Source organism: Coregonus clupeaformis, chromosome 5, assembly GCF_020615455.1.
Source record: "Coregonus clupeaformis isolate EN_2021a chromosome 5, ASM2061545v1, whole genome shotgun sequence".
Taxonomy (NCBI): Eukaryota; Metazoa; Chordata; class Actinopteri; order Salmoniformes; family Salmonidae; genus Coregonus; species Coregonus clupeaformis.
Genome location: NC_059196.1, coordinates 11,039,569 through 11,157,377, shown reverse-complemented (window position 1 = coordinate 11,157,377; position 117,809 = coordinate 11,039,569). Strand labels below are relative to the sequence as shown.

The following is a 117,809-nucleotide window of genomic DNA, read 5'->3' as shown; positions in this document are numbered from 1 at the left end:
TTTGGGTTCCATGTAGAACCCTTTCCCCAGAGGGTTCTATGTGGAACCCAAAGGGGTTATACCAGGAACCAAAAATAGTTCTAACTGGAACCAAAAAGGGTTCTTCAGATGGTTCTCCTATGGGGGCAGCCAAATAACCCTTTTGGAACCCTTTTTTTAGACATAGACATAGAGTGGAGACACAATGCTCACAGATAGAGTCAGATCATGATTACACATCTTAATTAAATAAAGGTAGTAGGATGAAGTTGACCCTAAACCGAAGCACCGCCCCAATGCATTATATTGTACAGCAAAGGCCGCAGCAGACTCTTTCGTCCAAGTGCGCCCCCGCCTGCATGTGAGCAATTGGCTGGGGAACGGCTGATTCACGGAGTAACTCGTGAAGGCTAACATTTTTTAGATTATATGCCATGTCAATATTATTTCACACCTTGAAAATTATTATTTGTCTATAAAAAATTATCTGAGCTGCATGCTTTTGAACAAGTCACAGGACGCATGAGCTGCATTCATTCATACATAAGGACATAATATTATATATAGGCCTATAGCATACAGAAATTGGTTTACCCTATGTCCTAAAATAAATTAGTTAATATGGGCAGAATATTGTATAAAATATTTGGATGGTTAACTCTCTAAACCTACCTATATAGACCTACTTTATCTAGGCGTACGCAATATCTAGTTTCTACAATGTTGACAGAATAAATAAAACAGGGTTGGGCAGATTACTTAAAAAAATATTGATTTGAAATTGACTCAAAAATACAACCAACATATACTTAATAAAAATTAGTGCAAGTCCTTTCAATGATTTGTTAATTTCATTTGAACAACACATTTAAATAAGTATTTTAAGTGATTTAATTTACTCAATTATTTTGCACAATGATGTATGCATGTTTGAATAAAGAAAAAAAAAATCTATATTAGTATTAAGTAGCTTGTTGTGCCATGAGGTGTAATGGATCATGATGAACGGATGTCAAAACAGTCAGGCAAATTGGCGTTCAATGATGAGACCACCCATTCACACCATCACTACTCTTAATAATATCGGCAAATGCAGCACCCTGAAATACTTGCAGTTCATCTCGAGTTACTGCTGGTGGATTGAGCACTGTGCTCAACAAAGTGGTTTAAAATATTAAATGACCAAATACATTAAACAATGTTAAACATTCATGTTTGTGTAACACTCATATTTGTGTTTCGTCAACACATATTTGAATCATATTATCAGCTAAATCCAACCCATTTCTATGGCTATTATTAATTCCCTGGACTTACTTTGTTTGTATAAATTCAAACAACTTATTATATAACACTTCATTTTTTACAGTGTACATGACAAACAAAGTTCAACAGAAGAAACAAAGAAATCGAAAAAAAATTATATTTCAACCTTTTAATAATTCATTTATTTAAATTTGCTCCAGAATCTAAGTAGAAATATAATAAAATTAGGTCTACAATAATATTATTTCTTTGAAAAATAGACTCAAACCGCATAGGTCTATATGTTGAATAGCAAGGCACTGCGCAGATTAATTAATTTTCAGTTTAGAATAGATTCTGCACAGCAGTTTATCGGGCCGATTCCCTCGAGACCCTCGAATATGGTGTTTGTCAGCAACATACTGAATATCTCTCCATAGATTGGAGAAGTATTATTAGTGATCGGCACCAATATGGAAAGTCTGTATCAATTGGCTGCATGTTTTCGATATGAAAATTAGAAATGGAAATGTGACTGACCTGCACAGGTAGGAAAATGTGCAGGCCATGTGCTGATAGAACAGTTTGATTGAACAGTTTAGCTGTGACTGTTCACTCCACCAATCAGGCCTTTATGGTAGAGTGGCCAAACGGAAGCCACGCCGCAGTAAATGGCACATGACAGCCCGCTTGGAGTTTGCCAAAAGACACCTAAAGGACTCTCAGACCATGAGAAACAAAATTCTCTGGTCTGATAATACCAAGATTGAACTCTTTGGCCTGAATGCTAAGCATCACGTCTGGGGATGTTTTTCAGCAGCAGGGAGACTAGTCAAGGTCGAGGGAAAGATTAATGGAGCAAAGTACAGAGAGTTCCTTGATGAAAACCTGCTCCAGAGCGTTCAGGACCTCAGACTGGGGCAAAGGTTTACCTTCCAACAGGACGATGACCCTAAGCACACAGCCAAGACAACGCAGGAGTTGCTTCGGGACAAGTCTCTGAATGTCTTTGAGTGGCCCAGCCAGAGCCCAGACTTAAACCCGATCGAACATCTCTGGAGAGACCTGAAAATAGCTGTGCAGCAACGCTCCCCATCCAACCTGACAGAGCTTGAGAGGATCTGCAAAGAGGAATGGGAGAAACACCCAAGAAGACTCGACGCTGTAATCGCTGCCAAAGGTACTGAGTGAAGGGTCTGAATACTTATGTAAATGTGATATCTGTTTTTTTTTTTTTAATACATTTGCAAAAATGTCTAAAAACCAATTTTTGCTTTGGCATTATGGGGTATTGTGTGTCGATTGATGACGGGAGAGAAAAAAAACGATTTAATCAATTTTAGAATAAGGCTGTAACATAACAAAATGTGGAAAAAGTCAAGGGGTCTGAATGCACTGTATAATATTCTACCCATATGATTTTCTTTACATTTTAGGCCACATAAGGAACAGCTATGTATGATTTAATAAAAAAAGCAGCAAACAGACAACATTAGAATTTCACATTCTAAAACTCATAAACAGACACAGGAAATAGGCTACAGCTGGCTTCATAATTTCCCTGCCAAATATCCTAGGCCTACAAAAAAACTCGATGTATCTCAACAAAGTTGAGTGGGTGGGGAAAGTTGAGAGCATGGGGGTATGCAGCATAGCAGTGGTGGAAAAAATACCTAATTATCATACTTGAGTAAAAGTAAAGATGCCTTAATAGAAAATGACTCATGTACAGTGGGGAAAAAAAGTATTTAGTCAGCCACCAATTGTGCAAGTTCTCCCACTTAAAAAGATGAGAGAGGCCTGTAATTATCATCATAGGTACACGTCAACTATGACAGACAAAATGAGAAAAAAAAATCCAGAAAATCACATTGTAGGATTTTTTATGAATTTATTTGCAAATGATGGTGGAAAATAAGTATTTGGTCAATAACAAAAGTTTCTCAATACTTTGTTATATACCCTTTGTTGGCAATGACACAGGTCAAACGTTTTCTGTAAGTCTTCACAAGGTTTTCACACACTGTTGCTGGTATTTTGGCCCATTCCTCCATGCAGATCTCCTCTAGAGCAGTGATGTTTTGGGGCTGTCGCTGGGCAACACGGACTTTCAACTCCCCTCCAAAGATTTTCTATGGGGTTGAGATCTGGAGACTGGCTAGGCCACTCCAGGACCTTGAAATGCTTCTTACGAAGCCACTCCTTCGTTGCCCGGGCGGTGTGTTTGGGATCATTGTCATGCTGAAAGACCCAGCCATGTTTCATCTTCAATGCCCTTGCTGATGGAAGGAGGTTTTCACTCAAAATCTCATGATACATGGCCCCATTCATTCTTTCCTTTACACAGATCAGTCGTCCTGGTCCCTTTGCAGAAAAACAGCCCCAAAGCATGATGTTTCCACCCCCATGCGTCACAGTAGGTATGGTGTTCTTTGGATGCAACTCAGCATTCTTTGTCCTCCAAACACGACGAGTTGAGTTTTTACCAAAAAGTTCTATTTTGGTTTCATCTGACCATATGACATTCTACCAATCCTCTTCTGGATCATCCAAATGCACTACTTTTTAATAGCAAACTTCAGACGGGCCTGGACATGTACTGGCTTAAGCAGGGGGACACGTCTTGCACTGCAGGATTTGAGTCCCTGGCGGCGTAGTGTGTTACTGATGGTAGGCTTTGTTACTTTGGTCCCAGCTCTCTGCAGGTCATTCACTAGGTCCCCCCGTGTGGTTCTGGGATTTTTGCTCACCGTTCTTGTGATCATTTTGACCCCACCGAGTGAGATCTTGCGTGGAGCCCCAGATCGAGGGAGATTATCAGTGGTCTTGTATGTCTTCCATTTCCTAATAATTGCTCCCACAGTTGATTTCTTCAAACCAAGCTGCTTATCTATTGCAGATTCAGTCTTCCCAGCCTGGTGCAGGTCTACAATTTTGTTTCTGGTGTCCTTTGACAGCTCTTTGGTCTTGGCCATAGTGGAGTTTGGAGTGTGACTGTTTGAGGTTGTGGACAGGTGTCTTTTATACTGATAACAAGTTCAAACAGGTGCCATTAATACAGGTAACAAGTGGAGGACAGAGGAGCCTCTTAAAGAAGAAGTTACAGGTCTGTGAGAGCCAGAAATATTGCTTGTTTGTAGGTGACCAAATACTTATTTTCCACCATAATTTGCAAATAAATTAATTAAAAATCCTACAATGTGATTTTCTGGAAAAAAAATGCTCATTTTGTCTGTCATAGTTGACATGTACCTATGATGAAAATTACAGGCCTCTCTCATATTTTTAAGTGGGAGAACTTGCACAATTGGTGGCTGACTAAATACTTTTTTCCCCCACTGTAAAAGTGAGTCACCCAATAAAATACTACTTGAGTAAAATATACTTAAGTATCAAAAGTACATGTAATTGCTCAAATATACTTAAGTATCAAAGGTAAAAGTAAAAGTAAAAATAATTTCAAATTCCTTATATAAAGCAAACCGGATGGCATCATTTTATAGTTTTTAAATTTACGGATAGCCAGTGGCACACTCCAACACTCAGACATCATTTACAAATGAAGCATTTGTTTAGTGAGTCCACCACATGAGAGGCAGCAGGGATGACCAGGGATGTTCTTTTGATAAGTGTGTGAATTAGGCAATTTTCCTGTCCTGCTAAGCATTTGAAATGTACAGTGAGGGAAAAAAGTATTTGATCCCCTGCTGATTTTGTACGTTTGCCCACTGACAAAGAAATTATCAGTCTATAATTTTAATGGTAGGTTTATATGAACAGTAAGAGACAGAATAACATCAAAAAAATCCAGAAAAATGCATGTCAAAATTGTTATTAATTGATTTGCATTTTAATGAGGGAAATAAGTATTTGACCCCCTCTCAATCAGAAATTTTTCTGGCTCCCAGGTGTCTTTTATACAGGTAACGAGCTGAGATTAGGAGCCCATTCTTAAAGGGATTGCTCCTAATCTCAGCTTGTTACCTGTATAAAAGACACCTGTCCACAGAAGCAATCAATCAATCAGATTCCAAACTCTCCACCATGGCCAAGACCAAAGAGCTCTCCAAGGATGTCAGCGACAAGATTGTAGACCTACACAAGGCTGGAATGGGCTACAAGACCATCGCCAAGCAGCTTGGTGAGAAGGTGACAACAGTTGGTGCGATTATTCGCAAATGGAAGAAAAACAAAATAACTGTCAATCTCCCTCGGCCTGGGGCTCCATGCAAGATCTCACCTCGTGGAGTTGCAATGATCATGAGAACGGTGAGGAATCAGCCCAGAACTACACGGGAGGATCTTGTCAATGATCTCAAGGCAGCTGGGACCATAGTCACCAAGAAAACAATTGGTAACACACTACGCCGTGAAGGACTGAAATCCTGCAGTGCCCGCAAGGTCCCCCTGCTCAAGAAAGCACATATACAGGCCCGTTTGAAGTTTGCCAATGAACATCTGAACGATTCAGAGGAGAACTGGGTGAAAGTGTTGTGGTCAGATGAGACCAAAATTGAGCTCTTTGGCATCAACTCAACTCGCCGTGTTTGGAGGAGCTGGAATGCTGCCTATGACCCCCAAGAACACCATCTCCACCGTCAAACATGGAGGTGGAAACATTATGCTTTGGGGGTGTTTTTCTGCTAAGGGGACAGGACAACTTCACCGCATCAAAGGGACGATGGACGATGGGTGAGAACCTCCTTCCCTCAGCCAGGGCATTGAAAATGGGTCGTGGATGGGTATTCCAGCATGGCAATGACCCAAAAACACACGGCCAAGGCAACAAAGGAATGGCTCAAGAAGTAGCACATTAAGGTCCTGGAGTGGCCTAGCCAGTCTCCAGACCTTAATCCCATAGAAAATCTGTGGAGGGAGCTGAAGGTTCGAGTTGCCAAACGTCAGGCTCGAAACCTTAATGACTTGGAGAAGATCTGCAAAGAGGAGTGGGACAAAATCCCTCCTGAGATGTGTGCAAACCTGGTGGCCAACTACAAGAAACATCTGACCTCTGTGATTGCCAACAAGGGTTTTGCCACCAAGTACTAAGTCATGTTTTGCAGAGGGGTCAAATACTTATTTCCCTCATTAAAATGCAAATCAATTTATAACATTTTTTACATTCGTTTTTCTGGATTTTGTTGTTGTTATTCTGTCTCTCACTGTTCAAATAAACCTACCATTAAAATTATAGACTCATCATTTCTTTGTCAGTGGGCAAACATACAAAATCAGCAGGGGATCAAATACTTTTTTCCCTCACTGTAAGTGCTTTTGGGTGTCAGGGAAAATGTATGGAGTAAAAAGTACATCATTTTTTTTTAGGAATGTAGTGAAGTACAAGTAAAAGTTTTCAAAAATAGAAATACTAAATAAAATACAGATACCCCCCAAAAAAAACTTAAGTAGTACTTTAAAATATGTTTACTTAAGTACTTTACACCACTGCAGCGTAGTAGGCCTAGCTTCCATAAAAAGTTTTACTCTACAAAAATAAAAAATAAGTCCCCTAAACACTGATCTAAGGTCAGTTTTAGCAACTTCTACCCAGAGCACAGATGAGGGAATTATATACTCACTATATACTCGCTATATACTCACGTGACATAGAACCTCCTACCATGGGCAGAGACTGGAAGTCCAAAACTATTGACCTGCCCTGTGAGATGGAACCATAGGAACATGCACACATCAAGACAATGTCCTGGCTACGTGTTCTGTGAGAAACTTTGTCTCTAACTGAAAAATGACCTATGCAAAATATTGTAACTGGTAGTTGCTTAATTTTTTATCATATATAGTTTCAATTCAGAAATTAAACCATATATTACAAAATAGATTTGTTCTTGGCGTTAGGCTCCTTCAGGAGTGCTCACTGCCCGAGCATTGCGTCAATTATTATCATTATTAATCAACTACAGGCAGTGAGTGAGATATATACCAATCCCCCTGACAGGAACAAAAACAGAACAAAACAGGTGGAGGCAGGGGTGGTGGTGGGAAACAAACAATGCATAGCGGGGTGGCAGATACAGTGGGGGAAAAAAGTATTTAGTCAGCCACCAATTGTGCAAGTTCTCCCACTTAAAAAGATGAGAGAGGCCTGTAATTTTCTATGGGTTTGAGATCTGGAGACTGGCTAGGCCACTCTAGGACCTTGAAATGCTTCTTACGAAGCCACTCCTTCGTTGCCCGGGCGGTGTGTTTTGGATCATTGTCATGCTGAAACACCCAGCCACGTTTCATCTTCAATGCCCTTGCTGATGGAAGGAGGTTTTCACTCAAAATCTCATGATACATGGCCTCATTCATTCTTTCCTTTACACGGATCAGTCGTCCTGGTCCCTTTGCAGAAAAACAGCCCGAAAGCATGATGTTTCCACCCCCATGCTTCCCAGTAGGTATGGTGTTCTTTGGATGCAACTCAGCATTCTTTGTCCTCCAAACACGACGAGTTGAGTTTTTACCAAAAAGTTCTATTTTGGTTTCATCTGACCAAATGACATTCTCCCAATCCTCTTCTGGATCATCCAAATGCACTCTAGCAAACTTCAGACGGGCCTGGACATGTACTGGCTTAAGCAGGGGGACACGTCTGGCACTGCAGGATTTGAGTCCCTGGCGGCGTAGTGTGTTACTGATGGTAGGCTTTGTTACTTTGGTCCCAGCTCTCTGCAGGTCATTCACTAGGTCCCCCCGTGTGGTTCTGGGATTTTTGCTCACCGTTCTTGTGATCATTTTGACCCCACGGGGTGAGATCTTGCGTGAAGCCCCAGATCGAGGGAGATTATCAGTGGTCTTGTATGTCTTCCATTTCCTAATAATTGCTCCCACAGTTGATTTCTTCAAACCAAGCTGCTTACCTATTGCAGATTCAGTCTTCCCAGCCTGGTGCAGGTCTACAATTTTGTTTCTGGTGTCCTTTGACAGCTCTTTGGTCTTGGACATAGTGGAGTTTGGAGTGTGACTGTTTGAGGTTGTGGATAGGTGTATTTTATACTGATAACAAGTTCAAACAGGTGCCATTAATACAGGTAACGAGTGGAGGACAGAGGAGCCTCTTAAAGAGGAAGTTACAGGTCTGTGAGAGCCAGAAATGTTGCTTGTTTGTAGGTGACCAAATACTTATTTTCCACCATAATTTGCAAATAAATTTATTAAAAATCCTACAATGTGATTTTCTGGATTTTTTCTCTCAATTTGTCTGTCTTAGTTGACGTGTACCTATAATGAAAATTACAGGCCTCTCTCATCTTTTAAGTGGGAGAACTTGCACAATTGGTGGCTGACTAAATACTTTTTTCCCCCACTGTATGTTACATCAGAAACAGTGGCGATTCTAGCATGTAAATCTTGGTGGGGCAAAAAATAAGTGGGATGCATGCCAGCAAAGCCACTACACAACACAACACTAAACAATACATTAATTGCACTATAACGGTGACAAACGGTGCCCACAAACTGTTAGGGCCTACATAAAGCAGTCCCAACAGCAGTCCCAACATCTTACTACTGCTACACCTGGCTATCAGCGGAGCCTTGTCTGGCAGTGAAACAGTTCATTCAGCCTCATTTACTGCCTTTTTAAAAAACATACCTGATATGGCTGACTTGCTTAAACAAATGTGGTTTCTAATGACAATTGAGATGTATAAACTATGGCATAAGGGGACGACAAACGGATAAGAGGCAATCTGTAATTTCGATTAAGACATTAATGAGCGAGCTAGGACGGACGTAGTCAATATAACTATTTGTTTAGCACTTTTGAAATGTACAGCGACAGAATTCAGAACATTGGCCGTTCTTACAGTGTTCCCGCTGTACACCAAGTCAAAACCGTAGGATAAATAAAGGGGGCATATAAGCAGACAATGAAAGCCCTTACAATATTTGATATTTACATTTCTCTAAACAGGTTATAGGCTACATGTGCACCACCAAGTCAGAACAGTAGGCGAAATTAAGAGGGGTAAATAGACCAAATTATTAGGGTGAGGCACATGGGCTACTAACATCTTACTACACAACATACACTTAGTATTACTTTCTTAGCTACAGTATACATATCTCCCTGGCATATTACATCATTTATGCAGCATTTATGTGCTGTGCTCACTTGAACAGGAAGGTGGCGCGGCAGTCTTTCGTGGGAAAAAATTTTCATCAAAGAAAGAGAACGAGGCCGGATTTACAATTACGAGTTGGATGACCGTTCAAAACGTATTTTCCCAGTCGGAGCTCGTTTATTCCTGACTTCCCAGTTGTCTTGAACTGACTGAAGTCAAGTTTTCGCAGTTCCGAGTTAACAGTTGTTTTGAGCGCGGCACAAATCATGCTTCACTGACAGCATGGCCAATGTTGAATGTTTATCATTTTAAACTTGGGAAAGAGCCCCTTAATCCCAGATTTGGGACCACACAGCCACTCCACTGAATAGCAGGCTAGTGATTGCTTTGCAATGCTTGCAGTTAGCATCTGTCACCAGATTCCTTCCAAACCACTCATTGTTGAATTTGCGATTTCCAACTTGTTGTGTAATGTTTATGTCCAATGGCCAATGAGCACCGATACATTTTATCTATAATTTCTCTTCATTATTTATTTTCATATGACAAAGATTAAAAAGGATTTGCCAGTAGATTGTTGACTTGATTCATGATGATGACTGCTAGCTAAGATTTTGAAAGTATGATGTTGACATGATCAGTCCAGTCAAAGCTACTGTACATATAACGTGATTTGACGTCATTTTATCTGTGGCCAATGACCTTGAGCCTTCTTGGATGGACACTTCTAATGTAACTCTATAGCAGCACCCAAGGGGCTTGAATTTTCTAGCTCCATCCTTAGACTTGGCTGTGATGTAGTGTCCCCATGAGTGACAGAACACTGAGCCAATCACGGCGCAACGCTCCGTATTTTCTGCTGGCTTGCCCCACCACCACAGAAAGCACTGAGCTAGGCTGAAACACCTGCATTTTGGAGCTGTCTTACTCAAGAAAATGCGGCTTTATTAACTCAATGATATACAGTACCAGTCAAAAGTTTGGACACGCCTACTCATTCAAGGGTTTTTATTTATATATATATAAAAAATACATTGTAGAATAATAGTGAAAACTATGAAATAACACATATGGAATCATGTAGTAACCAAAAAAGTGTTAAACAAATCAAAATATATTTTATATTTGAGATTCTTCAAATACCCACCCTTTGCCTTGATGACAGCTTTGCACAATCTTGGCATTCTCTCAACCAGCTTCATGAGGTAGTCACCTGGAATACATTTCAATTAACAGGTGTGCCTTGTTAAAAGTTAATTTGTGGAATTTATTTCCTTCTTAATGTGTTTGAGCCAATCAGTTTTATTGTGACAAGGGGGTATACAGAAGATAGCCCTATTTGGTAAAATACCAAGTCCATAGAACAGCTCAAATAAACAAAGACAAACGACAGTCCATCACTACTTTAAGACATTAAGGTCAGCCAATACGGAACATTTCAAGAACTTTTAAAGTTTCTTCAAGCATGATCCCCTCCCTTCAGAGACTGGGCCGCAGGGCAGTATTCCAACATGATAACGACCCCAAACACACCTCCAAGACAACCACTGCCTTGCTAAAGAAGCTGAGAGTAAAGGTGATGGACTGGCCAAGCATGTCTCCATACCTAAACCCTATTGAGCATCTGTGGGGCATGCTCAAACGGAAGGCGGAGGAGTGCAAGGTCTCTAACATCCACCAGCTCCGTGATGTCGTCATGGAGGAGTGGAAGAGGACTCCAGTGGCAACCTGTGAAGCTCTGGAGAACTCCATGCCCAAGAGGGTTAAGGCAGTGCTGGACAATGATGGTGGCCACACAAAATATTGACACTTTGGCCCCAATTTGGACATTTTCACTTAGGGGTGTACTCACTTTTGTTGCCAGCGGTTTAGACATTAATGGCTGTGTGTTGAGTTATTTTGAGGGGACAGCAAATGTACACTGTTATACAAGCTGTACACACTACTTTACATTGTAGCAAATTGTCATTTCTTCAGTGTTGTCACATGAAAATATCTACTCAAATATTTACAAAAATATGAGGGGTGTACTCAATTTTGTGAGACACTGTATGTGGGAATTCCTTCAAGACTGTTGGAAAAGCATTCCAGGTGAAGCTGGTTCAGAGAATAACAAGAGTGTGCAAAGCTGTCATCAAGGCAAAGGGTGGCTACTTTGAAGAATATAAAATGTATGTTGATTTGTTTAACACTTTTTTGGTTACTACATGATTCCATGTGTGTTATTCATTGTTTTGATGTCTTTACTATTATTCTACAATGTAAAAATAAGAAAAACCCTTGAATGAGTAGGTGTGTCCAAAACTTTGACAGGTAGTGTATATTTTTTTACATTGTTTGCAAACTAATGTGTGAGACATATTAATGGAAAAATAATATGCAAAACACGCAAGCCCCCAATTTTTAATTTGTAATTAATGTAATTTGCTAAAAATGTGGGGATCAAAACCTGAATGACGGGTCGCCACTGAGGATTAATATTAAGCAGCAAGGCAAGCCTATTGCATAGCTTAGCGCAACAGCAATGCAGGAGTAGAGAATGTGTGAGCAGAAGTGGTACATTTAAATAGACCCCAATAATAAGGTAGGATGAATTTGATTCCGATCGGTGTAATCTATCCTTCCCGTCTGAACTGGCTTTGCTTAGCAATTAGTAGTAAAACATCACAGAGCTCTATAAACCACACAGCCACTATTCCTGAGAAGGTCAAACTGCCTACAGTAATGATGACTAATTTCACCAATTAATAATCTAGATTGCACTGATATCCATATACTGTACATGCAGAACTCTGTTTGGGATTTTAAACCAAATCTACTGCATTCCTGTTTGAGATTTGTTTTCAGGAGACATATCAGGGAAGTAAGGTACATGATACACAAACTCTCAAGTCCAAACCACAAAGCAATAATTCACAATGAATTCTGCTGTGGCTTACTGTAAACGAAGAGGAGCCCACATTCCAACATACTGTTCACACCTCAATCTGAGAGGCAGAGTAGTAGCCCACACAGCCCTACACCTCTCAACAGCTGTCCCATTTCATTCATACAAACAGATGCAAGAGATGATAGTGCTTTCCACTTACCATGAGCGTTGTAGCAGGTTAGAGTCAGAAGAACTGCACAAATGAAACAAACAAATGTTAAGGAAAGAAAGTCCAGAGATTGTACAAACAAATTCTAGCAAATGTGCAGAGTTTGATAGGGATGCTCACATACCAAACACCAGTAGCTGAGTGGGCATGGTGACTCTTTCCATAAAGCAGTCTCATTAATAGATGGAAAGACTAAGATGCACTGACATAAGTAGTCCATTTCAGCCACACCTACAAGTACCACCCCTGGCAACAATATCAAGTTGCCTAGCTATCCCAAAATATCCCATGTAGGACCCCATCTCAGTCATTCAAATGTTGTATGAGTCATTGTCTTGCTTGGAACTGCTTTTCCAGTTGCAGTTGGGGGAAATTGAAAAATAATTGATGCAGGTAATTACAAATAACTGCTACATGTTTTTAAATGTCAAGATAATGTTAAAGAAAATGCATACTATGCTACTATCAGCTATTTTCGAAAAAGAAATGGTAACACTTTCTAAGAGCCACCCATGTATTTTACTGCATCTTTACTTCACCTACTGCCTATTATCACCCCATATGCATCATAAGACTAATCCCGAGTGGCGCAGTGGTTTAAGGCACTGCATTGCAGTGCTAGCTGTGCCACTAGAGATCCTGGTTCAAATCCAGGCTCTGTCATAGCCGGCTGCGACCGGGAGACCCAGTTGGCCCAGGGTCGGGGAGGGAATGGCTGGCAGGGATGTAGCTCAGTTGGTAGAGCATGGCGTTTGCAACGCCAGGGTTGTAGGTTTGATTCCCACGGGGGGCCAGTATGAATTTTTTATTTTTTATTAAATAATGTATGCACTAACTGTAAGTTGCTCTGGATAAGAGTGTCTGCTAAATGACTAAAATGTAAATAAGATGCGCTAAACACATTCATAACAGTTCAAGTTTGCAGCCTTTATAAATGCCTAAAGGCTACAGATGCAGTCAAAAATAATTACACACAGGTGTCATAAATGTTATAAAATATGTTATTGCTATCTCTTGGATGCGCATCTAGCGCGCTGTCTATGAATTTAAGAGGGGTTACATTTTCCCAGCCCCATCCCTCAGCTGTATATCGAAACAGGTGGCAGGGATGCTGTTTATTTTTTGTTTTTTGAATTCCAGAATGTAGCTTTAATGATGACCTTGGTGTTGTCTGCAAACTTTAGTTTGTCATCAAAGATGGTGCCCAGGTACTTGTACTGCTGCTCAACTTCAACATGTTCTCCGTGGATGTACAGTCGTGGTCAAAAGTTTTGAGAATGACACAAGTATTGGTCTTCACAAAGTTCGCTGCTTCAGTGTTATGAGATATTTTTGTCAGATGTTGCTATGGTATACTGAAGTATAATTACAAGCATTCCATGAGTGTCAAAGGCTTTTATTGACAATTACATTTAGTTTATGCAAAGAGACAATATTTTTTCAAGACCTCTGCAATCCACCCTGGCATGCTGTCAATTCACTTCTGGGCCACATCCTGACTGATGGCAGCCCATTCTTGCATAATCAATGCTTGGATTTTGTTAGAATTTGTGGGTTTTTGTTTGTCCAACCGCCTCTTGAGGATCGACCACAAATTCTCATGGGATTAAGGTCTGGGGAGTTTACTGGCCATGGAAACTTTTTAGTTATCACTTTTGCCTTATGGCAAGGTGCTCCATCATGCTGGAAAAATGCATTGGTCGTCACCAAACTGTTCTTGGATGGTTGGGAGAAGTTGCTCTCAGAGGATGTACCATTCTTTATTCATGGCTGTGTTCTTAGGCAAAATTGTGAGTGAGCCCACTCCCTTGGCTGAGAAGCAACCCCACACATGAATGGTCTCAGGATGCTTTACTGTTGGCATGACACAGGACTGATGGTAGCGCTCACCTTGTCTTCGTCGGACAATGTGTTTTCCGGATGCCCCAAACAATCGGAAAGGGGATTCATCAGAGAAAATGACTCCCCATTCCTCAGCAGTCCAATCCCTGTACCTTTTGCAGAATATCAGTCTGTCCCTGATGTTTTTCCTGGAGAGAAGTGGCTTCTTTGCTGCCCTTTTTGACACCAGGCCATCCTCCAAAATTCTTCGCCTCACTGTGCGTGCAGATGCACTCGCACCTGCCTGCTGCCATTCCTGAGCAAGCTCTGCACTGGTGGTGCCCCAATCCCGCAGCTGAATCAACTTTAGGAGACGGTCCTGGCGCTTGCTGGACTTTCTTGGGCGCCCTGACGCCTTCTTCACAACAATTGAACCTCTCTCCTTGAAGTTCTTGATGATCCGATAAATGGTTGATTTACGTGCAATCTTACTAGCAGCAATATCCTTGCCTGTGAAGCCCTTTTTGTGCAAAGCAATGATGACAGCATGTGTTTCCTTGCAGGTAACCATGGTTAACAGAGGAAGAACAATGATTTCAAGCACCACCCTCATTTTAAAGCTTCCAGTCTGTTATTCTAACTCAATCAGCATGACAGAGTGATCTCCAGCCTTGTCCTCGTCAACACTCTCACCTGTGTTAACGAGAGAATCACTGACATGATGGCAGTTGGTCCTTTTGTGGCAGGGCTGAAATGCAGTGGAAATGTTTTTTGGGGATTAAGTTCATTTTCATGGCAAAGAGGGACTTTGCAATTAATTACAATTCATCTGATCACTCTTCATGACATTCTGGAGTATATGCAAATTGTCATTCTCAAAACTTTTGACCACGAATGTACAGTTGAAGTCGGAAGTTTACATACACTTAGGTTGGAGTCATTAAAACTTGTTTTTCAACGACTCCACACATTTCTTGTTAACAAACGATAGTTTTGGCAAGTCGGTTAGGACATCTACTTTCTGCATGACACAAGTAATTTTTCCAACAATTGTTTACAGACAGATTATTTCACTTATAATTCACTGTATCACAATTCCAGTGGGTCAGAAGTTTACAAACACTAAGTTGACTGTGCCTTTAAACAGCTTGGAAAATTCCAGGAAATTATGTCATGGCTTTAGAAGCTTCTGATAGGCTAATTGACATCATTTGAGTCAATTGGAGGTGTACCTGTGGATGTATTTCAAGGCCTACCTTCAAACTCAATGCCTCTTTGTTTGACATCATGGGATCAAAAGAAATCAGCCAAGACCACAGAAAAAAAATTGTAGATCTCCACAAGTCTGGTTCATCCTTGGGAGCAATTTTCAAACGCCTGAAGGTACCACGTTCATCTGTACAAACAATAATACGCAAGTATAAACACCATGGAACCACACAGCCATCATACCGCTCAGGAAGGAGACGCATTCTGTCTCCTTGAGATTAACAAACTTTGATGCAAATCAATCCCAGAACAACAGCAAAGGACCTTGTGAAGATGCTGGAGGAAAAAGGTACAAAAGTATCTATATCCAGAGTAAACGAGTCCTATATCGACATAACCTGAAAGGCCGCTCAGCAAGGAAGAAGCCACTGCTCCAAAACCGCCATAAAAAAGCCAGACTACGGTTTGCGACAGCACATGGGGACAAAGATCGTACTTTTTGGAGAAATGTCCTCTGGTCTGATGACCATTGTTCTGTTTGGAGGAAAAAGGGGGAGCTTGCAAGCCGAGGAACACCATCCCAACGTGAAGCATGGGGGTGGCTGCATCATGCTCTTGGGGTGCTTTGCTGCAGAAGGGACTGGTGCACTTCACAAAATAGATGGCATCATGAGGAAGGAAAATTATGTGGATATATTGAAGCAAAATCTCAAGACATCAGTCGGGAAGTTAAAGCTTGGTGGAAAATGGGTCTTCCAAATGGATAATGACCCCAAGCATACTTCCAAAGTTGTGGCAAAATGGCTTAAGGACAACAAAGTCAAGGTATTGGAGTAGCCATCACAAAGCCCTGACCTCAATCCTATAGAACATTTGTGGGCAGAACTGAAAAAGCGTGTGCGAGCAAGGAGGCCTACAAACCTGACTCAGTTACACCAGCTCTGTCAGGAGGAATGGGCCAAAATTCACCCAACTTATTGTGGGAATCTTGTGGAAGGCTACCCGAAACGTTTGACCCAAGTTAAACAATTTAAAGGCAATGCTACCAAATACTATTTGAGTGTATGTAAACTTCTGACCCACTGGGAATGTGATGAAAGAAATAAAAGCTTAAATAAATAATTCTCTCTACTATTATTCTGACATTTCACATTCTTAAAATAAAGTGGTGATCCTAACTGAACTAAGACAGGGAATTTTTACTAGGATTAAACGTCAGGATTTGTGAAAAACCGAGTTTAAATGTCTTTGGCTAAGGTGTATGTGCAGTACCAAAACAAATGATCTAATGATTCTGTCTCTTCGCAGCAAAATCTGCAGAGCTGTGATGGTTGTATCCCCCATATATATATATATATATATATATAACATTCTATTGGTTGCAAGAATTGTGTATAATAATTTAAATTGAAAAACTCTACGTTTTGAATCCTGCGTTGTTTTGTGTGTCAGTTCATAAACCAGGCATTTATATATAAATTCCAGCTATGAATACCAGGCCTGGTTTCCCAGATTTTTCATAGTGTTCTATTGTTTCCAGTACTTGTCTTATATTATCTCAAATGTATCGTCCATGTAAAAAACCTGTCTGATTTGGATGAATTATATCCAACAATACCTTTTTAATTATATGCGCTATGCACTTTGCTATAATTTTTGCATCATAACACTGAAGTGTAAGGGGCCTCCAATTTTGTTAATGGACTGGATCTTTATATTTACCACTTGGGTCCTGTTTCAGTAATAATGCAATCAGACCTTGTTGAGTATCTGATCATCTACCATTTTTATAGGAGTGATTAAAACATGCTAATAATGGTCCTCTGAGTACATCAAAAAAGGTTTGGTATACCTCAACTGGTATGCCATCCAGCCCTGGAGTTTTCCCAGACTTAAAGGCTTTAATTGCATCAAGAAGTTCCTCCTCTGTAATTTGGCCTTCACATGAGTCTTTCTATACAGCTGTTAATTTGACATTATTAATAGGAAAGAAATCCTTACAATTAACGTTGGTTAGTGGAGATGGAGGAGACTGAAACGAAAACATATGCTTAAAGTACTTTGCTTTGTCACGAGTTGCTGTAGGTAGGTGTGGTGTGGAATCAGGCGCAGGACGCAGAAGTAAAGTCCAACAAAATACTTTAGTAGATCACACAAAAATAATCCAAAACCAGCCCGGAGGCGAGAAAAGCGCGCACAGGCGTACACAAACGGGCGCACTAAACAAGTGCGTAATCTTCTCCTAAAATACAAACAAGGAGGTAAGCTACAAAATAGCGCACCAAAATACAGGTAGCGCAGCAACACGACAAGGAACAATTACACACAACACCTAACTAACAACAAGGAACTAAATAGGGTGCTTAATGAGACATAACACAAAACAGGTGTGACAAACAGACAAAACCAATCAAACAAGAAACATAGAACGGTGGCAGCTAGTACTCCGGAGACGACGACCGCCGAAACCTGCCCGAACAAGGAGGAGGGGCCGCCTCGGCCAAACCGTGACAGTATCCCCCCCTTGGCGCGGCTCCAGCCGTGCGCCGCCCCGGCCTCGGGGGCGACCAGGAGGACGCGGGGCAGGGCGCGTGGGATGACCACGATGGAATTCGGTCAGCAGGGACGGATCCAGAATGTCCCTCCTCGGCACCCAGCACCGCTCCTCCGGAGACCCCTCCCACTCCACGAGATATTGGAGACCCCCATCCGGCGTCTCGAATCCAGGATGGTCCGAACAGTGTACGCCGGAGCCCCCTCGATGTCCAACGGGGCGGAGGGAGTCTCCTCAATCTCAAAGTCCTGGAGTGGACCAGCTACCACCGGCCTGAGGAGAGACACATGGAACGAGGGGGTTAATATTCTTGTAATCAATGGGCAGTTGTAACCTGTAACACACCTCGTTCAATCTCCTCAGGACTTTAAAAGGCCCCACAAACCGCCGACCCAGCTTCCGGCAGGGCAGGCGGAGGGGCAGGTTTCTGGTTGAGAGCCAGACTCGATCTCCAGGTGCGTACACTGGCCCCTCACTGCGGTGTAGGTCGGCGCTCGTCTTCTGTCGACGGATGGCTCGCTGCAGATGGACGTGTGCAGCGTTCCACGTCTCCTCCGAGCGCCGCACCCACTCATCCACAGCAGGGGCCTCGATCTGGCTCTCATGCCAAGGTGCCAGAACCGGCTGGTACCCTAACACACACTGGAAAGGGGTTAGTCTAGTGGAGGAGTGGCGGAGAGAGTTCTGTGCCATCTCGGCCCAGGGCACATATCTCGCCCACTCCTCCGGCCGGCCCTGACAATATGACCTCAGAAACCTACCCACATCCTGGTTGACTCGTTCGACCTGCCCATTACTCTCCGGGTGGTAACCCGAGGTAAGACTCACCGAGACCCCCAACCGTTCCATAAAGGCTCTCCAGACTCTGGAGGTAAACTGGGGGCCTCGATCGGACACTATATCCTCGGGTACCCCGTAATGCCGGAAGACGTGAGTAAATAGAGCCTCAGCGGTCTGTAGGGCAGTAGGAAGACCCGGCATGGGAAGGAGACGACAGGCCTTCGAGAACCGATCCACAACGACCAGGATGGTGGTATTCCCTTGTGAGGAGGGAAGGTCGGTAACAAAATCCACCGAGAGGTGAGACCAGGGTCGTTGTGGAACGGGCAGGGGTTGTAATTTACCCCTGGGCAAGTGTCTGGGCGCCTTACACTGGGCACACACTGAGCAGGAGGAGACATAAACCCTCACATCCCTGGCTAACGTTGGCCACCAGTACTTCGTACTAAGGCAGTGCACTGTCCGGCCAATACCTGGATGTCCAGAGGAGGGTGACGTGTGAGCCCAATAAATCAGCCGATCCCGGACCTCGGCGGGGCGTACGTCCGACCCACGGACACTGTGGAGGGCTAGGGTCGGTGCGTAACGCCCGCTCGATTTCACATCGACCTCCCACACCACCGGTGCCACCAGACAAGACTCCGGTAGTATGGGAATGGGCTCCACGCACCTCTCCTCCGTGTCATACCGCCGGGACAGGGCATCTGCCTTCCCGTTCTGGGACCCAGGGATGTAAGTGATCTTGAACACAAACCGGGCGGAAACATAGTCCATCGAGCCTGGCGAGGATTCAGTCTCCTAGCTGCCCGAATGTATTCCAGGTTACGGTGGTCGGTCAGAATGAGGGAAAGGGTGTTGAGCCCCCTCAAGCCAATGCCTCCACACCTTTAGGGCCTGTGCTACGGCTAACAGCTCCCTGTCCCCCTACGTCATAATTCCGTTCCGCCGGACTGAGCTTCTTAGAATAAAAAGCACAGGGCGGAGCTTAGGTGGTGTGCCGGACCGTTGTGAAAGAACTGCCCCGATACCGGCCTCAGATGCGTCCACCTCTACTTGGAAGGGTAAAGCGGGATCCGGGTGCGCCAGCACTGGAGCCGGGTAAACAGGTCCTTCAGTCTCCCAAAGGCCCTGTCCGCCTCAGCCGACCACTGCAAGCGCACCGGACCCCCCCTTCAGGAGAGAGCGTTATGGGAGCTGCCACCTGTCCAAAACCCCGGATAAACCTCCGGTAGTAATTCGCAAAACCCAAGAACCGCTGCACCTCTTTAACCGTAGTTGGGGTTTGCCAATTACGCACGGCAGACACTCGGTCCACCTCCATTCTCACCCCTGACGCAGACAACTGGTAACCCAAGAAGGAGACTGACTCCTGAAAGAACAGACATTTCTCGGCTTTGACATACAGGTCATGCTCAACAGTCTCCTCAATACCCTGCGCACCAGGGCTACATGCTCGGCCCGAGTAGAACTGTACACAAGAATATCATCTATGTACACCACTACTCCCTGCGCCTGCATGTCCCGGAAAATCTCATCTACAAACGATTGGAAGACTGATGGAGCATTCATTAACCCATATGGCATGACGAGATACTCGTAATGGCCGGAGGTAGTACTAAATGCTGTCTTCCACTCATCGCCCTCCCTAATGCGCACCAAGTTATATGCGCTCCTGAGGTCCAATTTTGTGAAGAACCGTGCCCCGTGTAATGACTCCGTCATGGTCGCAATCAGCGGGAGTGGATAACTATATTTCACAGTCACCTGATTGAGACCGCGGTAATCAATACACGGACGCAAACCTCCATCCTTTTTCTTCACAAAAAAGAAGCTCGAGGACGCGGGAGAAGTGGAGGGCCGTATGTATCCCTGTCTCAGAGACTCGGCAATGTAAGTCTCCATTGCCCTTTTCTCCTCCTGTGACAAAGGATACACATGGCTCGCGGGAGCGCAGCTCCTGTCTGGAGGTCTATCGCACAATCCCCCTGTCTATGAGGCGGCAACCGTGCCGCTCTGGTCTTACTAAACACGAGTGCCAAATCCTCATACTCAGGCGGAATGTGCAGTGCTGGCATCTGGTTCGGGCTCTCCACCGAGAGTCGCCCCTACGGAAACACCCAGACATAGCCCCTCACACTGAGCAGACCACCCTTTAAGAGCCTTCTCTCGCCACGAAATCGTAGGATCATGGGTAATCAACCAGGGAAGCCCCAGTACCACCGGATACGCAGGAGAGTCGATCAGATAGAGTTGAATCGTCTCCTCATGACCCCCCTGCGTCATCATCCTAAGTGGCGTCGTGACCTCCCTAATCAACCCAGATCCTAACGGACGACTATCTAAGGCATGTACAGGGAAGGGCTTATCGACTGGAAGGAGGGGAATCCCTAACTCAACACAGAATTTACGATCTACAAAATTCCCAGCTGCGCCTGAATCGACTAGCGCCTTATGCTGGGAACGAGGTGCAACCTGTGGGAAACAAACAGGTAATGTAATGTGTACGACAGAAAGCTCTGGGTAAGTAGGGCGCCTACTCACCTGGGAGGACTCCCCAATGTGTGACCTGCCATCTCTCTCACCAGGAGACCCTCCCCAGCACCTAGCCGCGGTGTGCCCTCCGCGGCCACAGTTGGTGCAGGAGACTGCCCCCCTCGGGCTCCTTCCTCTCCTCCCTCTAGCGCCAGCACCTCCAAGCTCCATCGGGCTCGGCTCGGAGGCGCTGGAGGGTGGAATGGGAGGCCCCCACCTGGGACGTCCGCGGCGTCGCGAGCAGGGTGTCCAGCCGAATGGCCATGTCCACCAACTGGTCAAATGTTAGTGTAGTATCCCTGCACGCTAACTCTCTCGGACGTCCTCCCGAAGGCTACATCTAAAGTGGTCTATGAGGGCCCTCTCATTCCACCCTGCATCTGCCGCTAGAGTCCGGAACTCCAGCGCAAACTCTTGAGCGCTCCTCATCCCCTGTCGGGAGGTAGAATAGACGCTCCCCCGCCGCCTTCCCTTCTGGTGGATGGTCGAAGACAGCACGGAAGCAGCGGGAGAACTCCGCATAGGTGACTGTGGCGGCGTCTATTCCCCTCCATTCGGCGTTGGCCCACTCAACGCCTTGCCGGTGAGACAGGAGATGAGGGCGGAAACGCTCTCGTATCCCGAGGGCGCCCGGGTGTATAGTGGCAAGGTAGAGCTCCACTTGTAATAGGAACCCCTGACACCCGGCAGCGGTGCCGTCGTACGCCCTCGGGAGCGAGAGCCGAATCCCACTGGGTTCCGGTAGTTGGACGGGCGGGCTGTCCGATGGTGATGGTGCGATAGGTGGGGGTGTGGGTACCCCGCTGGTCTCCCATCGATGGAGGGTGTTCATGACGCGGTCCAAGGCGTGCCCGATTTGGTTGATTCGATCCTCTTGACCACGAAGACGCTCCTCCATGCCATCGGTGGGTGCTCCTGCTGATTCCATATGTGGTGTGTAATTCTGTCACGAGTTGCTGTAGGTAGGTGTGGTGTGGAATCAGGCGCAGGACGCAGAAGTAAAGTCCAACAAAATACTTTAGTAGATCACACAAAAATAATCCAAAACCAGCCCGGAGGCGAGAAAAGCGTGCACAGGCGTACACAAACGGGCGCACTAAACAAGTGCGTAATCTTCTCCTAAAATACAAACAAGGAGGTAAGCTACAAAATAGCGCACCAAAATACAGGTAGCGCAGCAACACAACAAGGAACAATTACACACAACACCTAACTAACAACAAGGAACTAAATAGGGTGCTTAATGAGACATAACACAAAACAGGTGTGACAAACAGACAAAACCAATCAAACAAGAAACATAGAACGGTGGCAGCTAGTACTCCGGAGACGATGACCGCCGAAACCTGCCCGAACAAGGAGGAGGGGCCGCCTCGGCCGAAACCGTGACATGCTTCCTCTTTCAAAATATTGTTTGGTGAATCATGGGTGACTACGTCATTTGTAACAAGTTTCAGTATATTATTTTTAGTAGCATTTCTATGTTGAAGATTGAAAAATAAATTGTTCATTTCCCCCCCAATATTCCATCCAGTACTCATGATTGAGTGTCCATTTAGCTATACCATGGTATTTGCACCTGCTACTGAGTAAACCTCCAATTGAACTCCACTATTCCACCCGCTAAAACCTCCCCCCATCCCAAGTTGGATTGTCATCCCAGTGACTGGCAGACCAACCCTGTCCACCTGTATCCTAGGGGCTTTGAGAGATTGGGACCCATCCTTTAAAAAGAGCACACAGTGCCACCCACAGAACAGAAACAGATTAACTGCCAAAAGCATTTCCAACGCACTCACCTCGATTGTATTGTATACAGTTTGTGACGTCACGAGAGGCTACACAGCTTTCAGCGGGATTGCTCAAGTAGTGCAAGGAGACAAGGTTCAAACAAAACAAGGATTTTATTAAAGGTCTTGGGAAATTAACGAAAATATAACCAAATTCTGTTCTCTTGTGGCTCTTTAAGGGTTAACAGTTCAGGGATGTCTCTTCCACATCCAAAATCATAGTTCTCACTCGCTCAGTTAACTTTTCCCCAGCCTTACTGTAGTCCACGTTGCAGCTAGTGGCCAACCCAGCAAAAAGTCCTTCCAAATGTCTCTCACGTATTTCCACCGGTGCATATATCCAAAGGTGAGTATTTCCCAAAGGTAAGTATCTCCAAATCCTTATATTCCTCATGGAAGTGGACGTGCAGCACTCTTGTCCTCCAGAGAGCCCAGCTTGGAGACTGTGTCTCTTCACCCCCCACACCCTCCCTCAGTGTGTCTCTTCCCTTTCACAAACCTTCAGCTCATCAGCTCCTGATTTGTTTCAGCTGCGTGGGAAGATTGGCCATAGAGGGGTGGAGTTCCCGACCATACCAGCAGATGGAGCCATAGCTGTCTGGGTTTGCAGCCACCTCAGGGGGATGTAACGTCCCTCCAGGACACAGCCTCTCGTGACATCACAAGTTATAGAAAATATATATGACAAAATCCCAGAGCCCAACTCAATAGAAGACTTGATGTACGACTACATATACAGTTCTAGCGGTTTGAGAAGGCATGCAAAATTGAGCAAGAATGGGGAGATTTGATTAACCAATGTCAAGTCCTAGCTGATGGCGGTCAGATACACCCCTACCCTGTCCTCCCGAGCGGCGCAGTGGTTCGAATCCAGGCTCTGTCGTAGCCGGCCGCGACCGGGAGACCCATGGGGCGGCGCACAATTGGCCCAGCGTCGTCCAGGGTAGGGGAGGGAATGGCCGGCAATGATGTAGCTCAGTTGGTAGAGCATGGCATTTGCAATGCCAGGGTTGTGGGTTCGATTCCCACAGGGGGCCAGTATAACTAACTGTAAGTTGCTAACTGTAAGTCGCTCTGGATAAGAGCGTCTGCTAAATGACTAAAATGTAAAATGTAAACACACACACTGGTCCCCTGTTGTGAGCATTTTCCCAAGCATCTCTAATAAGTCGAGTGTTGGTTTCTTCAGGAGGGGAGCGACTTGGGCCCTTTTGAAGTCAGAGGGCACGCAGAGGGAAGTGAGAATGTCTCCAGAGATGGTCTGGAGAAGGGAGGAGGGGATGGGGTCGAGCAGGCAGGTTGTCGGGCTGCCAGACCTCACAAGTCGCAGGATTTCATCTGGAGAGAGAGGGGAGAGTAGGTGTAGGGTAGTTCTGTGTGAGTGGGACCAGTGGACTCAATAGGCTGAGTGAATGAGGAGCGGATGTTATCAACCTTCTTTTCAAAGTGGTTGACAAAGTTGTCCGCAGAGAATTAGGAGGGAGGGGATGGAGGATTAAGGAGGGAGGAGAAGGTGGAATATAGTTTCCTAGGGCATTTTCCTCAATTTTCACTCAGCTTCCCACAACCCTGTTCTGTAAGCTCGCAATGAGTCACTCAGCCATGGAACAGGAGGGTAGGGCCGAGCCGGCTGGGAGGAAAGGGGACAGTGCGAGTCATAGGATGTGGAAAGGGAGGAGAGTAGGATCAAAGAGGCAGAATCAGGAGATAGGAGGGAGAACGATTTAGCAGATGGGAGAGATCATAGGATAGAAGAGAGTGAAGGTAGTGGGATAGAGAGAGAGCAAAGATTGTGATGGTGCATGACCATCTGGGTAGTGGCCGAGTGGCTAGGGTTGGAGGAAAGGGAGACAGAAAAGGAAACAAAGTAGTGATCAGAGACCTGGAGGGGGGTTGCAGTGAGATTAGTAGGCGAACAGCCTCTAGTAAAGACGAGGTCAAGCGTATTGCCTGCCTAGTGAGTGGGAGGGGACAGGGAAAGGGTGTGGTCAAAGAGGCAAGGAGGGGAAAGTGAGTCGGAAAGAAATTAATCGAAGGCAGACGTCGGGAGGTTGAAGTTGCCAAGTACGAAGACCGGTGAGCCATCATCAGGAAATGAGATTATCAAGGTGTGAACCTCATTGATGAACTCTCTAAGGGTACCTGGTGGGCGATAGCTTACAACAATGATAAGCTTGAGTGGATAAGTGACAGCATGGAATTCAAATGAGATGGACAGGTGAGAGAGGGAGAAAATAGAAATATTTTGTCACTACGACAACTGTTGATAGACGTAGCTTGTAAATTCGCTCTGGCTATCTACTCCGGTTTCAGAGCACTCACAACCTCCTGACGTCTGCCTATGCGGTTAGCGGTTTACAATATTGGCTATTAGTTGGTTCAGAGCCTGACATCTCTTGGCTCCCCCTACTCAATCCCTGACCTCTTCCCCAGTGAAGGTCTTCCCTGTCTGTTCTCACCCTGCCTCATGCTGGTCTTCCAAGTCCTCCTCTACTAAACCCCTACTCAACTTAGGTACAATGCTCTTATTTAAACCAGAGACGGTATAGAAAACCAAACCACCTTGGGTTTGGTTAAACCACATGGTTAAACGTTAGGCCAAATAACTATTTACTTCAATTTCAATGTTAAAATTATAGTTGATTAGCTAGCTAGTTGGTTAGCTAGTTTCTCTACTGAAAAACGATCGAACTTAACTCTTTATTATTGTCAGCCTTCTTTCACTGTCCCCTTTCATCTCTATGGTCAAAAATCTGGTTAGAGAGCAGTCAAGCCGTGATTGGTCAAAAAACCTGACCAATTGCGTTTCAGTAGACTGCTGCAGGCTATGGTCATTGGCTAGAATTGACACCTGTTACAAAATTATAGTAAGCAGTTGCGAGAGCACAATTGACATGTAGTAAGTATTTCTTCAGGCGAACAAAAATCTCCGCTCTCAAATTAATTTACTGCGTGTGGAAATGCAGTTGTGTTCGCTCAAAGTCACACTCGCAAGCGCTCAAGTTTAATTTGCGCGCACCATGCTGGCCTGTGCTTGCGGGACATGTCCTCTGCTCACTCGACCACATTTATTCTCTCTTGATTTAAGTGTTTGCTTGCTCAATGATGTTCATCTTGCTCAACAGCGCCATCTTGTGCTCAGTGGAGATTAGAGGCCAATTTGACACTATAGGGTTGTTGCTAGAACTTGCAAAATTCCGACTGGACCACGTAATGAAACGTAACGAGTCCATTGCTATGTTTGTTGTTTGGCTCTATTTTTACCTCGTAGTGGTCACGGAGGATGGAGGACAAGGAAAGTTCTATTTCACCTCATAAGCGCTCGCTCGGTCCACGCAAATGTATTACCTCAGAATTGTTCTCCAAGGAGGTGTTTTTGAGAGAGAGAGAGAAAGAGAGAGAGAGCTCAAAGACATTGCTCCTGCAATTTTCAGCATGTTTTTACAACAAATATAGAGTTAGATCAAATTGGATTTTTTTGGCAGGGACATATTGTGACACTCTGGTTCCATGGACTTTGATATTTGAGCCAGGGTGTATTTTGTTTTGTTGGGTATTTGGGTGTATTTCGATGTTGGTAGTTCTGTTGTGTGTATTTCTAGGTTTGCCTTTCTGTTGGGTTCATTTCTAGGTTTGGTCTAAGACTCCCAATCGGAGGTAACGAGTGTCAGCTGTCGGCTCGTTATCTCTGATTGGGAGCCATATTTAATCTGTATGTTTTCTTGTTGGGTTTGTGGGTTTTTGTTCCTTTTGGTCAGTGTACCGTAGGACTTCACATTCGTCATTTGTTTGTTGTTTTCGTGGTTGCTTTTATTTAAATAAAGTCATCATGTTCACTCCACGCGCTGCGTATTGGTCCGTTTCCTCAGACGATCGTGACAGAAAAACCCACCATAAAAGGACCAAGCGGCGTGTCAAGCGGCAACAGGATCCACCTACACAGGATTTATATCCACCCATAAAGGATTCATGGACATGGGAGGAGATTCTGGATGGTAAGGGGCCTTGGGCACAACCGGGAGAATATCGCCGTCCTCGTGAAGAGCTGGAGGCAGCTAAAGCCGAGAGGCGGCGATATGAGGAGGCAGCACGGAGGCAAGACTGGAAGCCTGGGGTACTACCCAAGAATTTCTTGGGGGGCTAAGAGGGAGTGTGGCGAAGTCAGGTAGGAGACCTGCGCCTACTCCCTGGACTGACCGTGGAGAGCGAGAGTACGGGCAGACACCGTGTTACGCAGTTGAGCGCATGGTGTCTCCTGTACGCAGGCATAGCCCGGTTCGGTACAGTCCAGCTCCACGTATCGGCCGGGCCAGATTGAGTGTTGAGCCGGATGTCATGAAGCCGGTCCCACGCAGCTGGTCACCAGTGCGTCTCCTCGGGCCCGGGCGTACATGGCACCAGCCTTGCGCATGGTGTTCCCGGTTCGCCCACATAGGCCGGTGCGGGTTATTACACCTCCCCGTACTGGTCGGGCGACGGGAGCATCAACCCAGGGAAGGTTGGGCAGGCTCAGTGCTCAAGGGAGCCAGTACGCCTGCACGGTCCGGTATTTCCGGTACCACCTCCTCGCTCCAGCCCAGTACCACCAGTACCTACACCACGCACCAGGTTTCCAGTGCGTCTTCAGAGCCCTGTGTCTTCTCCACGCACTGGCTCTATGGTGCGTGTCTCCAGCCCTTTACCACCAGTGCATACACCACGCACCAAGCCTCCTGTGTGTTCCCCGAGTCCTGTGCGTCCTGTTGCTGCTCTCCGCACTAGGCGTTATGTGAGTCCCCAGGGTCCAGCATGCCCTGTTCCGGCTCCCCGCACTAGGCGTTATGTGAGTCCCCAGGGTCCAGCATGCCCTGTTCCGGCTCTCCGCACTAGGCGTTATGTGAGTCCCCAGGGTCCAGCATGCCCTGTTCCGGCTCCCCGCACTAGGCGTTATGTGAGTCCCCAGGGTCCAGCATGCCCTGTTCCGGCTCTCCGCACTAGGCGTTATGTGAGTCCCCAGGGTCCAGCATGCCCTGTTCCGGCTCTCCGCACTAGGCGTTATGTGCGTTCCCAGGGTCCAGCAAGCCCTGTTGCTTCTCTCCGCACTAGCCCTGAGATGCGTGTCCTCAGCCCGGTACCTCCTGTTCCGGCACCACGCACCAGGCCTACGATGCGCCTCAGACGGCCAGAGTCTGCCGTCTGCCCAACGGGGCCTGAACTGTCCGTCTGCCCAACGCCGTCTGAACTGCCCGTCTGCCCAACGCCGTCTGAACTGTCCGTCTGCCAAGCGCCGCAGGAACTGCCCGTCTGTACTGAGCCTGCAAAGCCGCCCGTCTGCCATGAGCCTTCAGAGCCGTCCGCCAGACCGGAGCCGCTAGAGCTCTCCGCCAGACAGGATCAGCCAGAGCCTTCCGCCAGACAGGATCAGCCAGAGCCTTCCGCCAGACAGGATCAGCCAGAGCCTTCCGCCAGACAGGATCAGCCAGAGCCTTCCGCCAGACAGGATCAGCCAGAGCCTTCCGCCAGACAGGATCAGCCAGAGCCTTCCGCCAGACAGGATCAGCCAGAGCCTTCCGCCAGACAGGATCAGCCAGAGCCTTCCGCCAGACAGGATCAGCCAGAGCCTTCCGCCAGACAGGATCAGCCAGAGCCTTCCGCCAGACAGGATCAGCCAGAGCCTTCTGCCAGACAGGATCAGCCAGAGCCTTCCGCCAGCCAGGATCCGCCAGAGCCGTCCAGCCAGGATCCGCCAGAGCCGTCCAGCCAGGATCCGCCAGAGCCCCTTAGTCAGGTACTGTCCCTTAGTCCGGTGCTGCCCCTTAGTCCGGTGCCGCCCCTTAATCCAGTGGGGGTTAGTTGGGGGGTGGTCATGTGGAGGGGGCTACGGAAGCGGATAGTGACTAAGGTGGGGTGGGGACCACGACCTGGGCCAGAGCCGCCACCATGGACAGACGCCCACCCAGACCCTCCCCTAGACTGTATGCTGGTGCGCCCGGAGTGCGCACCTTTAGGGGGGGGTACTGTGACATTCTGGTTCCATGGACTTTGATATTTGAGCCAGGGTGTATTTTGTTTTGTTGGGTATTTGGGTGTATTTCGATGTTGGTAGTTCTGTTGTGTGTATTTCTAGGTTTGCCTTTCTGTTGGGTTCATTTCTAGGTTTGGTCTAAGACTCCCAATCGGAGGTAACGAGTGTCAGCTGTCGGCTCGTTATCTCTGATTGGGAGCCATATTTAATCTGTATGTTTTCTTGTTGGGTTTGTGGGTTTTTGTTCCTTTTGGTCAGTGTACCGTAGGACTTCACATTCGTCATTTGTTTGTTGTTTTCGTGGTTGCTTTTATTTAAATAAAGTCATCATGTTCACTCCACGCGCTGCGTATTGGTCCGTTTCCTCAGACGATCGTGACACATATACAGGATGCTACCCTCCACAACATAACCTTCATTCCAAATCAAAACTCCAAACCTACAACCTGATTTACGGAATTACCTGGAAGGCTTTCTACTACCAAGGATTACTATTCCCAAACTATACAGCAAATGCTCTGGCAAACAAACAGAAACCTGAAAACACCATCCAACCTGGAACTGAGTGAGTAATGTTTAATCTGAAGCTGTTTTTTACTTTCAAAAACCAAGAAGAAAAATACATTACAATTATATATTTTACTTTATAAGGACTGAATGCTAAGGCTACCAAGCTAGCTAGTACAAAGAGATACAACTTCAATTAGCACTGACGTGTAAAGTGAGAGGTGTCAGCTGGAACAGCAGGTGATTACACTCCAGTCAGCACAGACCCAGACAACAGTTCAGCACAACAACACCCCCTTAACTAGACCTGGAGAGCTGGAGGTAGAGAGAGACATATCTGCACTCTGGACTGTGGTGAGACAAAATCAACAGAAGAAAGAGCAGGAGCAGGAGAAGAACAGAGCACTACAGGAGAGGATCAGAGTGCTGGAGGAGAAGGTGAGAATTATGATGGGAGAACAACCCATTAGATAGCTGGTCACCCCCGCAGAGAAGCCAGCAGAACAGCCCACCTCAGATCCTGACCAAAGTCTCGACACCGCAGCAGAACAGTACACCCTAGACCCTGACCATAGCCTCAACATCACAGCCAGACAAACAAATGAAGAACCCCAAGCCCAGGGGATCCCAACCCCTCTGAGCACCCCCCCTGTCAGCCACCCTGATAGCCCTCCTGATGACCCCCCCACACCCACTGAGGACATACACAAGCCACAGATTTTACTCCTTATGGACTCAAACGGTAAATACACTGCTCAAAAAAATAAAGGGGACACTTAAACAACACAATGTAACTCCAAGTCAATCACACTTCTGTGAAATCAAACTGTCCACTTAGGAAGCAACACTGATTGACAATACATTTCACATGCTGTTGTGCAAATGGAATAGACAACAGGTGGAAATTATAGGCAATTAGCAAGACACCCCCAATAAAGGACTGGTTTTGCAGGTGGTGACCACAGACCACTTCTCAGTTCCTATGCTTCCTGGCTGATGTTTTGGTCACTTTTGAATGCTGGCAGTGCTTTCACTCTAGTGGTAGCATGAGACGGAGTCTACAACCCACACAAGTGGCTCAGGTAGTGCAGCTCATCCAGGATGGCACATCAATTTAAGCTGTGGCAAGAAGGTTTGCTGTGTCTGTCAGCGTAGTGTCCAGAGCATGGAGGCGCTACCAGGAGACAGGCCAGTACATCAGGAGACATGGAGGAGGCCGTAGGAGGGCAACAACCCAGCAGCAGGACTGCTACCTCCGCCTTTGTGCAAGGAGGAGCAGGAGGAGCACTGCCAGAGCCCTGCAAAATGACCTCCAGCAGGCCACAAATGTGCATGTGTCTGCTCAAACGGTCAGAAACAGACTCCATGAGGGTGGTATGAGGGCCCGACGTCCACAGGTGGTGGTTGTGCTTACAGCCCAACACCGTGCAGGACGTTTGGCATTTGCCAGAGAACACCAAGATTGGCAAATTCACCACTGGCGCCCTGTGCTCTTCACAGATGAAAGCAGGTTCACACTGAGCACGTGACAGACGTGACAGAGTCTGGAGACACGGTGGAGAACGTTCTGCTGCCTGCAACATCCTCCAGCATGACCGGTTTGGTGGTGGGTCAGTCATGGTGTGGGGTGGCATTTCTTTGGGGGGGCCGCCCAGCCCTCCATGTGCTCGCCAGAGGTAGCCTGACTGCCATTAGGTACCGAGATGAGATCCTCAGACCCCTTGTGAGACCATATGCTGGTGCGGTTGGCCCTGGGTTCCTCCTAATGCAAGACAATGCTAGACCTCATGTGGCTGGAGTGTGTCAGCAGTTCCTGCAAGAGGAAGGCATTGATGCTATGGACTGGCCTGCCCGTTCCCCAGAACTGAATCCAATTGAGCACATCTAGGACATCATGTCTTGCTCCATCCACCAACGCCACGTTGCACCACAGACTGTCCAGGAGTTGGCGGATGCTTTATTCCAGGTCTGGGAGAAGATCCCTCAGGAGACCATCCGCCACCTCACCAGGAGCATGCCCAGGCGTTGTAGGGAGGTCATACAGGCACGTGGAGGCCACACACACTACTGAGCCTCATTTTGACTTGTTTTAAGGAAATTACATCAAAGTTGGATCAGCCTGTAGTGTGGTTTTCCACTTTTAATTTTGAGGGTGACTCCAAATCCAGACCTCCATGGGTTGATACATTTGATTTCCATTGATAATTTTTGTGGGTCAGAAGTTTACATACACTAAGTTGACTGTGCCTTCAAACAGCTTGGAAAATTCCAGAAAATTATGTAATGCTTTAGAAGCTTCTGAAAGGGATTTTTTTTGTTTGTCATTTAGCAGATGCTCTTATCCAGAGCGACTTACAGGAGCAATTAGGGTTAAATGCCTTGCTCAGGGGCACAGACAGATTTTTCACCTAGTTGGCTCGGGGATTAGAACCAGCGACCTTTCAGCCCAACGCACCAGCGACCTAGTCATCATTTGAGTCAATTGGAGGTGTACCTGTGGATGTATTTCAAGGCCTACCTTTAAAATCAGTGCCTCTTTGCTTGACATCATGGGAAAATCAAAAGAAATCAGCCAAGACCTCAGAAAGAAAATTGTAGACCTCCACAAGTCTGGTTCATCCTTGGGAGCAATTTCCAAATGCCTGAAGGTACCACGTTCATCTGTACAAACAATAGTACGCAAGTATAAACACCATGGGACCATGCAGCCGTCATACCGCTCAGGAAGGAGACGCGTTCTGTCTCCTAGAGATGAATGTACTTTGGTGCGAAAAGTGCAAATCAATCCCAGAACAACAGCAAAGGACCTTGTGAAGATGCTGGAAAAAACAGATACAAAAGTATCTATATCCACAGTAAAACTAGTCCTATATCCACATAACCTCAAAGGCCACTCAGCAAGGAAGAAGCCACTGCTCCAAAACCGCCATAAAAAGCCAGACTACGGTTTGCAACTGCACATGGGGACAAAGATCGTACTTTTTGGAGAAATGTCCTCTGGTCTGATGAAACAAAAATGGAACTGTTTGCCCATAATGACCATTGTTATGTTTGGAGGAAAAAGGGGAATGCTTGTAAGCCGAAGAACACCATCCCAACCGTGAAGCACGGTGGTGGCAGCATCATGCTGTGGGGGTGCTTTGCTGCAGCAGGGACTGTTGCACTTCACAAAATAGAGGCATCATGAAGAAGGAAAATTATGTGGATATATTGAAGCAACATCTCAAGACATCAGTCAGGAAGTTAAAGCTTGGTTGCAAATGGGTATTCCAAATGTACAATGACCCCAAGCATACTTCCAAAGTTGTGGCAAAATGGCTTAAGGACAACAAAGTCAAGGTAAATCATTCTCTACTATTATTCTGACATTTCACATTCTTAAAATAAAGTGGTGATCCTAACTGACCTAAAACAGGGAATTTTTACTAGGATTAAATGTCAGGAATTGTGAAAAACTGAGTTTAAATGTATTTGGCTAACGTGTATGTAAACTTCTGACTTCAACTGTACATAGTCAATGGTAGGCTTCGAGGGGACTTCTATGGTAGGTACACCTATAGCTCATCTCTTGGCAGTAGTACTGTAGACTACTTTATCACTGACCTCAACCCAGAGTCTCTCAGAGCGTGCACAGTCAGCCCACTGACACCACTATCAGACCACAGCAAAATCACAGTCTACTTGAACAGAGCAATACTCAATCATGATGCATCAAAGCCAAAGGAACTGAATAATATTAAGAAATGCTATAGATGGAAGGAAAGTAGGACTGAGCACACCCCCATTCTCATCGACGGGGCTGTAGTGGAACAGGTTGAGATCTTCAAGTTCCTTGGTGTCCACATCACCAACAAACTATCATGGTCCAAACACACCAAGACAGTCGTGAAGAGGGCACGACAAAGCCTATTCCCCCTCAGGAGACTGAAAAGATTCGGCATGGGTCCTCAGATCCTCAAAAAATTCTACAGCTGCACCATCGAGAGCATCCTGACTGGTTGCATCACCGCCTGGTATGGCAACTGCTTGGCCTCCGACCTCAAGGCACTACAGAGGGTAGTGCGTACGGCCCAGTACATCACTGGGGCCAAGCTTCCTGCCATGCAGGACCTCTATACCAGGCGGTGTCAGAGGAAGGCCCTCAAAATTGTCAAAGACTCCAGCCACCCTAGTCATAGACTGTTCTCTCTGCTACCGCACGGCAAGCGGTACCGGAGTGCCAAGTCTAGGTCCAAAAGACTTCTCAACAGCTTCTACCCCCAAGCCATAAGACTCCTGAACAGCTAATCATGGCTACCTGGAATATTTGCACTGCCCCCCCACCCCATCTTTTTACGCTGCTGCTACTCTGTTAATTATTTATGCATAGTCACTTTAACTCTACCCACATGTACATATTACTTCAACTACCTCAACTAGTGTCACGCCCTGGCTCTGGGGACTCTTATATGTTGAGCCAGGGTGTGGATTGTCTATGTTGTATTTTCTATGTTTTGTTCTAGTTCGTGTAAATCTATGTTGGCCAGGGTGGTTCCCAATCAGAGGCAGCTGATTCTCGTTGTCTCTGATTGGGAACCATACTTAGGCAGCCTGTTTGGCACAGTTAATTGTGGGATCTTGATCCGTATAGGTTTGTGTTATTAACCTAGGACTTCACGTATCGTTTGGTTTGTTGTTTTTGTTCGTGTGAGTACGTTCAATAAAATATGTACGGCTATCACGCTGCGCCTTGGTCCGCTTCACATAACGATCGTGACAACTAGCCGGTGCCCCAGCACATTGACTCTGCACCGGTACCCCCCTGTATATATAGCCTCCCTACTGTTATTTTATTTTACTTCTGCTCTTTTTTTCTCAACACTTTTTTGTTGTTGTTTTATTTTACTTTTTTATTAAAAATAAATGCACTGTTGGTTAAGGGCTGTAAGTAAGCATTTCACTGTAATGTCTGCACCTGTTGTATTCGGCGCATGTGGCCAATAAAATTTGATTTGATTTGATTTGAAAGTAGTGTCGAAACCTACCAAAAATCTATTAGGCAACAACAAATTCAATCCCTTTTAGACAACTTCCTGGACAAAACGTTCCACTGTAATAGTGAAGGTGTAAACTTGGCAGTAGAAAACCTAAACATCATATTTGACCTCTCAGCTTCCCTATCAAATCTAAAAATCCCTAACAGAAAACCGAAGAAAAGTAACAACAGTGACAAATGGTTTGATGAAGAATGCAAAAACCTAAGAATGAAATTGAGAAACCTATCCAAACAAAAACATAGAGACCCAGAAAACCTGAGCCTACGCCTCCACTATTGTCACGGCCTGGCTCTGGGGACTCTTAAATGTTGAGCCAAGGTGTGGATTTGTTATGTTTAGTTTTCTATGGGTTTTGTTCTAGATCGTTTATTTCTATGTTGGCCAGGGTGGTTCCCAATCAGAGACAGCTGTAGCTCGTTGTCTCTGATTGGGGACCATACTTAGGCAGCCTGTTTTCACTAGTTTATTGTGGGATCTTGTTCCGTTAAGGTTTGTTGTATTACCTAGGACTTCACGTATCGTTTTATTGTTTTGGTTCGTGTGTGTACGCAATAAAGTATGTACGCCTATCACGCTGCGCCTTGGTCCGTCTCATCTTCCTGTAATGATCGTGACAGAAGATCCCACCATAAAAGGACCAAGCAGTGTGCCCAGGAGGAGAAGCTGGCGATGGCTCAGGTGGGCGAATGGTGGTCATGGGAGGACATATTCGCGGGAAGAGGGCCATGGGCAAAGGTAAATGCCCAGGCAGGAGAGGAGAAACGGCGGCAACCGTGCCGACGACGGACACGCGAGAGGCAACCCCAAGACATTTTTTGGGGGGGGCACACGGCGTGGACGACGGGGCTGCTGGAGGCAGCGACAGGGCGAATTTGCGGACTAGGAGAGGAGGCCACCAGGTTACGGGGGCTATTGGTCATGAGGGAGAAGGAGAGTGTAGAGGCACGGCGAGAGGAACTGGTTAGGCAGCAGAGGGAGCGGAGGTTTATAAGGAAACCCAGTCCCGCTCCACGCACCAAGCAAGTGGTGTGTGTCACCAGTCCGGTCCGGCCCGTTCCTGATCCCCGCACAAGGCCAGTGGGGTGTGTTCCCAGTACGGTCCGGCCTGTTCCTGTCCCTCGCACCAAGCTTGTGGTGCGCGTCGCCAGCCCGGTCCGGCCTGTTCCTGCCCCCCGCACCAAGCCAGTGGTGCGCGTCACCAGCCCGGTCCGGCCTGTTCCTGTCCCTCGCACCAAGCCAGTGGTGCGCGTCGCCAGCCCGGTCCGGCCTGTTCCTGCTCCCCGCACCAAGCCAGTGGTGCGCGTCGTCAGCCCGGTCCGGCCCGTTCCTGCTCCCTGCACCAAGCCAGTGGTGCGCGTCGTCAGTCCGGCACGGCCCGTGCCTGTTCCACCGGTGCCTGGTATGGCACTGGTCAGCTGCTCCACTCCGGAGCCAGAGCAATCCGCTCCACCGGTGTCCAGTCCAGCTCCGACCTGCGGGGCCAGACCAGACCAGGGGCGCAACGGGGGGGTAGAGAGAGAGTGGTGGTCACGCCCGGAGCCGGATCCGCCTCCGAGGCGGAATGCCCACCCGGCCCCTCCCCTGTTGTGTTTGGTTGGCGCGGTCGCAGTCCGCGCCTTTGGGGGTACTGTCACGCCCTGGCTCTGGGGACTCTTAAATGTTGAGCCAGGGTGTGGACTTGTTATGTTTAGTTTTCTATGGGTTTTGTTCTAGATCATTTATTTCTATGTTGGCCAGGGTGGTCCCCAATCAGAGACAGCTGTAGCTCGTTGTCTCTGATTGGGGACCATACTTAGGCAGCCTGTTTTCACTAGTTTATTGTGGGATCTTGTTCCGTTAAGGTTTGTTGTATTACCTAGGACTTCACGTATCGTTTTATTGTTTTGGTTCGTGTGTGTATGCAATAAAGTATGTACGCCTATCACGCTGCGCCTTGGTCCGCTTCTCATAACGATCGTGACAACTATGGTGAATCACTAAAACAATACAGAAATACACTAGGGAAAAAGAAGGAACAGCATGTCAGAAATCAGCTCAATGTAATTGAAGAATCCATAGACTAACCACTTCTGGTTAAATTTGAAAACACTAAACAAACAACAACACGAAGAGCTATCTATCCAAAACGGAGATGTATGGGTAAACCACTTCTCCAATCTTCTTGGCCCTATAACAAAGAACAAACAACAAAAAATATCCACAAGAATTCGAAAACAAACCCAATTTTGATAAACTCCCTTATCTATGAAAAACCACAGTGTGCCATCACGGCAGCAAGATTTGTGACCTGTTGCCACAAGAAAAGAACAAACACCATTGTAAATACAACCCGTATTTATGTTGATTTATTTTTCCATTTGAACTTAAACTATTTGTACATTGTTATAACACTGTATATATACATAATATGACATTTGAAATGTATTTATTCTTTTGGAACTTCTGAGTGTGATGTTTACTGTCAATATTTATTGTTTATTTCACTTTTGTTTACTATCTTGACTCCCGAGTGGCGCAGTGGTCTAAGGCACTGCATCGCTCTGCTAAATGACAAAACATTTAAAATCTACTTCACTTGCTTTGGCAATGTTAACATTCGTTTCCCATGCCAATAAAGCCCTTAACATTGAAAAGAGAGAGAGAGAGAGAGAGAGAGAGAGAGAGAGAGAGAGAGAGAGAGAGAGAGAGAGAGAGAGAGAGAGAGAGAGAGAGAGAGAGAGAGAGAGAGAGAGAGAGAGAGAGAGAGAGAGAGAGAGAGAGAGAGAGAGAGAGAGAGAGAAAAAAGAGAAAGAGAGAAAAAAAGAGAAAGAGAGAAAGAGAGAGAGAGAGAGAGAGAGAGAGAGAGAGAGAGAGAGAGAGAGAGAGAGAGAGAGAGAGAGAGAAAGAGAAAGAGAGAGCAGTGCAAATGTACTTACACTTTTGTATTTCAACAACTCTTGTCTTCCAACTTGTTAAGCAATCAAATGTATCTATGGGGAAGGATGGCCAGCTACACAGGAGGGTGATTTTCACTAAAGAGGAAAAGGAGGCCATGCTGACCGTGATGCATGCTGGCCATTTCGGAGTGAAGCGCATGATTGCCATAATCAATCTAAGCCTATTCTGGCGTGGGACTGTCAAGGCGAGACAAAAATTGCTGCTATCCCCGCAAAGTAGAATAGTAGCCTATAGCCTATAGAGTGTCTGCCTGCAATGCACTTTTATGAAAGCCTATCCATGTGGTTTGTAAAACAGGAAATTGCATTGGCTTTATAGTCCTGATACCTGACAAAGACTTAGACTAATCATTTTGGCTATTCAAGCTCTGAATATCAGCCTTCCATTTTACTTTGACCTGTCCTGTTTTTAGGATATGGTGTGTTTGTTAACATGTTAATTCATATTCACATCGAAGCAAATGTTATTTGATTGGAAACACGCATGATGTAAAAACCGCCTGGATCATGACGTTGTCATAAATTTGGTCACCCTGTAGGCTGCAGAAAAGGCTACAGAGGCTATATACTCTTTGTTCCCTACAGGCTACATGATTTATTTTAGATGGCTTTGACGAAGGGTTGGTGGAGCGCGTGTCTCTCCAACAACACCATGGAGATGCGCGCTGGGCATGGACAAGATACACATTTTACACCTCTGCCAAACACATTATAGTCTTATAATTATAGTGTTCTTGAAAATATGCTGAAAATAATGGAAGGAACTGATGTGATGGTGTCTCAAGAGGGTTTGTTCAAAAAAGCATCCTTCCCCCCTCTCTTTTGTAAGGTAATCACTAATCTGTAGGTAATTGAAGAATCCACAATGAGCTGAGCTCTCTATGACCTGCACAGAGAAAATAAAATGTTTTGAGCACAACATACACTACATGACCAAAAGTATGTGGACACCTGCTTGTCGAACATCTCATTACAAAATCATGGGCATTCATATGGAGTTGGTCCCCCCTTTGTTGCCACTCTTCTGGGAAGGCTTTTCACTAGATGTTGGAATATTGCTGCGGGGACTTGCTTCCATTCAGCCACAAGAGCATTAGTGAGGTCGGGCACTGATGTTGGGTGATTAGGCCTGGCTCGCAGGCGGCTTTCCAATTCACCCCAAAGGTGTTCGATGGGGTTGAGGTCAGGGCTCTGTGCAGGCCAGTCAAGTTCTTCCACATCTATCTCGACAAACCATTTCTGTATGGACTTCACTTTGTGCAAGGGGGCATTGTCATGCTGAAACAGTAAAGGGCCTTCCCCAAAATGTTGCCACAAAGTTGGAAGCACAGAATCGTCTAGAATGTCATTGTATGCTGTAGTGTTAAGATTTTCCTTCACTGGAACTAAGGGACCTAGCCCAAACCATAAAAAACAACCACAGACCATTATTCCTTCAACAATCTTTACAGTTGTCACTATGGTAGCGTTCTCCTGGCATCTGCCAAACCCAGATTCATCCATTGGACTGCCAGATGGAGAATGCGTTTCCACTGCTCCAGAGTCCAATGGCAGTGAGCTGTACACCACTCCAGCCGACGATTGGCTTTGCACATGGTGATTTTAGGCTTGTGTGCTGTTCATGACGAACAGTTATTGTGCTGACGTTGCAATCCCGTTCTGTGAACTTGTGTGGCCTATCACTTCACGGCTGAGCCGTTGTTGCTCCTAGATGTTTCCACTTCACAATAACAGCACTTACAGTTGACCGGGAGAGAGAAATTTGACAAACTGACTTGCTGGAAAGGTGTTATCCTATGACGGTGCCACGTTGAAAGTCACTGAGCTCTTCAGTAAGGCCATTCTACTGCCAATGTTTGCATGGCTGTGTGCTGGATTTTATACACCTGTCAGCAACGGGTGTGGCTGAAATAGCCAAATCCACTAATTTCAAGGGGTGTCCACATACTTTTGTGTATATAGTGTATATTTTGTTTCACACACATTTTTAAAAACAGAACATAGACAGGATTACATAAGCCTACATGTCAAATGTAATTTCATGCGGTTTTAGAAACGAATTAAAATACTGTATCCTATTTTCTAGATCCACTACAAATTAGAGTCGGTCATACCACTACTGTGTGTAGGGGAAAAGCATAAGGCCACTATCCCTTGAATAAATTCAGGGACAAGAAGCTAATTTGAGCTTGCGAGGGTTATAAACTGACAATAAAAGGTGATTATGGAGGTAAAGATAAGCTGTGTTAATAAAAAAGTAAATTCACTGACAGCAGCCTGGAGAGTCAGGGAGTAGACATACACACCTCAGATGCTGTCAAAGACTCAGTCTACATTTTACATTTTAGTCATTTAGCAGACGCTCTTATCCAGAGCGACTTACAGTTAGTGAGTGCATACATTTTCTACTTACTCTACTTGCAAGGTGTGTGTCAAAGCATCTATTTGGAGAACAGTATAATAGAGATTGAGTTTCAAGTCCTTCTGGATGAATGACCTCCAAAGTATCTGATGAAGGAGGAACTGCTTCAGCATAGCTTGGCAATGACGATCCAGAAGAATGAGATGGAGTTGACCTGCTGACTGAAAGAAACTCAACACAGCGTGCACTTTTAGGCTGTGGATGCAGTAAATACTGAATATACACGGTCTATGACTGGAGATGAGGGTGGAACTCTCCTGCGGCTGCCCCTCTCTGGGTCTGAGCAGGGGCACTGCTTGTTTCTACCTGCTAGGGGCGCTCATTGTCCGCTACATGCTAGCTGGAGCTGCCGTCTTCTCTGCCTTTGAAAGGCCCGCCGAGCTAAAGGCTAACCACCACTGGGACCAGAAGATAGAGGAGTTCGGCCTTGAGCATGGGGTGAATCCTGAGGACCTGAGCACCCTGCTACTCCACTATGAGGAGGCCAACACAGTAGGTGTCCGGATGGTCCGTCACTGGCCCCACTGGGTCTTCCCAGGGGCCTTCTACTTTGCGGGCACTGTGGTCTCAACGATAGGTGAGTCAAGAGGCTGGATCTGGATGGACCATGTTACTGTGTCTGCTAATTCATCACCACTTACAGGGTTGTCCAGTCTAGATTATGTATTGATTATGTATATTATGTATATACTCCTGGAGGTATGCTGTACTTACATCCTCTTCAATGCCCTCTCTGTCATCATCAAACAGCGGCTGAACTGGATCCTGAGTCAGCTGATCCATCTGCGTAGCTGCCTGTGCCACGGCAGACCTCTACGATGCCCACTGTTTCCCATGTTCTTGCTAAACCTGGTGGATAAATGCTTGTGTGCTGATGCCACAGTGGAAACCCTGTGCCACAGGAACATGGACTTGAGCACTACCAAGGCAGGAAAGATGGGGCCACATGGGCACAGTCTTCCCGGAGGGGATGTCAAACATGTTGGACCACCATGACTGGTACGGTAGATCCTGACTGGAGGGACACTGGCTACAAAATATCTGGCATGGTTTACCTGCATATAGACAACACTGATAATTGAAGGTTTCATTTTTAATAATTGAGTTACCTGGAACCTTTTTTTCATCCTTAAAAAAAAAAGTAATATATCCTTATTGTAATCAATGTATCATGAAACCATTTTTACTCTAAACACTCTAGCAAATGTATTATTTGACATTTTCTCCTCGTCTCCTCTTAATAACATGATGTCAGACTACTACTACTACACTAGGCTACTGCAACGGTTTACATATTGACCAATTAGTAATTAGTCATAATATCTGAAATTAGCATATTCAAAACCAATAATAACACACAGCAAATTATTTATATTTGTTTAGGTCTGCAATGGATAAATCCAATTTGGCACAAATCAGTTTACAACCAGCCAATTACAAAACCGGGTATATCTCTTCACGTTTCTCTAGGCCAATAAGGATAAGCTCTTCTCATTACACCACCGTGGCATTCTGCGAATTACGGGGGATCCAGGGGGGCCTCAGCTCTCCTGAATGAGAGATTAGCGCCCTAAATAATGCTAATTTATCCATTCTCCTGTTTGTTTAAAATGCAGTGGTAAATATGTTTTACAGCGGTAAATATGAAAACAAAAGCTTCCAAATGAAACAAACACTCCCACCTCTCTGTTATTGGTTAAACCATTTATTTCTACGTGGCTGCACAAACTGTGTCCCTGTCCACGAATGGTACTGTAGAGTTCTATAACTGCACTCTGTAACGCTAAGCTGTCTGTGTTTGCTATGGCATAGTTGGATGTGTTGTCACATTCACTAGCTAGACAGCATGCTTTGTCTTGTAAGCAGAGTCCAAGTACATTGCTGTGGAGCAAAACAAGCTTGTTTTTTTGTCCATAGCTAGCTAAGGGAAGTCACTCGTATTTAATACTTACCAACTCAGAGTTAGCAGATTCTCTTTGAAATTGGTCAAAGAGTATGTTCACAGATAGAACAATGAGCCAGATATTTCACCAGATGTATAAATGTCAAGCATCCGGTTGCCTTTTCCACTCACTATCATATATGGTGATGCACTTCCCAGAGTAGGCATTCCCTAACGGAAATATGCAAATAGATGCTAGAACGCGCCAATGGGATCTCACTAGCTCGTGCTTGGCTCTGCCCAGCTCCTTTGCTCCCACTGGAAATGACAGGCTCTGGTCTACTGTATCTTGGGTCAGTTATAGAAATCTTTGGTATGTTTTATGAGTATCTTTTGAGTTGGCACATGTAAATGTTGTTGTCCCTCTGTTAAATGTGACCAGAACATTTTATGTATTTTATCTTTGGTTCCGCAGTAGACCACTCGACACAATCTTTGACACTGATGCTGCCTAGCAAATAAATGAGGTAGCACTCTAAAGTCGATGTGCACTGTACACGAAGGTGGTAGGCAGGCTTTGACTGTAGCTAGCCTGTTTACTGTAGTATTTGTATAAAAAATAAATAACTCCTCCTACTTGATTTTTCCTACTACTGGATCAAATGGAATTAGGCATCGTTGAATATAAAATAATGTGGGCTATTTTCAATTTCAAGTGACAATAATAATGATGATGCATTTGAATGTAAAGAATTGCAGCTTATAACAAGTGGGCCTTCAAAATACTTTTCAAAGTATATGTATGTGTGTGTGTGTGTGTGTGTGTGTGTGTGTTTGTGTTTTTTGGCCTCACCCATCTGAGCGGTCGGCTGTGAATGCCCTCAGCCATACACTTAAGCTGATTCTTAGGTTCTGACCCTCTACTACAGGATGTCTGGTAAGAAGAGGCGGATGCTCTTACTGTCCCCTTTCAGGGATTTTATTATTCAATCTTCACCACACACACACACACACACACACACACACCAAATATTCCTACATTCCTATGTCAAACCATAGGGTCAGATATACTGTATTGGATAGTTAACTGCTCAATAACTGCATTCATGATTTTTCAATGTGCATGTTGTTACTTCTTTTAACATTGTTTTCCAGATTTTAAAAAATCAGTGGTACTGGAATGTTCATAGGCTACCTTTGGTCAACTATAACTACTTCATCATCACCACCACAAACACGCACACACAAACTCTACACAGTGCCAAACAAAACTAATATTCCTACATTCCTGTCAAACCATAGAGCAAACCATAGGTCAAAAAAACACATCCAAAATGCTATAAGTTATCACTGGTGAGGTCAGATATACTGTATTGGATAGTTAACTGCTCAATAGGGCTTTTATTCTTCTATCTTCACACACGCACGCACACACACACACACACACACACACACACACACACAGTGCCAAACAAACCAAATATTCCTACATTCCTATGTCAAACCATATGGTCAGATATACAGTATTGGATAGTTAACTGCTCAATAACTGCATTCATGATTTTTCAATGTGTTAAGCTATGGTTAAACCCAGCACTCAGAGAAACAAAACATGACTAAGGGAGTGGAAGAAACAAAAATGCTTTTAATAAAAGTTCAATTTGTCTTAGTCCAAAAACAACTGAAGAAAAGGAACAGAGTGGGCTAGTCGGCTCCGGAGGAAGGAAAGGCTGAGGCAGGCAGGCAGGCAGGCAGGCAGGCAGGCAGGCAGGAAGGTTGGGAGGTATGTCTGAACGCTCTAGTAAGAACAACGATCTGGCGCCGGTGGAGAGCCATGCCCAGGAATTAGTAGTGCAGGTTGATGAGAGAATAGGATGCAGCTGCGTAGGCAGGAATCACTGGAAACAACCCGCAGCTGCACAGGAGAGGCAGATCCTGAGCACGCCCCCCAATCCACTCCAGACACACACCGGCAGACGCACCAACATAATGGGGACAAACACACATACAGATACAACAGACAAAGAGGGGACAAAACAAGGAGGAAGGGAAACAGAAAAGGGAGAGACAAGCTGCCCACATAACCGTACCCCCCCTCAATGGTCGCCACCTGGCGACCCACCAGGCCTGTCAGGGTTGTCGTGATGGAAGTCCGTGATCAGCTGAGGATCCAACACAAAACGCTTAGGGATCCAAGACCTCTCCTCAGGTCCATAACCTTCCCAATCGACTAGGTAATGGAGACCCCTACCCCGCCTCCGAGAGTCCAGGAGCCTACTGACGGTGTAGGCCGGATGGTCATCAATGAGGCGAACAGGTGGAGGTGGATCTGCCGGCGGACACAAAAGGCTGGAGGACACAGGTTTCAGTTGGGAGACGTGGAAAGTAGGGTGTATCTTCATGGCTGAAGGCAACTTCAAACGAACCGCAGCGGGGTTAACGATGGCCTCCACCACAAACGGACCCAGGTACCGAGGAGACAGCTTGCGTGATTTGGTACGAAGAGGTACGTTCTTTGATGACAGCCAAACTTCTTGACCAGGATGAAACACAGGTGCGGGAGTCCTTCTCCTATCCGCTGTCGTCTTGTTCCTGTCGGTGGTCCGAAGCAACGCTTCCTGAGCGTCGCTCCACACTCTCTGGCAGCAGCGGAGGTTCTCCTGAACCGAAGGAACAGCCAATTCCTTCTCCTGAGCAGGAAACAGAGGGGGTTGATAACCCATGGTTACTTCGAAGGGTGAAAGGCCGGTGGCAGAGGTGGTGAGGGAGTTGTGGGCGTACTCTATCCAAGGCAGATGTTTGGCCCAGGATGATGGATGTTGAGCAGCCACACAACGAAGGGTTGCTTCGAGGTCTTGATTGGCTCTTTCTGTTTGACCGTTGGTCTGGGGATGAAACCCTGAGGACAGACTAACGGAAGCACCCAAAGCAGAACAGAAGACCTTCCAAACACGGGAAGTAAACTGTGGGCCTCTATCAGATACGATGTCCACAGGTATTCCATGGGGACGGAATACATGTTGGACTAGGAGGTCCGCTGTCTCACTGGCAGACAGTAATTTTGGTAATGCTATATAGTGAACAGATTTAGAGAATCTGTCCACAATGGTAAGTATAGTATCATTACCTTCAGACTTGGGTAGGCCGGTGAAAAAATCCATGGCTATGTGGGACCAGGGATGGCTGGGAACTGGGAGGGGTAGCAGCAGCCCCGAAGGGGCCTGATGGGAGGCTTTGCCCCGAGCACAGGTTGAACAGGCTGCCACAAAAGCCCAAACGTCAGTTTCCATTGAAGGCCACCAAAAATGTCTCTTAAGCAGCGTCAACGTGCGTCTCATCCCAGGGTGACCAGCAAAACGGGAGGTGTGAATCCACTGCAACACCTGAGACCGGACCGTCTCGGGAACAAAGAGTAGGTTGGGAGGTCCATCACCCGGTCCCGGGTCCGTGGCAAATGCAGTCTTCACAAGAGACTCGATCTCCCACTGTACTGCCGCCACGACGCATGAGGAAGGTAGGACTGCTTCAGGCTCGCTGGTCTCCGAAGGGTCAGCAAACTGGCGGGACAAAGCATCTGGTTTAACATTTCTTGACCCCGGTCTGTATGTTAGAATAAAGTTAAACCTACTAAAAAACAGGGCCCATCTGGCTTGGCGTGAGTTGAGTCTCTTAGTGGCTTGGATGTAAGCCAAGTTTTTGTGGTCTGTCCAGACCACAAACGGCAGTTCAGCTCCATCCATCCAGTGCCGCCATTCTTCCAGTGCTAGCTTGACCGCCAGCAGTTCCCGGTTTCCAACGTCGTAATTCCGTTCTGTGGGTGACAATTTCTTGGAGAAAAAAGCACAGGGGTGAAGCTTTTGGTCAGTGGGGGAGCGCTGGGAGAGGACTGCTCCCACACCTGAGTCAGACGCATCCACCTCCACAATAAACTGCAGAGAGGTATTGGGGTGTATCAACACGGGGGAGGTGGAAAACAGTTCCTTCAAAACCCCTACCGCCTGCTCCGCCTCAGGGGACCACAGAAAAGGGACTTTTGGGGATGTGAGTCTAGTAAGGGGTGCCACCACTTTACTAAAACCCTTAATGAATCTACGGTAGAAGTTAGCAAAGCCCAAAAATCGTTGAAGTTGCTTACGGGTGGTGGGTGTGGGCCATTCCGTCACATGCCCGGATCTTCTCGGGGTCCGCCTTCACCTGCCCGCTCTCAATGATGAAACCAAGGAACGATGTAGACTGTTTGTGGAACTCACACTTTTCTGCTTTGACGTACAGCTTGTTCTCCAAGAGCCATTGAATGACGGACGTGTGACTCATGCTCCTCGGGTGACTTGGAAAAAACAAGAATATCATCCAGGTATACAAAGACAAAACGGTTCAAAAAATCCCTAAGAACATCGTTCACCATGGCTTGGAATACAGCAGGGGCGTTTGAGAGCCCAAAGGGCATGACCAAATACTCAAAATGCCCCAGTGGAGTGTTGAAAGCGGTTTTCCACTCATCTCCCTTTCGGATTCTGACAAGGTGATAAGCGTTCCTGAGGTCGAGCTTGGAGAAAACTGTGGCGCCATGCAGAGGTTCAAAAGCTGAGTTGATGAGTGGAAGGGGATACTTGTTTTTAACAGTTATGTTGTTTAAACCCCTGAAATCGATACAGGGGCGTAACGACTTGTCTTTATTTTCAACGAAAAAGAAACCTGCACCCAAAGGAGACGACGAGGGACGGATTATGTCCGAGGCCACAGAATCACCAATATACTGCTCCATTGCCTCTCTTTCCGGTCGGGACAGATTGTATAAGCGACTAGAGGGCAAGGGAGCACCAGGAAGCAGTTCAATAGGGCAATCATAAGGCCTATGTGGTGGTAGAGACAGAGCCTTGTCCTTACTGAAAACCTCAGCTAAATCATGGTATTCTTTGGGGACAGATGACAGATCGGGAGGAGCTGAGTGATGAGTTGGGTTACACTTAGTGGGGGGAACCGCTGACCTAAGGCACTCTGAATGGCAGTTAGTGCTCCAACTGAGAATGGTGTGACGTGTCCAATCAATTTGTGGGTTGTGAAGAGCCAACCAGGGGAAGCCAAGGATTAGGGGGGTAGCTGAGCCAGACATAACTCTTAACTGAATGCTTTCACAATGATTGCCAGAAATCACTAGGGAAACGGGGTGGTTTGATGAGTTATCTCCGCGAGGAGGCGCCCATCAAGGGCTGTGACTCGAATGGGGGTAGGTAGTGGCTCCACGGGGATACGAGCTTGTGTAACGAACTGGTGGCTAATAAAGTTGTCTTCTGCACCTGAGTCTATGAGAGCTGAGAGTGGCAGGGAATGACTCTGGAAACGTAAGGTTACAGGTACTTGTAATCGGGGAATGATGGGTTCAGGATCTAACTCTGGGCTCGCAAGTAGACCCACCGTTACGAGCGAGCCTTGTCTTTTGGTCGCTTAGGGCATGTAGCCAGAATGTGTGTGGCGTCTCCACAGTACAGGCACTCACCCGCCTGGAGGCGCCGTTGCCGCTCTGCTGGAGGTAGTCGAGCTCGACCCACTTGCATTGGTTCCTCCTCTGTGCTCGGGATGGGATCAGGAACAAGAAGCTGCCGGCTCCGGGAGGCGAGACTCGAGTGGTTGAAGGCTGGGGAACTCGTCCTCCTAGATGTGGCCGACCGCCTCTCTCCCGACGCCTCTCCCGCAACCGGTTGTCTAGCTTAATGGACAGGGAAACGAGAGAATGTAAATCATGTGGCTCGTCACGAGCAGCCAGTTCATCCTTAATGGCTTCATTCAAACCGTTTAGAAATGCTCCTTGAAGTGCCACATTGTTCCACTTGGAGTCCGCTGCCAAAGTCCAGAACTCAATAGAGTACTCAGCCACACTGTTAGAACCCTGCCTCAAATTAAAAAGTCTCTTGTAGGAATTACCCACATGGTCAGGATGGTCAAAAACAGTCTTCAATTTAGCAGAAAAATCAGCAAAAGTCAATCCAGTCAAAGTTTGATTTGAGCACACAGCCTCAGCCCAAACCAGAGCTCTCCCTCTTAACAGCCCCAGAACATAATGTACCTTAGAGGAATCAGTAGAAAACGACAGTGGTCTCTGCCGAAAAATCAAGTCACACTGAAGCAAAAATCCCCGGCACTTGTCCAATTCTCCATTGAACGGTTCAGGCGACGTGACAGGGACGATGGAACGAAGCCTGCATAATGTCAGAGGAAACAACTTGGGGTGCATCAAACTGGGGGTCAGAGAGAGATGGAGAACTGATAACAGACAATTTAGAGACTTGTGTTGTTAACTGAGTCACCTGGTTCAGCAGTTGATGATTATTTTCCAAAAGAGTCCGAATCAATTGGTCATGCTGTCCTAAGCAACGTTCCTTGAGCCTGGATAGCTTGTTGGAAGCTGTCTTTGTTTGCCCCGTGCTGTTTCTCTGTTGGGTCCATGGCCAGATCGTTCTGTTAAGCTATGGTTAAACCCAGCACTCAGAGAAACAAAACACGACTAAGGGAGTGGAAGAAACAAAAATGCTTTTAATAAAAGTTCAATTTGTCTTAGTCCAAAAACAACTGAAGAAAAGGAACAGAGTGGGCTAGTCGGCTCCGGAGGAAGGAGAGGCTGAGGCAGGCAGGCAGGCAGGCAGGAAGGAAGGTTGGGAGGTATGTCTGAACGCTCTAGTAAGAACAACGATCTGGCGCCGGTGGAGAGCCATGCCCAGGAATTAGTAGTGCAGGTTGATGAGAGAATAGGATGCAGCTGCGTAGGCAAGAATCACTGGAAACAACCCGCAGCTGCACAGGAGAGGCAGATCCTGAGCACGCCCCCCGATCCACTCCAGACACACACCGGCAGACGCACCAACATAATGGGGACAAACACACATACAGATACAACAGACAAAGAGGGGACAAAACAAGGAGGAAGGGAAACAGAAAAGGGAGAGACAAGCTGCCCACATAACATAATGTGCATGCTGTTACTTCTTTTAACATTGTTTTCTAGATTTCTTTAAATCAGTGTTACTGGATTGTTCATAGGCTACCTTTGGTCAACTGTAGTGGTGTTAACACAACATAAATAGTCCCCATTTGCTATTCAAATAAGTGTACTTACTGTTTATGTCTCAAATTACCACAATCCAGATGGCCTGAGCATCTCTATCTGATTTGAATAGGCCTAGGTAACCCTGGGATGCATTGAATGAGAATGGAGTCTGTGCATAATGTAACATCATTTCCAGACGCATTCCTCCAATGGTGTAAATGAAGAGACACTATGCTGTCAGGTTGTAATTTATAAAGCTATTTGACTTCTGCCCAAAGGACCAGAGTTCAATAAACCACCATCTAATCCTGACAACTAATTTCATACCCCATGGGCCACTGCATTTGAAATGGTATGTTCATTTTGTCAGCAATTTTCTTGCCATTTCTATATTTTGTAAATAACCTCTGGAACCAGTCTTCATCCTCACCTGCGCTGTTAAATAAATAACACATATTTTTGCAGCTGATCTGCTGCTCCACACTTCACAGTCGCCACTATCTGGACAAGTTGCAAAGTCCAGGGCCCCACCTAGTTCTACAATTTATCTTCTTAAAATCAGATTTTAAACTGAACCCTTACCTTAACCCGAACCTTAACCACACTGCTACCATTATGCCAAACCCTAACATTAAATTGAAGAATAATAAGCACATGTTTGTTTAGATTTTTTAAAATGGCAATGTACAGTCATGGTGAAAAGTTTTGAGAATGACACAAATATTAATTTTCACAAAGTCTGCTGCCTCAGTTTTGATTATGGCAATTTGCATATACTCCAGAATGTCATGAAGAGTGATCAGATGAATTGCAATTAATTGCAAAGTCCCTCTTTGCCATGAAAATGAACTTAATCCCCCAAAAACATTTCCACTGCATTTCAGCCCTGCCACAAAAGGACCATCTGCCATCATGTCAGTGATTCTCTCGTTAACACAGGTGAGAGTGTCCTCTGTAGCTCAGCTGGTAGAGCACGGCGCTTGTAACGCCAAGGTAGTGGGTTCGATCCCCGGGACCACCCATACACAAAAAAATAAAAAATAATGTATGCACGCATGACTGTAAGTCGCTTTGGATAAAAGCGTCTGCTAAATATTATATTATATTATATTTTATTATTATATTATATTATTGATTTGAATTCCATGCTGTCACAGTCACTAGCCCATTTAAGCTTAACATCCTTGTCATTTATCGCCCTCCAGGTTCCCTTGGAGAGTTCATCAATGAGCTTGACGCCTTGATAAGTTCCTTTCCTGAGGATGACTCACCCCTCACAGTTCTGGGGGACTTCAACCTCCCTACGTCTACCTTTGACTCATTTCTCTCTGCCTCCTTCTTTCCAGTCCTCTCCTCTTTTGACCTCACCCTCTCACCGTCCCCCCCTACTCACAAGGCAGCCAATACGCTTGACCTCATCTTTACTAGATGCTGTTGTTCTACTAATCTCACTGCAACTCCCCTCCATGTCTCCGACCACTACTTTGTATCCTTTTCTCTCTCGCTCTCCTCCAACACTACTCACTCTGCCCCTACTCAGGTGGTAATGCGCCGTCGCAACCTTCGCTCTCTCTCTCCCGCTACTCTCTCCTCTTCCATCCTATCATCTCTTCCCTCTGCTCAATCCTTCTCCCTCCAATCTCCTGATTCTGCCTCCTCAACCCTCCTCTCCTCCCTTTCTGCATCCTTTGACTCTCTATGTCCCATATCCTCCCGGCTGGCTCGGTCCTCCCCTCCAGCTCCGTGGCTTGATGACTCATTGCGAGCTCACAGAACAGGGCTCCGGGCAGCCGAGCGGAAATGGAGGAAAACTAGACTCCGTGTGGACCTGGCATCTTTTCACTCCCTCCTCTCTACATTTTCTTCATCTGTTTCTACTGCTAAGGCCACTTTCTACCACTCTAAATTCCAAGCATCTGCCTCTAACCCTAGGAAGCTCTTTGCCACCTTCTCCTCCCTGCTGAATCCCCCTCCCCCTCCCCCCTCCTCCCTCTCTGTGGATGACTTCGTCAACCATTTTGAAAAGAAGGTTGACGACATCCGATCCTCGTTTGTTAAGTCAAATGACACTGCTGGTCCTGCTCACACTGCCCTACCCTATGCTTTGACTTCTTTCTCCCCTCTCTCTCCAGATAAAATCTTGCGACTTGTGACGGCCGGCCGCCCAACAACCTGCCCGCTTGACCCTATCCCCTCTTCTCTTCTCCAGACCATCTCCGGTGACCTTCTCCCTTACCTCACCTCGCTGATCAACTCATCCTTGACCGCTGGCTATGTCCCTTACGTCTTCAAGAGAGCGAGAGTTGCACCCCTTCTCAAAAAACCAACACTCGATCCCTCTGATGTCAACAACTACAGACCAGTATCCCTTCTTTCTTTTCTCTCCAAAACTCTTGAGCGTGCCGTCTTTAGCCAACTCTCTTGCTATCTCTCTCAGAATGACCTTCTTGATCCAAACCAGTCAGGTTTCAAGACTGGTCATTCAACAGACTGCTTTTCTCTGTGTCACGGAGGCTCTCCGCACTGCTAAAGCTAACTCTCTCTCCTCTGCTCTTGTCCTTCTAGACCTGTCTGCTGCCTTTGATACTGTGAACCATCAGATCCTCCTCTCCACCCTCTCCGAGCTGGGCATCTCCGGCGCGGCTCACTCTTGGATTGCGTCCTACCTGACCGGTCGCTCCTACCAAGTGGCGTGGCGAGAAGCTGTCTCCGCACCATGTGCTCTCACCACTGGTGTCCCCCAGGGCTCAGTTCTAGGCCCTCTCCTATTCTCGCTATACACCAAGTCACTTGGCTCTGTCATAACCTCACATGGCCTCTCCTATCATTGCTACGCAGATGACACACAACTAATCTTCTCCTTTCCCCCTTCTGATAACCAGGTGGCGAATCGCATCTCTGCATGTCTGGCAGACATATCAGTGTGGATGACGGATCACCACCTCAAGCTGAACCTTGGCAAGACGGAGCTGCTCTTCCTCCCGGGGAAGGACTGCCCGTTCCATGATCTCGCCATCACGGTTGACAACTCCGTTGTGTCCTCCTCCCAGAGTGCGAAGAGCCTTGGCGTGACCCTGGACAACACCCTGTCATTATCCGCTAACATCAAGGCGGTGACCCGATCCTGTAGGTTCATGCTCTACAACATTCGGAGAGTACGACCCTGCCTTACACAGGAAGCAGCACAGGTCATAATCCAGGCACTTGTCATCTCCCGTCTTGATTACTGCAACGCGCTGTTGGCTGGGCTCCCTGCCTGTGCCATTAAACCCCTACAACTCATCCAGAATGCCGCAGCCCGTCTGGTGTTCAACCTTCCCAAGTTCTCTCACATCACCCCGCTCCTCCGCACACTCCACTGGCTTCCAGTTGAAGCTCGCATCTGCTACAAGACCATGGTGCTTGCCTACGGAGCTGTGAGGGGAACGGCACCTCCGTACCTTCAGGCTCTGATCAGTCCCTACACCCAAACGAGGGCATTGCGTTCATCCACCTCTGGCCTGCTGGCTCCCTACCTCTGCGGAAGCACAGTTCCCGCTCAGCCCAGTCAAAACTGTTCGCTGCTCTGGCACCCCAATGGTGGAACAAGCTCCCTCACGACACCAGGACAGCGGAGTCACTCACCACCTTCCGGAGACATTTGAAACCCCACCTCTTTAAGGAATACCTGGGATAGGATAAAGTAATCCTTCTAAGTGGCTCGGGGAACAAAACATCGACATTTTGGGTCCATGGCCAGTAAACTCAAGAGGCGGGTGGACAAATTCACGAATTCTGACAAACTCCAAGCATTGATTATGCAAGAATGGGCTGCCATCAGTCAGGATGTGGCCCTGAAGATAATTGACAGCATGCCAGGGCGGATTGCAGAGGTTTTGAAACAGAAGGGTCAACACTGCAAATATTGACTCTTTGCTTAAACTTAATGTAATTGTCAATAAAAGCCTTTGACACTTATGGAATGCTTGTAATTATACTTCAGTATACCATAGTAACATCTGACAAAAATATCTCATAACACTGAAGCAACGAACTTTGTGAAGACCAATACTTGTGTTTTTCTCAAAACTTTTGACCACGACTGTAGTGGGAACACTTTTTTCTCCACACAAGAAGTTAAATAGAGTATTTGAAATATATTTAGTACCTCAGAAAAGTTAACTTACATTGCATTATCCAGTAACCTCAGCCACTTTTAATACACATCATATTTTTCCAAAAATATTTTGATTTTTTCTTCCATATGTTAATAAACAACGGACAAATCATTAAAATGCTAATATTTTTTACTTATTTATGAATTATTCCACTAATTGAAAGAAGATAGAAATTAACTTTTGACCAATGACAGCTGACAATATGTTGCATTTAGATTGTGGCTTCTATCAGCGTAATTGTCTGCATTATTTTCAATCCCCCATAAATACAATTGAAGTCGGAAGTTTACATACACCTTAGCCAAATACATTTAAACTCAGTTTTCCACAATTCCTGACATTTAATCCTAGTAAATCACCACTTTAATTTAAGAATGTGAAATGTCAGAATAATAGTAGAGAGAATGATTTATTTCAGCTTTTATTTCTTTCATCACATTCCCAGTGGGTCAGAAGTTTACATACACTCAATTAGTATTTGGTAGCATTGCCTCTAAATGGTTTAACTTGGGTCAAACTTTTTGGGTAGCCTTCCACAAGCTTCCCACAATAAGTTGGGTTACTTTTTTGAAGTGCACCAGTCCCTCTTGCAGCAAAGCACCCCCACAGCATGATGCTGCCACCCCTGTGCTTCACGGTTGGGATGGTGTTCTTCGGCTTACAAGTAACCCCCTTTTTCCTCCAAACATAACGATGATCATTTTGGCCAAACAGTTATAAAAGAGGACATTTCTCCAAAAAGTACAATCTTTGTCCCCATGTGCAGTTGCAAACCGTAGTCTGGCTTTTTTATGGCGGTTTTGGAGCAGTGGCTTCTTCCTTGCTGAGCGGCCTTCCAGGTTATGTCGATATAGGACTCGTTTTACTGTGGATATAGATACTTTTGTACCTGTTTCCTCCAGCATCTTCACAAGGTCCTTTGCTGTTGTTCTGGAATTGATTTGTACTTTTCGCACCAAAGTACGTTTATCTCTAGGAGACAGAACGCGTCTCCTTCCTGAGCGGTATGACGTCTGCGTTGTCCCATGGTGTTTATAATTGCACACTATTGTTTGTACAGATGAACGTGGTACCTTCAGGCGTTTGGAAATTGCTCCCAAGGATGAACCAGACTTGTGGAGATCTACAATTTTTTTTCTGAGGTCTTGGCTGATTTCTTTTGATTTTCCCATGATGTCAAGCAAAGAGGCACTGAGTTTGAAGGTAGGCCTTGAAATACATCCACAGGTACACCTCCAATTGACTCAAATTATGTCGATTAGCCTATCAGAAGCTTCTAAAGCCATGACATAATTTTCTGGAATTTTCCAAGCTGTTTAAAGGAATAGTCAATTTAGTGTATGTAAACTTCTGACTCACTGGAATTGTGATACAGTGAATTATAAGTGAAATAATCTGTCCGTAACAATTGTTGGAAAGATTACTTGTGTCATGCACAAAGTAGATGTCCTAACCGACTTGCCAAAACTGTAGTTTGTTAACAAGAAATTTGTGGAGTGGTTGAAAAACGAGTTTTAATGACTTCAACTGTATATATTTTTTTGTAAATATACACTACAGGTCAGAAGTTTTAGAACACCTACTCATTCAAGGGTTTTTCTCTATTTTTACTATGTTCTACATTGTAGAATAATAGTGAAGGCATTAAAGGCTATGAAATAACACATATGGAATCATGTAGTAACCAAAAAGGTGTTATCAAAATATATTTATATTTGAGATTCTTCAAATAGCCACCATTTGTCTTGATGACAGCTTTGAACACTCTTGGAATTCTATCAACCAGCTTCATGAGGTAGTCCCCTGGAATGCATTTAAATTAACAGGTGTGCCTTCTTAAAAGTTTAATTTGTGGAATTTCTTTCCTTCTAAATGCGTTTGAGCTAATCAGTTGTGTTGTGACAAGGTGGGTGGGGGGAGTGTACAGAAGATTGCCCTATTTGGAAAAGACCAAGTCCATATTATGGCAAGAACAGCTCAAATAAGCAAAGAGAAACCACAGTCCGTCATTACTTTAAGACATGAAGGTCAGTCAATACAGAAAATGTCAAGAACTTTGAAAGTTTCTTCAAGTGCAGTCGCAAAAACCATCAAGCGCTATGATGAAACTGACTCTCATGAGGACTGCCACAGCAATGGAAGACCCAGAGTTACCTCTGCTGCAGAGGATAAGTGCAATAGAGTTACCAGCCTCAGAAATTGCAGCCCAAATAAATGCTTCACAGAGTTCAAGTAACAGACACATCTCAACATCAACTGCTCAGAGGAGACTGTGTGAATCAGGCCTTCATGGTCGAATTGCTGCAAAGAAACCACTACTAAAGGACACCAATAAGAAGAAGAGACTTGCTTGGGCCAAGAAACACGAGCAATGGACATTAGACCTGTGGAAATTTGTCCTTTGGTCTGGAGTCCAAATTGAAGATTTTTGGTTCCAACCGCCGTGTGTTTGTGAGACGCGGTGTGGGTGAATGGATGATCTCTGCATGTGTATTTCCCACCGTAAAGCATGGAGGAGGAGGTTTTATGGTGTGGGGGTGCTTTGCTGCTGACACTGTCTGTGATTTATTTAGAATTCAAGGCACACTTAACCAGCACTGCTACCACAGCATTCTGGTTTGGGCTTAGTGGGACTGTCATTTGTTTTTCAACAGGACAATGACCCAACACACCACCAGGCTGTGTAAGGGCTATTTTACCAAGAAGGAGATTGATGGAGTGCTGCATCAGATGACCTGGCCTCCACAATCCCCCGACCTCAATCAAATTGAGATGGTTTGGGATGAGTCAGACGGCAGAGTGAAGGAAAAGCAGCCAACAAGTGCTCAGCATATGTGGGAACTTCTTCAAGGCTGTTGGAAAAGCATTCCAGGTGAAGCTGGTTGGGAGAATGCCAAGAGTGTGCAAAGCTGTCATCAAGGCAAAGGGTGACTATTTGAAGAATCTCAAATATAACATGTATTTTGATTTGTTTAAAAAAAATTTGGTTACTACATGATTCCATGTTTTTTCATAGTTTTAATGTCTTTACTATTATTCTACAATGTAGAAAATTGTAAAAATAAAGAAAAACCCTTGAATGAGTAGGTGTTCTAAAACTTTTGACCGGTAGTGTATACTGTATGTTACCATTTGGCAGTGTTATCAGAGAGAACATCATTGATTTTCATTGCTACGCAGATGATACCCTACTTTATATTTCTGTATCACCAGAGGATTTTAGCTCCACAGATAAATTAATACACTTTATTAATGATTTAAATATTTGGATGACTCACAACTTCCTCCAGCTAAATCAGCAGTTCTCAAACTAGGGGTCGTGACACCATGTGGGGTCAAAATGGGGTCGCGGGAGATTCCCCCCACAAAAAAAAAATAGTAATATTATATTATCTTTGTATCTCAAAATCATTGTAATGTGGTAAAGCTTAAAAATCGAAATGAGAATTATTCAAATCTAAAAGATAAAATTCAACCAGAGAGCGCCCTTAGATATGGGAAGAGGCCACACTTGACCGTTGCACTTTAATCCCTCCCATGGTGAATGTCTAGGCCCGCTACACAATTAAACCACACATTATTGCAGAGACTTTGAAATGACTGGTCGCAATTTATATTGTGAAAACAATTTGTAGCGAGGCAGAGGCACAGAAAGCAGTGGCGTGTGTTCATGGATGCCAAGGGAAGCCAGGCTTCCCCCAGAAATTTTTATTTTATCTTTCTTCTCTCTGTGTTTCATAATTGTCCTTTAATTCGCAAGAGGCTGAATGTATCTCACAGGAGAAAGTATCCGAGCGAAACAGCGCCCCTCTGTCTCTCTACGTGTAAGCCATCTATCTGATGCTGTCTGGTCCAAACGAGTATGACATTGTTGCTGCCCATGGCATTGAAGGCAAAGGAAGCCAGTGAGCATTTGGCCTCCCTTGACAAAAAAAATACAAAAAATTAGCCAATCAGCGTATAGTTAAACTGAGCGAGGTCAACTGTGAATTGTCCTGGAGCACCAAAAAAAAGTGTAAAGGTAAACCAGCTTGGATTTGGCATCACCATTGAGAGCATCATTGACAGAAAAACTTGAGTTGTTGCATCTCGTTGTGTTGTTGTCCTCCGGTGGCTAGCTAGCCATCTAGCTAGAATTGTCCCTTTCCTAAATTAGCCATAGATGGAGATAGGGATTTGAACTTGTGGTTTTACTTAATTCTCAGTACTGGTCAATGATTATAACTAGATGTAGAAGGCTAATGTTAACTAGCTAATGTTGCCCATGAATGGAATTTAGGCTAGCGAGCAAGCATTTTAGCCAGGTAGCCTAGGACAACAAAAAATAAAATATTGTGCTATGTGATAGACCGTTTCGTCAACATGAAAGAGAGGAGGATGGCATTGGCGTTTCTCTATAAGTAGGGTGAGTCAACATGTTTTCTACTTGCACGAACGTGCACGCACACACACTCACACACACACGCACACACGCACACAGAAATCAGAACCATGGACAGCCACATCATATTTAGCTTACGTTGATTGGACTAAATTGTTTTTGGTATCTTTTAGTTGTCAATGTATTAGACTAAGAAGAGATGATTTGATGATGTTGAAATGTTGAAGTTGAAATGGTTTTGGAATAGTGGAGGCAGCTCCTGTTTTCTTTGCGACTTGCGGTAACTCTATGTGGTCCTAAATCAATAGTTGTTTAGTGGTCTGAAAATGTCGTAAACATGAACTTGCTTGACCATGCTCTAGGTCACTTCCTCCGAGGCTGTCTGCTCTCCTTGTTCGGGCAGGCTTCGTTGTTCGTCGTCACCGGCCTTCTAGCCACTGCCGCTCCTCATCTCATCATTCCATTTGTTTTGTCTTGTTTATTACACACACCTGGTTCATATCCCCTCATCAGTACCCGTATAAGTGTTCCCTCTGCCCCCTTGTCTTTGTGTGTGATTGTATATTGTGAGATTAGTGAAGTTCGGTGGAGCGCCTTGTATTTTGTATCACCGGGTTATTTTCCCTGTGTGCCTTCTTGGTTTCAAACTGGACTGTTTTGACGCTTTATTGCGTAACTCTGTATTCCAGAATAAATCCTGTTATTCTGTGATTTACCCTCCTGCGCCTGACTCCTTCAAATCACCACATCACAGTTACTCTACATGCAATATGCTTTGTGGACTTCACTGGACAGAGGTTGCTATCCGGTTTTGTGATAAAACAAAAGGTGTGGTTGAATTTATTTTGCCATTGTGTCTTCCTATTGTCTCGGCCTTTAGGCCTATATATCACGGTCGCAAGGCATATTAATAGGTTATAGAGCAGGGGTGTCAAACTCATTTTAGCTCAGGGGCCACATGGAGGAAAATCTATTCCCAAGTGGGCCGGACCGGAAAAATCATGGTATATATATAACTTAAAAACAACAACTTCAGATTGTTTTCTTTGTTTTAATACGATCAACATACAACATAAAGCTGGAGCCTGAGGACAGTGTGTCCAAAATAGTACAAGCACAACATCACTATTAATCATAAAACACGTCAAGTTTATTTGAAAATTCTAAAGAAAAAGAACACACAAACACACAATGCTTCAGTGATTAACAGAACTGTTTCACAGATCACAGAACTATATCAGGGTGTCATTTCTCAGGCAGAAATGTAGATAAAAATAATGAAGTCCTGTTCCCCAAACAAGTGCAAGAACCACAGAGTCAAGAATAGGTTAAATATACAAATAAAATAAAAACAATTAAAAACAATAGCACATCAACATAAAAACATATAAACTTAAAGCTGGAGCCTGAGGACAGTGTCCAAAAGCACAACATCACTATTAATCATAAAACACCTCAAGTTATTTGAAAGTTCTGAGGACAAAGAACACACAAACACACAATGCCTCAGTGATTCACAGAAGTATATCACAGATCACAGAACTATATCAGGGTGTCATTTCTCAGGCAGAAATGTAGATAAAAATAATGAAATCCTGTTCCCCAAACAAGTGCAAGAACCACAGAGTCAAGAATAGGTTAAATATACAAACAAAATAAAAACAATTAAAAACAATAGCACATCAACATAAAAACATATAAACATAAAGCTGGAGCCTGAGGACAGTGTCCAAAAGCACAACATCACTATTAATCATAAAACACCTCAAGTTATTTGAAAGTTCTGAGGACAAAGAACACACAAACACACAATGCCTCAGTGATTCACAGAAGTATATCACAGATCACAGAACTATATCAGGTGTCATTTCTCAGGCAGAAATGTAGATAAAAATAATGAAATCCTGTTCCCCAAACAAGTGCAAGAACCACAGAGTCAAGAATAGGTTAAATATACAAATAAAATAAAAACAATTAAAAACAATAGCACATCAACATAAAAACATATAAACATAAAGCTGGAGCCTGAGGACAGTGTCCAAAAGCACAACATCACTATTAATCATAAAACACCTCAAGTTATTTGAAAGTTCTGAGGACAAAGAACACACAAACACACAATGCCTCAGTGATTCACAGAAGTATATCACAGATCACAGAACTATATCAGGGTGTCATTTCTCAGGCAGAAATGTAGATAAAAATAATGAAATCATGTTCCCCAAACAAGTGCAAGAACCACAGAGTCAAGAATAGGTTAAATATACAAATAAAATAAAATCAATTAAAAACAATAGCACATCAACATAAAAACATATAAACATAAATCTGAAAGCGTTGCTCAAACTCCCGTAACAGACCCGTTATTTTATCTTTGAACCGCTTCATGTCTGCCACATGTTGGGTCGCGCACACATTTTTCAGACAGGGGAAGTGAGCTGCATCACCACCGGCAAGTTGCGTCTCCCACAATGACAGCTTCAACTTGAAAGAACGTATGCTGTCATAATACTGCGTGACAACTTTGTTGCGCCCTTGCAGCTGTTTGTTCAAGTTATTCAGGTGCTCTGTAACATCCACCATAAATGCAAGGTCCGGCATCCATTCTGCGGAATGAAATTCTAACACTGGTTTGCCCTTTTCTTCCATGAACTGTTCAATTTCTTCTCGTAAATCAAAGAAACGCCTCAGCACAGCACCTCGGCTTAACCATCTTACCTCAGTGTGGTATGGCAGGCCATAGATGTGGTCTTTCTCTCTGAGAAGGCTGTCAAACTGACGGTGATTCAGGCTTCTGGATCGGATGAAATTAACAGTTTGGATGACCACCTTCATGACGTTATCCATCTTTAATGACTTGCAACACAAAGCCTCCTGGTGCAAAATACAGTGAAAAGTAAAAAAATCACGTCCTCCATTTGCAGATTGCACTTTCTCTCTGAACTTTGTCACAACGCCTGCTTTTTTCCCGATCATTGAGGGCGCACCATCTGTAGCCAGGCTGACAGCGCGGGACCAGTCCACTCCGACCCTGTCCAGCGCGCCGACGAGTGCGGTAAAAATATCAGTTGCTGTCGTTGTATCTGTCATCGGCACCAACTCCCACGAACTCCTCGGTGACGGTCAATGTGTCATCAACTCCGCGGATGAAAAAAATGGCCAGTTGTGCAACATCTGTAATGTCCGTGCTTTCATCAATTGCAACCGAAAACGCAATAAATGACTTTACTTTTTGCTTCAACTGGCTGTCCAAATCCACTGAAAGATCGGAAATCCTGTCTGCAACTGTGTTTCTTGTCAGGCTGATATTTGCAAAAGCCTGCCGCTTTTCAGGGCACACAATCTCCGCTGCCTTCATCATGCATGTTTTTACAAATTCACCCTCACTAAATGGTTTTGAAGCCACTGCGATTTCATTAGCAATGAGGTAGCTAGCTTTCACTGCAGCGTCACTGATGTCTCGGCTGTGAGTAAACACAGACTGCTGTTTCTTCAGACCCGCCAACAGTTCATTCACCTTCTCTCATCTCCGCTGTCCTTGAAAGTTGTCATATTTGTCGGCATGAAGACATAGTGGCGACGAAGGTTATATTCTTTCAGCACTGCAACATGCTCTGAACACACCAAACATACAGCTTTCTCATTCAATTCCGTGATTAAATAGGATGACCATTTTTCTTGGAACACTCTGCACTCTGCGTCCACTTTTCTCTTTTTTGACAGAGACATATTGGGGCAATGAGGGTGCCAAAGCACATAATGTTAAAAGTAGAAGCCGTAATAAATATTGCGGGCAAAACAAAGTAGCTCATTGGCTGCATGTGCTTGACCTACTTGCTCTGCCCCGGTATAAACAGTTTGTTTGCTTAACACAATTGCTATTGCGCCATCCAGTGGATGCAATTGGAACAGCAGTTTATTTCATTGAAAAATTGCAGCGCATTTTTATACTTTCCCCCCAAATTTTTTTATATATTTTTTCCTTTTTTTTAATCATCTCGCGGGCCGGATTAAACCTGTTTGCGGGCCTGATCCGGCCCGCGGGCCGTACGTTTGACACCCCTGTTATAGAGCAAACAACCCAATTATCACAACACATAGGTTGTAACATGGCTTTTTTCTGGGTGGGGGGGGGACTTGGCTTCCCCAGTGATTTTACCCATGCACCACTACTCACAGAAACTCACATCAATACTTTTGTCAGATAACACTGTTAAATGAAGAATGTATGCTATTGCTAGCAATCAAGAGGAACTCTGACTGAACGACTCAAAAACTCCCCAGCTTATGCTCTCCAAATGGACGTTAGCTGTGAGGGCCGAGATGCCCATGCATTAACTTTTGTTCACTATACATGTCGGGGTATGCTATTCATTAGGACATATTGTTCTGTTTCACGATTCCCGAGCATGAAACGGCACAGTTCAGTGTGCTGCATGGCTATATTGATGAAAAACTGATTCCATGGGATCGAATGGTGGGCTTTTGGACAGATGGGGCTCCATCTATAGTGGGACGGGGGTCAGGCCTCTGCACTCTAGTTATGATTGTGTCTCCCTCTGCCATATGGACGCATTGTATGATACACCGAGGGCAACTCTTCCAAATCGAAGTGAAATCATACAGCTGATCGAGCTGTCACGTGACCGAATGCATTCACGGGTGCAGAGGAGTTTTGGTTCCTGACTCGAAGGGAATACCCTGCCGTCCCCCTCTAAGTATTAATACCGCATTCAAAACAACTGAGAACTCCGGAATCTATGACTTCTGAAAATCAAGCTTAGACTGGGAAAAATCTATTTGAACGGTCATCCAACTCAGAATTCCAACTCGGGAACTCGGCCCCCTTTCTAGAGCTCTGACATTCCGACCTGATGGTCACTTGAAAGCACCATAAGAGTCATGGTACCCTTCGCCAGCTCATATCTTTGTGAAGCTGGATTCAGTGCTCTCGTCTGCAATCAAATGAAATATCGATCCAAGTTGCAAAGATGACATGCGCACTGTCGACCACGCCCCCTGACTTTGAGAAGCTGCGACGCGACATGCATCAAGCACACCCATCTCAATAGTGGTGGTGAGGTAAGAGACATTATGTCAGACTAATTTGCAAATTTGCAATTGACTGACATAGCCCCAAATAAAAATGTAAACATTGGCTGTTAATTCCTTAGAGTCTAAGACATATGGAATTGTTTTAAGATAGTCATACTATGGATCATTTAGCTGTTTGATTTGGAATTTTAGGACCCCTTTAGGTATCTCAAAAAAAGATGAGGATAATTTTGGCCTTTACTACTTTACTACTAAAGCCCATAGAAACACAGTGAATAACTGTTATGATGAGTTTCTGGTATTGAGAAGTTCAAGATGCAAGAATATACTTAGACATTCTGTGGAGATTTCATACCAAGTATTTATTGAATCACGAGCTCGTGGGTTCATCTAACAAACGGACATGGCTTTGCCCTTCGTCAGTTGAACTATCTTGAACAAAGAAGACACTATCTTATATAGCCTTGGTTCTCATTCCTTTCACATACAGTGGGGGAAAAAAGTATTTAGTCAGCCACCAATTGTGCAAGTTCTCCCACTTAAAAAGATGAGAGAGGCCTGTAATTTTCATCATAGGTACACGTCAACTATGACAGACAAAATGAGAAAAAGAAATCCAGAAAATCACATTGTAGGATTTTTAATGAATTTATTTGCAAATGATGGTGGAAAATAAGTATTTGGTCAATAACAAAAGTTTCTCAATACTTTGTTATATACCCTTGTTGGCAATGACACAGGTCAAACGTTTTCTGTAAGTCTTCACAAGGTTTTCACACACTGTTGCTGGTATTTTGGCCCATTCCTCCATGCAGATCTCCTCTAGAGCAGTGATGTTTTGGGGCTGTCGCTGGGCAACACGGACTTTCAACTCCCTCCAAAGATTTTCTATGGGGTTGAGATCTGGAGACTGGCTAGGCCACTCCAGGACCTTGAAATGCTTCTTACGAAGCCACTCCTTCGTTGCCCGGGCGGTGTGTTTGGGATCATTGTCATGCTGAAAGACCCAGCCACGTTTCATCTTCAATGCCCTTGCTGATGGAAGGAGGTTTTCACTCAAAATCTCACGATACATGGCCCCATTCATTCTTTCCTTTACACGGATCAGTCATTCTGGTCCCTTTGCAGAAAACAGCCCCAAAGCATGATGTTTCCACCCCCATGCTTCACAGTAGGTATGGTGTTCTTTGGATGCAACTCAGCATTCTTTGTCCTCCAAACACGACGAGTTGAGTTTTTTACCAAAAAGTTCTATTTTGGTTTCATCTGACCATATGACATTCTCCCAATCCTCTTCTGGATCATCCAAATGCACTCTAGCAAACTTCAGACGGGCCTGGACATGTACTGGCTTAAGCAGGGGGACACGTCTGGCACTGCAAGATTTGAGTCCCTGGCGGCGTAGTGTGTTACTGATGGTAGGCTTTGTTACTTTGGTCCCAGCTCTCTGCAGGTCATCCACTAGGTCCCCCCGTGTCGTTCTGGGATTTTTGCTCACCGTTCTTGTGATCATTTTGACCCCACGGGGTGAGAGCTTGCGTGGAGCCCCAGATCGAGGGAGATTATCAGTGGTCTTGTATGTCTTCCATTTCCTAATAGTTGTTCCCACAGTTGATTTCTTCAAACCAAGCTGCTTACCTATTGCAGATTCAGTCTTCCCAGCCTGGTGCAGGTCTACAATTGTGTTTCTGGTGTCCTTTGACAGCTCTTTGGTCTTGGCCATAGTGGAGTTTGGAGTGTGACTGTTTGAGGTTGTGGACAGGTGTCTTTTATACTGATAACAAGTTCAAACAGGTGCCATTAATACAGGTAACGAGTGGAGGACAGAGGAGCCTCTTAAAGAAGATATTACAGGTCTGTGAGAGCCAGAAATCTTGCTTGTTTGTAGGTGACCAAATACTTATTTTCCACCATAATTTGCAAATAAATTCATTAAAAATCCTACAATGTGATTTTCTGGAGAAAAAAATTCTCAATTTGTCTGTCATAGTTGACGTGTACCTATGATGAAAATTACATGCCTCTCTTATCTTTTTAAGTGGGAGAACTTGCACAATTGGTGGCTGACTATATACTTTTTTCCCCCACTGTACATCTGGTAACCATCATAGGCCTCCCTGTCTCTGTTATTATTTACCCTTTGCCCTCAGGTCACTATATCCTGTCCATCACTCACACTACCCTAACCATCACTAATCTACTTTGACATAATGGAATGTAGACTTCCTGGCACCAGACTAATTATCTATTAACTCTAACTCTGTCCTCACAAAACTATGGCATGACATCATTATACCATATAAACATCATATCAATAACACATTCATAAATGGCAAAAAGGACAGCCAAAAAATAAATCATGAGAAACAAGGTTTTGAAGAGTCTGTCCTAAATCTAGGACATTTTTATAAAAAAATCAGGAAATATTCTGTTTGTTTTAACACATATTTAACCCTTTTTTTGTGTAGGCACAAAACTACCTTCATACTTCCATTTGTTTTTAAAATCCGGTACCGTTTACCTTCAGACAAGTCCTGTGTTACTTGTGGGGGTCGTAGAGCAAAACGGAGAATGCCATCGTGTTCGTGAGAATCTCCCCCTACATTAATTTGTAGCCCAAATGATTTGGATGCTACCAGACAGAAGTTGGAGCATCGACAGCACCGACTGCAGACAAGTCTCCTGACACTTGTGGGGTCGTTTTCGTGAGAAGACCGATTTTCGGGATGGTCTGACAAACACCGCTCTAGCTCTGCCACCTTTCACCCGGAAGTATGACACTGGTGCATGTGATGGATTGAGACGCATCCAATTAACAAAACCTGATATCTCTAGCTTAAACTGACAGACTTTGATGTTGATTTATTTGTTATGCAATTTAGCTAGCAGCTAGCCATTTTAGACCAATCGTTTAAACCATGGTCTAAGCAAAAGTATGGCTATGTTGTGTTTCTAATACAATGCTTTAACAGGGTATTACATACCAAGAGTTGTTTTTCCACTAGAGAAACTCAGAGTAGATAACATTGAGAAACAGTGTCACCCCTTTGCAACAAATGAGACAGACCACCAGATACAATGTACAGCAGTTACATTCAGGATGATATTTACAGTTGAAGTCGGAAGTTTACATACACTTAGGTTGGAGTCATTAAAACTAGTTTTTCAACCACTCCACAAATTTGTTTTTAACAAACTGTAGATTTGGCAAGTCGGTTAGGACATCTACTTTGTGCATGACACAAGTAATTTTTCCAACAATTGTTTAAAGACAGATTATTTCACTTATAATTCACTGTATCACAATTCCAGTGGTTCAGAAGCTTACATACACTAAGTTGACTGTGCCTTCAAACAGCTTGGAAAATTCCAGAAAATGATGTCATGGCTTTAAAAGCTTCTGATAGGCTAATTGACATAATTTGAGTCAATTGGAGGTGTACCTGTGGATGTATTTCAAGGCCTACCTTCAAACTCAGTGCCTCTTTGCTTGACATCATGGGAAAATCAAAATAAATCAACCACGACCTCAGAAAAGAAATTGTAGACCTCCACAAGTCTGGTTCATCCTTGGGAGCAATTTCCAAACGCCTGAAGGTACCATGTTCATCTGTAAAAACAATAGTCGCAAGTATAAACACCATGGGACCACGCAGCCGTCATACCGCTCAGGAAGGAGACGCATTCTGTCTCCTAGAGATGAACGTAATTTGGTGCGAAAAGTGCAAATCAATCCCAGAACAACAGCAAAGGACCTTGTGAAGATGCTGGAGGAAAAAGGTACAAAAGTATCTATATCCACAGTAAAACGAGTCCTACAGTGGGGAAAAAAAGTATTTAGTCAGCCACCAATTGTGCAAGTTCTCCCACTTAAAAAGATGAGAGAGGCCTGTAATTTTCATCATAGGTACACGTCAACTATAAAAAGACAAATTGAGAAAATCCAGAAAATCACATCGTAGGATTTTTTATGAATTTATTGTCACGCCCTGACTCTGAGGACTTGTATTTGTTGAGTCAGGGTGTGTATTTTCCGTGTTGTGTGTTGCTATGTTGTGTTTTCTATGTTTAGTTTCTAGATCGTTTAGATCTATGTTGGCCAGGGTGGTTCCCAATCAGAGGCAGCTGTAACTCGTTGTCTCTGATTGGGGACCATACTTAGGTAGCCGGTTGGCACTAGTGGGTTGTGGGATCTTGTTCCGTAAAGGTATGTTGTTTGTATGCTACCTTGGACTTCACATTTCGTTTGTTGTTTTGTCGTGTGTTTTGTCGTTAATAAATATGAATGCATATGACGCTGCGCATTGGTCCTTCTCGTTCATGAACGATCGTGACATTTATTTGCAAATTATGGTGGAAAATAAGTATTTGGTCACCTACAAACAAGCAAGATTTCTGGCTCTCACAGACCTGTAACTTCTTCTTTAAGAGGCTCCTCTGTCCTCCACTCGTTACCTGTATTAATGGCACCTTTTTGAACTTGTTATCAGTATAAAATACACCTGTCCACAACCTCAAACAGTCACACTCCAAACTCCACTATGGCCAAGACCAAAGAGCTGTCAAAGGACACCAGAAACAAAATTGTAGACCTGCACCAGGCTGGGAAGACTGAATCTGCAATAGGTAAGCAGCTTGGTTTGAAGAAATCAACTGTGGGAGCAACTATTAGGAAATGGAAGACATACAAGACCACTGATAATATCCCTCGATCTGGGGCTCCACGCAAGATCTCACCCCGTGGGGTCAAAATGATCACAAGAACGGTGAGCAAAAATCCCAGAACCACACGGGGGGACCTAGTGAATGACCTGCAGAGAGCTGGGACCAAAGTAACAAAGCCTACCATCAGTAACACACTACGCCGCCAGGGACTCAAATCCTGCAGTGCCAGACGTGTCCCCCTGCTTAAGCCAGTACATGTCCAGGCCCGTCTGAAGTTTGCTAGAGTGCATTTGGATGATCCAGAAGAGGATTGGGAGAATGTCATATGGTCAGATGAAACCAAAATAGAACTTTTTGGTAAAAACTCAACTCGTCGTGTTTGGAGGACAAAGAATGCTGAGTTGCATCCAAAGAACACCATACCTACTGTGAAGCATGGGGGTGGAAACATCATGCTTTGGGGCTGTTTTTCTGCAAAGGGACCAGAACGACTGATCCGTGTAAAGGAAAGAATGAATGGGCATTGAAGATGAAACGTGGCTGGGTCTTTCAGCATGACAATGATCCCAAACACACCACCCGGGCAACGAAGGAGTGGCTTCGTAAGAAGCATTTCAAGGTCCTGGAGTGGCATAGCCAGTCTCCAGATCTCAACCCCATAGAAAATCTTTGGAGGGAGTTGAAAGTCTGTGTTGCCCAGCGACAGCCCCAAAACATCACTGCTCTAGAGGAGATCTGCATGGAGGAATGGGCCAAAATACCAGCAACAGTGTGTGAAAACCTTGTGAAGACTTACAGAAAACGTTTGACCTGTGTCATTGCCAACAAAGGGTATATAACAAAGTATTAAGAAACTTTTGTTATTGACCAAATACTTATTTTCCACCATAATTTGTAAATAAATTCATAAAAAATCCAAAATGTGATTTTCTGGATTTTTTTTTCTCATTTTGTCTGTCATAGTTGACATGTACCTATGATGAAAATTACAGGCCTCTCTCATCTTTTTAAGTGGGAGAATTTGCACAATTGGTGGCTGACTAAATACTTTTTTTCCCCACTGTATATCGACATAACCTGAAAGGCCGCTCAGCAAGGAAGAAGCCACTGCTCCAAAACCACCATAAAAAAGCCAGACTACGGTTTGCAACTGCACATGGGGACAAAGATCGTACTTTTTGGAGAAATGTCCTCTGGTCTGATGAAACAAAAATGGAACTGTTTGGCTATAATGACCATTGTTCTGTTTGGAGGAAAAAGGGGTAGGCTTGTAAGCCGAAGAACACCATCCCAACCGTGAAGCACGGGGGTGGCAGCATCATGCTGTGGGGGTGCTTTGCTGCAGGAGCGACTGGTGCACTTCACAAAATAGATTATGTGGATATATTGAAGCAACATCTCAAGACATCAGTCAGGAAGTTAAAGCTTGGTTGCAAATGGGTCTTCCAAATGGACAATGACCCCAAGCATACTTCCAAAGTTGTGGCAAAATGGCTTAAGGGCAACAAAGTCAAGGTATTGGAGTGGCCATCACAAAGCCCTGACCTCAATCCTATAGAAAATGTGTCGGCAGAACTGAAAAAGCGTGTGCGAGCAAGGAGGCCTACAAACCTGACTCAGTTACACCAGCTCTGTCAGGAGGAATGGGTCAAAATTCACCCAACTTATTGTGGGAAGCTTGTGGAAGGCTACCCGAAACGTTTGATCCAAGTTAAACCATTTAAAGGCAATGCTACCAAATACTAATTGAGTGTATGTAAACTTCTGACCCACTGGGAATGTGATGAAATAAATATAAACTGAAATAAATCATTCTCTCTACTATTATTCTGACATTTCACATTCTTAAAATAATGTGGTGATCCTAACTGACCTAAGACAGGGAATTTGTACTAGGATTAAATGTCAGGAATGGTGAAAAACTGAGTTTAAATATATTTGGCTAAGGTGTATGTAAACTTCCGACTTCAACTGTATGTCTTGTGACTCAGAATTACTTTCAGTCATTTAGCAGACGCTCTTATCCAGAGCAACTTACAGTCATGAGTGCATACATTTTCATATTAGTTTGTACTGGTACCCCATGGGAATTTAACCCACAACCCTGGCATTGCAAGTGCCATGCTCTACCAACTGAGCCCCACGGGACCATAGTTGTGACTGTTATCGGTTTTCTAGGGAGTTTTTATTAGCCACTGTGCTTCTATATCTGCATTGCTTGCTGTTTGGGGCTTTAGGCTGGGTTTCTGTGTAGCACTTTGTGATGTAAAAAGGGTTTTGTAAATACATTTGATTGAATGATTAATTGATACTTGTGATACTCAAAATGACTAGAGGTTCGAAAGGATAAAGCTATTGACCCAAACAGTATTACTATACATTTTATAGTATTGTTAAATGTTAAGTCATTATGAAAATGTTAGTAATAAAGTCGACACATTTGAATGTAAAGAATTGTAGCTTAAAATGAGGGGGCCTTTAAAATACTTGTCAAAGTGTGTGTGTCTGTGTGTTTATTACTTTATTAGTCTTACAGTATTACTCATTGCATTGGAGTTGCATTGTTTTGGGACAAACAGTAATGTGGAATCGGGGTGTACATGCAACATGTGGAGATAGATAGATGTCTCCGGCCATGATCAACTGAAAATGACCTCACGACCTGGGTGGTCTTAACCAATCATAGCGCAGTATGATACGATGGTAGAATGCAACCAATTACAATTCAGTATGTTGACACATATGAATATTACATCATCCTCAGCTCAGCCTCTCTGTAGCCTCTCTGTAGCCTGGACTTTGTACTCCTCCATAACTAACATGTAGCACACACTTAGGTAATTCCTCTGCTGCTGCTGCTACAGTGCAAAAAAGCCCATACCACACATCAGTCCAGAGCAGTAGTCATCCTCACTACGAACTCTCTGCCATTTCCATAATGCAGTCAGGTCTCATTGGTCAAGAAGAAGCTGGTGCTGAGATGCATCTTTTAAATGCAAACATTTGCCAGGGACTAGCTAGCTAGCCAAAGCAGACAAGTTAACCTGCCATCAGTCCTGCATCTCCGTGGGTAAAAACAACCAGACAGTGGAGGTTCCTCAGAGGAGAAAGGGGAGGACCATCCTTCTCAGTGAATTTCATAAAAATATTTATTTTTTAAACATTTAAAACGTTATCCTTTTTAGATAAACCTATACTAAATATAATCATGTCACCAAATAATTGATTAAAACACACTATTTAACAAAGAAGGTCTAGAGTAGCCTCAACAGCACTCTGTAGGGTAGCACCATGGTGTAGCCGGAGACCAGCTAGCTTCCGTTCTCCTCTTGGTACATTGACTTCAAATCAAAACCTAAGAGGCTCATGGTTCTCACCCCCTTCCATAGACTTACACAGTAATTATGATAACTTCCGGAGGACATCCTCCAGCCTATCAGAGCTATTGCAGCATGAACTGACATTTTGTCCACCCAATCAAAGGATCAGATTAATCTTGTACTGAAAGCATAAGCTATAGCTAGCTAGCACTGCAGTGTATAAAATGTGGTGAGTGGTTGACTCAAGAGAGAGAAAGACAATAGACAAATTAATTTCTTCCAAAATGAAGGAGAAGCAAGAGAGAGATTGTAATTTGCAGCTAGCTAGTTTAGCCTACTGACACACCCTTCTCAAACAGAGCGATGCTATGTTAGCTAGCTGGCTATTACTTTCCAACACAACACTGGAACTCTTCTAAGTCAAGGGAAGCTTTTGGTATTACTAATTTATTGCCACCAGGGCCCGCCGGTGTAACTGCTTACTGACTGTACACTGTAACGTTACTGCATGATTGTAGCGGGTTTACTAATGCATTAGTTCTATTAGCTATGCTGATAATGATGTTACTTTAGCTACTATGGTGACAACGATGTAGGCTGTGTGTAGAGGTTTGGCTTGGAAAGGTTTTTCGCCTGGTCACATACAGCTGATGTGTTGTGCATTGAAGTCCACAAGCGAAAGGAAGAGGTGAGAGGAGAAGAGTGCATAGATGTGAGAAGGAATATAACGTGGCTGCTCAATTCAACCATTTTATTAACAGTCATGTTTTAAAATACTATATTTGATGTCCAATGGCTAAAAGCCACCAAGGGGGAGGCATCCGTTTTAAATGTTGCAATATCATTTTTTTTTAAACAACACCCACTACAAGTCAGTTTTTCCAAATGTTCTTTAATAGATTTCAAAATGAACATCTGCAGGTGACAGATATTGCTTTATTTTCCTTGTGGGTTTTGCCTTTTGGCCTTGGCCCGAGGCATTGAATGGTATGCCAACAAGCACATTGACACTGATAACCTCCAGGGGGCACATTAACTGTAAACCTTTCTCTGTAGAACAAGAGTGGTGGAATAATTAGACACATGATGGATGAATGCTGTTTTTTCAAATGTAAAAAAATATATAACTATGCTTGTATGTGTGTATTTGTATGCATATACAGTGCCTACAAAAAGTTTTCATGCTAAGAGTGTGCAAAGCTGTAATCAAGGCAAAGGGTGGCTATTTGAAGAATCTCAAATATAAAATATATTTTGATTTGTTTAACACTTTTTGGGTTACTACATGATTTCATATGTGTTATTCATTGTTTTGATGTCTTTACTATTTTTCTACAATGTAAAAAACTGTAAAAATAAAGAAAAACCCTTGAATGAGTAGGTGTGTCCAAACCTTTGACTGGTAGTGTAAAGTTAAAAAGAGATGTATCATGATCAATATTCCCTCTAAGCTGCACGCAGGCCTGCGGCTCCCCGGGCCTGCTGCACAGAATAAATATCAGCGCGCGCAGAGAAGTACGAGATTGAACTTCACTCAACCTTCTAGAGTTTTCCCTGTTAGTTAACACTATTAACGTTTAACTTTACTGTGGGAATTGTGATCGAATCAATGCAATATTAGCCACTTTCAATGCAAAATACCGAAACAAAACTAACTATGCAAGAGATTTTGTTGTACGCAGAATGCATCGGAGTAGGATTATATTGCATTGGCAGGCACGACTCAGGCCAGTACTCTGCACAGACCGGTGCGCCATAACCACTCAGAGCTACAGTAGGCCTTTATGCAAATCACCATACAGCGCATTCAGAAAGTATTTAGACCCCTTCCCCTTTTCCACATTTTGTTACGTTACAGCCTTATTCTGAAATTGATTAAATTATTTTTTCCCTGATCAATCTATACACAATACTCCATACTGACAAAGGGAAAACATGTTTTTAGAAATGTTTGCTAATGTATTAAAAATAAAAAACAGAAATACCTTATTTACATATGTAATCAGACCCTTTGCTATGAGACTCGAATTTGAGCTCAGGTGCATCCTGTTTCCACTGATCATCCTTGAGATGTTTCTACATCTTGATTGGAGTCCACCTGTGGTAAATTCAACTGATTGGACATGATTTGGAAAGGCACACACCTGTCTATATAAGGTCCCACAGTTGACAGTGTATGTCAGATCAAAAACCAAGCCATGAGGTCAAACGAATTGTCCGTAGAGCTCAGAGACAGGATTGTGTTGAGGCACAGATCTGGGGAAGGGTACCAAAACATTTCTGCAGCATTGAAGGTCCCCAAGTGTCACGATCGTCGTTAGATGAAGCGGACCAAGGCGCAGCGTGATATGCGTACATTCTTTTATTTCAGTACACAACACGAACCAAAACAAACGATACATGAAGTCCTGGGTTGAACACAAACCTTCCGGAACAAGATCCCACAATAAACAGTGCCAAACAGGCTGCCTAAGTATTGTCCCCAATCAGAGACAACAAGCTACAGCTGCCTCTGATTGGGAACCACCCTGGCCAACATAGAAATACACGAACTAGAACAAAACATAGAAAATAACACACCCTGGCTCAACATAAGAGTCCCCAGAGCCATGGCATGACACCAAGATCACAGTGGCTTCCATCATTCTTAAATGGAAGAAGTTTGGAACCACCAAGACTCTTCCTAGAGTACATGTTTTAAATGGTCAAAATAATATGGGGGATTTATTATTCTCATAATTGATGGGATGACTAACTTAGAAAGAATGCATTCTTGACTGGGCTGATGTAGGTTGTGTCACCTGACAAGCTGTGATTGATGTGAAGAGCTGTTTTAGGTTTTAAGATAAGATAATAATTTGTGTCTCCAAATACTAGACTATACTGGTTCTTTGTGATCTGTGAACCATCCTTGGACGTAGGAATGGTGTCTAGGGGAGCTGGCTCTTCTCACTATGACAGGTTGTTGTGATAAAAACGTATGCCTGGCAACAGGGATGCGCCAAGAGGCGGGGAACAGCCGGTGCGCCAACGGATTGGCTGAGTAAATCTAAACCACGCTCAGCGTCTACTCTGATTGGCCAGCAGAGAGGTGGGAACTCTCTCTCTGTCAGAGTATTTGAGGAAGAACCTGTAACAATGGATTTAGTTCTCTGAGTGCCCTGCGAGGTATTTCAAGGAGCCCGTATATACGAATGTCATATTTACCATTGAAGGTTTTGCATTAATTAAAATACTAGTATATCTTAGAAGTCGTGTTGACCTCTTTTGTTCCTAATACCAGATTTGAATTGACGCAACTTTGACAATAACTAAAATTGGCATTGTAAGGCAAGGCTGACACTATACTCTAAAATGGCGCCAACAGAGAGAAATTGTTTTTTTATCTATTATATCTTCCATTGTTAGCTCAGAAAATATTAAGTGTTATTACATACAGCCGGGAATAACTATTAGATATCAGAGCAGCATCAACTTACCAACACTACGACCAGGAATATGACTTTCCCGAAGCAGATCCTTTGTCCGCACCACCCAGGGCATTGGAACTGATTCTCTCGGGATATACTGTCCCCGTCCATACAGCCATCTGGGTTCTCAGTACATTGCGCCAACAGGAATAAACATCCCTCTGGGAAGAGGAAGGGTGGGGGGGTTTGTTTCATGATTAACGACTCATGGTGTAATTGTAACAACATACAGGAACTCAAGGCCTTTTGTTCACCTGACCTAGAATTCCTTACAATCAAATGCTGACCGTATTATCTCCCAAGAGAATTCTCTTTGGTTATTTTTTACAGCCGAGTATATCCCCCCTCAAGCCGATACCACGACGGCCTTCAAGGAACTTCACTGGACTTATGCAAACAGGAAACCATATATCCTGAGGCTGCATTTATTGTAGCTGGGGATTTTAACAAAGGAAATTTGAGGAAAAGGCTACCTAAATATCTAAAACTCTATCAGCATATTGACTGTAGCACTCGAACTGGAAAAACACTGGATCACTGCTACACTCATTTCCGCTATGCATACAAGGTCCTCCCTCGACCTCCTTTTGGCAAAACTGACCATGACTCCATTTTGCTCCTCCCTTCCTATAGGCAGAAACTCAAACAGGAAGCACCCGTGCTAAGGACTATTCAACGCTGGTCTGACCAATCGGAATCCACGCTTCAAGATTGTTTTGATCACGCGAACTGGGATATGTTCCGGGTAGCCTCTGAGAATAATACAAACGTATACGCTGATTCAGTGAGTGGGTTTATAAGGAAGTGTATAGGAGATGTTGTACTCACTGTGACTATTAAAACCTACCCTAACCAGAAACCGTGGATAGATGGCAGCATTTGTGAAAAACTGAAAGCACGAAGCACCGCATTTAACCATGGCAAGGTGACAGGGAATATGGCAGAATACAGAGTGGTCGTTCCTTCCGCAAGGCAATCAGACAGGCAAAACGTCAATATCTGTTATGATTTAACTGGATAGAACCCAAATGCAGACAAGTACACCAAGCCAGAGAAGTTTTAACAGGTTTATTATAATGTTCAATAGTCCAGGTTTCCAATAAATGGGGAAGAGCAAGTCCAGGTTACAGGGAGGGTACAGATCCAGGTCAGGGCAGGTGTGGTACCGTAATGTCCTAGTGTCCGTGGTGAGTCCAAAGGAGAGGCCCGATAGTGGAGAGCAGGATGGTGGTGGCAGGAGTGAAGCGGAGGCAGGAGTCAGGTTCCAAATATCTGTGGCACAGGAGAAAAAGTAAATAAACAGTCCAAAAAACACAAGAGCGAAAACAGACAGGTTGAGTCGGCAGCGAGACTAACATGGTTGTCTTGACTATGATCTGACGATGAGTGGAAAGTTTGACCGGGTCTTAAAGGCTGAGGTGATTATGGTGAATGAGCTGCAGCTGGAACCCTGACTCCCGCACACCAGACTTCACTCCTGCAATCAAGGACAGACAGAGGGGGAGGGGGAGAGCAGAGAGAGAGCTACCTAGCAGCAGTAGGCCTAACAGTACCCCCCTCTACGGACGCCACCTGGCGGCCGACAGGGTTTATCAGGATGTAACCTATGAAACTCACGAACCAGAGCAGGATCCACAATGAAGCTCCTGGGCACCCAGGAACGTTCCTCAGGACCATAACCCTCCCAATCCACCAGGTACTGGAAACCACGACCCCGGCGGCGAACATCCAGAAGTCGCCGGACAGTGTAGACCGGACCCCCACCCACGATCTTGGGCGGAGGAGGGGGACGAGAGGCGGGCACAAAGGGCTAACCGACACAGGCTTAATCTGGGAAACATGAAAGGTGGAATGAACCCGTAGGGAGGCAGGAAGCTGTAGCTTAACCGCGCAGGGGTTAACAATAGACAGTATCTTGAACGGTCCTATAAAACGAGGCGCCATCTTCTTCGACTCCACCTTCAATGGAAGGTCCCGTGACTTCAGCCATACCTCTTGACCAGGAGAGTAACCGGGGCCTGGGACCGGTGACGGTTGGCTTGCCTCTGCATGTACGCCCGAAGCTCGGGACAGAGCTACCCTGGCCTTCCTCCAGACCTTGCAGCAGCGGCGCATGTGGGACTGCACCGAGGGTACCGCAAGTTCCCTCTCTTGGGAAGGGAACAGGGGAGGTTGATAACCCAGAGCACACAGAAAAGGAGACAAACCAGAGGAAGCGTTAGTCAAGGTGTTATGAGCATATTCCACCCAGGGGAGCATGGAGCTCCATGACCCAGGGTTAGACCCAGTGACACAGCGAAGTGCGGTCTCCATCTCCTGGTTCGCTCTCTCGGCTTGCCCGTTGGTCTGGGGGTGATATCCAGAGGACAGGCTGGATGTAATGCCCAAAGCTTTACAGAAAGCTTTCCACACCTGGGAGACAAACTGGGGACCCCTGTCAGAGACAATATCCGTGGGTAGACCATGAGAGCGGAACACATGTTCAACCAAAATATCAGCCGTCTCTCTGGCAGTGGGCAGTTTAGGTAGGGCCAAAAAATGAGCGAACTTAGAAAAACGATCAATCACCGTAAGAATGACAGTCTTACCAGATGAGGGGGGAAGTCCAGTGACAAAATCCATAGCGATATGCGACCAGGGCCGGCTGGGTATAGGTAGAGGTCGTAGATGACCAGCGCTGGCCTGGGTGGAGTTTTTACTTCGTGCACATACCGTACAAGCAGCAATGAAGGCTCGAGTGTCCGCCTCCATCGTGGCCCACCAGAACTTCCGTCGCACAAAGTCAAGGGTCCGCGAAACTCCAGGGTGACAGGTAAGGGGAGACGAGTGAGCCCACTGAAGTACCTGGGAGCGAGCAGACTCAGGGACAAACATCCGGTTAGGAGGACCCCTCCCAGGGTCAGCTTGATGATGTTGAGCCTGTCTAACAATCCCCTCGATGTCACATGTGATGACTGCAATACTGCAGGTAGGAGGCAAAATGGGTTCAGGGTTACTACCAGTATCAACAGCCGAATGAACACGAGACAGGGCGTCAGGCTTGACGTTGCGTGACCCAGGACGGTAAGACAGAGAAAAATTGAATCTCCCAAAAAATAGTGCCCACCTGGCTTGACGGGGGTTGAGCTGCTTCGCTGACTGGAGGTAAGCCAGATTCTTATGATCCGTCCAAACGATGAAGGGTTGTTCCGCCCCCTCCAACCAATGTCGCCACTCCTCGAGAGCCAGCTTAACGGCGAGCAGTTCACGATTTCCAACATCATAATTCCTCTCTGCCTGAGAAAGTTTCCTTGAGAGAAAAGCACAGGGATGCAGTTTGTTATCTTCAGGAGAACGTTGTGACAACACTGCACCTACCCCAGTGTCGGATGCATCCACCTCCACGACAAACTGGCGGTCGGGGGTCCGGCTGCATCAGAATGGGAGCCGAGGCGAAGCGATGTTTCAGTTCTTCGAACGCTGATTCGGCCCCTTCATTCCAAGCGAACGGTCGTGAGATGGAGGTGAGAGCGGTGAGTGGCGCCGCAATGCGGCTGTAGTCCTTGATGAACCTCCTATAGAAGTTCGCAAACCCCAGGAATCGTTGAAGTTGTTTGCGGGTAGAGGGAGCTGGCCAGTCCGTGACAGCAGAGATCTTAGCTGGGTCCATCCGCAGCTCCCCCTGAGCTATGATGTAACCCAAAAAAGAGGTCTCAGACACATGAAATTCACATTTCTCCATCTTCACAAACAGTTTGTTCTCCAACAACCTTTGCAACACCTGGCGCACATGCAGTTCATGTTCCTGGGAGGACTCTGAGAAAATCAAGATATCATCCAGATAGACAAAAACAAACCGATTCAACATGTCCCGAAGGACATCATTGACTAGTGCCTGAAAAACAGCAGGGGCATTAGACAACCCAAAAGGCATAACCCGATACTCAAAATGTCCCAAGGGTGTGTTGAAGGCAGTCTTCCATTCATCACCCTTACGAATGCGCACCAGGTGATACGCATTTCGTAGATCCAGTTTCGTAAAGATGGTAGCACCATGAAGGAGGGGAAAAGCAGAATTAATCAAAGGCAGAGAATACTTGTTCTTAATGGTGATGTTGTTAAGTCCACGGTAATCAATACAGGGTCTGAGGGTCTTATCCTTCTTAGCAACAAAAAAGAATCCCGCTCCTACAGGTGACGAGGAAGGACGCATAATACCTGCCGCCAAGGAGTCCCGAATGTAGTTCTCCATAGCCTCCGTCTCCGGCCGGGAGAGATTGTACAGGCGACTGCTGGGGGAGCGGGGCTCCTGGCTGGAGGTCAATGGCGCAGTCGTAAGGCCGGTGAGGAGGAAGAGAAGTAGCTCTGTGTTTGCAGAAAACGGATGCCAGGTCATGATACACGTCAGGAACAGCAGAAAGATCCATGGACTCCAGTGGAGGTTGAGGCACAGTACTGGCAGGAGTCTGAGCAGAACACAAACAATTCACATGACAAAATGTGCTCCATGAAACAATGCTACCTGTCACCCAATCAATGTGTGGATTGTGTTTTATGAGCCAGGGGATACCAAGGACCAGGGGAGTCTGTGGGCAGTCGATAATATGGAATTGAATGCTCTCCTGATGATTTCCCGACACTCTAAGACAAACAGGAACAGTCTGATGGGTAATGCGGGTCAACAATTGTCCATTTAGACCCTTAGCCTGCAGCGGACAGTCCATAGGAACAGTCTCCAAATCCATTTGTTGAGCCCACTCTCTATCCAAAAAGCTTTCGTCGGCACCAGAGTCAATCAGCGCACTAACAGAGAAATTCTGGGACTGCCACTGGAGGGATGCCTGGAGCAGAATGCGGGGAGAAGAGGAAGAATCCGCTGCTCGGCTCACCAAAACTTCTCCCATAAATGATGAGCCGGCCCTTTTCCCGGACGAACTGGGCAGGAAGGAACGAAATGACCAGCTTCTCCACAATACAGGCAGACCCGAGCCTGAATACGACGTGCACGCTCCTCTGAGGACAACCGTGCACGACCCACCTCCATGGCTTCGGGTTCAGTGCTCCTCGTATCGACTCGGGAAGACACGGCTCTCTCCGTAGGGACGATGCAGGGAGGAGTTTGTTGATGACAGACAGGTTGCTTGGAACTAACACTCCTCTCCCGGCGGCGCTCCCGAATCCGATTATCCAACCTGATAGTGAGTGAAATAAGATTATCCAGCGTAGGCGATTCATCATATGACACCAATTCATCTTTTAAAGTCTCAGACAAAGCATTGATGAACACTCCTTGTAATGCCTCGTCATTCCAACCACTCACTGCTGCTAAAGTCCGAAACTCCACTGCCATCTCCGCCACACTCACGAGCCCCCTGCCGAAGAGAAAACAACCGTTTCGCAGCCTCCTTGCCTCGTACGGGGTGGTCAAAAACCTTCCTCATCTCCGTGGTGAAGGCCACGTAAGCGTTGCAAATGTCCGACTGACTCTCCCAGACCGCGGATCCCCAGGCACGAGCGGAACCGCTAGTAGAGTTGATAAGGTAGGCAATACGGGCTCTTTCTGAGGCGTAGGTGAGGGGCTGTTGTTCAAACACTAACGAGCATTGAGTCAAAAAAATCGCCACAGGTTCCCATGTTCCCGTCATAGCGCTCTGGAGCAGGAACAAAAGGCTCTCTGATCTGGGCTGAAGGGGTAGTAAGGACAGACACTTGATTGGTGAGTAATTGAACCTGATTAAGCAGCACCTGACTGTCCTCAGCAATCGTCTTAAACAGGGTATCATGTTGGCCAAGTAGAATGCCCTGATTGGCTATGGCAGTCCAAATTTGAGTGCACTCTGGGGTGGTATCCGAGCTACTGTCTGCTGGGTTCATGTTGGTCAGATCATACTGTTATGATTTAACTGGATAGAACCCAAATGCAGACAAGTACACCAAGCCAGAGAAGTTTTAACAGGTTTATTATAATGTTCAATAGTCCAGGTTTCCAATAAATGGGGAAGAGCAAGTCCAGGTTACAGGGAGGGTACAGATCCAGGTCAGGGCAGGTGTGGTACCGTAATGTCCTAGTGTCCGTGGTGAGTCCAAAGGAGAGGCCCGATAGTGGAGAGCAGGATGGTGGTGGCAGGAGTGAAGCGGAGGCAGGAGTCAGGTTCCAAATATCTGTGGCACAGGAGAAAAAGTAAATAAACAGTCCAAAAAACACAAGAGCGAAAACAGACAGGTTGAGTCGGCAGCGAGACTAACATGGTTGTCTTGACTATGATCTGACGATGAGTGGAAAGTTTGACCGGGTCTTAAAGGCTGAGGTGATTATGGTGAATGAGCTGCAGCTGGAACCCTGACTCCCGCACACCAGACTTCACTCCTGCAATCAAGGACAGACAGAGGGGAGGGGGAGAGCAGAGAGAGAGCTACCTAGCAGCAGTAGGCCTAACAATATCGAGATAAAGTGGAGTCGCAATTCAACGGCTCAGACACAAGACGTATGTGGCAGGTTTTACAGACAATCACGGACTACAATAGGAAAACCAGCCACGTCGCAGACACCAACGTCTTGCTGCCAGACAAGCTAAACAAGTTATTTGCCCGCTTTGAAGATAACACAGTGCAACCGATGCGGCCAGCTAGCAAGAACTGTGGGCTCTCCTTCTCCGTGGCCGACGTGAGTCAGACATTTAAACGTGTTAACCCTCGCAAGGCTGCCGGCCCAGACGGCATTCCCAGCCGCGTCCTCAGAGCATGCGCAGACCAGCTGGCTGGTGTGTTTACGGAGATATTCAATCTCTCCCTATCCCAGTCTGCTGTCCCCACATTTCAAGATGGCCACCATTGTTCCTGTACCCAAGAATTCAAAGGTAACTGAACTAAATGACTATCACCCCGTAGCACTCACTTCTGTCATCATAAAGTGCTTTGAGAGACTAGACAAGGATCATATCACCTCCACCTTACCTGTCACCTTAGACCCACTTCAATTTGCTTACTGCCCCAATAGGTCCACAGACGATGCAATCGCCATCACACTGCACACTGCCCTATCCCATCTGGACAAGAGGAATACCTATATAAGAATGCTGTTCATTGACTATAGTTCAGCATTCAACACCATAGTACCCTCCAAGCTCATCATTAAGCTTGAGGCCCTGGGTCTCAAACCCGCCCTGTGCAATTGGGTCCTGGACTTCCTGACGGGCAGCCCCCAGGTGGTGAAGGTAGGAAACAACATCTCCACTTCACTGATCCTCAACACTGGGGCCCACAAGGGTGTGTGCTCAGTCCCATCCTGTACTCCCTGTTCACCCATGACTGCGTAGCCATGCACGCCTCCAACTCAACCATCAAGTTTGCAGACGACACAACAGTAGTAGGCTTGATTACCAACAACAATGAGACAGCCTACAGGGAGGAGGTGAGGGCTCTCGGAGTGTGTTTTCAGGAAAATAACCTCTCACTCAACGTCAACAAAACAAAGGAGATGATCGTGGACTTCAGGAAACAGCAGAGGGAGTACCCCCCTATCCACATCAACGGGACAGTAGTGGCGAAGGTGGAAAGTTTTAAGTTCCTCTGTGTGCATATCACTGACAAACTGAAATGGTCCACCCACACAGACAGTGTGGTGAAGAAGGCGCAACAGCGTCTCTTCAACCTCAGGAGGCTGATGAAATTTGGCCTGTCACCTAAAACCCACACACATTTTACAGATGCACAATTGAGAGCATCCTGTCGGGCTGTATCACCGCCTGGTACGGCAACTTCACTGCCCACAACTGCAGGGCTCTCCAGAGGGTGGTGCGGTCTGCACAACGCATCACTGGGGGCAAACTACCTGCCCTCCAGGACACCTACAGCACCCGATGTCACAGGAAGGCCAAAAAGATCATTAAGGACAACTACCACCCGAGCCACTGCCTGTTCACCTCGCAATCATCCAGAAGGCGAGGTCAGTACAGGTGCCACAAAGCTGGGGCCGAGAGAATGAAAAACAGCTTCTATCTCAAGGCCATCAGACTGTTAAACAGCCATCACTAGCACATTAGAGGCTGCTGCTGCCTATTGAAATCACTGGCCACTTTAACAAATGGAACACTAGTCACTTTAATAATGCCACTTTAATAATGTTTACATATCTTGCATTACTCGTCTCATATGTATATCCTGTAATGTATACTATCTATTGCATCTTAGCCCTGAAACAGGGTGATCAAATTAAGATCCTACATCTGTAGTTGAACTTAGCCAGGTATTTTATCCCTAAACACATGGGATTCTCACTGTCTACAAGCACAATTCATAGTGCTTAAGGGCTAACGATTAGATCACTTTATCTACAGCAGACTGTATCCAGCCGCCGTGTCTTAAGTGTTGATGTCTTGAAGTTTGTGTGTGCGTTCGTTCGTGCATTTACTATATCAAACTGTGGAAAGTATTTCCTTTCTATGTTTCTGTCTGAGAGATGACGTGAGTGGGATAAAAATAAAACAATTCCAGTGCCCAGACATGAGAGAATTCTGTGGGCTGTGGAGGCTCAATGGAATGCACCTCAATGACGCATTTCCAGGTGTCACGATCGTTATTAGAGGCAGACCAAGGCGCAGCGTGATAGGCGTACATCTTTTAATGAGTACTTTACACCGACAACAAAACGATACGTGAAGTCTAAAGGTTCACCAACACAAACCTATACAGAACAAGATCCCACAATCAACTGTGCAAAACAGGCTGCCTAAGTATGGTCCCAATCAGAGACAACGAGCAACAGCTGCCTCTGATCGGGAACCACCCTGGCCAACATAGATCTAAACGATCTAGACAGAAAACAAGGAACAACTAAACATAGGAACTAACACCCTGGCTCAACATTAAAGAGTCCCCAGAGCCAGGGTGTGACACCAGGAATGCACCTCAGTGACGCACTTCCATTTTGACATCAAAATCACATCAAATTTTATTTGTCACATGCGCCGAATACAACAGTGAAATGCTTACTTACAAGCCCTTAACCAACAATGCAGTTAAGAAAAATAAGTGTTAAGTAAAAAATAAAAATAAAAAATAATTAAAGAGCAGCAGTAAAATAACAGTAGCGAGGCTATATACAGGGGGTAACAGTACAGAGTCAATGTGCGGGGGCACAGGTTAGTCGAGGTAACTGAGGTAATATGTGCACGTAAGTAGAGTTAGAGTGGCTATGCATAGATAATAAACAGAGCATAGCAGCAGCGTAAAATAGCGGGGGGGCAATGCAAATAGTCCGGTTAGCCATTTGATTAGCTGTTCAGGAGTCTTATGGACCTAGACTTGGCCCTCCGGTACCGCTTGCCATGTGGTAGCAGAGAGAACAGTCTATGACTAGGGTGGCTGGAGTCATTGACATTTTTTGGGCCTTCCCCTGACACCGCCTGGTATAGAGGTTCTGGATGGCCCCAGCGATGTACTGGGCCATACGCACTACCCTCTGTAGTGCCTTACGGTCGGAGGCTGAGTTGTTGCCATACCAGGCAGTGATGCAACCAGTCAGGATGCTCTTGATGGTGCAGCTGTATAACTTTTTGAGGATCTGAGGACCCATGCCAAATCTTTTCAGTCTCCTGAGGGGGAATTGGCTTTGTTGTGCCCTCTTCACGACTGTCTTGGTGTGTTTGGACCATGATAGTTTGTTGGTGATGTGGACACCAAGGAACTTGAAGCTCTCAACCTGCTCCACTACAGCCCCGTCGATGAGAATGTGGGCGTGCTCGGTCCTCCTTTTCCTGTAGTCCACAAACATCTCCTTTGTCTTGATCACGTTGAGGGAGAGGTTGTTATTACATTTACATTTACATTTTAGTCATTTAGCAGACGCTCTTATCCAGAGCGACTTACAGTTAGTGAGTGCATACATTATTTTTTACACTGGCCCCCTGTGGGAATTGAACCCACAACCCTGGTGTTGCAAACGCCATGCTCTACCAACTGAGCTACATCCCTGCCGGCCATTCAAATCAAATCAAATTGTATTGGTCACATGCGCCGAATACAACAGGTGCAGACATTACAGTGAAATGCTTACTTACAGCCCTTAACCAACAGTGCATTTATTTTAAACAAAAAAGTAAGAATAAAACAACAACAAAAAAGTGTTGAGAAAAAAAGAGCAGAAGTAAAATAAAGTGACAGTAGGGAGGCTATATATACAGTAAAATAAAGTGACAGTAGGGAGGCTATATATACAGGGGGGTACCGTTGCATAGTCAATGTGCGGCGGCACCGGCTAGTTGAGGTAGTTGAGGTAATATGTACATGTGGGTAGAGTTAAAGTGACTATGCATAAATACTTAACAGAGTAGCAGCAGCGTAAAAAGGATGGGGTGGGGGGGCAGTGCAAATAGTCCGGGTAGCCATGATTAGCTGTTCAGGAGTCTTATGGCTTGGGGGTAGAAGCTGTTGAGAAGTCTTTTGGACCTAGACTTGGCACTCCGGTACCGCTTGCCGTGCGGTAGCAGAGAGAACAGTCTATGACTAGGGTGGCTGGAGTCTTTGACAATTTTGAGGGCCTTCCTCTGACACCGCCTGGTATAGAGGTCCTGGATGGCAGGGAGCTTTGCCCCAGTGATGTACTGGGCCGTACGCACTACCCTCTGTAGTGCCTTGCGGTCAGAGGCCAAGCAGTTGCCATACCAGGCGGTGATGCAACCAGTCAGGATGCTCTCGATGGTGCAGCTGTAGAATTTTTTGAGGATCTGAGGACCCATGCCAAATCTTTTTAGTCTCCTGAGGGGGAATAGGCTTTGTCGTGCCCTCTTCACGACTGTCTTGGTGTGTTTGGACCATGATAGTTCGTTGGTGATGTGGACACCAAGGAACTTGAAGCTCTCAACCTGTTCCACTACAGCCCCGTCGATGAGAATGGGGGCGTGCTCAGTCCTCTTTTTTTTCCTGTAGTCCACAATCATCTCCTTTGTCTTGGTCACGTTGAGGGAGAGGTTGTTGTCCTGGCACCACACGGCCAGATCTCTGACCTCCTCCCTATAGGCTGTCTCATCGTTGTCGGTGATCAGGCCTACCACTGTTGTGTCGTCGGCAAACTTAATGATGGTGTTGGAGTCGTGCCTGGCCATGCAGTCATGGGTGAACAGAGAGTACAGGAGGGGACTGAGCACGCACCCCTGAGGGGCCCCCGTGTTGAGGATCAGTGTGGCAGATGTGTTGTTACCTACCCTTACCACCTGGGGGCGGCCCGTCAGGAATTCCCTCCCCATACCCTGGACGACACTGGGCCAATTGTGCGCCGCCCCATGGGTCTCCCGGTCGCGGCCAGCTACAACAGAGCCTGGATTTGACCAGGATCTCTAGTGGCACAGCTAGCACTGCGTTGCAGTGCCTTAGACCACTGTGCCACTCGGGAGGAGATGACATGGCCTCCACAATCAACAGACCTCAACCCAATTGAGATGGTTTGGGATGAGTTGGACCGCAGAGTGAAGGAAAAGCAGTCAACAACTGCTCAGCGTATGTGGGAACTCCTTCAAGACTGTTGGAAAAGCATTACAGGTGAAGCTGGTTGAGAGAATGCCAAGAGTGTGCAAAGCTGTCATCAAGGCTACTTTGAAGAATCTAAAACACAACATATATTTCGATTTGTTTAACACTCTTTTGCCCACTACATGATTCCATATGTGCCACCCCATAGTTTCGATGCCCTCACCACCATTCTACAATATAGAAAATGGCAAAAACAAAGAAAAACCCTTGAATGTGTAGGTGTGTCCAAACTTTTGACTAGCACTGCATGTAAATGTAATATTTAAGTTTTTTCTATTTTAAATACATTTGTTAAAATTTCTAAAAACCAGTTTTTGCTTTGTCATTATGGGGTATCGTGTGTACATTGATGAGGGGAAAAAACAATTGAATCAATTTTAGAATAAGGCTGTAACGTAAAAAAAATATGAAAAAAGTAAAGGGGTCTGAATGCTTTCCGAATGCACTGTATATCAGACCCGACCCAGATCCGAGACAAAAGTCAGAATTTAGGACCCGGACCCGCTCGGGTCCCAGGTCAGATCTCAGAATTTTGGGTCTGGTCCAATGAGCAGCAGATAGCAACGCTCCATGGCAACTAATGTCAGACTGACTCTGGGTGTAATGGTTGTAACCCCTGTTTGGCTGAACATGGACAACCAGGGATCCTTTTCTGCTATGTAATCTGCAACACCGCCTACACAAGCTCAGAGACACACACACACCACCAGTCACAAACACACACACACACACACACCAGTCCGCTCAGCACCCTCCTCCAGCTGGGCTGAAATAGCAGACCATTCCTTCGGCCAAACAATTAGCTCACCTCCCTACAACCCCTTCCCCTCCTCTGTGCTTTTGAGACACCTGCCGACACACACAAACACACCCCCTTCCCTTCTGAGCCACCCTTGGGCCTCCCCTCATCAATAACACCCTCATTCTCCATCTAGCCTCCCTCCCAACCTTCCCACCCCCATATGAGGTCATCAGCCAGAGACTACCTCAGCCCCCATGACCTCAGACACAGCCGGGGCATTGTGATGTCATCACCCTGGGACGTGCATACATACTGCTGAGAGAGAGCCTGTTTACATAGTCGAGAGAGAGAGAGAGAGAGAGAGAGAAAGAGAAAGAGAAAGAGAAAGAGAGAGAGAGAGAGAGAGAGAGAGAGAGAGAGAGAGAGAGAGAGAGTTATCCTGGCACCACACGGCCAGGTCTCTGACCTCCTCCTTATAACCTGTCTCATCGTTGTCGGTGATCAGGCCTACCACTGTTGTAAACTTAATGATGGTTATGGAGTCGTGCCTGGCCATGCAGTCATAGGTGAACAGGGTGTACAGGAGGGGACTGAGCACGCACCCCTGAGAGGCCCCCGTTTTGAGGATCAGCATGGCAGATGTGTTGTTACCTACCCTTACCACCTGGGGTTGGCCCGTCAGGAAATGTCCAGGATCCAGTTACAGAGGGAGGTGTTTAGTCACAGGATCCTTAACTTAGTGATGAGCTTTGAGGGCAATATAGTGTAGGAGTACACGTCCTGGTAATCCGTCTGGCACTGCGGCTTTGTGAATGTTGACCTGTTTAAAAGGTCTTACTCACATCGGCTATGGAGAGCGTGATCACACAGTCGTCCAGAACAGCTGATGCTCTCATGCATGCTTCAGTGTTGCTTGCCTCGAAGCGAGCATAGAAGTAATTTAGCTCATCTGGTAGGCTCGTGTCACTGGGCAGCTCGTGGCTGTGCTTCATCCGACAAGCGTCGGAGCCGGTGTAGTACGATTCAATCTTAGTCCTGTATTGACGCTTGCCTGTTTGATGGTTTGTCGAAGGGCATAGAGGGATTTCTTATAAGCGTCCGGGTTAGAGTCCCGCTCCTTGAAAGCGGCAGCTCTACCCTTTAGCTCAGTGTGGATGTTGCCTGTAATCCATGGCTTCTGGTTGGGGTACGTACATACGGTCACTGTGGGGACGACGTCATCGATGCACTTAGTGATGAAGCCAGTGACTGATGTGGTGTACTCCTCAATGCCATCGGAAGAATCCCGGAACATATTCCAGTCTGTGCTAGCAAAACAGTCCTGTAGCTTAGCATCTGCGTCATATGACCTCTTCTTTATTGACCGTGTCACTGGTGCTTCCTGCTTTAGTTTTTGCTTGTAAGCAGGAATCAGGAGGATATAATTATGGTCAGATTTGTCAAATGGAGGGTGTCGTGGAAATTCTAATCAACACTGAGGAGAGACAAGGTCAACCACCAATCAGGATATTACTTTATTCAAAACGTATTAATAAGGAAAGCAGGTCACACCATACACACACACACACACAAGTGAATGATGTGAGTGCTCTGCAATAACGAGGCTGGTCAACCCAACACTCTTGACTTTTGGGTTGAGAGCTCTGACATACAGACAATTCAAAGATATTTTATAGTAAAAGATACACCCTCTCAGTCTACATGTGTGGAATGAGTCAAAAGGTTAGGATTTGTATGAAATAAATGAATAATTCACAGCAGACAGTATCTGCGGTGAAGACTGTTCTCATTGTATGGAAACCAGGGTTTGGCCCCCAAGACAAGGTTCTTATCAACATTATCCATACCCGAGCCATCTCTCCCTGGTACCTTACATTACACAAACACCAATTCAGTCTCAGTCAGACCAGAGACATCTCCCTCTCACACACCATTAATCATGAAATGGAATGTGGCTGTTGGTTTTATCACCTAGCCTTCCCTAAATCAATTAACCAGGCCCAGCTTCAGAGGCTCCTCTCAGTTCACACAGACACAGAAGAGAGAGTTTAAGAACCGTATTCTATTGCATAAAACAGTATTAAACATCATCTTGTAATTTTTCCCCCCATAAGGGCAAGGGAGAGCTTTGTACGCGTCTCTGTGTGTGGAGTAAAGGTGTTCTAGAGGTTTTTTTTCCTCTGGTTGCACATTTAACATGTTGGTAGGAATTAGGTAAAACGGATTTAAGTTTCCCTGCATTAAAGTCCCCGGCCACTAGGAGCGCCGCCTCTGGATGAGCGTTTTCCTCTTTGCTTAAGGCCTTATACAGCTCATTAAGTGTGGCCTTAGTGCCAGCTACGAAAAATATAGATGAAAACTCTTTGTAAATAGTGTGGTCTACAGCTTATCATGAGATACTCTACCTCAGGCGAGCAAAACCTTGAGACTTCCTTAATATTAGATTTCGTGCACCAGCTGTTTACAAATATACAGTGGGGAAAAAAAGTATTTAGTCAGCCACCAATTGTGCAAGTTCTCCCACTTAAAAAGATGAGAGAGGCCTGTAATTTTCATCATAGGTACACGTCAAATATGACAGACAAAATGAGAATTTTTTTTCCAGAGAATCACATTATAGGATTTTTAATGAATGAATTTGCAAATTATGGTGGAAAATAAGTATTTGGTCAATAACAAAAGTTTCTCAATACTTTGTTATATAATAATATAATATAATAATAATATGCCATTTAGCAGACGCTTTTATCCAAAGCGACTTACAGTCATGCGTGCATACATTTTTTTTTTGTGTATGGGTGGTCCCGGGGATCGAACCCACTACCTTGGCGTTCCAAGCGCCGTGCTCTACCAGCTGAGCTACAGAGGACCACAAGGGAAAGAATGAATGGGGCCATGTATCTATATATATCTATATACCCTTTGTTGGCAATGACACAGGTCAAACATTTTCTGTAAGTCTTCAAAAGGTTTTCACACACTGTTGCTGGTATTTTGGCCCATTCCTCCATGCAGATCTCCTCTAGAGCAGTGATGTTTTGGGGCTGTCGCTGGGCAACACGGACTTTTTACTCCCTCCAAAGATTTTCTATGGGGTTGAGATCTGGAGACTGGCTAGGCCACTCCAGGACCTTGAAATGCTTCTTACGAAGCCACTCCTTCGTTGCCCGGGCGGTGTGTTTGGGATCATTGTCATGCTAAAAGACCCAGCCACGTTTCATCTTCAATGCCCTTGCTGATGGAAGGAGGTTTTCACTCAAAATCTCACGATACATGGCCCCATTCATTCTTTCCTTTACACGGATCAGTCGTCCTGGTCCCTTTGCAGAAAAACAGCCCCAAAGCATGATGTTTCCACCCCCATGCTTCACAGTAGGTATGGTGTTCTTTGGATGCAACTCAGCATTCTTTGTTCTCCAAACACGACGAGATGAGTTTTTACCAAAAAGTTATATTTTGGTTTCATCTGACCATATGACATTCTCCCAATCCTCTTCTGGATCATCCAAATGCACTCTAGCAAACTTCAGACGGGCCTGGACATGTACTGGCTTAAGCAGGGGGACACGTCTGGCACTGCAGGATTTGAGTCCCTGGCGGCGTATTGTGTTACTGATGGTAGGCTTTGTTACTTTGGTCCCAGCTCTCTGCAGGTCATTCACTAGGTCCCCCTGTGTCGTTCTGGGATTTTTGCTCACCGTTCTTGTGATCATTTTGACCCCACGGGGTGAGATCTTGCGTGGAGCCCCAGATCGAGGGAGATTATCAGTGGTCTTGTATGTCTTCCATTTCCTAATAATTGCTCCCACAGTTGATTTCTTCAAACCAAGCTGCTTACCTATTGCAGATTCAGTCTTCCCAGCCTGGTGCAGGTCTACAATTGTGTTTCTGGTGTCCTTTGACAGCTCTTTGGTCTTGGCCATAGTGGAGTTTGGAGTGTGACTGTTTGAGGTTGTGGACAGGTGTCTTTTATACTGATAACAAGTTCAAACAGGTGCCATTAATACAGTTAACGAGTGGAGGACAGAGGAGCCTCTTAAAGAAGAAGTTACAGGTCTGTGAGAGCCAGAAATCTTGCTTGTTTGTAGGTGACCAAATACTTATTTTCCACCATAATTTGCAAATAAATTCATTAAAAATCCTACAATGTGATTTTCTGCATTCATTTTCCTCAATTTATCTGTCATAGTTGACGTGTACCTATGATGAAAATTACAGGCCTCTCTCATCTTTTTAAGTGGGAGAACTTGCACAATTGGTGGCTGACTAAATAATTTTTTCCCCACTGTATGTGACTTGTTAAGCAAATTTTACTCCTCAACTTATTTAGGCTTGCCATAACAAAGGGGTTGAATACTTATTAACTCAAGACATTTCAGCATTTCAAATTGTAAACATTTCTAAAACTATATTTTCACTTTGCCATTATGGGGTATTGTGTGTAGGCCAGTGACACAAAATCTCAATTTAATCAATTTTAAATTCAGGCTGTAACACAACAAAAATGTGAAAAAGTCAAGGGGTATGATGACTTTCTGAAGGCACTGTATCTCTCAATATTGGTCACCATTAATTGGATATTTGAGTGATATAGAATAAAAGTGAACTATCCATGACAAGTATGAGTGGTTGTATAAAACGAAAGTCTAGCAACCCAAAGGATGCGAGTTCAAATCTCATCAGGGACACCTTTAGCATTTTAGCTAATTAGCAACTTTTCAACTACTTATTACTTTTTACATTTTAGTCATTTAGCAGACGCTCTTATCCAGAGCGACTTACAGTTAGTGAATATATATATATATTTTTTATACTGGCCCCCCGTGGGACGTGAACCCACAACTCCCGAGTGGCGCAGTGGTCTAGGGCACTGCATCGCAGTGCTAGCTGTGCCACTAGAGATCCTGGTTCGAATCCAGGCTCTGTCGTAGCCGGCCACGACCGGGAGACCCATGGGGCGGCGCACAATTGGCCCAGCGTCGTCCAGGGTAGGGGAGGGAATGGCCGGCAGGGATGTAGCTCAGTTGGTAGAGCATGGCGTTTGCAACACTAGGGTTGTGGGTTCGATTCCCACGGGGGGCCAGTATGAAAAAATAAAAAATAATGTATGCACTCACTAACTGTAAGTCGCTCTGGATAAGAGCGTCTGCTAAATGACTAAAATGTAAACCCTGGCGTTGCAAACGCCATGCTCTATCAACTGAGCTACATCCCTGCCGGCCATTCCCTCCCCTGGACGACGCTGGGCCAATTGTGCGCCACCCATGAGTCTCCCGGTCGCAGCCGGCTGCGACAGAGCCTGGATTCAAACCAGGATCTCTAGTGACACAGTTAGCACTGCGATGCAGTGCCTTAGACCACTGTGCCACTGTGCCACTTTGCAACTACTAAGCATGTTAGCTAACCCTTCCCCTAAGCCTAACCTTAACACTTTATCCAAACCATCCTCTAATCCTAACCCTAACCCCTAACCTAGCTAACATTAGCCACCTAGCTAGAATTCGTAACATATCACACATTTTACAAATTCGCAACATACAGTATGTTTAGCAAATTCTTAATATTATATTGTATGTTTTGCAAATTCGAATTGTAATTCCATATATGTCATACGAAATGGGTGATAGACATCCACAAATTAATACATACCATACATAGTAACATATCATACTAAATGGAGTGTCTTGGATTTATGTACAGAATAATCCAATATGCTCTGACACCAGGTTGATTTGTCAGTGTCAAAGTAGCCTGTCATTTCCGATGTGTGCTGTATAAAAAAAAATATTCTGCTTAAGTCTCTAGTCAGGTTAAATTACGTAGAATTGCATGAAATGCATTTATAAAAGGCCACATATTTTCCCAGAAACTAAGCTACTAAAAATGTTCCCCATGTGTGCAACTTCTGTTAGCGGCTCTGCTCTTTGACTACTCTATGCCTCTTTGCAAATGTGATGATATGCACGCAATGCTCTATTATAAAGTTGCATTTTTTCCTCCTAAAAATGTCCCCCACCCCCCAAGTCACCCCCTCTCATGCTCACATTTTGTTCCGGCACCTGCAGATTTACAAATTAATTACTGCTGACCGGACGGCGGCATTTGGAAGGATGCGTGCAGTGGGTTGGTGTTGTCAATGAAGACCTGGAGTGCTTTCCTTGTGATGTTATGTGTGTACAGTTCTTGGAGTTGAGACTGTTTACTGCAGATTGTTTTGCTGGCTTGTTCATAACTGAGAGGTTCCCATTACTAGAAGGGGATGTTAAAAGTGAGAACACTTTCGATCAGGGATCTGTACACCGTTGTCAGTGTTAGCCCAATGGCTCTTCTTTACTGAAGACTCATCTCTTCAGTAGGTCCAATGATTGAGTGCAGTCTGGCCCAAGGGTGCAAAGGTGAACGGCAAGGCACTGGAGCGACGAACCACCACTCAAGACCCAAATGAGAAATGTACTTTTCTCGAACGACCCAAATTAAGAAGAAATAGTGTGTGATTATAAATGTTTACTCATAACTCTCGACCCATCACTCACATGCTCAGGGCCCACTTTGGGTCCCAAACCATAATTTAAGAAACCCAGCTCTAAACCAGTGGTTCCCAAACCTTTTCAGTTATTGTACCACCAACTGAATTTTGCTCTGCCCGGAGTACCCCTGAAGTACCCCCTCATGTGCATTTTACCAGTAGTCCTATGGTCTCCTGAGTCTTCTCAAGTACCACCTGTGGATTGGCCAAATAGCCCCAGGGGTCCTAGTACCCCTGGTTGGGAACCACTGCTCTAAACAGTATAGCCTTCTCTGGCATACTACTGTGTGGTTTATTGAGCTTTGGGGATATTAAGCCCAAAAAGAATTTTGAATTCAAATAACTTCTATTGAGCTGCAGAGAACTTTAGGGACCGCTAACCATAGATATACAGTGGGGAGAACAAGTATTTGATACACTGCCGATTTTGCAGGTTTTCCTACTTACAAAGCTTGTACAGGTCTGTAATTGTTATCAAACAAAAATCCAGAAAATCACATTGTTTGATTTTTAAGTAATTAATTTGCATTTTATTGCATGACATAAGTATTTGATCACCTACCAACCAGTAAGAATTCCGGCTCTCACAGACCTGTTAGTTTTTCTTTAAGAAGCCCTCCTGTTTTCCACTCATTACCTGTATTAACTGCACCTGTTTGAACTCATTACCTGTATAAAAGACACCTGTCCACACACTCAATCAAACAGACTCCAACCTCTCCACAATGGCCAAGACCAGAGAGCTGTGTAAGGACATCAGGGATACAATTGTAGACCTGCACAAGGCTGGGATGGGCTACAGAACAATAGGCAAGCAGCTTGGTGAGAAGGCAACAACTGTTGGCGCAATTATTAGAAAATGGAAGAAGTTCAAGATGACGGTCAATCACCCTCGGTCTGGGGCTCCATGCAAGATCTCACATTGTGGGGCATCAATGATCATGAGGAAGGTGAGGGATCAGCCCAGAACTACACGGCAGGACCTGGTCAATGACCTGAAGAGAGCTGTGACCACAGTCTCAAAGAAAACCATTAGTAACACACTACGCCGTCATAGATTAAAATCCTGCAGCGCACGCAAGGTCCCCCTGCTCAAGCCAGCGCATGTCCAGGCCCGTCTGAAGTTTGCCAACGACCATCTGGATGATCCAGAGGAGGAATGGGAGACGGTCATGTGGTCTGATGAGACAAAAATTGAGCTTTTTGGTCTAAACTCCACTCGCCGTGTTTGGAGGAAGAAGAAGGATGAGTACAACCCCAAGAACACCATCCAAACCGTGAAGCATAGAGGTGAAAACATTATTCTTTGGGGATGCTTTTCTGCAAAGGGGACAGAACGGCTGCACCGTATTGAGGGGAGGATGGATGGGGCCATGTATCGCGAGATCTTGGCCAACAACCTCCTTCCCTCAGTAAGAGCGTTGAAGATGGGTCGTGGCTGGGTCTTCCAGCATGACAATGACCCGAAACACACAGCCAGGGCAACTAAGGAGTGGCTCCGTAAGAAGCATCTCAAGGTCCTGGAGTGGCCTAGCCAGTCTCCAGACCTGAACCCAATAGAAAATCTTTGGAGGGAGCTGAAAGTCCGTATTGCCCAGCGACAGCCCCAAAACCTGAAGGATCTGGAGAAGGTTTGTATGGAGGAGTGGGCCAAAATCCCTGCTGCAGTGTGTGCAAACCTGGTCAAGACCTACAGGAAACGTATGATCTCTGTAATTGCAAACAGAGGTTTCTGTACCAAATATTAAGTTCTGCTTTTCTGATGTATCAAATACTTATGTCATGCAATAAAATGCAAATTAATTACTTAAAAATCATACAATGTGATTTTCTGGATTTTTGTTTTAGATTCCGTCTCTCACAGTTGAAGTGTACCTATAATAAAAATTACAGACCTCGACATGCTTTGTAAGTAGGAAAACCTGCAAAATCGGCAGTGTATCAAATACTTGTTCTCCCCACTGTACCATTGTTTCCTGACAATATATTGAGTAAGGTATACCTTACTCAGTTTTTCAGGCATTTTATCATAGAATTATCTATATGCGTTTTATCCCATCAACTTCAGTCACTGATAGGCAGTTGTAAAATGCGATTTTAAAATAATAAATGATTCATTGCTTTAATTTGCTTGAACTATAAAGCAACTTACAGTAGGATTATTTTCTTAGTGAACGATATCACGCTTAGATTAATAGCATTCCTCATGACCTGAGATAGAGCTTTTCACAGAATACGTAGTCAGGTCACTGTCTTGATGTGGGGATGTTCCATGTTTCACAGGGCAGGTCAATCGTTTTGGAATTCCAGTCTCTGCCCATGCTGGGAAGTTCTACGGCAGGTGAGTGTAGCAAGTACCCTTATTATCTGTGCTCTGGGTAGAAGCTACCCTTGGGCCCAGCTCTTTAGTGGGAATATGTAAAACTGACCTTAGATCAGTGTTTAGGGGCAAATTCATCCTACTACCTTTCTTTAATTAAGATGTGTCATCATGATGTGACTCTGTATGTGTGAGCATTATGACTCCACTCTATGTCTATGTCTAGTATACAGTGGTGTGAAAAAGTGTTTGCCCCCTTCCTGATTTCTTATTTGTTTGCATGTTTGTCACACTTAAATGTTTCAGATCATCAAACACATTTAAATATTAGTCAAAGATAACACAAGTAAACACAAAATGCAGTTTTGAAATGAAGGTTGTTATTATTAAGGGAAAACAAAATCCAAACCTACATGGCCCTGTGTGAAAAAGTGTTTGCCCCCCCTGTTATAACACAACTCGACTGTGGTTTATCATACCTGAGTTCAATTCCTCTAGCCACACCCAGGCCTGATTACTGCCACACCTGTTCTCAATCAAGGAATCACTTAAATAGGACCTGCCTGACAAAGTGAAGTAGACCAAAAGATCCTCAAAAGCTAGACATCCTGAATTTCTTTGGATCTCGGTATGAACAAATGAGAAAGAAAGTAATTGAGATCCATCAGTCTAGAAAAGGTTATAAATCCATTTCTAAAGCGAATCATAGTGAGAGCCATTATCCACAAATGGCGAAAACATGGAACAGTGGTGAACCTTCCCAGGAGTGGCCGGCCAAGCAAAATTACCCCAAGAGCGCAGCGACGACTCATCCAAGAGATCACAAAAGACCCCACAACAACATCCAAAGAGCTGCAGGCCTCACTTGCCTCAGTTAAGGTCCATGTTCATGACTCCACCATAAGAAAGAGACTGGGCAAAAATGGCTTGCATGGCAGAGTTCCAAGACAAAAACCACTGCTGAGCAGAAATAACATTAAGGCTCGTCTCATTTTTGCCAGAAAACATCTTGATGATCCCCAAGACCTTTGGGAAAATACTCTGTGGACTGACAAGACAAAAGTTGTACTTTTTGGAAGGTGTGTGTCCCATTACATCTGGCGTAAAAGTAACACCGCATTTCAGAAAAATAACATCATACCAACAGTAAAATATGGTGGTGGTAGTGTGATGGTCTGGGCCTGTTTTGCTGCTTCAGGACCTGGAAGACTTGCTGTGATAAATGGAACCATGAATTCTGCTTTCTACCAAAAAATCCTGAAGGAGAATGTCCGGCCATCAGTTCGTGACCTCAAGCTGAAGCGAACTTGGGTTCTGCAGCAGGACAATGATCCAAAACACACCAGCAAGTCCACCTCTGAATGGCTGAAGAAAAACAAAATGAAGACTTTGGAGTGGCCTAGTCAAAGTCCTGACTTGAATCCTATTGAGATGCTGTGGCATGACCTTAAAAAGGCAGTTCATGCTCGAAAACCCTCCAATATGGCTGAATTACAACAATTCTGCTAAGATGAGTGGGCCAAAATTCCTCCACAGTGCTTTAAAAGACTCATTGCAAGTTATTGCAAACGCTTGATTGCAGTTGTTGCTGCTAAGGGTGGCCCAACCAGTTATTAGGTTGTAGGGGGCAATCACTTTTTCACACAGGGCCATGTGGGTTTGGATTTTGTTTTCCCTTAATAATAATCTTAATTTCAAAACTGCATTTTGTGTTTACATGTGTTATCTTTGACTAATATTGAAATGTGTTTGATCTGAAACATTTAAGTGTGACACATGCAAACAAATAAGAAATCAGGAAGGGGGCAAACACTTTTTCACACCACTGTATCTGCTGCCCATAGATATAGAAAATGCCCTCTAGACATGAAGATGAGCCTCTGCCTTTCAGGTCTCCCAGAGATCACTTCTGCGGCGGGCTGAAATATGACGTACTAGATTACACTTCCTGTGATAAAGTACTGCATAAAGGGGCAGGGCTGTCCTGCTGTGGAAACAGGGCCTTCAACCTCACCCAGGCTTCCTGTTGTGAAGGTGACAGAGTCATGTCTCCTAGCAGTATCCCACTGCATCTATTCACTTAAACCTGGTAAATGGATTGAAAACATAATTTTTCTCAGCATCTCCCAAGTTTGAATTGATATTTTGTGTGTTATCTGTGATTCAACCGATGCAGGTAGGCTGACTCTGAATGTGAGCCAGCTGGTGTCAGATTGCTGTGGGTGTAGGGCCTATGACCCACTCACCCAGCTGTGCTGTGGCTCACAGATCCTAACCAGGACCCAACCCCATTCTAAGTGTTGTGGAAAAGGTCAGTGATGTCAGATCAGATTGCTATTTGGCCTTCAACCATATGATGAACCTCGTAATTACGTACTGTGGAAAGTATTTTCCCACTTTCTCAGACTGGGTGTGCATCTTTTGTGTGTTCTTTATAAACACACAGACAGAGAAACACATGTGAGGGAGACATTGGAAATGCATTCAATGAGACTCCAGAAAGCTTTCTTAAATGAAATATCAAATCTTAAATGAGACACGTGTGCGAGTTCTTGTGGAAAATTAGGTGCTCTGCCACCAAATAAGATACTGCTCCCCAGGCGCCAATGACGTCGATTAAGGCAGCTCTCTGATTCAGAAGGGTTGGGATAAATGCGGAAGACACATTTGAATGCATTCAGTTGTACAACTGACCAGGTATCCCCCTTTCCCACATAGCACACATGGGAGGAACCAGCATTAAACAGCTGTTTTATATCTCTACTCAAATGTTGGGGTTTTCCTTGAACATTTCTCAAGAAGGCCATAATGCACCAAATATGTAGGTGAAAGGGCAGTCCATATTTATTACAGATTACCAGTTTTGTTCAGCAGTCATCACATTGTATTGTATGTATGTGGCCATGTCAACGCCCTGCCTTCCTCTCACTACCTCACATTACCCAACCACTGCAGTTCCCCTGAACTGGTGCCGGGCAACACTTACATCTGGGTGAAAATACCTTTCTCAGACCACATAAAATGAATCTCTGATCTCAGCGATCATTCCTCCCCTCTCCATTCCATCCTCTCCAGGTGCTCAAAATGATAATTTTAACCATGTTTTGAGGCAATACAGTTTATGGTCTCTCATGAGTCATATCTCAGGATAAGACATATTTTATTATGTTTGTCTGGGTGTTTTCTGTTATTATCATAAACATTCCTTTAATGTTAATGCAATTTTATTGTCTTAATAATGGCTATTCCATACTGATGCTATTTCTTCACTGAAAGTTAACTATTTTTTTTCAATGTGACACTAACATCGTAGGCGTAAACCTGTCTGTGAAGTGATTGCACCATATTGTGAAATGGCAGGAAATAAAGCTACTTTTTTAAACAAGCATTTGTGTGTAGGTGTGTGACTTCACCATACATCAACAAATGTGGTTGGGAGGGGGGGTCCATTTTGTTACGTTACAGCCTTATTCTAAAATGGATTAAATTGTTTTTTTCCCCCTCATCAATCTACACACAATACCCCATAATAACAAAGCAAAAACAGGTTTGTATATTTTTTTGCAAAAAACGGAAATATTACATTTACATAAGTATTCAGACCATTTACTCAGTACTTTGTTGAAGCACCTTTGGCAGCGATTACAGCCTCGAGTCATCTTGGGTATGACGCTACAAGCTTGGCACACCTGTCTTTGGGGAGTTTCTCCCATTCTTCTCTGCAGATCCTCTCAAGCTCTGTCAGGTTGGATGGACAGCTATTTTCAGTCAGTATTTATTAGCTTTTTATCTGAAATCTGTATGCTTTTTACAAGGCACACTTGTCAGAGAAGACAGAGGAGCATGTGTCAACATAGCAACAGTCATAAGAATTGTTCAAAAGGTTAATAAAAAACTATTATAATAAAAATGCAACAGGACAATGGATGAACATACTCCAAACTTTGAATTTTTTTAATCCATCAGATATTGACTGAGATATAGCACATCAAATATTGTACTAGCATAGACAAATAATGAATGGAGTTCAGGCATTTTGGTGGGAATTAATTAATTAATTGTAACATTGACCTTTTTTTCTTATAATGCACTCATATATACATTTTCTTAGTATATCAAGTATTTTGTTTAGGTTACCAAACACACAAAGCATGTATTGACATGAAACAGTCTGTATCGAAGCGACATGACATTACCTCTCTATTGTTTGTTTTAAGAGTCTTGCTGATGCTCTCTCCTAGTTGAGATAAAGAGATATCTCCTATATGGATAAGGCTGAACAACTGTTTAAATCGAGGTGTAACCCTTTCAGCACAATCTGATTATTTTACATGGTTGGGTGGGAGGCCACAGCCATGCTGGCACCTGCATGATAACAGAACTGCTGTATGAAAGACATAGAAGATTTGGTTCAGTTCAATTCTACATAAACAACCATCAAACAAAACTGTTATAGGGCAAACAATTGCATACACTACGAACAAATTATAGTCTTATAATTATAGTGTTCCTGAAAATATGCTGAAAATAATGGAAGGAACTGATGTGATGGTCTCTCGAGGGTTTGGTTAAAAAAAGCATCCTTCCTTCCCTCTCTTCGATAAGGTAATCACTGATCTTTAGGTGATTGAAGAAAGCGATAGGATATGTTAGCGGAGCCTCAGAAACCACAATGAAATTACTGTACATCAAAGTAATCGGTTCACACCGGGCCAAAACATTGCTTGAAATTGTCGGAATTCTGAAGTGGTCCAAAAATAGTACACGAGTGGTACTGTAATGATTAAAGAATGGAAATGGAAAAAACTTGTGGCAGAAACAATTTAGTGGAGAACTTTGCAAGAAATGAGAGAGAAGGCATCTTTCATATGTTTCCTTCCAGGCTTGTTGTGAGAGATGGTCTGACTCCTTGGACACATTCCCAGTTAATCACACCGTTCTAAAGTGGACCACACAGCCTCTTCCTGTATGATGTACAAAGCTCTGACCAATAGTGTCTCGAAGTGAAATGTGACACTATTCTAAAACAGTTCTAGCACAGCAGATCTATGCTCTCTAGCGAAAATACAATGTTTTGAGCACCACATCTTTTGTTTCACACAAATTGTTTGAAACAGAACGTAGACAGGAACGCATAAGCCTACATGTCAAATGTAATTTCATGCTGTTTTAGAGACTAATGAAAATACTGTATCCTATTTTCTAGATCCATTACAAATAAGAGTAGGGCATACCACTACTGTGGGTAGGGGGAAAGCATAGCGCCACTATCCCTTGAATAAATTCAGGGACAAGAAGCTAATTTGAGCTTGCGAGGGTTATAAACTGACAATAAAAGGTGATTATGGAGGTAAAGATAAGCTGTGTTGATAAAAAAGTAAATTCACTGACAGCATCCTGGAGAGTCAGGGAGTAGACATACACACCTCAGATGCTGTCAAAGACTCAGTCTACTTACTCGACACTCTTTTACAAAAGGGTTCTTCGCCTGTCCCCATAGGAGAACCCTCTGTGGAAAGGGTTCTACATGAAACTCAAAAGGGTTCTACATGGAACCAAAATATTTCTACCTGGAACCAAAAAGGGTTCTTCTATGGGGACAGCCGAAGAACCCTTGTTGGTTCTAGATAGCACCTTTTTTTCTAAGCATGTATAGGAAAGCAGTAGATATATACTCTACTTGCAAGGTGTGTGTCAAAGCATCTATTAGGAAAACAGTTTAACAGAGACTCAATTTGGATGAATGATCTCCAAATTATCTGCTAAAGGAGGAACTGCTTCAGCATAGCTTGGGAATGACTATCCAGAAGAAAGAGATGGGGTTGACTTGCTGACCGAAAGAAACTGACACAGCATTTGCACTTTTAGGCTGTGGATGCAGTGAATATTGAATTGTTATGTGAACTGATTATGTTTGATGACGAAATACAATCACACAACCCTGACATTCTTTGACCTCTGACTCCAACAATTGCCTTTACAGGGATGATTGGAATAGTGTGATTTCTGAGATTAAGTTTCAAAATCTTATCAAAATGACCTGACATATTTAAGCAATAAGGCCTGAGGAGTTGTGGTATATGGCCAATATACCACGGCTAAGGGCTGTCCTTACACACGACGCAACGCGGAGTGCCTGGACACAGCCCTTAGCCGTGGTATATTGGCCTTATATCACAAACCCCAGAGGTGCCTTATTGCTATTATAAACTGGTTACCAATGTAATTAGAGCAGTAAAAATAAATGTTTTGTCATACCCGTGGTATACAATATATATATGTCAGCCAATCAGCAATCATGGCTCGAACCACCCAGTTTATAAAATAACAGAGATCATGTCTGAAGTGTGATTTCTCTCACAGATGAAATTCTCTCTCTCCGTCTATCTCTCTCTCTTTCCGTTTCCCTCTCTGACAGGTTTTGGGATGACGACCTCATCCACCACAGAGGGCAAAGTCCTCCTGGTAATCTACGGCCTGCTGGGCTGCTCTGCCACCATCCTCTTCTTCAACCTCTTCCTGGAGAGGGTCATCACCATGTTGGGCTTGTGCGATGGTGCCACCGGAGGAGAACACACAACAAAATCAGGCTAGGGGGCAACAGCAACCAACCCGAGGATGGAGGAGAGGAAAGAGACATGGATGGTGGGAAAGAGGGGTGGAGGCCCTTTGTGTATTCTGTCACTCTCATGCTGCTGCCCTGGTGTTGGCGTGTGGTGCGTACACTATCTACTCAGCCATGCAGGGCTGGAGATACATCGAGTCCCTGTACTTCTGCTTCATGGCCTTCAGACGGTGGGCTTCGGGACATGGTGAGCAGCCAGGAAGAGTCCTACCGAGGAGCCCCCAGTGGAGGCTAGCAGGTGGCTAACTGCTTCCTCATGCTCCTGGAGGTATGCTGTATCTACACCCTCTTCAATGCCCTATTTGTCATCATAAACAGGGGCTGATCTGGATCCTGAGTCAGCTGATCCATCTGCGTAGCTGCCTGTGCCACGGCAGACCTCTACGATGCCCACTGTTTCCCATGTTCTTGCTAAACCTGGTGGATAAATGCTTGTGTGCTGATGCCACAGTGGAAACCTGTGCCACAGGAACATGGACTTGAGCACTACCAAGGCAGGAAAGATGGGGCCACATGGGCACAGGCTTCCCGGAACATGTTGGACCACCGTGACTGGTACAGTAGATCCTGACTGGAGGGACACTGGCTACAAAATATCTGATATGGTTTACCTGCATAAAGACAACACTGATAATTAAAGGTTTCATTTTTTATAATTGAGGTACTTGGAACCTTTTTTTCATCTGTAAAAAAAAAACTTTGTACTGTATCCTAAATGTAATCAACGTATGGTGAAACCAGTTTTACCCTCCTCATAAATTGTGATGATGGTTGTAGTTCAGTACTTAGAGTTTAACATGTGCACTTGTTTGTGGTTCCATGATGCAAGTTGTCTCCACAAGAGGGAGCACATTAATAAGACCATGTGGATTTTATTTGGGTGGACTGCATATTCTACTGATCCAAATGTTGTCCTGACTTTTTTGTTTGCAAATAAATGAAAGAAAGAAAAGACTAGACACTCCAGCAAATTTCTTCTTTGACATTTCCTCCTCATTTCCTCTCAATAACTGGTCTAGGGTCTGTTATGTCGATGACTAAGATAAAGATCCACATACAGAAAATTGTTAGGTCTCACTGAATATTGCAATATTGTTACCACCTTCATATGACACACAAATGTAATTACGAATTATTGATACATCTCCACTTTTAAGTACACAAAGGAGCAGTTATTATAGACCCATGCCATGGTTCCTTTTAGATGCCATTAGTACTGAGGTGAAAAATATACTCAACATCGTAAATATCTACAAAGTATTGGAGGGTTGTCTTCCTTATCACCTAGATCTACATGTCAGACTACTACTACTACACTAGGCTACTGCAACGGTTTACATATTGACCAATTAGTCATATCTGAAATCAGCATATTCAAAACCAATAATAGCATACAGCAAACGATTTATACAACAGAAAATTATAAACTCATTCATATTTGTTTAGTTCTGCAATGGATAAATCCAATTTGGCGCGAATCAGTTTACAACCAGCCAATTACAAAACCGGATATTTCTCTTCCCGTTTCTCTGGGCCAATAAGGATCTGCATTACATTGACCAAGTTGAAGCTCATCTCATTACACCACCGTGGCAGTGTGCGAATTACGGGGTAGCCAGTGCGGACCCAGCTCCCCTGAATAAGACATAAGCAGTGGAGATTTTAGCATGTCAATCTTGGTGGGGCAAACAAAGCAAAAACATTTTGGGATGCATGCCAGCAAAGCCACTACACAACACAACACTAAACAATACATGAATTGCACTATAACGGTGACAAACGGTGCCCACAAACTGTTAGGGCCTACATAAAGCTGTCCCAAAAGCAGAGCTTTCTTTTCAGCACCATGGAGTGAATCCTTACCACTGCTACACCTGGCTATCAGCGGAGCCTTGTCTAGCAGAGAAACTGTTCATTCAGCCTCATTTACTGCCTTTTTAAAAAACATAACTGATATGGCTGACTTGTCTTAAACAAATGTGCTTTCTACTGACAATTGAGATGTACAAAGTATGGCATAAGGGAATGATGAGCGGATAAGAGGCAATCCATAATTTTGATTAAGACATTAATGAGCAAGCTAAGATGGACGTAGTCAATATAACTATTTGTTCAGCACTTTGGAAGTGTACAGCGACAGAATTCAGAACATGGGCCGTTCTTACAGTATTCTCCCTGTACAACAAGTCAGAACCGTTGGATAAATAACGGGGCATATAAGCAGACAATGAAAGCTCTTACAATATTCGATGATGACATTTCTCTAAAATAGGCTATAGGATACATGTGCACCACCAAGTCAGAACAGTAGGCTAAGTTATGAGGGAGAAAGGGACCAAATTATTAGGGTGAGGCACATGGGCTACTAACAGCTTACTACACAACATACACTTAGTATTACTTTCTTAGCTACAGTATACATATCTCCCTGGCATATTACATCATTTATGCAGCAGCATACAAGACATTTTTGGACTCACCTTGTTGTGCTCACTTGAATAGGAAGGTGGCACGGCGGTCCTTCGTGGGCAAATTTTGTCATTAAGTGTCGTCCAGGGTAGGGGAGGGAATGGCCGGCAGGGATGTAGCTCAGTTGATAGAGCATGTGCGTTTGCAACGCCAGGGTTGTGGGTTCAATTCCCACAGGGGGTATGAAAAACAATAATGTATGCACTCACTAACTGTAAGTCGCTCTGGATAAGAGCGTCTGCTAAATGACTAAAAAATGAAATGAAATGAAATTAAACTTTGTCATCACAGTCTGGCATTCTCTGGATTTATGGTACTTTCAAGACAGCTGGGAACACAGAAAAAAAACAAGGTTGAATAATGACGTCAGTAATCTTCAGGTCGGAGCTCTAGATAGAGACCCGAGTTCCCGAGTTGGATGACCGTTAAAAATGTATTTTCCCAGTCGGAGCTCATTTTTTACCGAGTTCCCAGTTGTCTTGAACTCACTGAAGTCTGACATTTCCCAGTTCCGAGTTTCCAGTTGTTTTGAACGCGGCAGAAGTCATGCTGGATTGACAGCATGGCCAATGTATTCAACCTTTTCTGGCCCATGGTGTTGCATGTGAATGTTCATCCTTTTAAGCTTGGAAAAGAGACCCTTAAACCCAGACTTGGACCACACACCCACTCCACTGAATAGCAGGCTAGTGATTGCTTTGCAACGCTAGCAGTTAGTTAGCCACTGATTCCTTCCAAACCACTCATTGTTGAATTTGCGATTTCCAACTTGTTATGTAATATTTATGTCCAATGGCCGATGAGCACCGATACATTTTATCAATAATTTATCTTCAAGGATTGAAAAGGATTTGCCAGTAGATTGTCGACTTGATTCATGACGAGGACTGCTTGTCTAGCTTGCTAGCTAAGATTTTGAAAGTATGATGTTGAAATGATCAGTCCAATCAAAGCTATGGTAGATATAACGTGATTTGACGTCATTTTATCTGTGGCCAATGACCTGAGCCTTCTTGGATGGGCACTTCTAATGTAAATCTATGTCAGCACCCAAGGGGCTTGAATTTAAGAGCTCTCCCTGTAGATTTTGCAGTGACGTAGTGTCCCCATGAGTGACAGAACACTGAGCCAATCACGGCGCAACTAGAGAACATTACCAACCCTTACGCTCCGTATTTTCAGCTGGCTGCCCCACCACAGAAAGCACTGAGCTAGGCTGAAACACCTGCATTTTGGAGCTGCCTTACTCAAGAAAGCAAAAAAGAGACCATGTTTGTATGCAGCTTTATTAACTCAATGATTTTTTTTACATTGTTCGCTAACTGATATGTGATACGTATTAATGCCAAAATAACATGCAAAACAGGCAACAACAAATAACAGGTGGGGTTCAAAACAGGTGGGGCTCTGAATGACGGGTCTCCACTGCCAGAGAGTCAGGTCAAAGAAGGAGAAAAAGGAGAGGAAAGAAAGAGACTTGTTGGAGAAGAACAGAGTAAAATAACTGCTCAGAGCTAGAAAAGCAGAGAGTAAGGAAGAAGTGAGGAAGAATAAGGAGAGGGTGAAAGCCCACCTGGACGAGGTGGCAAGGAACTATAACGAAAAGAAACAGAGGGAGAAAGAAAGAGAAAAGCTGTTGAAAAAGGCATATGGCAAAGAAAATCACATGGTGTACATCCCAGACCTCATACTGAAGAAGATGGAAGAGCAAATACTGTCAGCTGTCATTGGTCAAAAGTTCATTTCTATCTTAATTCATTTAGTGGAATACTTCATAAATAAATAAAAATAGGAGCATTTGAGTTATTTGTCAGTTTTCATTGACATGTGGAAGAAAAAACTAAGATATGTATTAAAAGTGGATGTGGTTACTGGATAGTGAATATATTTTAAATACTGTATCTAATTTCTTGAGTGGTGAAAAATGGTTCCCAATACATGGCCAAGCTTCAAAGACAAAATTGGTTGTATTGTAAAAAAGTATGGGGAAAGAAATGTGCGTGTAGTTCTTCAATTTAAGGTTAGGCATAAGGATAGCAGTGTGGTTAAGGGAAGGGTTAGGTTTAAAATCAGATTTTAAGAAGGTAAATTGTAAAACTAGTTGGGGACCCAGACTTTGTGTGTGTGGCATCGGATCATCTGCAAAAATATGTGTTCTTTATTTAACAGTGCAGGTGAGGATGAAGACTGGTAGCCGACAAAATTAACATATAATTTCAAATGCAGTGGCTGATGGGTTATGAAATAAGTTGCCAGGATAGGATGGTGGTTTATTGAACTCTGGTCCTTTGGGTAGAGGTCAAATAGCTTTATAAATTACAACCTGACACCTTAGTGCCTCTTCATTTATAGCATGATGGAAATGAGGTTACATTATGCACAGACTCCATTCCTATTCAATGCATCACAGGGTTACCCTAGCCCTACTCAAATCAGATAGAGATGCTCAGGCCATCTGGATTGTGGTAATTTGAGACATAAACAGTAAGTACACTTCTTTGAATAGCCAATGGGGACTTTTTATGTTGCGTTTAGGCCATTATAGTTGACCAAAGGTAGTCCATGAACAATCCAGTACCACTGATTTAAAAAAATCTGGGAAAACAATGTTAAAAGAAGTAACAACATGCATATTGAAAAATCATGAATGCAGTTATTGAGCAGTTAACTATCCAATACAGTATATCTGACCCTATGGTTTGACATAGGAATGTAGGAATATTTGGTTTGTTTGGCACTGTGTGTGTGTGTGTGTGTGTGTGTGTGTGTGTGTGTGTGTGTGGTGGTGAAGATTGAATAATAACAATCCGCCTCTTCTTACCAGACATCCTGTACTAGAGGGTCAGAACCTAAGAATCAGCTTAATTGTGAGGGTGAGGGCATTCACAGCCGACCGCTCAGATGGGTGAGGCCAAAAAACAAACAAAAAATCATTTGAAGGCCCCCTTGTTATAAGCTGCAATTCTTTACATTCAAATGTATCATAATTTTAATTGTCACCTGAAATTGCACATAGCCCACATTATTTTATATTCAACAATGCTTAATTCAATTTGATTCATGATTTCTCACTGGAGCAAGCTCATTGATCGATCAATCAAGTAGGATGAGTGATTTCTCTTTTATACAAACACTACAGTAAACAGGCTAGCTAAATGCGTCACATTTCCCAACCAGCCTAACTACAGTCACAGCCTGCCTACCACCTTCGTGTACAGTGCACATCAACTTTTGAATGTTCCCTCATTTATTCGCTAGGCGGCATCAGTGTCAAAGATTGTGTCGAGTGGCCTGCTGCGGAACCTAAAAATACATTACATTTTCCGGTCACATTTATCAGAGGGACAACAAAATGTACGCGTACCAACTCAAACGACACTCATAAAATGTACTCTTTGGCCAACTTCAGAGAGAATCTGCTTACCCTGAGTCGGTAAGTATTAAGTACGAGTGACTTCCCTTAGCTATGAACAGAAACTAGCTAGCTTGTTTTGCTCTACAGCATACTCTGCTTACAATACAACATGCTGGCTAGCTAGCGAATGTGACAACACAGCCAATTATGGCAGAGCAAACACAGCTAGCTACAGTAGCTAGCTTGTGTCATATTCTAGTTGCAATTTCATCTACTAACTTTTTGTGCACGTCATGCCAACATCTCTGTCATACTTTGTGATTGCAGAGAGTGACAAAAAGTCGAAATGAGAACGCCCGTATCTGTGCTTCGCCTCCCGAGAGGACCTGATCCGAATAGCCGCGGATTCGACCCGAACTCACCCCGTTTCATCGCGCTGTGTCCAACTACTATTTCATCTTCGACTGAAACGGGGACTGACTATGTCCAAATTGGAGAACAGCAGCGTGCATGGTCGGCTTTCTGAGAACGCTCATAGCCATGACTAATAAGCTGGTGCAATTCCACATCTACGAGAGTCTAGGTTGAGGCGAAGTTTGGAGCTTCGGACATTGACGTGCTCAACTTCCAAGTTTCGGAACTACATACCCCCATTGGGATGCAGAAAGAAGCTCTGCTCAGGTGTTAGGATGTCATTTGATACTTTTTTGATATCTGAACAGTGCTGTTCACCAATTTGTGATGTTCAGTGTTTTTCATTTATTTGTGATGTTTTTTAACAGATATCCAAGAAACTGAATCTGATTTGAACTGTTATTTCTAATATCATTTCGTTTCACATACAGGGCGTTTTGGGGACAGTCAATGATAACTGTTCCATTCCAAAAGGGTGTTCAGTCTGACCGAATATGTAGCAAGATGTTTCCATTTATTATTCTGTTACTTTGAGTATGAGGGAGACTTGCCATTGCCATGTGTTATTTTTATGTGGCCAGCCAGGTATTGAGAACACTGTGATATACAGTATTTCTATGATTTGATGTTTCATAGTTTTCAATTTAATGTACCTCCACTGGAGGGAGATGTCAGCACTGTGTTTGCAACAGGCATGTCAGGGGGCTCATATACCACCAGGTTCTCTGACGCTCAGCAGTTCTCTGCTGTCCAGGCCATTTCATTAGGAAGACATGAGGAAACATGTCTGCAGGTGGAATTTTGATATAATTGTCTGGAAACCTGAAAATCTTGGCATTATTCATTGACTATAGGACAATGTGGTTCTTGTCTTGTTCCTTTTCATAAGATCTGTTGCTGAGATATCTTTGTTTACCAATGAAGTCTATTACATTGTTAACAGGCATATGCACTTCATCTTTGTTTTGTTGTACATTGAATAAACATTTTGTCACTTGCATTGAATTTGACAATGTGTTCATTATGTAGGCCATACAGTGGGGAAAAGAAGTATTTAGTCAGCCACCAATTGTGCAAGTTCTCCCACTTAAAAAGATGAGAGAGGCCTGTAATTTTCATCATAGGTACACGTCAACTATGACAGACAAATTGAGAAAAAAAAATCCAGAAAATCACATTGTAGGATTTTTTATGAATTTATTTGCAAATTATGGTGGAAAATAAGTATTTGGTCACCTACAAACAAGCAAGATTTCTGGCTCTCACAGACCTGTAACTTCTTCTTTAAGAGGCTCCTCTGTCCTCCACTCGGTACCTGTATTAATGGCACCTGTTTGAACTTGTTATCAGTATAAAAGACACCTGTCCACAACCTCAAACAGTCACACTCCAAACTCCACTATGGCCAAGACCAAAGAGCTGTCAAGACATACAAGACCACTGATAATCTCCATCGATCTGGGGCTCCACGCAAGATCTCACCCCGTGGGGTCAAAATGATCACAAGAACGGTGAGCAAAAATCCCAGAACCACACGGGGGGACCTAGTGAATGACCTGCAGAGAGCTGGGACCAAAGTAACAAAGCCTACCATCAGTAACACACTACACCGCCAGGGACTCAAATCCTGCAGTGCCAGACGTGTCCAGGCCCGTCTGAAGTTTGCTAGAGTGCATTTGGATGATCCAGAAAAGGATTGGGAGAATGTCATATGGTCAGATGAAACCAAAATATAACTTTTTGGTAAAAACTCAACTCGTCGTGTTTGGAGGACAAAGAATGCTGAGTTGCATCCAAAGAACACCATACCTACTGTGAAGCATGGGGGGTGGAAACATCATGCTTTGGGGCTGTTTTTCTGCAAAGGGACCAGGACGACTGATCCGTGTAAAGGAAAGAATGAATGGGGCCATGTATCGTGAGATTTTGAGTGAAAACCTCCTTCCATCAGCAAGGGCATTGAAGATGAAATGTGGCTGGGTCTTTCAGCATGACAATGATCCCAAACACACCGCCCGGGCAACGAAGGAGTGGCTTCGTAAGAATCATTTCAAGGTCCTGGAGTGGCATAGCCAGTCTCCAGATCTCAACCCCATACAAAATCTTTGGAGGGAGTTGAAAGTCTGTGTTGCCCAGCGACAGCCCCAAAACATCACTGCTCTAGAGGAGATCTGCATGGAGGAATGGGCCAAAATACCAGCAACAGTGTGTGAAAACCTTGTGAAGACTTACAGAAAACGTTTGACCTGTGTCATTGCCAACAAAGGGTATATAACAAAGTATTGAGAAACTTTTGTTATTGACCAAATACTTATTTTCCACCATAATTTGCAAATAAATTCATTAAAAATCCTACAATGTGATTTTCTGGATTTTTTTTTCTCATTTTGTCTGTCATAGTTGACGTGTACCTATGATGAAAATTACAGGCCTCTCTCATCTTTTTAAGTGGGAGAACTTGCACAATTGGTGGCTGACTAAATACTTGTTTTCCCCACTGTATGTTGGAGATGAAGGTGTTGGTAATATACAGTGAGGGAAAAAAGTATTTGATCCCCTGCTGATTTTGTACGTTTGCCCACTGACAAAGACATGATCAGTCTATAATTTTAATGGTAGGTTTATTTGAACAGTGAGATACAGAATAACAACAAAAAAATGCATGACAAAAATGTTATAAATTGATTTGCATTTTAATGAGGGAAATAAGTATTTGACCCCTCTGCAAAACATGACTTAGCACTTGGTGGCAAAACCCTTGTTGGCAATCACAGAGGTCAGACGTTTCTCGTAGTTGGCCACCAGGTTTGCACACATCTCAGGAGGGATTTTGTCCCACTCCTCTTTGCAGATCTTCTCCAAGTCATTAAGGTTTCGAGGCTGACGTTTGGCAACCCGAACCTTCAGCTCCCTCCACAGATTTTCTATGGGATTAAGGTCTGGAGACTGGCTAGGCCACTCCAGGACCTTAATGTGTTTCTTCTTGAGCCACTCCTTTGTTGCCTTGGCCGTGTGATTTGGGTCATTGTCATGCTGGAATACCCATCCACGACCCATTTTCAATGCCCTGGCTGAGGGAAGGAGGTTCTCACCCAAGATTTGACGGTACATGGCCCCGTCCATCGTCCCTTTGATGCGGTGAAGTTGTTCTCTCCCCTTAGCAGAAAAACACCTCCAAAGCATAATGTTTCCACCTCCATGTTTGACGGTGGGGATGGTGTTCTTGGGGTCATAGGCAGCATTCCTCCTCCTCCAAACACGGCGAGTTGAGTTGATGCCAAAGAGCTCCATTTTGGTCTCATCTGACCACAACACTTTCACCCAGTTCTCCTCTGAATCATTCAGATGTTCATTGGCAAACTTCAGACAGGCCTGTATATGTGCTTTCTTGAGCAGGGGGACCTTGCGGGCACTGCAGGATTTCAGTCCTTCACTGCGTAGTGTGTTACCAATTGTTTTCTTGGTGACTATGGTCCCAGCTGCCTTGAGATCATTGACAAGATCCTCCCGTGTAGTTCTGGGCTGATTCCTCACCGTTCTCATGATCATTGCAACTCCACGAGGTGAGATCTTGCATGGAGCCCCAGGCCGAGGGAGATTGACAGTTATTTTGTGTTTCTTCCATTTGCGAATTATCGCACCAACTGTTGTCACCTTCTGCTTGGCGATGGTCTTGTAGCCCTTTCCAGCCTTGTGTAGGTCTGCAATCTTGTCCCTGACATCATTGGAGAGCTCTTTGGTCTTGGCCATGGTGGAGAGTTTGGAATCTGATTGATTGATTGCTTCTGTGGACAGGTGTCTTTTATACAGGTAACAAGCTGAGATTAGGAGCACTCCCTTTAAGAGTGTGCTCCTAATCTCAGCTCGTTACCTGTATAAAAGACACCTGGGAGCCAGAAATCTTTCTGATTGAGAGGGGGTCAAATACTTACTTCCCTCATTAAAATGCAAATCAATTTATAACATTTTTGACATGAGTTTATCTGGATTTTTTTGTTGTTATTCTGTCTCTCACTGTTCAAATAAACCTACCATTAAATTATAGACTGATCATTTCTTTGTCAGTGGGCAAACGTACAAAATCAGCAGGGGATCAAATACTTTTTTCCCTCACTGTATATCTTATCGTATTCCTTTCACTGAATGAAATATTAACTTTCAGTGGTCACTGGTCGTCCTTCAGTGTCGTATGGTTTCAAATTAATATTTTTGTTTTGATAAGATCCTGACATGTAGGCCTACCTTCCAGTATTGTGCCAGTCAGCACAGATTATATTACAACCTCTGGTTTTCTAAATGAATATGGATGAGAAGGTAGACCTGGCCTAATTGATCTCGACTGCCCAGTCTTTAAGACTGCAAATAGACTATTCACAAATGAATAGGAAAGCCTACAGTGAACTAAACAAGTATAAATTACCATGTGTGTTTGTCAAAGCTCTTTTCATACGTTGTGTGTGGATTAATATGACATCTTAGTTTACACATTTGTTAGTTGAAACTTATGAGTGATCAATAATGTTCAGGATTCGTCATCCTCACAGAACACCCTTATTATGAAGAGGCATAAGTCATTTTTAATCTTACTAAAAGGTGTGTTTGTGTGCATCTCCAATAAATACTTTTATTGGAATGGCATTAGGCGGTGGGTGTGCAGTGCACAGTCTCCCTCTGTTGTTGTGCCTGAATGACACTGACCGCTTTGTGGAGACAGTCATCAATGAGAGGGTGAGTCATAGCCATCCAGCCCCCCTCTGAAGAATGAGTGAAACCCTGTGATGTCATCGGGCCCTTGTGATTAAATCAGGAAGCCCTCAAGGACGACCAATGTTAATTTCATATTCCCAGGCAGCGGCAGCAGTGCCCAACTCCCTCCCAGCCTGCACTCTCGTTGATGTGCATCCCAACCAAGCTCAGTGAAACACATAAGTGGTCTGAATGTTAATCTCGTTGCAGTAGTGAATCGAAAATGAAGTGATATCTTACAGCTAGTTGCTGTGTGTGCAGTTCGTTTACTGTCTCCTTTGAGTGAGAAGAGTGTGATTGGTCACTTTATGATAATCCTCTTTTTGTGCTGTGGACTGAATCTAGTGGTCTGCCTCATTTGTTGCATAGTGGGCACACTGTTTCTCAATGTTATCTACTCTTGAGTTTCTCTTTCCTGGCAGTCTGCTTCTCCCTGATTCCAGTGGGAAAACATCCCTGTGCGTGGGTGTGTGTGTACGCCAGTGTTACAAGGGGAGAGGGGCTGTCACGATGGTACAAGGAATCTCCCGTCTAACGCCGTCAGCCAACAGGAAGCACATTCCACTCCTTCCTGTTTGTGGTCCTCTCTTACTTCCTGTCAAGTGTCTGTGATAACTTACAAAAATACATGGCCACATCCACTTAATCACACCCTGCCCCTGCCCATAAACTCATCCATTAATACTGTTGGGCAGTTACTTCTAGAACATTTATGTGTATGTGGTTTTCGTTCTATGACTGCCTCGTAAGGGGTTCACGGATTCAGTCTTGTTTTTTGTTTAGGAGAGCTGGGGTTGAGAAATTATTCTAATATTTACTCATCATTACTGGCTGACATAAGGCATGAGGTCGAGGACTCAACACATATAGAGATACATTTTTCACACTAAACCCTGCTGCTGTCTTGGACCAGGTAAAAAATATTAGATCTCATTGAGGCTAACCTGGATAAATGCAGGTTAAGTAAGATAACAAAGCATGTATGCTTCTTACTGTAACACCCAGGGCATTGTCAGCTCTTGAATGTGTCTCGTCTTTGTTTTGCACTCTGAATCCACCATAGGGTTGCATTGAGCATACATCTGAATGTAATTCGGTGTACATGAGCCGGCAGTCAGATGCGGAATTCACACATCTAATTGAAGTCAATGGAACCTGAAACAGATCGGTTTCACTTTGCTGGGTTCTCGCAAAACCAATTGAGCAGCTTCAGGAGCACATCAGTGCCGCAGCCTCCCCATCCCATCACAGCTCTCTGTCCACGCATTCCTAATGCCATCACTGGCAGTGGGCTGCTTCACTGTTTTAAAGCTTTTAGGACATCTATGCTGTTGTGTTATGTACCAGTAAATGAGTGTTCATGAGGTAATCAAAAAGGAGCGCATTCCCCTACATAACATCAGCGGAGTAGTGGAAAGAAACACGTTTATTGAACTTACAGGCAACAAATGATCAAATCGTGATGGTGATAGACTATAACACAGTGTTAAGTACCACAATGGACCGTAAAGGGAATCACTTTACAAACTATCAACGTGCCCTTAAGGAAATCACAAATATTATGGACACATTAGAAATAGTGGATATTTGGAGACTAAAAAACACAGACCTAGTGAGATATACATGGAGGAGACTTAATCAAGCTTGTCGTCTTGACTACTTTCTTGTATCTTTCTCTCTTGCATCAAAGGTTAAAAAAGTTTTAATAGGAGACAGAATGCGATCGGAATCATCATCTAATTGGCCGTCACATAACTCTTATAGAATTTCCACGTGGACGCGGACATTGGAAATGTAATCAAAGTTTACTGGAGGATAATGTATTTTTAACTTAGACAAAATCATTTATAACTTAATTTTTCCAGTACAATATAGGTTCAGCAAATCCCCTTATTGTTTGGGATACCTTTAAATGTACCTTCAGAGGACATTCAATTAAATATTCATCAATAATAAAAAAGCAGTTTCTGGCTAAAGAGACAAGACTAACAAGGGAAATACATGAACTAATAGTACAGGTAGATAGCAATAAAAACAATACTACAGAGATACAAAATAAGTAGAGGAAAAACAAAAAGAACTGGTAAAACTTATTCAAGAACAATCTAATGTAATCTATTACAAAAATAAAGCAAACTGGATGGAATATGGAGAAAAATGCACCAACTTCTTCCTGAATCTCCAACACAGTAACGCTAATAAAAATAATTTGCAGAAACTCGTTACTGAAGACGGAGTCATCTATGATTCTCCGAATGATATTTTAAAAGAGGAAGCAAAATATTTTAAGTAGATGTTCTCTGTCACACCCTGGTTCGGGGACTCATTATGTTGAACCAGGGTGTGTTCATTCTATGTTTTCGGTTTCTCTGGTGGGTGTTCTAGGTGGTTTATTTTCTATGTTTGCCGGTGTGACTCCCAATCAGAGGCAAACGAGTGTCAGCTGTCGGCTGTTTGTCTCTGATTGGGAGCCATATTTAATCTATCTGTTTTCCTTTCGGGTTGTGGGATTTTGTTCGTGTGTGTTCGTGTTGTACACTAGACGTCACGCTTTCGTTGTTTATTGTTTTGTTGTTGTGAGCATTTAATTAAAATCATCATGTTCACTCCCAACGCTGCGCTTTGGTCCTATTTCATAGACGGTCGTGACAGAAAATCCCACCAAGACCAGACCAAGCAGCGTGTCGAAGAGCCATCGCGAATAAGTCTCCGTGGCAGCTTCGATTGGGTCAAGCCCATGGAGGAGCTGAGTGAAGAGGGTTGGAGACAGAGGAGCGAGAGATGGGAGAGAATGTTGGAGGCCTGGGAAGACCCCCAGAATTTTTAGGGGGGGGCTCACGACGTGGACGACGGGGCAGCAGGAGGCCGCGATGGAGCGGTCCAGCGGGTGTGAAGAGGAGGCCGCCAGGTTAAGGGGGCCACTGGTCACAGAGGAGAGGGATAGTGTGGAGGCACGGCGAGAGGTACTGGGGTGTGTGTCCAGTCCGGTCCGGCCCGTTCCTGATCTCTGCGTAGGGCCAGTGGTGTGTGTCTCCAGTACGGGCCGGCCTGTTCCTGTTCCTCGCATCGTGCCGGTGGTGCGCGTCGCCAGCCCGGTCCGGCCTGTTCCGGCCACTCGCACCAAGGATACGGTGCGCGTCGCCAGGCCGACCCGGCCTGTTCCGGCCACTCGCACCAAGGATACGGTGCGCGTCGCCAGCCCGACTCGGCCTGTTCCGGCCACTCGCACCAGGGATACGGTGCGCGTCGCCAGCCCAGTCCGGGCCATCCAAGCTTCCCGCACCAAGTCTGTGGTGCGTCTCGTCAGCCCTGTCCGGCTCGTCCCTGCTCTCCGCACCAAGTCAGTGGTGTGCGTCGCCAGCCCATTCCGGTCCATTCCTGCTCCACGCACCAAGCCAGGGGCGCGTGTCGTCAGTCCGGCTCCGGCCAGCGGGGCTAGACAGGACCAGGAGTACTTTGGGGGTTGGAGAGGAAGTGGGGATCAAGCCCGGAGCCGGAGCCGCCGCCGAGGAAGAATGCCCACCCAGCCCTCCCCTGTTTTGCTCGTATTTAGGCGCGGTCACAGTCCGCGCCTTTAGGGGGGGGTACTGTCACACCCTGGTTCGGGGACTCATTATGTTGAACCAGGGTGTGTTCATTCTATGTTTTCGGTTTCTCTGGTGGGTGTTCTAGGTGGTTTATTTTCTATGTTTGCCGGTGTGACTCCCAATCAGAGGCAAACGAGTGTCAGCTGTCGGCTGTTTGTCTCTGATTGGGAGCCATATTTAATCTATCTGTTTTCCTTTCGGGTTGTGGGATTTTGTTCGTGTGTGTTCGTGTTGTACACTAGACGTCACGCTTTCGTTGTTTATTGTTTTGTTGTTGTGAGCATTTAATTAAAATCATCATGTTCACTCCCAACGCTGCGCTTTGGTCCTATTTCATAGACGGTCGTGACATTCTCTTTTCCATCTCATCCTCACCCACTGAATGACGATTACTGTAAGGAATTATTTCCCACATTTTTTGGGGGGGGGAAATTAACAAATGTACAGAAAGATCAGTGCGAAGGCCAAATTACAGAGGAATAACTTTGAGGCTATTAAATCCTTTCAGTGTGGAAAAACCCCAGGGCTTGATGGCATACCGGTAGAGGTATATCAAGCCTTTTTTTTATATACTCAAAGCTCCATTGTTAGCTTGTTTTAACTACTCCTACAGAAATGGTAGTCTGTCAGGTACTCAGCAGAAAGGTCTGATTTCACTATTATTAAAACAAGACCCAGATGGCAAATATAAAGATCCAGTCTATCTTAAAAACTGGAGGCCTCTTACACTTCAATGTTGTGATGCAAAAATACTAGCGAAATGCATAGCACTCAGAATTAGAAAGGTTTTACCAGGTATTGTTCATCCTGATCAGACAGGTTTTTTACATGGACGATACATTGGAGATAATACAGTGGGGGAAAAAAGTATTTAGTCAGTCACCAATTGTGCAAGTTCTCCCACTTAAAAAGATGAGAGAGGCCTGTAATTTTCATCATAGGTACACTTCAACTATGACAGACAAAATGAGATTTTTTTTTCCAGAAAATCACATTGTAGGATTTTTAATGAATTTATTTGCAAATTATGGGGGAAAATAAGTATTTGGTCACCTACAAACAAGCAGGATTTCTGGCTCTCACAGACCTGTAACTTCTTCTTTAAGAGGCTCCTCTGTCCTCCACTCGTTACCTGTATTAATGGCACCTGTTTGAACTTGTTATCAGTATAAAATACACCTGTCCACAACCTCAAACAGTCACACTCCAAACTCCACTATGGCCAAGACCAAAGAGCTGTCAAAGGACACCAGAAACAAAATTGTAGACCTGCACCAGGCTGGGAAGACTGAATCTGCAATAGGTAAGCAGCTTGGTTTGAAGAAATCAACTGTGGGAGCAATTATTAGGAAATGGAAGACATACAAGACCACTGATAATCTCCCTCGATCTGGGGCTCCACGCAAGATCTCACCCCGTGGGGTCAAAATGATCACAAGAATGGTGAGCAAAAATCCCAGAACCACACGGGGGGACCTAGTGAATGACCTGCAGAGAGCTGGGACCAAAGTAACAAAGCCTACCATCAGTAACACACTACGCCGCCAGGGACTCAAATCCTGCAGT

General features: G+C 44.6%; 2 pseudogenes; both read left to right on the top strand.

Moving 5' to 3' along the window:
* Window positions 1–40,222: 40,222 nt before the first annotated feature.
* On the top strand, window positions 40,223–102,155 carry LOC123482723 (annotated as a pseudogene).
* Window positions 102,156–107,824: 5,669 nt separating this feature from the next.
* LOC121567057 lies at window positions 107,825–108,196 on the top strand (annotated as a pseudogene).
* The last annotated feature ends 9,613 nt before the right edge of the window (window positions 108,197–117,809 follow it).